Source organism: Canis lupus, chromosome 9 (assembly GCF_048164855.1).
Source record: "Canis lupus baileyi chromosome 9, mCanLup2.hap1, whole genome shotgun sequence".
Classification (NCBI taxonomy): domain Eukaryota; kingdom Metazoa; phylum Chordata; class Mammalia; order Carnivora; family Canidae; genus Canis; species Canis lupus.
The window spans coordinates 37,035,094-37,158,948 of NC_132846.1; the positions used below are offsets into that span (position 1 = coordinate 37,035,094).

The following is a 123,855-nucleotide window of genomic DNA, read 5'->3' on the forward strand; positions in this document are numbered from 1 at the left end:
AGTAATGTATAGGACTATTGAATCACTATATTATATACCTGAAAATAATATAGCTGTTTGTTACCAACATTGGAATTTATTTTAAAAGATTGCAGGGGTTCAGGGAAAAAGAGGAAAGGAGAGGAAAAGATGTGGTGTGAAGGAAGCAAAGATTAGAGAAATGTGGCTACAAACTGAGAAATGCCAGCAAGCCATCAGAAGCTCGAAGAGGCAAGAAACTCATTCTTCCCTAGAGCCTCTGAAGGGAGCACTGCATGTTGATTCAGAATTATGGCCTCCAGAGCCGTGAGAGAATACATTTCTGTTGTTTAAAGCTACCCAGTTTGTGATAATTTGTTACAGCAGCTATTAGAAACTAATATAGTGAGCATTTGGGAAATTTCATGTAACTATCAACTGACTTCTTTAGACTAACCTATTGCAAAAATAGTGGGCCACAGAACAGCGAAGTCTACTTTAAAATAATTTATTCCTTGGAAAGTTTCAAAAGAACTTAGCAGAACACCAAAGGATTATGAGACGGAGGACAAGATGCAAAGTGAGCCATCACTAAACATAGAGGGTCAAACTAACAGATTAACTGGATGGTTTTCCACAAGAAGGGAACTAATACTTGTTGTAAATTTACTATAAGCCAGGCACTATGCAAGGAATAGTCATGCAGAATCCAATAAAGAAACTGCAGCTTAATATCATGTGGTTAGTGTAATGATATAAAGTTAAATTATTTAGAGTCCTTGCTATTCCTACTATTTTATCTACTTACACAAAGTTTAGCTTGAGAAGCATCACTTCCCTTAAATATCACTATAGTGACACTATACCCCTCTTCTCTGAGAACCACTCCCATTCCCTATCTACAAGAGTAAGCACTTTGTCTATCTCACAATTTTAACAAGGCTTAGTTTAGTGAGGAGGTATTTGGCAATGGAGAATGGGAAGCAGAAGGAAGGGGTCATGGAATGGGAACAAACAGAAAAGAGAGAAAATAAATACAAATCATTACACTACAGAGAACTACAATCATTGGGAAATATGAACTTTCAGAGTCCACAAAAAGGATAGGTAAGGATAAAAAGGTAGGTAAGCATAAAAGAGATGAGAGGAATAGGAAGAAAATTTAATTAAATGAAGGGTAAAAATTAAATACTAAAATTCCAAAAAGTCATTTCAGCCTCAAATTTTAATAGCTGTAATGTCAAATTTTCTTACACAAATTTCACCAAAACCCCAGAATAATAAAGTAATAACAGACAGAATACAAAACAGAAAAAGCAGAGAATTAAAATTCCATAGTTTGAAGGATCTGAAAAAAAAAAAAAAAAGTGCTGTTAAAGGAAACACACACACATTTCTCTGTCCCTTAATTTTTTTTCTAAATCTATTCCCACTGTCTGCCTGTATAATTCCCTACCAGAGCTTTGCAGCTGGTCCCCACTGGGGCTTAAGCAGACTCCTCTCTGTGTTTCCATTTAAAAATCTTTATTTCAATAGGTGGGCCTAGAGCATCTGCACTTCCAAAATTACCACACAACTGATCCAAAATGATTGAAACAAAATTGGTTTCAAAAATTGCCCTCAGGCTGAAAAGAAGATGAAGGCTAACATTTCAAACCTAAAGAAACATTTATCACAATTCTGTGGTCTGTAATAGACTTCTGTGGTTGTAATAGAAATGTTGACAGCTTGTTAATTATAGAAATGCTAGTGAGCATCACTGTTATTCTTTTGAAAAACCTGACAAAAGAGTTCAGATTTTTTTTTTTACTTAAACCAAGCCTTCCAGCACCTCAACTCCAATCTCTCCTCCCCAAGAGGCTGGATTCAGTCCCATTTTCCCATAGTATACAGCATGATGACTCAGAGAAAGGTCTTCAATTAAACCCAGACTCCAATATTCCCACCCCCTCAGAGAAGTCCCAAAGTCACATATGAAATTCTAGGCCTTTTAATGGCTTGCAAGGGTACAAAACTTGACAAGACCCAGAATGGTTTAAATATCTCTGAGAACCACGAACTAGAGTGCACCCACCTCTGAAAGTCACAGCAACAGGAAACAGTCTAAGACCTCACACATGGCAGCCACCAATAAATATTCATGTGTGATTCAGAGCCTCTGGGCTCAAACTCAACTGCATTTATACCATCTTCCTTGGGTAGGGAAAGTAAGGTATATAATGGATAGAGGTTTGAATCTGTGTTTTAAATCTATCTCTGCCACTAATCATTGTGCAACATAAGTAATCACTAGCCTCCTTTGTTTTCATATTTTATTCATTTGTAAAATAGAGAAGGGCTGAAGAATAACTTTCAACCATTGTTGCATATCCCACCAATTACTCAAACAATATAAATTCCAACATGATAGAAACAAAACTCCACCTTTTCCAGAGATACTTCTAAATGTATAAGTATTCAGGGATCCCTGGGTGGTGCAGCGGTTTAGCGCCTGCCTTTGGCCCGGGGCGCAATCCTGGAGACCCGGGATCAAATCCCACATCGGGCTCCCGGAGCATGGAGCCTGCTTCTCCCTCTGCCTATGTCTCTGCCTCTCTCTCTCTCTCTCTCTGTGTGACTATCATAAGTAAATAAAAAATTTAAAAAAAAAAAAAGAATTTTAGCATGTTTTGTATGTCTATGCCTTGATGATTATTTTGAGATTCTTTGAAGCAGTTTCTCAACAGTGGTGCTATTGACGTTCTGTTTTGGGGGACTGTTCTGTCCATTGTAAGAGTTTAGCAGCATCTCTGGCATCGACCCATTAGAGACTAGTTGTGACAACCAAAAGTATCTTCAGTCATTGCTAAATGTCCCCTGAAAGGGGGAGTAAAATTGCTCTCTGTTGAGATTTGCTGCTTTGAAAGATAAGAGGTCATGTAAATGTATTTTTTTGTAATGCAGTACTTATTTATTTTTATAACACAATATTTTAAAACTATTTTATGCTAACCAACTGGATTACCAGGAAATTTTAGGTTTTTATTAGAAGCTAATACCTCTATTTGATTTTACAGTATTGGAAGGAAATTATTATTTACACATAAAATACATGTAATTAATACATATACGTGACACACACATAATTTAACATGAATACTGTTTGGCTCATCCTAAAGGGCATAAAAGAACTTACACTCTTTCACTCCATTAAATTTTAAGATTTCTATGTATATTTTAGAAAGATACTTTGATCTTGGATTTGAAAATGGCCAAAAATAATCTGCTGGTGGAAAAAAATAAAGTTCCAGTAGAGAACTACGAATTAATTCTTCTTCCAGTCATTCAACTAATGTTTAATTACTGATAATAAAATGTTTATAAGTGACATGCTGGTTACATTTTTAAGCATTAATCCTTCATACAAGAACCCACAGTGGTATAGCCCTAAGCAAGTTATGCTGTGGTATAATTAGCCCTGTGCAGATTTAGAATCATGCCACAGAAGCAGAAAAAAGAGAAAAGTGAATTTAAGACTGTAGTTTAAACAAAGAGTATGACTTATAATATACTCTTTGGTTTAAATACAAATTCTCATTCAAATGCCTAGGATTAACCACGAGCTAGAGGTCAAAACAGAGTTGTATAGTTAGCCTAACATTAAAAAAAAAATTACTGCTAATTAATCATTACTTTCAAATGGTACATTTTCCCACATTTAAGCTTTACACAAATTTTCTCCACTTAACAACATAAACAATTTTGAATCATTTAAAAAATAACTGAATAATTTTGCAAATAACAACAAAAATATTCTAATCTCTTAAAATTAGAACATTTGAATTATAATATTTTTTGCCAGTTAATTTCACAGTGCCAGGAAATCTATAAAATATGTGTAGATTGACAAATGGTGTTTGTTCTCAGGAATACACAATAAAGAGGCATCTCTGTTCTTTGTTACAAGGTACATACTGGGGAAAAATGCATGAAATAGAATAATCTACCTTGGGAGCTTATTAGGACAGTCAGCATCTTAAAACTAGGATATTGAATTAATTCCATAATCTAAAAATTTAGACCACCAAATACATAAACATATATCTATATTTATGCATATGGTATCACCTGAAAGAATACTAAACTTATGAATAAATGTTTGAGACTGTAAAATTGTAATACTGTAAATTCAAAGACAGTAAAACGTTTGTTTTTTTTTAATTTCTAGATCTTTTTTTATGTTATTCTCATCCACTAGCAACACACAACTTTGAGGCCCAGGAAAGGGAAACCAAGATCTCTCCCCCAAATGTCAAAATGGATTTACACAAAAGACTAGGACCTCATTGTCTTCCAGTCTATGACTCTCACATGCAGCAGATACGTCTTTATCAGGGAATTCAGATGCACTCAATAACTACGTTCTTAAAATCCCTGACTGTGAAATTATGTAGGAAAGAAAACAAAAATATATCATTTATTTTACAGGTGTTTGATTTAGGAAAAGTCAAAGACAGGACAAGACAAAACAAAACAAGAGACTGGAGTCTTGAGGTAAGACTGTATTGACCTCTAAGCAGTGCAATCCACTGGCAAATCATTCAGCAAAGTGTAACTGGGGCTCCAGTTACTCTACTCTAAAGGCAAATCAGAAAGGACAAAATGAGGGGTGACATCGACAAGCACAAGAAACCCCACTCTGAAGATTTCTGGTATGAACCTCACAACTTCCAGGAGGGGTGGAGGGGCACTTTGCTCTGCTGCTCCCTCACTGAATAATTAAACCCAGAATTTCCCCGGGGCATTTCCTTCTACGAATTTTTCTCCATATTTTTTCCCTGGTAAAGTAAAACTGAGTCTGCAGAGAGCAGAATAGACCTCCTTGGATTCCCAGTGAGTATCAAGCATTTGCCTGCCCAAGGCCTCCCCAATCTACTAGCTGCAGACCAACCATAGAAAGCTGCAAACCAGGCCAAGGACTGAGCCACTGAACTTTCTAGGTTTCCTGGTCAAACACAAAAGAAAAATAAAGTGGGGGTGGCAAGAAGATGGTTGCCCGCACGGGTGGTGCAAAGTTTCAAAACTAGTAAAAATCTATCCTTCTGTAAAATTAAGAAAAGTCAACCCGAAGGTCCAGCTTTCACCTTGCACTTTAAGGGTGGGATGGGGATCACCGCCTTGTCCACAATGGGGATATTTCTAAGGAACCCAGGGGAGCTTCTCTCCTTCCCAGGGATGGGTGAGGGGCAGGGGCAGGCATGCATTTCTTCTGTTTGTGAAGGTGATGAATGAAAATGTGATCCTAAGTTTCTCAGGGGTGGTTTATTTCCTTCGAGTTAATAAAATTAAACCAAGTCCCCTGTGAGAACAAAGATAGGATTTTCTGATAGTAGACCCGGTGCTCTAGACACTTCTCAGACCTCTGCACACCTGGGGTCCAAATATAGCGTCTGGCAGAACTAAGACTCTGCTGCCCCTAACCAGAGCCCTTTAGCCTCCCTTCCAAGGTGCAGTCAAGCCAGGATTTGGGCCCCAGTTGCCTGAGAGCCCCAAACACGCAGAAGCCAACGTGCTCTCTTCTCTAATATTTGCAGAACTATTATCGAAAAAATGGGATATTCTCATTTCCTGGATAAGGAAGGTAGACTTGGAAAATTAACTCGACTTTGCTCACAAAAACTAAGGGTAAAAACCCAGTCTTCCCTGAATTCACAGTTTTCAAACTGTTTAGCAAAAGGGCGGAGAGACACAGTCCCGTGAGGTACGGGCAACTTCTCACCTCCAGCGGCTAGATGCAGGTGTTGGGGTCCTCTCTGGGCTCTGGGGTTGTGGGGTCTCCCAGACTTGCGACTTCTTCCGGACAGAAGGAGAGCTTGAGGCCATTCTGCTAAGGGGATGGGGGGAACATCCCCAGCAAGGGGATACTTTCCTTCCCTGACCAAAGGTGCGGGGACGGGGAACACAGCCTTCCTGCTTCCGCTTCACCCCTGCCCGATCCCCATAGCCAGGTTTTCTACACTGCGTATTTGGGGCACTTTGTGTGCGATGTTTCTCACTAAAAGTTGTTCGTCAAGCGGATTCGTAAATCACCCCAAGCTAGAGAGATTTGTGCTTTGACATTATCCTCACCGCCCTCTTTATTTTGCCCCTGCCTTGTCGCATTTCAAAAAAAAAAAAAAAAAAAATGAACTCTTAGTAAAGAAAGCCTCTCCGTGGAGGCAGCTGGCAGTCTCACAGAAATGATGTAAATGGTTGCAGATCCCACCCCCCACCTCAGCTATTTTTTTCCGAGTGAACTGCGAAGATCTGTGAAAATAATATCAGGGTTTTCCGTCAGAACGAGCTTTGCCCTGCACTCAGGCGTAGCATAATCTGACCCGACACCTCCAACCATCTGTGCTATCTATCCGCCTTCTGATTTACCAGAGCTGTAGAAGCCGCATACAAATTGTACTTGATACTAAAGAAAAGACGCCGGGCCCAGTCCAGATCTGTGGCGAACATTCCTATCTGATTCCTTTAGGGATGGATCTACAAAGATGCTTTTTCAGCCATTTTCTTTGGAATCCGCTCTCCCAATTATTTTCTTCCAACTAAACAAGCAAGTCCCTATCAAAGGGTCAGGTGAGATCGTAGTTTCTTTTGACAGAGACCTCAGAAAATGGTATGATGTGGATGTCAATTGGTAATCAATAAAAGTTGCCAATTCAATCTGTTGGCCCTAAAGGCAGAGCTGCCAAGAAAGCCCTTCCTCTCTGCAGGGGAGGTCAATGCTCAGCAGCTTAGAAAGTGCTTTCTGCCCCCATTCCCATTGCTGAGGTTCCCCCTTCTCTATTTTACTTGCACTGAGTTTCTTTGGTGCAAAAAGGCCAAGGTTAGAGTTTCTATCCCCAGCTCAAGAATTAAATGTTCCAACACAGGGTAGGGCAAAATCAGCCTGCAAGGAGAGCAAATCAATATTTTTAAAAAGATGTTTGAAATAAGCTTTTAAGTTGCTGTCCTGACCTACCAGTGACTTCTCACTCTAGATGTGGCTATGCTGCACATTTGTTCAAGTCCATTAAACTGGGGAGAGAGGAATGAAAAGTATAAACTTTGGGAGGGGGTGCAATGCCCCTTTTCCTGAGTGTCTAACTTCATGGTCAACACCTGTGTTATCAGGTATGGGATTTGTTCTAGTTGGTATTTAAAATGATTTCAGAAGGCTTTTGAAGGTGTTGGGAATAGCTCGAACTGACCTCTTAACAGATCCCTGGTGCTGTTCCTTCTGCTTCAGACTCACTTCCCACTCGGCTGCTTTGGCAGCTGGAAAAGGGGGAAAGGCATGCGGGATAGGTGCTGGGGGAAAAAAATGAAGTAATCTACTTTCCTCCCTCCCCATCCATGCGCTACCCCCAAAGTTTTGTTTCATTACAATTACACTTGGCGAATTCTCGGAGGATTTCAATTTGGCCCAGTCCTCATTGTCCTCTGGAGACCTCTTGACCCAGGCAGCGCATCACTCCAAAGTGGATTCCTGTAGCACTACTGCCTCTTTTGGCAAGTGGGTTGGGGATGGAAGAAAAAGGCTGGAGGAAGGAGTTGAAACGCTGCTGTTCTTGCCTCTCTTTTTCTCCTAGCCATTCTCCAGTCTTTTCCTCCTCCAGATTCTGTAAAATACCGAGGAAATGTCCACGGGTGAACGGCGGGCGCTGTCGAGAGCGGGGAGGTGCTGAAATGACCCGGGCGCGCTGGTCGCAGTCTTGATTGGCAGAGAGGGCCGGTGACTGACAGGGGGTCTCCATGGCGCCCGCGCCGCCAATCCGCCCATTCTAGTAGCGGCGCCAGTTCGCCGGCCTGCGTGCCCTAACCGAGCCGAGCCGAACCTAGGCTGCGGGGCCGGCACCTCCTCCAATCCCTCCCGCTCGCTCACTCCCAGCCGTTGAGCCGCCGCAGCTGGCGGGGCAGTGCGTCCCCGCTGCCCTAAGCCGCTTCACGGAGGAGAGCCTGGCGCACCCGGCCAGGCCCGCGGGCATCTGCTGCGCGTCCCGCTCCGCGCTCAGCGTCCCCATTGCAGTCGGCACTGCCTCGATGTTCCAGCTGCCCATCTTGAATTTCAGTCCCCAGCAAGTGGCCGGGGTATGCGAGACTCTGGAGGAGAGCGGTGACGTTGAGCGCCTGGGTCGCTTCCTCTGGTCGCTGCCCGTGGCCCCTGCGGCCTGCGAGGCCCTCAACAAGAATGAATCGGTGCTGCGCGCGCGAGCCATCGTGGCCTTTCATGGTGGCAACTACCGCGAGCTCTACCATATTCTGGAAAACCACAAGTTCACCAAGGAGTCGCATGCCAAGCTGCAGGCGCTGTGGCTCGAAGCGCATTACCAGGAGGCCGAGAAGCTGCGTGGACGGCCCCTGGGGCCGGTGGACAAGTACCGTGTGAGAAAGAAGTTCCCGCTGCCGCGCACAATTTGGGACGGCGAACAGAAGACACACTGTTTCAAGGAGCGCACGCGGCATCTGCTAAGAGAATGGTACCTGCAGGACCCATACCCCAACCCCAGCAAAAAGCGTGAGCTCGCCCAGGCAACCGGACTGACCCCTACACAGGTGGGCAACTGGTTCAAAAACCGCCGACAAAGGGACCGGGCGGCTGCGGCCAAGAACAGGTTGGTACCTAGAGGCCTACACGCCTTGCGCTGCTCAGCCGGGTGGGGCGGGCGAAGGCACCCTGGGCGCCCTTACCCCGGGGGCCGGGCGACTTGGATCCCCAGGAGTTGAGAATTCAGTCTGTCTTCAGTTACAAGCCCACTGCGTTCTGGGATCCTGGGTGGGGAGGAGGGGGAAGGTTTCCTTCAGGGCTATTGGTTCTCCATACTCTTTCTCTCGTTCTCGGTGCCTGGAGGTTGCTTCACCTGCTAGTTCCAGTCACCAAACCAAGGCTGCATTGGGAAGGAGAAAGAAATAAAAATTAAAATCCCAGCAATAATTAGGGACCCCGAGGCTAATTCTTGTCAACCTGGGCCCAGGCTCCTAATAAGTAAAGCCTGGCTTATTAGCGATGTGGCAGGTTACTGTGGTCATTTTAAAAGCCCAGATGAATTCTCCTCTAACGGTTTGAAAACAGTTTTCGATGGACTTCTGGATGGAAGTGAGTTGTTTTTTTCCACGCGTGGATAACCCTGCCTCAAAACAGCAAACTAGTCAGCTGAGGCTTTCCCTTCCGCAGAGTGGGGATCTAAATTAGCTAAACATTGCGGCAAGGAACCCAGCCTCATCCCCCCAGGCCCAAACGTTCCGTGCAGTCCTCAGGCAGCCCTTTTTGCTTTTAGCTTTGGTCTGATCCGGCCTCGAGGGCACTGACACGAGCGAGCGCCGGGAGCAGGCGCCCGCTGGGAACGGGGTCCCAATCCAGGAGCCCGATACGTCCTTGTCACCCACAGCTCATTTATCTTGACAGTACTGTAAATCTCCCAAAGGTGGCAAACAACCACGAATGATCCTGTGAGCCCAGCATCTCAGATGGGGAGCCAAGAAAGGATTCGGAAGAAGGATGAGAAAACCGCAGGGCTCTTGGGGAGGCGGCCGCAGACTCCGGCCTGTCCTGTTGCCTCACTTTTCCCACTTAAACTGCCCGGGTCTGTGGGAGATCCGTGGCCGCTGGGCTTAAGGGATGCAGACCCGGGGGGAGGGGGGGCAATGGGCGGCTGTGTTACGCGCTGTGACTGGTATCCCTTTCCTTTCCGTAGACTCCAGCAGCAGGTCCTGTCGCAGGGGTCCGGGCGGGCTCTAAGGGCTGAGGAAGAGGGCACGCCCGAGGTGCTGGGCGCCGCCGCCAGCCCGGCCGCCAGCCTATCCAGCAAGGCAGCCACTTCGGCCATCTCCATTACGTCTAGCGACAGCGAGTGCGACATCTGAACTGCCCACCCAGCACGCTCAGAAACAGAATTCAGTGTAAAAACAAGACAAAATGAAATAGGGAGGGAAGTTGAGAAACCAAGCAAACCCAGCGCTTGTGAAACCAGGTGGCCAGGGACCCGTGGGCTCGGGTTGCCCATTTCCGCCCCCCGCGCCGGCCTGGCTCCACTGGCGCCCTCCGGCCGCTATCACAGGGGTCCGCGGTGAGGCCCAACCCAACGCTACCTTCTCCTTGCTTTGCTTTTTCCCAAGAATTTTGCTGCAAAGATGCCTCCGGAATCCGAACTGCACGCTGAGCGCCTGCCCTAAATCTCCCGTGGGTATTTCACGTCGAAAGGACGCTGTTATATATGTATAACTTTTGCTTTAAAGGTTTTTTTAAAAAACAAAACAAAACAAAACATATATATGCTGTTTATTTACTTATTTAAGAGACTGCCCTGATAGGTTTCTCTGTATCTTGGGAACTTGCTGTTTCTAAAGGGGCAGGGTGGAGCAGATGTGGGTTCCGTGTGAAGAAGCCAAACAATAAAAACCTGGTGAGCAACCTTTCTTAATTAAGTGAGATGCTCTCAGATTCCTTAAAAAAAAAAAAAAAAAAAACTCTTCACCAGGTAAGCAGGAGCCCTTGTGCAAACAGTCTCAGGAGAGTCTTCTTTTCTCTTTTGTGTTCTCTGATGTCTCCTGGTTTATATTTTTTAATGGCCCATGGTAGATCCATAACCACCTGCTCAAAAATTGTCTGTATGTATATACGTGTGTATGACATAATTAAACCTAGAAAATGGCAACATGAGCATCCCGTATAAGGCAACTCCACACATCCTCAAGCACAGGTTACTATTGCTTATCTACCTGACACTCACTTTTATGAAGTGTCAATGGCTTTCAGGAACAATTTAACAAGCCAAACTCTGGCACTCAGTCCTGAGTCCTATTTTATAAAAATGCCAGAGTATTCTGATTTAGGCTCAGCAATTAGGAAGGTTTTTGGTCTCCTTTCAGGACCCCTCCTATACAAAAGCAACAGGCACCCATGACCATGCTAGAGTGAGTATGTACTACATCTAGGATTGAACTCCTATTAAAATAAGACAAAAGATAGGAGAGGTTTTAATAACTAAACTAACATCTTCTTGATGAAGAAGCAGATTTTAATCAAACATACTTTCCACAAAGGGATACTTAGATGAAGGAAAGGATGTAATCAGACATATTGAGGTGAAATAGAAGGTTGCAGAGAAATGACTGGCATTTTAGAAGTCTGATATCTGTATTAAACATGAAATGAGTCATCTAGAGCCAAATTGTCCTGTAACTGCCTCAATTGAAACTATCAAATATTTTTAGGATTTAATTTGTCCTCCCAAAGTGTGTAGGTACATGCAGGCACACACATACCAAAAAACAAAACAAACCCACTGTTCTTGCACTAAAAAAGTATATGGAGAGTCTCTAAAGTTTTTTTTTTTTCCTGGTGAAATGGGTTGTATATTATAAAATTTGACACTGATCTTTAAATCACTTAAGCTGAACTTCCCTCCTTGAGCTCCTCCTGCCACACACACACACACACTCACACACACATACACACACACACTGCACTTTCAATTCACCTCTCTGTCCTTAGCAGATGTCCTTTGGTTCAGAAGCCTACTAACTTATTTGGGTAGAAGTGCCAATGTGCAAACCAAAAAAAAAAAAAAAAAAAAAAAAGTGAAGTCATGGAAGACAAAAAGCAGTCAAATGGCAAGATACATGAGAGAAGCCCAAGACATGAATAAGGTTGGTTTTTGGTTTTTAAATCACTTAAACAGATTTGGCCTCATTTGGGCTTTATAAATTGTTTTAATTGTATAGAGAGGGGCCCTTATCGAGAGAACTGTTAACAATCAAAACTCTCTTGCACAAGAGCTCTAGATAGGAGTGGGGATGTCTTTTTGATGGAGCTGGTGTTCCTCAGGAAAGCAAGCAAATGCCTTTCTGTGGATCCAGAAAAGCTAGGGTGGTAGAGCTTCCGAAGACTCTTATTTTGTTTCCTAGAACCCACCCCCACCCCCACTTCCTTGAATGCCAAGGAGCTTGGCCAGGATTCCTAAGAGGCAAGGGAGGTACCTAGAGTACAAAATTTAAGGAGGCATTCATTCATTCACTCTCAAGGTCAAGCAAGTACAAAGCATCTGGGAATGAGTGCCTCCTTAAATTTTGCACTGTAAGTACTTCCCTTGCCTCACCCTCATCTTGAATCTGCCGAGGAGTATTGCACTTCAAGGAAAAATCAAGAGATTTCCAGTCTTGTTCACCAGACCTTCTAGGTACTAAGCAAGGAGCTATCCAGATCAGCATTTGGAGAAGATCCTTAGCAAATTTTCTCTCTTAAGCTGTTTTCTGGTCTATGAAGGAAGGGAAAGGACTAATTAGCAGAATGATGTAAAGGCAGTTAAGATTCTAAAAATCCCATCCCACTCACCAGTTCAATTGATGCCTAAAGGGAGAAGAAAATGTCCAAAAAGATTTTTTTTTCTCAAGAACAAAGGGCTGTACTGCTAAGAACTAAGCTATCTCTTTACAAATAATTTTTAAATAACCCTTATGGCTTGGTAAAAAAAGAGAAGACCAAACAGTTATGGAGGACTTTTCTTCCAGCTTTAGTGAAAGCCTTTAAAGTACATTTTCCTTTCAATACATTTAATTTGCTTAAAGTAACATGTTGTCTAAGGATTACATTATAAAGCAGGTATTCTGTTTCACCAATCTGTAGGTTTATTTATCTAATTTCACTTTAGAATCTTAATGGGTGACATATTATTTTAAAGAATTTTTAAAATGTTTATCTGAAACCTGGTGGCACCTAATTGCTCTTGTGAGTAATCAATTCCTTGATGATTGGTCCAAATCTTCACACAGATATTTATGATAATTGGTCCAAATCTTCCCTTGGGCAGGTATTGTAAAAGTTTTCGTTTTCTTTCCAAGATTTTTTTTTTCTGTATCAGTTTTATCCCGGTCTAGAAAGGTTTTTGTTTTGTTTGTTTTTAATTCCAGGTAGTGGCAAGGCTGAAGGTTTCCGACTTTGGAGAAATCTCCATATGGTGGGTTTCCTTTCCGTCTTCTGAAATTTATTTCCTGTAACAATTTCCCAAAAAGCAGTTACTCCAGCAGAGTGAAAAGAAGCTGCATTTTTAAAAAAACTGACCAATGTGTGCATTTAACCACCAGCCCCAGCTCAGGCTTTTTTATCGGTTATAAATATTTCAACCACTCGCCAGTTCTACCAAAGGAGCGATGGCTCCCGCTCCCCAAATGCCGCAGTTGCTCGCTTCCTCCACTTTAACGACCCACTTCGCTTCCACCCGCCGAGCACCCCCCCCCCCTCCGCCCCCTTTCCCTTCTCCAGTTTGTTTATAAAAATCTGGGAGGGAGTGAGGGAGGGAGGAGGGAGGAGGGGGGGGATGAGAGGTCGGGGTGTGGGGGGAGGACTTGCTCTTTGTTTACATTAAACAAATGACAGGCAAAGAGCTCAATCAAAATCTTCCTTGACCTCGTTCTCTCTCCCTAATTTTAACAAAAAGGAAAAAAAAATATTGTATCCAAAGAGAACGTGAATGGGGCGGGGGGGAGGAGGGGAGAAGCAGCTTTTCGCTCTATTCAGCCGGGACGCGGGAGCGCGGACGATTTCCGCTCCCATTGTGAGGCGGGGCCCGGGGGCGGCGGTGAATGGGGGGTCTGCGGAGCGGCCCGCGGGGCTGTCAGGCGGCTCAGCGTAATCAGGGCTAATGACGGTGGCCGGGCGCTCCGCGGGACAATGCGCGGGGCCGCGGGGTTTTGTCGGCCTGAATGGCTAATAGGTTCGCCTGGGGGTGCGAGGGGGGCGGTGTCGGGGAAGAGGCGGCGGCGAGGGGAAAAGGGGTCATTGTTCGCGCACCGGCCCGGGCGCCGAGGCGCGTCCCTCTCCCCGCGCGGCGGCCCCCGGGCCGGGAGCGGCCGACTGGAAGGCCGCGGCCGGGAGGCCCCCCGGAGGCCTGCGGCGACAGGGCGGCGGGAACGGCGGGTGCGTGGGTTCCCCGTACGGGAGGCAGCCCCGACACAGCTCTGTTCCCGCGGAGAAGCCCAGAGGCGGGCCCAGAGTCCCCGGGAAGGGGTGTCCCTCCTCCGGGGTTCGGATCGCGACTCCGGGAGGTGACGACTGCACCACACACCCACCTTTTCCGTGCAAGCGCCCTGGAACCTCTCAGACGTGTAGGCCGCGAGCCACTCCTATTGTCAGAGCCCCTGACCCAAATAGCTCGAGGAGAGGGAACCTCTCAGAACCCAGGGGGACGCGGCGTTAAAACCCGAGGCGCGGGGACAAACAAAGGCGCGCGCTCGCCCACAGCCTCGGACGGCGCGGCGGCTCGTGCGCCTCGTGCAAGACGGTGCGCCGCGCGCCGCGAGGCCGCAGCGCGGGTCTGGGCCTGCGCGGGCTGCTGCCGCGCGCGTCCGGCTTGCGTGTGAGGAGGCTGCGCGCCGACGGCCGCTCGCCACCCGCCGCGGTAAGCGCCTCGGGGCGCCGGGGCCCGACCGCCGCGGCTGTCCCGGCGGGCTCTGGGCGGCGGCCGCCACGCGAGCTGCCCGAGCGGGGGCGGGCGGCGGGCGGCGTGCGGCAGAGAGCCTCCCGACTCGGGCAGCCGCGGCCGGGGGCGGAGCGCTCGGCGCGCCCTGCAGATCCCCGCCAGCCGTCGGGGCGCCGACCGAAAGCGGAGCGCTGGAAACCACGAGCGAGCGGCGGCGCGGCTGCACTCGGGCGGGCCCCCGCCGCCACCCTCGCCGGGTCTCTCGGAAGCTTGGCGGCTCCCGTTCCGGCTCTTCTAAATCTCCTCAGGTTGGATCGCGCCTTGCAGCGCTATTTGCTAGGATTCGTATTCCCACACTGCTTCAGACTTGCCGCACCGCAGGGGACTGGTGGCTGGCGGTGTCGCGTTGTGTGGAGACGGAGGGGTGCGAGGGCGATCCCAGGGCAGAACACGCAGTGTGACGCCTGTGCCTCTGCTCGCTGAGGTGGCGGTGGCCGCGGCCGCCGCCTCTGCGCCCGCTCGGCCGCCTGCCTCCGCGGCTCGCCAGTGCAAGGGGAAGCCTGCGCCACCTCCAAGGAGGCTTTCGTGATTCAGGGCGCTCCCCTTGGAGACCTTTCCGCTTCCTTTTTAGTGCGCTCCCTGGACCTTATACGATGTGTGTTTTAGGCATTGTAATATAGGTCTGCGTTTGTCAATATGTTGGACACCCCCACCCCTCGCCCAGAGTGTAAGCTCCTTAAGGGCAGGGATTGAATTTTATCCATCTTTATATTTCCAGGGCCTGGCCTAGTAGCAGGTACTCAATAAATATTTTTAAACTGAAAGAATGAATGGGTCTTTCTTGAAACCCGTCTCGAATTAGTGGAGGCTTACTGCTAGTTCTGAGTTCATTTGAAGAGCAAACGTGACGAATATAGGCTGGACCCCAACATTCACTTAAATACTTCAGGTTAGCAGCTCTGACCGACTTGTCAGGTTCTCTGGGATTGATACTCCCTCTTAAGCATACGGTTTTTCAGAATCCTGTGGCTTTGGGTTCCTAACATGAAAATTACCTTATCACATGCACATTTTCCCAAACAGGTCAGAGTCATCCCTTTAGGTTTCAAAAATTCTAGCTATTACACTCTCTGGACCCTGTATAATAAAATTCATAATGCTTTTGTCTGTTATAGAATGATAGAAGTTTCCCCTTCCAAAATAACTTTCCCTTCTTTCTCTCTCTCCCTCCCTCCTTTACTCCCCCATTTTAGTCTAGACCTACAAATTAAAAGATAAACACACACACAAAAAAATCACAAACTCCAAGTGTCAAATTTTAAGATCTTTGATTGGCACCCCACCCCCATGCTTAGGCTAAGTAAGGGTGAAAACAAGAATTTTCAATAAAATCTTAATCACAAAAGCCCTGTGAAGATCTACTGCTATTAAATTCATCTCGATTTTAAATTTTAATGGACAGAAGCAAGTGAACTGTGTGTAATTTTGAGTTCTGTTAAAATATATATAAAGCTGCCTCGTGGAAAGTCATTTTAGCCTGGCACTGTCAATCTGCAACCTGAGAATGTTGACTTACTATTTGTTTTCAGACTGAGGAGATTAGCCTTGAATTTTTTAGCATGAAATCAAATATCTTAGTTTAGACTGTGCATATTAATTTGATATGCACAGTCTGGTTGGTAGTCAACTAGTTTATTATGCATTACAAACATTTTCAGACATTTAAAATTCCTATTAAAGATTTGTCCATTCAAATTCAGTACGATTTAAAGGCATATTTTATTGCATTGGATATACACCCGACTTTCCATAAATTCATGATGAAGTATGCATTTGAACTAAAGACCTATCCATATATACTAGACATCTGATCTACAAAATTATTTTTGCAGACAAGTGTTACTGTCTGAACCAGATTCAATAGGAATAGAAAAGACAAGCAAATAGGAAAAGAAAAACTATACTAGAAACAGCATGTAGCAATAAACTGATACTTGAAAGGGTGGGATCAAACATACCTTGCTTAAGATACCTTAATCGCGATAGATTTGGGCAAGTCACTCAACTCTTTGAGCCACAGGTTTTACTTCTACAAAATGAGGTTGGTAATATCCAGGGATATTGTGAGTGCTTGGGATAATGTACATAAAACATGAGGACCAGATGCTCACATATATTAGGTGTTCAGTGAATAGAACTTCCCATTTTTCCTTATTAAATGATAGGCCAAGGAAATAAGCTGTACATATTAAAATTATGTTTTAATAGATGTCATCTACATATTTGAAATATTACTGAATTTGAATGCTAAATGCGGTTTTTATTTTTATTTTTTTTTTTTTTTAGAATTTTATTTTTTTTTTAATTTATTTATGATAGTCACAGAGAGAGAGAGAGAGAGGCAGAGACACAGGCAGAGGGAGAAGCAGGCTCCATGCACCGGGAGCCTGATGTGGGATTCGATCCCGGGCCTCCAGGATTGCGCCCTGGGCCAAAGGCAGGCGCCAAACCGCTGCGCCACCCAGGGATCCCCTAAATGCGGTTTTTAGAAGCAGGTCTGCTCACCACCTCTACCAGGGAGGGCCCGTTATGTTGGTTTCCCAGCCATGGTAACGGATGGACTTGTGCTAATGCAACATCCTTCTTTCTTAGGCTTTTAACTCTGCCTGGGGCTGCTTGTCATCTATATGAAGCTCTCCAAAGGGACCTTAGTCCATTCTGCAATTCCGGATAACCCGAAATGTAAGTATGATCAGTGAAGAAAAGATAACCTCTTAGAGAAAATGCAAGGTCTATTTTTTGGAAGAAGCAGTGATCCCAGTTTACTTACATTTGTATTGCTCTTCATAGCTAGTAATGAGATCCTTTCAGCTGCACCATCTCACTTCCTCACAAGAATGCTGTGAGGTGAGTCAGCAGATATGGATGGTTCTTACCTTCCAGATAAAACTGGAGGCTCACGTTGCTTGTGCAGCCACAGGACCAGGGAAGAATCAAGATTTTACAGGGCTTAAAGTTTAGATAACTTGAAGGGGAGAATACTCTTTAAGATAAAGGATACAAATTTATGAGTACAAAATTGGGTATTAGAAATTACAACAATTACAAAATTTTAAAACCTAGCAAATACAACAAACATCACAAAATCCAAATGATAACAAAATAAGTTTATTAATTTTCATATATATCTCTAGAATAGTTTTTTTCCCTACTTTTTTTCCCCCTGTGTGTCCTTTTATTGCTTCTATATATGACAACAATTTTACACTACAGACTTGAATAGATAATTCAGTCTTTCCTCTATTATGGGTTGTTTTTAACATTTTATTCATGATTTAGAAAAGCTTCTTTCAGTTTCATAATTCGTTAATAATGCCATATGTAATTTTTTGGATTGGTATCAAATTGGGAAAGCCTCTGTGAAGTTTCTTTCATATATGAACAGATTTCAAGACATAGACATTTCAATTTTCCTTGACACTGACAACACTCATTAGCTAGTTTGTAATCAAGGGCCTTACATATTCATGTTGTGACATATAAATTAGCTCAACAGGCAGTAGGAATATTCCTTATAAGACATGCCTGCACCAAAAGAGCTAACAATAACCTAACAATACACAGAAATAACAACAAACCATAAAAATATATGCCAGTAAACCCAAACTATATCCCCAATTCAAGTTCCCTGTATAGCAAAAATGACTGGTTACTTCAGTGCCACCCAGCACTAAGGGAAATGTGACAAAGGGAAAATAGGAGTGGATAGAGACAGTGGTCTATTGTAATTAAATTATCTTGTTTTGCAAATTTTCCAAAAATGCATGATCATGTGAACACAGTGCTAGGATCCCTCCCAGAGCCTTTGAAGGGATCTGTGTAAATAAGGTATTTTACAACCTATGTGTCACTTGCAACCTATGTGACTGCTTCTTCACAGGCAAAGTAAGTCTTTGATGAGAACAGGTTTTCCTTTTCTTTTTTCTTTTGAGAACAGGTTTTCAGAATCCATGTCCAGGCCTGCTTTCTATCATCCAGGACATAATGTATTTCCCCAGAAAATTTTGACAAGATTCTACTCAAAAGCTGTTTTAAAGGATCCCTGGGTGGCGCAGCGGTTTGGCACCTGCCTTTGGCCCAGGGCGTGATCCTGGAGACCCAGGTTCGAATCCCACGTCAGGCTCCCGGTGTATGGAGCCTGCTTCTCCCTCTGCCTATGTCTCTGCCTCTGTGTGTGTGTATGTGTGTGACTATCATAAAAAAAAAAAATACTGTTTTAAAAAAATGGTTCATTGATAGAAGAAAAGAGTTTCAGATTGTAGCTGGCCTTTGGTAGGACTGTGAGATAGACAAGTTACCCCTGAGAACCTCACCTTCCCTTTTGGGAGTTCTTTACCTTGTCTCCTTATGGGTGCTACATCCCAAACTGTAAAAAACCCTTCAGTGCTCTTCACCACCACCCTCTCCCCCCTTTTATCAAAATATATTCTTGGTTGTTACCAAAAAATCAGATAAGCCAATTCACATTGACATACAAATAGCTGCTAAAAGCTTAATAAATTACCTACAGATGGGGGCCTAAGAGGGTACTTACTAACTGCTAGGAGATAATCCTTTAATTCAATAACCCCAAATCACTAATGGTAGCAATTTGGACATCACTAGTAGGCTAGTACAAAATTATTTTTTGGTTGGAAGGGAGCCAGGAGTCCTTCAAGTCATCCCATGGAAGTAGATGACTGCTTCCTGGGTCAAATAGCACCAATATTAAAAATAAAATGAAGTAAAATAAACTTGTTGGGCCCCAACTTTCCGTTTAAATTTCAATTCCTTCTCTGTCATTCCTTTTACTACCATGCTTTGTGGGAAACAATACAGTAGTCTACATTCTTTGCCACAATTTCTTCATAGATAGTTACTCCTTAACCTCTTGCAATCTGGCTTTAACTTGCATCATTCCATCAAAATTCTCCCCTCAAAGGTCACTCTACTCAGTCCTCAACTATTCAACCTGTTGATCTTTAACACTGTTAAACATCCCCTCCTTCTAAACAGGACCAAGATAAGTTTGGGACAAGCAAGGTACCTAAGGTACAAAATTTAAGGAGGTTTGTGTCTCTCTCTCTCTCTCTCTCTCTCTCTCTCTCTCCCTCTCCCTCTCCCTTTCCTCACCCCTTTAGAGTTCTACAGGTTCAGGGCTGGCATCTGAGAATACCTCTGAAATTTTGCACCACAAATGCCTCAGCTCCCTTACACTAGTCCCAAGCCCTGCTTCTGAAACAAACAAACTTCTCATTACATTCACAGCATGGCCGGCAATTTCCTGCCTTCTTGCCTTTGCTCATGATGTAGGTGAAAGTGGACCTCCCTGCTTTGTGCCTCCCCTGCACTCTTTCCTACCTTCTTCTGATAGCAGCACTCTTAGAGAACTGCTCCTCCTAATTCAATTATGTTTCTGGTGAGGCTGGCAAACACAGTATCTCCCTTCCCAACTCACAACAGAGTACAACCACCAAGCTGGGCCAGTCCTTTCCAAAATTTCTGAATTGGAAGCAAAGGGGTAACTCTCTTTTTGCTCTTGGATTGAGAGCAATAAGAATATGATGCCACTTGTATCACCTGTTACCGGAAGCAGCCTGTTAGGAAAAGGAGGCAGGATGGAGGAAGGAGATACAGAGAAGGATAATGCTATAAAGTCTTTGTATGCTATTGACACTAATGGTAGCTCCAGTCTTGTCTATTCTGGTTTTGGTTACAGAAATATAGTATGAAATCTCTTACTTTTTCTTTATTTTTTAAGCTATTTTGAGTTTCTGTCACTTGGAAACAAGAGTACTGAGATATAACATAGAATGTTCTTCCTTTTTCATTATCCCATCTCTGTAAATACATGGACTCAACTTTCATGGCTCAACTCAAAGGTCACTTTTCTCCCAAAGCCTTCCTTGATCCTTAGGATTGAATTAATCTCTCCCTTCTTTGAACTGTAGTGGCATTTTATACATCTCTCATAATTATTTAGCTTCATGTCTTATATCTCTTACTATACTACATATTATTCCAGGGCAAGATCCATAATCTCTGTAATCTAAGAACTGAATACAGGATCTTTGATACAGCAAGCAAATCAATAGATTTTTGCTGAATGAATGAATGAATCAAATGGATGAATGAAAATAACTAAAGGATACCTGGGATCTTGCTTAATTTCAGGAAACTTGAATCTGAATAATCTGAAATTCTTTATTTTTTTAAAGATTTCTTTATTTGAGAGAGAGAATGAGCCTGAGTGGGGAGAGGGGCAGAGTTAAAGAATCTCAAGCAGACTCAGCACTGAGCACAGAGCTGATGTGGGGCTCGATTCCATGACCCTGAGATCATGACCCTAGCAGAAGTCTAGAGTCAGACACCTAACCGATTGGCCACTCAGGCAACCCTAAAGTTCTTTGAAAAGGAAAAGGGGCCTTTTTTTCTAAAAGAAAAATAAAAAAAGGAATGGCCCACTGATTGCTAGAGAAAATGATGAATGTTAAAGGATGCCAGAGTTCTTTCAAACATGGGAAATGAGACCTATGTTTATGTATACTCATATATGAATAAACAAATTCTAGAAGAATATACAAGAAGCTATAAACAGTAGTTTCAAGTCTGGAGGAGCAACTGAGCAGATGGTGGACAGAAGTGGAAGAGAGATTTTTCACTGTATACTTTGTATATTTTAATTTGTTTAATCATGTACATCATTACCTATTCAAAAGTTAAATTAAAACTAAATGAATAAAAGAATATCTAAATAAAGTAGTTTATTATAGAAATTATCCACCTACAAGATGAAAGGAAAAGTCTTTCTTAATGTAATGTGGTGATAGCACCATGCTCTGGTTTAAAAAGTGAAATAGCTCAAATAATTTATATAGAAAAAAAGATGTTGCAGTCTGGAAAATTCTACTGGAGATCTCAACAGGTGGAACAAATAGCCTTGGTAATGATAATGACACTGATGTTGAAGCTAAATGCAAAGGGTTCAAATAAAATTGTTCCACATTATTAAAAAAGGATAACAGAGAACAGAATTCTCCATCTACTAATTAGTGTTTTTCTTTCCAGGAATCATCCATCCATTCATTCAATATATATTGGGCTCATAGTACATGCAAGGCATTTTCTGCTCTCCAGCCACACTAAAAATCTCTTCATCTCTTAACCATTTAAGTAATTATTAGTAAATGACTGTCCAATAGTTAAAGATTAGAAGATAGAACTATGAGAGGAGTAGAGGGAGAGGGATAAGTGGACTCCATGCTGAGCACAGAGCCCCACACAGGGCTCAATTCCATGACCCCAAGATCATAACCTGAGTGGAAATCAGGAGTCAGGTTCAACTGACTGAGCCACCCAGGTGCCCCATTACATTCTTTAAAAAAAAAAGATTTTACTTTTTTTAAAGATTTATTTATTTTAAAGAAAGAGAGTGCTCACATGTGCTCACATGTGCATGAGTGGAGAGGGCCAGAAAGAGAGAAAGTCTCAAGCAGACTCACCACTGAACACAGAGTCTGAGGCAGCGCTTGATCTCAAGACCCTGAGCTGTTGACCTGAGCCGAAATCAAGAGTCCTACATTTAACCAACTGAGCTACCCAGGCGCCCCAAAAAAGATTTTATTTTCAAGTAATCTCTATACCCAACATGAGGCTCAGACTTAAAACCCAGAGACCAGGAGTTGCATGCTGTAGTGACTAAGCCAGTCAGGTGCCCCAGTGAATTACATTCTTGGACCTTGAAGGAAGGGACTGAGGTGGTATCTGCATCCAGAAATCTTAGAGAATAAATGGATAATGGGAGAGGTACCAGAATCCTGGAATGGGAAAATAATCTCCTTTGCTCAGAAAGAGAAAAAAGAGTAGATTTTAGAAACCATAGATTGAACCATTAGTTGTCTAACTGCAGGGAAGACCACAGTTTCCATCCTAAGTCAACATTTTTAGTCTGGACTTAAATGAAGGTTAAAAAAAAAGTCAAGTATTTTCAATGAAGAGCATTATAACCAAAAAATAATCAACACGATGGATGATAGAAACAAAATTCAAGACGATCCTACTTGACTGGAATGGTGAGCTAAAACTAGCAAGATAAACTTTAATAAGTCTCTCCCAAATATCTAGGCTTTAGCAACCTATAACTACAAAATTAGGTCATAGGATCACAGGTCACACTTCCGCTAAATAGGAAAATTACAGTGGACCCTGTTGGCTTGGTTGAAGGAAACTACCTTGGTTGGAGAAATTTCCCCATATCATGTTACAAGTGTCTTTTTTTTTCTGCTATAACCACCTTATCTTGATCCCACACTCTTGATACTACATGAGATTACCAAAATGCTGGGCATAGTTGTTTGTGCTCTATACCTATGATTCCCTTATTGTAACTTCTCTGGCCTCAAGGAAGAAGATTCTGTTCTCCCCTTTTCACCTCTATCCATGTAGGACAGACTCCGCACTAAAATCCCTGAAGTACAGCTAATGTGTAGCCAGAACCTGTGAATAAAATTTTGCTTAAGGGTTAGAGGGTAACAGAAAGGAAGTATAAAGCAAGAAATTCAAGCGCTGCTTGAAGTGACTGTTATTAGGACCCGAAGACTGAGTTCTTGCCAGATCCTGGCCTGCCTCTTCTTCCTTGGACCATCCATTCACTGAGAGTGCTTTGACATCTCTACCCCTACAAGTTCAAACTATACCCCCCTCCCCAAGGCCCAGAGAGAAAAAGAGAGAAGTTTACCCTAACCCATCTCTCAGTCTAAGCAGCACAGTTAAAGATAGCTGAAAAGTGTAGGCCTCCATAGCATTCAACTATATGGCATCTAGAAATGTGGGCAGAAACTGAGCCCATCAGGGCATAGAGCAGTGTTGGACCACAGGGCAAAGCCAAATAAAAGGAATCCGCTAATTAGAGAAATGGTTGATTCCAGGGCTGGGGCAGGATGAGCCTGGATAATCTTGTGGTACCAGAAAACAAGGAAATTCTCAAAAAAGCATAGAATAAGTCAAAAGCCAAACTGAAGGAACCCCACAATGGTCAAATTTGGAACAATTTGACCTAACAAACTGACATCATCAATGATGATAGTATTAGATTTTAATTTATAAAATAAATATCCATGAGTCACATAATTGAATAAATAAATGAGGAAAAATGGCAGCTCTTCCTTATAGAATTCCAATTAATAAATGTAGAGAGAGGGACACCTGGGTGGCTCAGTGGTTAGGTGCCTGCCTTCAGCTCAGGGTGTGATCCTGGAGTCCTGGGATCAAGTCCCACATCAGGCTCCCTGCATGGAGCCTGCTTCTCCCTCTGCCTATGTCTCTGCCTCTCTTTCTCTTTCTGTCTCTCATGAGTAAATATATAAAATCTTAAAAAATAAATAAATAAATGTAGAGAGAGTTTAAGAAGTACAAAGTCACCACTGGGCATACTTGCAATAGTATTTGTTATAGACAAGATCTACCTATGGATGCAAAAATTAAGGGGCAAAAGTTTGAGAAGAAACAGGATATTAGCCAAACTCTCGAAATATCCCAAGATAATTATCAATTGCAAAGGGAAAATAGTGATTTTACAGTAAAGAAACCTGACATTACTAACTTAACCAAGCAATCAAGATTAGCATCACCAGTAATAAAACATATAAATATCATGTACCTCTGTTATATCCTAAGAAGGACATAAAATGACTTGTATGATATTCTTGCCAAAAATGCATAACCTTGTCATGAGAAAACATTAAACCCAAATTGGAGAGACATTCTACAAACTAACCAGTATTCCTCAAAAGTGTCAAGGTTGCAAAAGATAAGAAAAAAACTAAAGATTGACAGAGACTGAAGAGAGATACAACTAAATGCAATGTGGAATCCAAGATGAGATCCTAAATGGAAAAAAAAAAAAAAAAAAAGACACCGGAGAAAACTGGTGAACTTTCAATAAGGTTCATAATTTAGTTAATAACAATGTGCCACTATTAATCCTGTTCTTCCATTGTACAATGGTTAAATAATTAGTTAACATTAGGAGAAGCTGGGTGAAGTATATATATGGAATCTTTGCACTATTTTTGCATATTTTCTATTATAAAAATTTTAAAGTATCAGCTTTCTGGAATAAATTAATTAATCAGTTATTCATTTGTTAAATCAAACTGCAAAAACCAAGAAAAATAATTTTGCATAATTTTAATTCACCCAATGAAAAACATTAAATTGATTTCCTCTCTCATCCCCTCAGACACACACACACACACACACACAAACCAACTGAGGAGGCCTTCAAAAAACATCTGTGTTAAGATTACCATATTACCTTAGCTGAGTCACCATGAATCACCAGAGGACATACTGTTATTTAATTTGTATCTGCTTGTTAATATGGCATTCCCTAATCAATTTTTTAGAATCCTTTAAAATGTACTGTTCCTTAATCTTGAATTCTGCCTCAAAACACACATGTTGTCTCTGAATTATTTCTTAAATTTGCATGACTACTATTGCCTTTAGCATAGACTCTTTTGTTCTTCCCCTTCTACAAAAGAGGTTTAGCAGTTATCCAAGGAAGTCAAAGATGCATGTCTATTGTATATCTTTTTTTGTGTGTGTGTATTGTATATCTTAAGTAATATATGGGAATAAAGACTATTCCTGATTCCTTTTTCCCCTTGTTATGTCAAGTTAGACTTTGAGAGAAGTCCTGGGGACCCTCCCCATCTCAAAGAAAGTTCCAAAGGCTTCCAAAGAGAGCTCACTGCTACAGACTAATAGGAGAGAAAGAGTGAACAGGTGCAGAGTGAAAGCAATGGTAGTATTTTGAAGGTGGAATTGGAAAAAAAAAAAAACAAAACCAAGTATCCCTTTAAAGTTTGAAGTCTTCACACTTTCCTATATACTCTTAAATAATTTCTTTGCTCTATCAATTTTTGGTATAAAAATTTCTGAATTTTGAAGACAAATATAATTTCTGGTTATTTGCATTATACTCTAGGTAGATAACCAATCAGATTTCTCCTTTTGCTCTAAAAACCTTATTCTTCTAAGAAATAAATCCAAAGAAGTTAAAAACTAGTCAGGCTTTCAATTTGTATCTTAGGCAAGTTCCTTTGCAGCTAACCAATGAGCTAAGAGGAAATACTACAGTTTAAAGTAAGTATCTTAGATTTAGTAGAGCGTCTGATTAAACTGACTCCTGTGGATGAGCACTGGGTATTATACTATATGGTGACAAATTGAATTTAAAATAAAATAAAATAAACTGACTCCTGTTTGCAGGACCTCTGGGCAATAATACAGACTTAGGTTACAAAAACCTAGTATCACTACTATTCTAATGGAGAGAACACATTTCTTTCTCAATTGACGCATTAACCAATAATGACTAGACTCAGTAATTATAAAATCACAATAAGGGGCTACACATAAAAGCCACGGAACTTCCTCCAAGTTATTACAATAATAACTTGTCTGATTTCTTGTTAATACATTCGTCCTGGGGCACCTGGGTGGCTCAGTCAGTTAAGCATCTGGCTTTGCCTCAGGTCATGATCCCAGGGTCCTGGGATTGAGCCCTGAGTCTCCTTCCCTGCTCAATAGGAGTCTGCTTCTCCCTCTCCCTCTGCTTCTCCCCACCCCACTCACTCATTCTCTCTCTCGCTCGCTCGCTCTTTCAAATAAATAAATAAAATATTTTTAAAAATACATTTGTCCTTTATACCTAGGCCCTTTTAATTGGGATTTGTGGCTTTACTCCTTCCACTCTCTCAAGCCCCATGACTTCTGCTCCCTCTGGCAGAGCCCTCTTCTTATGCATTAAGGGAACAGACATAAAGCTAGCCTGTTTTTCATCCTATACCTCAGATGTGGTACCTCAAGTTCAACTGTGCTTCTAAAACTAAGCCTTTGCCTTCTCCCTTGTTCCAGTGCCTTATATACTTATCTTGATAATCTGCCCTCTCCCAGTCTCTGTACTTTACCTTGGTCTTTACCTCACTTGTCCAATCTCTATATTCATCCCCCATCCTATTCACATCACTTGAATACTATCCCTAAGCCGCAGTCCTGGAGATGGAGCCCTGTTACTAGCCACCAATTCTCTCTAATTCTGAGGATCAAGAAGTCACACTCTGCCCACCTTGGCTTCTTCCACTGCCCATAGAAAGATGTTCTATTCAGTTTCAGCCTTGCTGCATGACTAGGTCACCCCACCACAGACCAGAGACCTAGCCCTACCCCCATACCCTTCTATTTCTCACATTATATCATGTTTTAAGGAGAATAGTATATTCCAGATGTATCTTACTTTAGTATTTCTTGAAACTATGTTCAAAGTAAGTGTGCTAATCATTGTTCTTCTAGTTGAGAGCACTTAACAAGTCATAAACTGTACATAGTCCAAAAGAATATCGAAATTTATATGGTAGTACTCCTGATAAAGAAAAATTCAAATAATTAAATCTAAAACCTTCACAACTCAGCCTCACACAGGTAATCTCCTTCAGTTTTCTGCTGACCAGATGCTATAAAATTATACCCAATTCGCAAATGTATTCTAGAGTACTGCTACTCAAGGATGGTCCTTGAAGCTTGCTTAGAAATAAGAATCTTGGGGCAGGGGGCAGCCCGGTGGCTCAGCAGTTTAGCACCACCTTCAGCCTAGGGCGTGATCCTGGAGACCTGGGATCGAGTCCCACATCGGGCTCCCTGCATGGAGGCTGCTTCTCCCTCTGCCTGTGTCTCTTCCTCTCTCTCTCTCTCTCTCTCTCTCTCTCTCTCTCTGTCTCTCATGAATAAAATAAAATCTCTAAAAAAGAAATAAAGAATCTCAGATCCCCCCACCCCAAAACTACTAAATTAGAAACAACTTTAACAAAATCCCCAAATTTGAAAAGCACTTTTCCACAGTTATTAGAACCTTAACTATATTTTCTTCAGTAACTTTAGAAAACATATAACTATTTTCATCTTTGCACTATTCCAGTTTGAGACACCACCTCTCCCCCATTCTGTGTGGATCTGGTGGAGCTACTAATCAGTATCATACTTCCATTCCCCATCACCTCCACCAAGGGGCAGAACTGCAAGCCATGCCAAGCTGACCACAGGACTGTAGTCCTCTGAAGATAGTGACTGGCCTAAGTGGCCAGTTTGACAAGTAATCCAACACAGAGAGATCAATATTCATGAAATTTTCCAAATTGAAAGCCAATAGTTTTCTCTCTCCTGTTGGAGCTGAACATATAGAACAACGACACCAGTAATGACATCTGCATTGCCAGAGGCCATATTTCCGTCATAAGGAGAAATGCCCTATAAAATAGAAAAGAACAAAACTAAGCTGAAAGGAGAGACCAATAAAAAAGGAGAATCCTAAAACTATCATTTGAGACCCTGGATCCAGGTATGCCCAAAGTCAGATAGATGTTCTTCAGATGTTCCCCACTTATGTGAACAAGTTGTTTTTTTGTTTTGTTTTTCACTTAAACTGGTTTGCATTGAGCTTCCTTCATTTGGACCCATGCTTCTTGACTAACACACAATTTATTGCTATAATATTTATTCTTTTTTATTAGTCTAATCAGCTTATTTTTCTTAATCTTTTTTTCCCATAGATTTTTTTTTAAACTGACACCATTTGTGGGTTTTGGAGGACTGCTATTTGAACACCAAACTCCTAGCTGTTTTTCCTGATAGTCTGTTTATTCTACCGTCCCTTGGGAACCCCCCTGAAACTCCTAAGAACCCTCTAAAGAGCACTTCTTTCTTATCAAAGCTGACGTGTGTGGGTTTTTTCCCCTTTCTGATTGGCAATGTTTCTGAATATTTTTCAAATCTTATATATGAATACTTAGTTGAGAGGACAATAGATTGGCCTATTGCTAAGTGGATTCAGAGAACACTTAATGGAAGCTCCATGCATTAATTCTACAAGAAGAGCCACTGGACACATTGTAATAATGATGAAAGATCTAAATGGTTACAATGCCTGCTTTCGAAAACACTGAGTGCATCATAGCCATTTTAAAAGATTGCTTCAGCTCAGATCATTTGGTAAAGCTAAAGCAAAGGAATAGAAACATTTCCCTTAGAAAACCAATTCTAACTAGTTATAGGGCAAATGTGAACCATCACATTTATCCACTTATCCTTGGAAATCTAGAGACAATAAATGTGTATATAGTAAAACAGAAGGAGATCATCTGAAATCATTTTTTTTTTTTGTCTTGAAGTGATGTAGCCATGATAACATGATAAAGCTCTTTTTTACTTGGTTCAAAAATAACCACTTCTCTGTAACACTGGAGTGAGGCTAATGTGAGAAGAAAGAAAAAAATAATACCCCAGTAACACTTCCAAACCACACTCATACAGTAAGGTCATGAGGGTTAGCAGTTCTACATTCAACATAATGGATTTATGCAAACTGGTCAGCATCACTCTGCTTCATGGTCACAAAAGCTCCCTTAACTATGTTTTACAATTGTATCTTACTTGTTATAAATAAAAACAACAACCGGTACATAGTGTTAGTCTAGGTCAGACTAATGATTCATCTACTCCTGTGGTTTTCTTTTTCTTTATTTCTAACTATATAACTTATTTAGGTGGAGAAAAGGTCAGGAAGTCCTCTTACTCTACATGTTCTCACTTTCTAGGGAAAAAAGAACTTGATAATAACAAAATGGCAGCCACACATTCATTACCTTACAAGAAAAGAATAGTAGCAATTCTGTAAATATTTTCATTTACATACCAATAAGAGCACTTTAGAACGATAAGAACTCGAGACATCACTAGTAAATAATAAAATATCCTTCTGAAAAACTGGAATACCAACTATGTATGTATATAAAAAGTAAGAGCTTTGCAATATCTTGTTCAGGCTTATTACTAAGCTATAGTGACTTAAATACATGCCATGCTGCCTTATATACCTTGTGCTATCCAATAGCCACTAGCCACATGCAGCTATTGAGTACTTGAAATACAATACAAATTTTGCTTGGGATGTGCTGTAAATTTAAAACACACATTGGGTTTTAGGGGCATCTGGGTGGCTCAGTCAGTTAAGCATCTGCCTTCTGCCCAGGTCATGATTCCAGGCCCCTGGAATGGAACCCCTTGTCAGAGTTTCTGCTCAGTGAGGTGTCTTTCTCCCTCTCCCTCTGCCTCCTGCTGCCCCCTGCTTGTACACACACTCTCTCTCTGTCAAATAAATAAATAAAATCTTTAAAATAAATAAATAAAAAAGATACACATTGGATCTCAAAAACAGTACTAAAGAAATTAAATATTAATACACGTTTATATTAAATACACATTGAAATGATATTTTGGATATATTGTGTTAAATGAAAGATGTGAAAATTAATTTTACCTGTTTCTTATTACTTTTTAAAAACCACTTTGGGGGATCCCTGGGTGGCTCAGCGGTTTAGCGCCTGCCTTTGGCCCAGGACATGATCCTGGAGTCACGGGATCGAGTCCTGCGTCAGGCTCCGGGCATGGGGCCTACTTCTCCCTTCTCCTGTGTCTCTGCCTCTCTCTCTCTCTCTGTGTCTATCATGAATTAAAAAAAAAAAAAAAAACTTTAAAAACCACTTTGTATTCTTTCTTTTAAAGATTTTATTTATTTGAGAGAGACCATGAGTGAGGAGGAGGGGCAGAGGGAGAGAGAGAAGCAGATTCCTCGCTGACCAGGAGACACAGGGCTTGATCCCAGGACCCTAAGATTATATATATATATATAATTTATATATATATATATATAATCTATATATATATATATTCCTGGTAATACACTATTTTTTGTTTATGGACTCCAAATTTTATTATTTCATTTCATATTAGTGATTCATTAGTGAGTGTATTAGTCTGCTTAGACTGGTGTAACAAAATACCACAGACTAGGTGGCTCAAAAACCAGAAAATTATTTTCTCAGCTCTGGAGACTAAAAGTCCAAGAGCAAGCTGCCAACAGGGTTGGTTTCTGGTTAGGTCTCTCTCCTCAGCTTGCAGACAGTGCCTTCTTCATGTGTCCACACATGATAAGCTTGTAACGCTTTGTCTTCTTATAAGGACATCAGTCCTATTGGATTAGGGTCCTATTCTTCTGACCTCGTTTAACCTTAATTAAATGGTTTTTAATGGTTCCCTAACAGCCCTATCTCCAAAGTCACAGCGGGGGGTTAGGTTTAACAAATGAATTTGAAGGTGGGGACACAATTCAGTCCAGAGCAGTAGTTTACATTAAATAGTTCCTTAAACACATATAAAACTGAAAGCCAAAGGACTCAGTTTAGTATCCATTCACAGTCCACCAAGAGGAGCATGTAGCTGCCCATCACTGAAAAATACTCATCTTAATCAATAGGGCCGTTCGTGGCATAAAAGGTATTTGGCTGAGGGGCATGATGGTTACCCCTAACATCAACATCAAAGGACTTCTCTGTATTGCTAAACCAGCCCAAATTTTAAAGTTGGTAATGAATAGAATAGCCCTGAATTTAATAGAACTCTTACTTATTCCATATCGTCTCTTGGAGTATTGAGTTTAATAACTGCCTAGTGGGTAAAGTTGTTTCTTCTTAACTTTTTTATTAAAGGATTTTATTTATTTATTTTAGAGAGAGCTAGAAAGACAGCATGAACAGGGGGATGGGCAGAGGGAGAGGGAGAGATAATCCTAAGCAGACTCTTAGGATTTAAATTTTTTAGTTTGATAGAAATTCTTCATTTTCACCTTAAAAGTTATTTCTCTCAGATTATATTTTTACACTCAAGATCTTTATTGTCAGCCTGTCTTCACTTAACAATTCTTTTATACTCTTAATTGTTTTATCGCCTTTACAATCTTTTCTACTTTATTTGAGATTCACCATTCTAGATTCAAACAGACAGGAGTTTATACACAGGTAGAACATTTTCTGTTTCATTTCTAATTTTGATTATGAGGATATATTACTATTTTTCTCCTCTGTATTTATGATTTAATTTTTTAAAAATATTATATTTATTTATTTGAGATTGAGTGGGGTGAGGGGCAGAGGAAGAAGCAGACTCCTCACTGAGCAGGGAGCCCCATGTGGGCATGGGGCTCAATCCCAGGACTCCAAGATCATGACCTGAGCTGAAGGCAGGCACTTAACCAAATAAGCCACCCAGGCATCCCTATGATTTCATTTCTTTCTTTCTTTTTTTTTTTAAGATTTTATTTATTTATTCATAGAGACACAGAAAGAGAGAGAGAGAGAGTGAGAGGCAGAGGCAGAAGTAGGCTCCATGCAGGGAGCCTGACATGGGACTCCATCCAGGGTCCCCAGGATCAAACCCCGGGCTGCAGGTGGCGCTAAACCACTGCGCCACTGGGGCTGCCCTATGATTTCATTTCTTTTTATTTTCCTTAGTTTGGTTTTTTGCTGAGGCAACATATTTGGTCAAAATCTTCAGGAAGCAATCCTGATGAACTCCTAAATCCTGTCCCTATGTTTGAAACTGTAGCTTGGAACTCATTAGCTATATCATCATTCCCAAATTTATTAGCTATATACATCATCATTCCCACATTTCAAGTCTTTTTTTAAAGACTGTATTTATTTATTCATGAGAGACAGAGAGAGAGGCAGAGACATAGGCAGAGGGAGAAGCAGGCTCCTCACAGGGGAGCCCAATTGCAGGACTAGATCCCCAGACCCTGGCATCATGCCCTGAGCCCAAGGCTCAGCCACTCAGCTCAACTGCTGAGCCACCCAGGGAGCCCCCACATTTCAAGTTTTATACTTAACCCATCTAACTACATCCTCATTATATCTTCCTCAAGTTTATCAACAGGTGTAGTGTTGTACTATCTAATGAAACTAAGTGCCATGTACGAACCTCAAATTTTTTCTAAATTACTTTGAAATATTAAATAAATTTAAGCACAGATTACTATCTTCTCTATGTAAAGAAATGGCAGTAAATTTAATTGAATAAATTCTCTCTACCAATTATATGCAAAGCATTAATAGGGATAAAAGTTAATATAATATGGGCTTTACTTTCCCTTCTGGTCTAGAGAAGCAGCTATGTAAACAGCCTTGACAAGCAGAATAAAACAGTGTCAAATAGATTGAAGTGTTAGACTGTTTCTTTCCCCCCAAATTCATATGTTGAGTCTCATTCCCCAATGTGATGATATTTGGAGGTGTGATGATATTTGGACCCTTTGGGAGGTAATTAAATCACCAGAGCAGAGCCGTCATGAATGGGATTGACTCCATTATATAAAGACACAAGAGAGAGTCAATGAGTGAAAAATAAATGTTTATTGTTTAAACCACCCAGCCTATAGTATTTTTGTTATAGCAACTTGAACTAAAATGTCCAAGTTTGAAAGAAGGGAAATGGCTTCTAACTTGGTTGAGTGAGTAAACCTCCATAGAGAATGAGATATTTGAGCTAAGGCTGGAAAAAGAGCACATTTTTTATTGCTACAACCACCTGAGGGCACAATCTACACACACTTGGGAAGAACCAAAAGAGTTCTTGGAGAAATGAAGCCAGAGCCCCGACCACAGCATGCCCAGAAACCACCGTACGATGGACTTGCCTTATCATTTAAGCCAACTTGGGCTAGTTTTTCTATTACTTGCATTCTAATTATTATAACCTTTCTAAATCTCTCTATCTATATTTGTATCTGTCAGCGAAGTGTCTCCAAGTGGATGTCCCAATAATACTTCATGTTAGTACAGGTTGTCTGAGAAGCAGACACCAAAACAGGATTAGAGGAGCAAGAGATGAATTGGGGAAAATATTAATGAGGGAAAATAGAAAAAAAGCATTAAAAATGGTTCATTTGGGACACCTGGGTGGCTCAGTGGTTGAGCGCCTGCCTGCCCAGGGCGTGATCCTGGAGACTTGGGATCAAGTCCCATGTCGGGCTCCCTGCATGGAGCCCGCTTCTCCCTCTGCCTGTGTCTCTGCCTCTCTCTGTGTCTCTCATGAATAAATAAATAAATAAAATCTTCAAAACAAAAACTTCATTTTTTTCTAGGTGCTGCATGAGGGATAATACATATGTGGAAATTTACAAAATCAATTATTAAAGCCAAATGTATTTAAAAAGTATTTCTGAATGAGAAAAAATACTAAGAGTGGATTTTGTTGCCTCAGACCCTTGCAGGATCCTCTGGCTCTAAAGATAAATATCAATCACTGGAAAGTGGCAGAATGGCCTTTAGGGATTTGACAATCTCTTCTCATCTCATCATCTCCTTATCACAGACTACAGCTAAGATCTTAGGGACTGTCTCCTTTATCATTTTATCTTCATCTACTTCAGTGGATGCAGGTTCAAGCCCACATATTTAATTCTGAACCACCTGACTTCTGCAACCTACTTGGCCTTCCCCTCTAAATGAGTGCCCCAGACACTGGCAGATTTTGGTTTGAAATACTTCTCCCTAAATTTTTGGATACAAGTTGTTTCCTATCTTCACAGAGTGGGTGAGGGTACAGAGATATCTGTATCTTCCAGGTCATCACCATCAACCTCAGGACCTTAAAGTCAAAAGAGTTTAAAATAAAAGCTCCCAAGTATATTAGCTTCTCTATTTTCCTGTGCTAGATCTGCATGTACTTTTTTGGTAGGTTTTGTTTTGTTTTGTTTTGTTTAGCTATTTAAAAAAATTAACAGGGGCACCTGGGTGGCACAATCGGTTAAGCGTCAGCTCAGGTCATAATCTCAGGGTCTTGAGATAAAGCCCAGGGTGGGGCTCCACGCTGAGCACACAGTCTGCTTAAGACTGTCTCTCCCTCTCCCTCTGCCTCTCCCTCTCTCCAGGGCACATGCGCTCTCCCTCTCTCTCCCTCTCAAATAAATAATCTTTTATATTTATTTCTTAAAGAGAGAGAGAGAGAGCAAGAGTGAGGGAGGGACAGAAGGAGAAGGAGAAGCAGACTCAGCAGAAAGCCCTCTTCAGGGCTCAATCCCAGGACCCTGGGGTCATGACCTAAGCCAGAGGCAGATGCTTAACCCTGACTGAGCCAACCAGGTGCCCCTCAAATAAATAATCTTTTTAAAAAGAAAATAGATTTTATTATTTAAAGCCATTTTAAGTTTACAGAAAAATTGAACCGAAGGTACAAGTGCCCCCATATATATCTCTCCCTGCCCTCGCTGCCACCCCACTTTCAGTTTCCTCTGTCATTAACATCTTGCATCAGTATGGCATGTTTGTTACAATTACGAACCTAAATTGATACATTATTATTAACTAAAGTTCATGTTTTATATCATGTCATAGTTTATGAGTTTTGACAAATGGATTATGACATACATCCACCATTACAAAATGATTCAGAATAGTTTTACTGCCCTAAAAATTCTCTGCAATCTGAAGGAAAAATAGACTTAACCCAGTTAAAAAATGGGGACAGCAGTGCTCCATTTGCAAAGACAAAGAGATTAGAGATTATTTATATCAAATTTGAATAAATGGAGGAACATAAGCATCCCTAGAATACAAAGTCCAGGAGTAAGAGGAATGAGAGACAAATCCAGAGGGAAGAAAGGCAGTGGAGGGATAATGAAGATAGTGGAATCTAGTGTAACTCACTGTCAGCTAGACAAAGATCTAGATAAGCTAGATCTAAAACCCCATTCCACAGGAGTTTAGAATATCTAAAGTCAGGAACCCCGGGTGGCTCAGCGGTTTAGCGCTGCCTTCAATCCAGGTCCTGATCCTGGAGACCCCAGGATTGAGTCCCACGTCGGGCTCCCTGCCTGTGTCTCTGCCTCTCTCTTTCTCTCTCTCTCTCTCTCTCTCTCTCTCTATATATATATATATATATATATATATATATATATATATATACACACACACACACATATATACATATATATAAATAAATAAATCTAAAAAAAATCTAAAGCCTTCTTAAGGATTTCATCAAATTTCTAGTAGATTTATATGAATTTCTGCCTACTTCAGTTAAAGGATTATCACTGCTATGAGTGAGTACTGGTCCTATTTCCTATACAGTGTTGACCAAGACAGGGGACCAACCCTTTCCTTTCCTTTACACACACACACACACACTTACATATGCATACACACAATCACTGACACACTCAGGTAATTTGTATAAGCAGATTTACAGAGAGTATGAGAAGGTTATAACATTGCACTGTAAAAATTAAATACTGGAATTCTGATTCCCCAAAGTCCTCAGCCACTTCACTGTCAGAACTTTCACCAACTTTATATTTCTATTTATTCTGACTGACAATTAACTTTGTTACCTTAACTTCTGGCATGTCATATCATTCATTAGATCTTCTCTCAGCGCATCCCCATTAGCCTGTTGAAGTATTTTTTCTTAACAAAGACCATTTTCTCCCTACTAAGAAAAATTCTGATTCCAGTTATTAGGATAATAAACGTTCCACCCTGCTACACAGGTTTAGAGATTTACATTTTGTCTAACGGCAACTGGAAGCCATTGGAGGGTTTTAAATAGAGATGTTCCCCTAAGATGTGTTTAAATGATAGATACCTTTGAATGATCAGTCTGAGTGGAGTATGAGAATGGATTGGAGGGGAGTGCTATCTGAAGCAGGAAGATCATTTGGGAGACAGTAATAGTTGTCTAAGTAAGAAACGATGAGAATCTAAATACAGATAGTGGCAATAAAGTGGTGGTAGGGATAGAGATGTAGATGGATACCAAATATAGTCAGGGGGGTGGGGTAAAAGCAACAGGACTTGAAAATTTGTTGGACGGTAAAGATCTATCAGTTTCTGCCTTGGAAAACATGATTACAAATACCAGAGAAGGAGCAGGCATGGGGGAAGATCCTCAGCTCAGTTTTGGTCTTGTGAAATTTAAAGTGCCTATGGGATCCCTGGAGGAATATCAAGCAGGCAAATGAGTGTATTGGTTTGGAGCTCAGAAGAAATTTCAGGGCAGAAGACACATATTTAGGGCTCACCAGCCTATAGATGGAGATGGATGAGCTTGCTCAAGAAAAGAGTATAAAGTAATAAGAGAAGAGGGCCTAAGGTAGAGTTCCAAGGATTCTAGTATTTAAGAGATAAGCAGAGATAGAGGAACTATGAAAGGAAACAATGACTAACCAGGAAAAAGAAAAAAAATTAAAAATATGGTATCACACAAGTGAAGAGAATATTTCAGAACAAAGGGAGTGTCTGAGCTCATCTTTACAGATAAATAAATTGAAATTTAAAAAGCCTAAGTAAGTTACCCAAAGATATGCGTTAACATATAGGGATTCAAACCCAGATCTCTGTGTTCATAACAACTCCATTTTTGAAGGCCTCAGTTTCTCATCTATCATACACTGAGGAAGTGGAATTGAGAAAGGGAGAGATTGGACTGGATAAATTCTATGATCCTCTTCCAGCTCTATAGTTGTATAAATGGGGAAGAAAGTCTGAGATGGAGTATATGGCTAATCATTGGTGTGCCCTTTAGTTCTTTGTTCCTCTACTCCTAATAGTGGGACAGAGCAGACATGCAATGAGTATTTGCTGAATTGAATATGGGCACACAATGATTATTGCCAAAGCAAATTCATAGGATGTCATTAATATCCATTAATACAGAAGGCATTAGAGGCACAATGAAATCTATTGTTAGGTAATCCTTAGTTGACCAATATCCACCCTGGCAAATGCTGTTTCTATTTTTTTTCCCCAGTGCTTTTTACTTGGTTCTTACCCCACAAGTAAAGAAGCCTAGCATCAGCTGCATCTTTTAGCGTTATTATGATATGAAAACATGACAACAGGTTCATAAATGGGATTATTCAATATCTGCAGTTGCAAGGTGGCTCTATGTGTCTGTCATTTGAATAATAAAATGATCAGAGATTAGGCCTTGCTCCATTCAGAGTCCAGAAAGAGATGTTTGGGTTTAATTTTACTAAGAAAGACAACCCTCCCCTACAACCACATACTTTCAAAAGAATTTCCTTTTAGCTGGAATACCCAGGGCAAAAGCCAGACAGATATGGATGGCCACTTGTTGGTAAGGGCCCACAGTGAAGCAAGGACAATCTCTTCCTTGTCAAATGACTCCAGCTCCCTTAACTGTGTGCCTGAATCAGAGCCCACAAATCAAGGAAATACATCTGGTCCTATTTGTTCAGTCAGTAGTTGAGTTTCACCTCAGCATTGCATATAGAGGATCTTTCTTTAAGATTATTTATTTTTTGTTTGTTTATTCATGAGAGACACAGAGAGAGAGGCAGAGACATAAGCAGAGGGAGAAGCAGGCTCCCTGAGGGGAGCCCGATGCAGGACTAGATCCCAAAACCCTGGGATCATGCCCTGAGTGGGAGGCAGATGCTCAACCACTGAGCCACTCAGGCGTCTTTAAAATCAAATATCCTAATGTAAAATTCTAAGTCTTCAAGACAATATGGTGGTTCTTAACAAAAATGAAGCATAGAATTACCATACGATCCAGAAATTCCACTTCTAGGTATATGCCCAAAAGAATTGAAAGCAGGATCTCAAATAGATATTTGAACACCAATGTTCTTAGCACCATTATTCACAATAGCCAAAAGGTGGAAACAATCCAAATATCCGTTGATGGATGAACAGATAAACAATGAAATTGATAAAGCATGGTATACTTATTTTTTTAATATTTTATGTATTTATTCATGAGAGACACAGAGAGAGGCAGAGACACAGGCAAAAGGAGAAGGGTCTCCCTCCCCTGCAGGGAGACCGATGTGGGACTCAATCCCAGGACCCTGGGATCACACCCTGAGCCAAAGACAGACACTCAACCACTGAGCCACCCAGGCATCCCATCATGGTATATACTTATAATGGAATACTAAGAAAGGGATAAAATTCTGACACATGCTATAATATGGATGAATCTTGAAAACATGCTATGTGAAATAAGCCAGACACAAAAGTATAAATATTGTATGATTTCATTTATATGAAACATACAAGAGTAGTCAAGCTTGTAGAGACAAAAAGTATAATATAGATTACCAGGGGCTGAGGGGAGTAAGAAATAGGGACTTACTGTTTAAAGGGTATAGAATTTCAGTTTGAGATAAAGAAAAACTTTTTTTAAAAGATTTATTTATTTATTTTAGAGTGAGAGCATGAGCAGGAGGAGCAGGAGAGAGATAGAATCTAAAGCAGACTCCATGCTGAGCACAGAGCCAACAATCTCATGACCCTGAGATAACAATCTGAGCCAAAACCAAGAGTCAGGTGCTTAACCAAATGCTTCACCCAGGCTCCCTGAAAAGCTTTTTTTTAAAGAAAAAATTCTCGAGATGGAGGTAGTGATGATTGCACAGCAATATGAATGTACTTAATGCCACTGAACTGTATACATAAGGTGGTTTATTTTTTTTTAAGATCTTATTTATTTATTCATGAGACAGAGAGAGAGAGAGAGAGAGGCAGAGTCACAGGCAGAGGGAGAAGCAGGCTCCATGCAGTCACTGCTTACCCCACTCCATGCAGGGAGCCCAATGTGGGACTCGATCCCAAGTCTCCAGGATCAGGCCCTGGGCTGAAGGCGGTGCTAAACCGCTGAGCCACCCGGGCTGCCCACATAAAGTGGTTTAAATGGCAAATTTTATGTTAAGTATATTTTACCACGATTTTTAAAATTCTATGCCTACAACTTCTAGGGATTATGTGGTATAGTAGAAAGAGGTACTTGAGAGTTCTAGTTCTGATATTTATAGGCTGTATGACCTAGGGAAAGTCATTTAGCCTCTCCAAGGCCAGTTTCCTCATCTGAAAAATGGGATGATAATCCCTACCCTGCATGGTTGTTCTGAGATTTAGAGATAATATATGTAAGGCATCTGGCATCATATCTGATATTCAGGGGTACTCATTAAGTCATTTTTATGAACCTAAAAAAGTGTACACTTCAATTCAGAGGAATATATGTGTTTTTTTTTTTAAGATTTTATTTATTTATTTATTCATGAGAGACACAGAGAGAGAGAGAGGCAGAGACACAGGCAGAGGGAGAAGCAGGCTCCATGGAGGGAGCCCGACGTGGTACTCGATTCCGGGTCTCCAGGATCAGGCCCTGGGCTGAAGGCGGCGCCGAACCGCTGAGCCACCTGGGCTGCCCCAGGAATATATGTTTAATAAAATAAATTCACTTTTCAAAATTTGAGGTTATATGCATAAATTATTTATATTACTCCTGCTAATGACCATTTGCTAAAGAGAGACTGCTTAATATCAAAATACCTTATTCCAAACTCTAGCCTCACCATCATTTCTTATGTCTAATTTGGCCATAAATCATAGCGGTAAAATGCTGCCTCCCTGTGGGTCTGAATCTCTGAACCCTGACAGCCAAGGATTATTCTGTTTTTCTCCCCTTGGGCTTCAGCTTACTAATATTTTCATTAAACATTTAAATATTTTGCCATTGACTCTTTATTCAATGCTCTATTCAAAGCTAAACAAGTGGAAAGATTTAATAAAACTCTTAATAGTAAAATATCTAGGGTTGGAATTAATCCTTAAATTACCCGTATGCAGGCATAGACATAACTTTAGGAAGACACGCTAAGGAGAAAAACAATTCCCTGTGTGCTGTTTTGTAAGGGAACAAGAAGGTTAAAGGCAGCAAAACAGCTCTGTTCAGAGAAGGCCCCCAGTGAATTAAGGTTAAAAGGATTTGCCCTTGCAGGACCCCGGGTCTCTAATTGGGACCTTCAATTCCTGTAATCCAGAAGGATTGAGACCAGACGCTTCTAGATTATTGCAAAAGCCCACAGGTGACTCATAATGAAAAAAACAATTAGTGTCCCAAAAAACCCTTCAGATAGAAAAGAGGCATTTAATGAAACCTGATGCGGGCCAAGCCAGGGCAAGGCGCTTAGTGAATATGCAGCCATTAGCAAAGGAGAGGAAAGTATGTATTTCCCTCTTCAGTTTTAATCTCACTAAATACCTGAGGTTTTTCTTAACAGAGTACATTAATTTGCTACTTTAAAGGGAATACAAAGTTGATTAGACCTGTGTTTAAGAAAGATGGTTTTCTTTATAACTCCACAATCTTTAAATAAGAGTAATAAAAATGAAGCACATCACATAAAGGACTCTAATTTTAGACACATTTGTTCTTCTTCTTCTTCTTCTTCTTTTTTTTTTTTTTTAATTTATTCATGAGAGACACAGAGAGAGAGGCAGAGACACAGGCAGAGGGAGAAGCAGGCTCCATGCAGGGAGCCGGACGACGCGGGGCTCCATCCCGGGTCTCCAGGATCGAGCCCTGGGCCGAAGGCAGCGCTAAACCGCTGAGCCACCCCGGCTGCCCCACATTTGTTCTTCTAACCCATAAAGTGTATGTGAAGAATATAAACTCTTGCAAGCCCATGAAACCACAAAGAGCAATCTAAGCAGGGAAGATTGGTATGAAAGGAGGGTTCTGAAAGTTAGGCTTCAAATTTACAGTGGTTCACAACCTGGGCTGCACATTGGAATCACCTGAGGAATTTTTTTTACTTTTTAAATTCTAGTTAGCTAACCTACAGTGTTATATTAGTTTCAAGTATACAATGTAGTGATTCAACAGTTCCATACATCACTTGCTGCTCACCACAAGTACACGCCTATGTAACCCATCCCCCATCCACTCCCCTCTGGTAATCATCAGTTTCTTCTCTATAATTGAGTCTGTTTCTTGATTTGTCTCTTTTTTCCTTTTTGGTTATTGTTTTGTTTCTTAAATTCCATATACCAGTGAAATCATATGGTATTTGTTTTTCTCTGACTTACTTGGCTTAGCATAATACTCTCTAGCTCCATCCATGTCATTTCAAATGGCAAGATTTCATTCCTTGTATGGCTGAATAAATTCCAGTGTGTGTGTGTGTGTGTGTGTGTGTGTGTGTGTATTACATCTTCTTTATCCATTCATCTATCAGTGACACTTGGGCTACTTCCATAGCTTGGCTACAGTAGATAATGCTGCAATAAACATAAGGGTGCACATATCCCTTTGAATTGGTGTTTTTGTATTCTTTGGGTAAATATCCAGTAGTGCAATTGTTGGCTCATAGGGTAGTTCTATTTTTTACTTTTTGAGGAACCTCCAAACTGTTTTCCAGAGTGACTGCATCAGTTTGCATTCCCCCCCAAAAGTGCAAGAGGGTTCTCCTTTTTCCACATCCTCACCAACATCTGTTGTGTCTTATGTTATTGATTTCAGCCATTCTATCAGGTATGAGGTGATATAGTTTTGATTTGCATTTCCCTGATAGCAAGTGATGATGAACATCTTTTCATGTGTCTGTTGACTATCTACATGTCTTCTTTGGAAAAACGTCCTTTCACGTCTTCTGCTCATTTTTAATTGGAATATTTTTGGGGGTGCTGAATTTTATAAGGTCTTTATATATTTTTTGATACTAACTATCAGATAACTTCTCCGATTCTGTAGATTGCCTTATTGTTTGTTGATTGTTTCTTTTAGTGTGCAGAATCTTTTTATTTTGATGTAGTCCCAGTAGCATATTTTTGCTTTTGTTTTCCTTGCCTCAAAAGACATATTTAAAAAGAAGTTGCTATGGCTAATGTCAAAGAGGTTACTGCCGGTGTTCTCTTCTAGGATTTTGATGGTTTCAGGTCTCACATTTAATCTACTTTGAATATATTTTTGTGTACGGCATAAAAAAGTGGTCCAGTTTCTTTTGCATTTTACTGTCCAGTTTTCCCAACACCATTTGCTGAAGAGACTGAGGAATGTTTTTAAACACCAAAACCTGAAACCCTTCCATGAAGTTTGTGATGTAACCAATCTGGGGATAGCCGGTTGGGATGTTCAAAAACTTTCTAGGTAATTCTAAAGTGCAACCAAGGACAAGAACTACTTTCCTTAAAAAAAAAAAAAAAAGAAAAGAAAGAAAGAAAGAAAAAGAAAAACCACACACACACACACACAACAAACAACAACAACAAAAAACAATAATAAGAGAAGACAATCATCTATTCGATTCAGGACCAGCTACATAATTTTCAGGGTCCAGTGCAAAATGAAAATACTGGCTCTTTGTTAAAAAATTATTAAGGCTTCAAGATCACAACAGAAGAGCATTAAACCAAGCATGAGATCCATCTAAGCACAGGGCTCTGTGTCACTGCACAGGTCACACACACATGAAACCAGCCTAGATTTCATTCTTTACTAAATCAAATTACTGTGTTTTATTTCGTTGTTTTTTTTTTTAGGATCAGGAAATATGTAATCTTTTCTCAGTGCAGTGTTCACTGTGTCACTATGATCCCACAAATAATTAATCTCCAAACAATATCACTGTCTATTTAAACAACTTGAAACAATTTGATTTGTCTTGAAAGTTCCCTCACTTTGTCAAGACTAACATAAGGCTAAGTTATAGAACCCATGTGTAGAGATATATGCAACTTACACTTCATATCCCCATCCATAATAGAAAAAACATTTTACCTATGAAATATTAATTCTTAATACAGGCTTCTCGATCCAGAAAGCAAAGCAAAACAAAACAAATTTCTGAGTCTAGAATAGTTTATCTCTTTAAAAAAAACTCACTCATTCTCACACCCTACACATCTGGCAATTATACTACAAATTTTAGTAACCAAATCCATAATAAAGACTCAAAACTATCAAACCTCCATTTACTTATTGTTCTTATATTATTGTTCTTTCCTATGTAAAAATTAGTGATTCTTTAAATCTTATTATAATTTCAGGGAAAACCTAATAATCAAAATATTGCAGAAATTCCCTAATTGCAAATTCTGTCAAAATTTCCAATCTTTTCAGGTTTACAGATTGCTTCCGTTTCTTCTGCTAGGGCAGTATCCATTTATACAATGTTAGGAGAGCCCTCTGGTGGCCAAAGTAAAATTCTAATGTTGGCAAATGTAAATAAATAGAGCTCAGTAGATTTCAGGAAATGCACAATTCCAGAAGAGCCTTAGCTTCCATGTCCTGTCTCTCCCCACCCAGCTTATGCTCTTACAGTCACTGCTATTGGAACTACTAAGGGGTAGATCTAGAATTATATTAGAAAGAAGCTGTAAAAATCAAGGTCTGATTTAGGGGAAAAAATCCAGTCAGATTCTTAGATCTCAGGATGCTCACTCATCTCACCCAGAAGTTCTAACCCTCTGCATTTTTCTCATTTTCACTTTGCAATGCTCCACCATCTAAGATCCAATTGGGTTAGTTAGCAGCCTCTTTATTTTTTCAAAATCTATTTTCTTGAAACTATTGATCACAACTTTTTTTTTTAGTATAGCTGACATATGTTATGTTTCAGGAGTACAACATAGTGATTCAACTTCTTTATGCATTATACTATGTTCACCACAACTGTCCCCATGTAATACTATTACAATATTATTGACTGTATTCCCTATACTGTGCCTTTTATTCTCATGACATATTCATCTCATAACTAGAACCCTGTATCTACCCATCCCCTTCACTTATTTTACCCTTCCCCTCCCTCCTCCCATCTAGCAATCATCCCTTTGTTCTCTGTATTTATAGGTCTGGTTTGTAAGCAGCCTGTTTTTAAAATGCAAATATCTCTAGATTCCATAGAGTCTATATAATAAATCAATAGTTTTCAAAGTGTGTCTCTCAAACCAGCAGTATGAAGGTCACCTAGGGATTTAATAGAAATGAAAATTCTGGGGTCTATCCCGGACCTACTGAATCAGAAACTTTGGGGGTAAGGGCTCCGTGATTTCTGTTTTAATAAGCACATCAGGTGATTCTGATGCATGCCAAAGTTTGAGATTTATACTACTTTATACTATTTATCAGATTTATACTGATTTATACTATTGGTGATTCTTATTATTTTTTATTTTTAATAAAAATTGTGTATATTTAAGCTATATAACATGATGTTTTGGTATATATATAAAATGATAACTACAATCAAGCTAATTAATATATCCATCCCCCGTGGTGCCTAAGTGGCTCAGTGGGCTAAACCACCAACTCTTTTTTAAGATTTTATTTATTTAGGGCAGCCAGGGTGGCTCAGCGATTTAGCGCCGCCTTTGGCCCAGGGTGTGATCCTGGAGACCCCGGATTGAGTCCCACGTCGGGCTCCCTGCATGGAGCCTGCTTTTCCCTCTGCCTGTGTCTCTGCCTCTCTCTCTCTCTCCATCTCTAATAAATAAATAAAATTTTTAAAAATGTATTTTATTTATTTCAGATACAGAGCGTGAGCAAGAAAGCTAGGCAGGGGGGAGGGGCAGAGAGAGAGGGAGAAGCAGACTCTTTGCTGAGCAGAGAGCCCAATGCAGGTCTTAATCCCAGGATCCCAAGATCATGACCTCAGCTGAAGGCAGGCATTTAACTGACTGAGCTACCCAGGTGCCCCAGCAACCAACTCTTGATTTCAGCTCATGCCATGATCTCAGGGTTGTGAGATTGAGCCTTGTGTCTGTCAGGCTCCACGCTGGGTGTAGAGCCTGCTTAAAATTCTCTCTCAGTCTCCCTTTGCCCCTCCCTCCTTTAAACAAAATCCATCTCCCTGTATAATTATCATTTGTGTGTGTGTGTGGTAAGAACCATTGAAATATACTCTTAGCAAATTTCCAATTACAATACAATATTATTAACTATAGTCATCATACTGTACATTATATCTCTAGACTTATTCAGCCTACATAGCTGTAACTTTTTACTCTCTGACCAACATCTCCTCATTTCCCCCATATCCCTGTCCCAGGTTCATCCACATGGTTACAAACAGTGGAATCTCCTACTTTTTAAAGACTGAATAGTTTACATTATTGGCTTTTCTGATGAAATAGGAGATTTCATTTCAGAGGTGCCCAATCTAAATGTGATTCAAAGATTTATTGTAAATCCAGATAGATTCCCAGTCCACATCATTGGATATTCTGATTCACAGTAGGTCTACAAGTAGGGTTCAGAAATCTGTTTTAATAAGTATTCCAAGTGATTCTGATACAGGTGGCACAAAGACCATATTTTCCAAATCACTGATATAGTATGTTAGATTTCAGTAGGGAGCCACAAGGTAGAAACATTTAAGATAACATGAGTGCCCTGGATCCTGGGAGAAGGGTACAGAAAGAGAAGTAGGCACTGGCCAAATATAAATTTTTCTTGTTTTAAAATGGTTTGCCTAGGGTTGGCTCTGCCTCATAAAAACAGAGAAATTCTATTTTCTTCTCATCTCTACTTGTTTCTCATCTCATCTCATGGCCCCTTCCCTCCAACCCCAGAAATCAGATTGGAGTTATTATAAAGGTCATCATAGTTTAACTGAGCTTTTGTTGGGTACCCAAAAAAACTAGCCATCTTATATGATCTTTTTAACAGGAATGTGTTCGATTTACAAATACTTAAACTTTTAGTACACAATCCATTTATAAGTTGGGTATTGGCTGATTCATTTGATTTTTCATAATTTTCTCCTGGACTTATGGATATCTCAAATAGTGACTAGAAAATTTTTACATATGGGACTCCTGGGTGGCTCAGTGGTTGAGTATCTATCTGCCTTTGGCTCAGGGCGTGACCCTGGAGTTCTGGGATCAAGTCCCACATCAGCTTTCTGCGAGGAGTCTGCTTCTCCCTCTGCCTATGTCTCTGCCTTCCTTCTGTGTCTCTCATGAATAAATAAAATTTAAAAAAAAAGAAAAATTTTTTACATAGAGTTCCAAATTAACATTTAATTTGATTTGAACTTTAGAACACATAATTACTGATTTATATAGCCCTAAGTCTTTACCAAGCAGTAGTCTTTTTATTGCTTGCTGCCTCCCACAATATACCATAAAAAGCAGCCATACATTAATGTATAATTAAAGTATGTATTACTTATGTTAATGTTGATGCATCACACCAGCACAGTGTATTATATAATTGTCCCATATAATATGCATTTATTGTTACAGGTACTTTATATAACACAGTGTAATGCATATATATATATATATGTATATATATATATATATATTAAATCAATTTAGGAACAAACAGTGTAATGAGATGTTATGTGGCAGGACACTTTTTTTTAAAGATTTACTTATTTATTTGAGAGACACAGCATGGGTGAGCACAGGGGAGAGGGGCAGAAGAAGAGAGAGAGAGAACCTTAAGCTGACTCCAGGCTGAGCACAGAGCCCCACAAGGGGTTCAAACTCATTATGCTGGGATCAAGACCTGAGCTGAAGTCAAGAGTCGGGTGCCTAACAAGCTTAGCCACCCAGGTGCTCCAGGACACTGTATTTTTATCACCTTCACACCAAAGAGATTAGAAGGATGTGAACATCGGGTCCCATTATTCATACCACTTATTCAAAACAATGTCTTGAAAAAACTATCTGGCATAATTTTCATAGCATTTTAAAGCATATCTTATAGATTTTCTTCCCAGAATATTCCAAAACTTGAATGTGAAAGGAACCAATGGCCAAATGCTAGATTCTGAATGGTAAATGTGTCTTGTGGATTCCAAAGTGCATCAGACTGGACCAGGTTAAAGCCACTCCCTCACCTGCTCTGCAAAAACCAATTCAAAGCAACTTCGTGTCCAATGAGGAGGAAAATCATTTTAATCATTTTAATCTATAACAGTAACCCAAAATTACTAGCCAAAAATACTTCCTCTTTATGCCTCTTATGGAACTCTGAGTTTTTACCTCTTCCCATACATTTGCTTCCCTCCACACCTCCTAGAGGAGGCAGACAAGGAAAAAACTCTTCATTAACTGAGCTGGGTTTTCCTTGTTTAAGAAGTTGGGTGTGACTCAGTAGGAGGAAAACCTGTATTCCTGATCCACCTGGCCAAGCCAGCCTATCCTCCCCAGGGAATGCTCTGGCAAACCCTTTCCTCTTGGACTGCATCCAGCTAACACCCCCATGTTAGAAACAACTGCTGGTTTACGCTGATCACACCCCTTGGCATTCCCAGCCTAGGTTCTGTTCTGAGTGTTAAGGGTCCCCAAGTGGATATTTCAACATGGAATCTGCTTTTTTTTTCCCTTGGTCTTTTGAAACATCCATAAACACCTAATAACTTTTCTTACCAGAAATACTGCAGCAATTGTAAAAAAAAAAAAACTCTAATGCAATTCAGTACTTTGGGGCCTCCATCTCCTGCCTTCATTCCACCCTTTCTAAAAAGTCCTTCCACAGCCAAAGCCATTCCAAAAGTTTGTCAGGCCAACCAAAAATCACAAAACAAAACAAAAATCCCAGAGTATATAGGTAGTAAATACCATATTTCTCAAGAACACTCCCAGGAAAGCCTGTTAACTTTTAGTTAAAGCAAAAGCATTTCCTTTTAAGATGAGAGGGGAATAGCTCTTCAAAAATGAAGCAGATATTTTCATTCAGAAAGTAAACGTACCTAGGAATTAAAAGCTTTAGAAGGCTGAAGACGGTAAAGTCTAAAAACCTAGCTTTTCAGCACAAGCCAAAATATAATAAGAATCTCTTACCTTCCTCTTAGTGATGCCCTGTTCTTGCTACAGAGCAGCAGCACCACCTCGTGTGCAAAAGCTTCTTGTTTTCATTTGTTTCCTCAAGAACCAGCCAACTGGAAACCGACACCCCTTCTGTGCTCTGAATCATGGAGTCTTCCCTAGTTTTCAGGAGAGGCTGAAGATGGAGAAAGACCATCCCTGCCTTCGTCTGGCAAGGAGGAAATAGTGGAAATTTGCTTTAGGCATTATCTCCAGCACAGCCCTAAGCACATTGTATTGGATTGTTTTTCTCACCTGCCACCCTCTTGACTGTGAGCTCCTGAGAGAAGAGACTGGTGTCCACCTCTGCATTCCCATGGTATCCCAACCTTTAGCCCAGGGGTTAGCAGATGGCAGAGACTTAACAAATGTCTGACAAATTAAAGGATTCACTGGAATTTTTATTTTTATTTATTTATTTTTTTAAATTTATTTATGATAGTCACAGAGAGAGAGAGAGAGAGTGAGGCAGAGACATAGGCAGAGGGAGAAGCAGGCTCCATGCACCGGGAGCCCGACGTGGGATTCGCTCCCGGGTCTCCAGGATAGCGCCCTGGGCCAAAGGCAGGCGCTAAACCGCTGCGCCACCCAGGGTTCCCTCACTGGAATTTTTAGATGGGAAAACAAATCAGCTGTAACATCATTACTAAATGTTTTCCATCAACTGGCTCTGCAGGTTGAATTGCAAAACTTACCATTAGAATTTGATCAAATACAAGAAATGAAACCAACTTTGAAATACAAAGACACACTGATACCTAAGAGCACTCCTACCTACATACTTCTTTCTAGGAGCACTGAATGTCCCAACATTCAGAAAGTAAATAAAACTGGTTTATTAAAAGTCACCCAGTGCAGAGTTTGGCCTGACACAACAAAGAAATCATAGCCAATTCACACACACCCTTCATCTGTCGAGAACCACAGCAGTGAATTCAGCAAGCCAAAAAACTAACAAAATTACACAGGCCTTAGCTTCCAAGAACAATCTCTCCATCCAAAACTCTTACAAATTCCAAGGCCAGAAAACAGTGTGACTAATTCTAACTAAAATAAAAACCAGCTGCCTAAAGCACTATAATAACTATATATAAAAATCTAAGAACAATGCTCTGTGATTTAAGTAAGGATAGAGAAAGGTACAAAGTGTAATGGTAGTGAAGAGAAGTGAGCTTGAAAGTATCCTCAGCTCAGTTCTGATTCTCAAAGTTCTGTTTTAATATTAGTTGAAAGGGAATACCCTCCGATATACCGATTTCTGACCAAAAACATTTCTAATCATTTGTAATGGGATTCAATGATGTAATGACATCATTACAAAGCCCTGATTACTGAAACACCACCACCAATGTCCTACAAACTAAATTTAGGTATTTTATCATGAATGTAATAATTTTCATTTGTTTAACATACTCTTAGTCCATAAAGTATATGAGATTTATGTAGCGAAACTTTATGCTTCTAGAATTAATTATTATTTGTCTTTTGAAAGTGCCAGTTAAATCTTAGAAAGTAGATAAAATTTCAGGAGGAGAAAATAAAAAGGAAAGGCAGGCTTAAAAAGCAGTGTTTTCTGAAAGCTTAATTATTTTTGTAAGTGAGCATTTATACAATTCATATTAAAATCATTCACAATGAGATATCATAGTGAAGGGAGGCTGTACTAAGATACCTGGAGATACCAGTGACCTCCAAAAAATACTTGGAGCTCAAACACGGCTGTGGGGGAAACTTGTGCCTGTTTTCTTTGAATATTTGAAAATTGAAGGCACCCTAGAAATTCTGAGATGCTATATAGACACTTTTTCATAGCAGCCCTGGGAAGTAAATTGAAATAACTAACTTTCTCCCTTTCCCAGATGAGGAAATCAAGGAATTCAGGAAACTCAATCAGGATCACACTAGGCAGGACTGAGATTGACATGTGTGAAGCTTATGTTTTAATCAAGTTGAAGTTCTCCTGTCTAGCTAACACTCAGGCACTGTGACATGAAAACCAAATATAAGATTCAGTCCCTGCCCAGGAGAATTGGAATCTAATTAGGAAGAAGAGATACATCTATGAAACACTCTGAACAAGAGATTGTGATAGATACTTTTAAAGTACTTTAAACATTGTGTGTCTCTGCAGGTAAACCTATACTTTGTCCCCACCATCAAGGCTGTTTAGGACTGATTATCTGGATGAAATAGCATGCCAGAAAGTTGAGGGATTTACAAGGTACCTGATCAAACCATCCAAATAATTCCACCAGCACTCAATCAGTTTCAGGGCCTAAGGATATCCTCTGGCTCCTTGGTTCCTAAATGTTGGTGTGCATAAAGAACTATAAGACTTATATTCATTTAAAAAAACATAATTAACATCTATTAAAAGCTTGCTGTGGGCCAGACCCTATGGTAAGCACTCTACACATATTACCTCATTTAATCCTCATAACAGATAAGAAAGTGGAACAGAATTAACTTACCCAAGTCACACACTAGCACTAGAAGGTGAGTCCATGCTCTACCCTGACTATACATTTTCATCACCTGGGAAGTTTTGAAAAAAAAAAAAACTTGTGCTAGATCTTCCCCCAAATCCAAAGAATCAGAATCTCTAGGAACAAAGTCAGAATACTGGGTTTTGTTTTTTTTTTAAGTCTTGCCCAGTTACTTCTAATATGCAGCCAGTGTTGAAACTACAGCTGTTTCATGCACCCAGAGACTCTGGAATGGGGTCTGCCATCTTTAGCTTGAATGGTCAGCCTAAATGATTCCAAAATGTGGGGTCCACAGTCATAGTTTGAGAAATACTAGCCTAGGATGGTGGTTCTCACACATTAGCATACATCCAAAATACCTTAAGGGCTTACTGAAACAGTTTACTGGGCCCCACCTCCAAAATTTCTGATTTAGGAAGTATGGGATGAAGCATCTGCCTTTCTAACAAATTTCCAGGTGATGCTGATGCAAGGATACCACACTTTAAGAATCACTTTGACCAAGGCACCAGGGTGGCTCAGCCCATTAAGCATCTGATTTCACTAGGGTCATGATCTGAGTCCTGGGATGTGGCCTTGTGTTAGGCCTCAAGTTGGCCTACATCAGGCTCTGACGTCAGAGGGGAGTCTGCTTGTTCCTCCCTCTCTTCCTCTGCCCCTCCCTCTATTGGTGCATGTGCAAGTGCTCTCTCTCTCTTTCTCTCTCCCTCTCAAGTGAATAAATACAATCTTTTTTTTTTTTTTTTTTTTTAAAGAATAACTTTGATCTTCTGAAAAACCACAGAAGGAAAAGACAGATTGATAAGTGGTCATTTGGGTAATTACATATGTGTAAATTTTTTTGTAGGGCTTTGTTGATTCTTTCTTTTGATAATGTTTGTAAGGCTCCACAGTGTGTGAACTGTACTAGCTTCTGGAACTTGAATACGTATCTTTTTATCTAGGAGTTTGTAACCTAGAATCACAATTCCATACTGTGACTGAAAAACATAAACCTCCATGGGAACTCAAAAAAGGGAGTGCTCAATGCTACGCAAGAATAGGGAGAGGTTAGGGTGCCTAGGTGGTTGAGTAGGTTAAGCCTCTGACTCTTCATTTTGATTTCATGGGTCATGAGGGCTCCACGCTCAGTGGGGAGTCTGTTTGAAGATTCTCTCCCCTACTTTCTTTCTCTCTCTAAAATAAATAAATAAATAAATCTTATTTTAAAAAAAGAATTGGGAGAAGTTAGAACTAAAGAAAACTTACTTCATAATGGCAGTGATGGCTGGGTTGAATATTGAAAGTGAAGAAGAAGCTGCCTGGAATGACAGGATGGAGAAGGGCATTCTGGGTGGTCTTGAAAATTTCAAGCCATAATAAGGCTGGTGCATGATGTCCAAGGTAGGTAGACATGATGAAAATTAAGGCTGAGCAAAAAACTAACCATGAAGGATGAGAAAGGAGCTTAGGTTTTATCACTGGGGAGTCCTTGCATAGCTTTAAGATGGAGAGTAATACAAGAAGATTTTCATTTTAAAATATTCACTCATAGTATAGAAAACAAAAAAATTGGAACATGATCTGAGTCAAGGAGACAAGTTAAGGACAATCCAGGCAAGAGAAGATTAGAGTGTGAACAAAGCCTTAACAGTAGCTGTGAAGAAAAAATGTGGGGCTAATGTTTTATTGTAGATGATTCTAAGCAAATGTAAGATGACAAAGGGAGAAAACAGGTATCGTTTACTTTTTGAGAAAGTTGGCAGTAAATGAAAGAAATCAATAAGGAGATAATTAAAGAGACAATTAGCTATCTGGGTCCCAGAAAAGAGCATCCTGAAGGCAGCTCCTTCCTGTCCATTCCCACAAGGTAACTATCTCTCTTGAGTCACAATGTACTGGGACCTTCAGGCAACTAACTGGGCAGAGGTGAGGCTGTAGCCATTCAGACTCCCAGTGGAGTGACCTGAGGTGAGGCTTCTCTCCCTGTGACCAGACTCAGGAGTGAGGAACAGAGGCAGTGGTTACTGGAAAGATCTTGTCATTTAGCAAACTATGACTCCTGAGATTACCTACCTTAACCCCACATGTAAGTATGCTGGTCTTCCTGACTCCCAAGATCCAAGAGAGAGCCAATGGTAAGACTAATCTTCCCTGAGCTCCAAGATAAGAAGGCAGAGAGCAGACAGCCTTCTCGAGGTGCCTTAGGAGGGACAGGGTTCTGGGCCAAAGATCCATTTACCTTGTACTTCCTGCATTTAAGAATGGCAACCAGGTATATGAGGCCAAGAGATAAATAATGTCTTACCTAAGGCAATCCAGCAGCCATAAAGAGGTGAAACAAATAGGATGGTTAGAATGTAAGCCCAATGGTATAGACCTGCTCCTGGAGGAAGCAGGTAAACTCTTGAATAATTAACACGAGCATTTCATAAAGCAGCAAGCACCTCCTTGTATGACCAGATGAAAGGAAGTGATAGAGAATGCAGATCTTGATAAGGTTATAAACATGAGGTGAGAAGATGAAGGAGCATGTCCCTAAATGACCTTAGTGATGTGTGCATGTTGTCTGCATTGTGTACATTTACAGAGAGGGGATAAGACACACAAAGCTGCTCTACAAAATCACACAATTATAGTGATCAGAGTTATACAAATGTACTGTCTCTAACCTCCAGAAAGTCTTCATAACTATATGATTTTTCATCATCAGTACTTAACAACAAGGGTATAGATACAGAGAAGGTGAATGTATGGAATTGGAGTTTCAGTGAGAAAAAAACTGGGATTAGCAGTGAGAAAGGGTTAAGGCTGCTGGGCCTGTGGCTTCTAGACAAGTACTTTTCAAATCCTGGGTCACACTTCATCAGTGGATCATCAAACCGATTTAGTGGGTGATGTCCATTTTTAAAAATAAAGTTAAATGAAATGGAACAAAAAATAACTGAGTAAATTACTTTTTAGTAATCTTTGTATCAGTTAAGTACATGCATATGTGTAATTATATATTCAGTTGTGATGTAAAAGGTTTTCATAATGGGATATAGTCAAAAAGCTTGAAAACCACTGGTATAGTCTATACAGAAAAGAATGTTGTATTAGTCCTGAGAGTTTCTGGCAAATATTCTGATTTCATTTCTGACAGGTATATGATATAATTGTACTTCTCTGCATTCCTTAAAGTTAGGTATGGCCATTTAGCTTGTTTTGACCATGAAAAGTGAGAAAATACACAAGTCTGAATTTAAGAGCTAGTGCATTATTAGCCACGTCTTTTTGCCCTGTCACTGCATTAGGCAATGTTCCAGATTTTGCTTCTTAACCTGCCTGTCCTTGAATAAGGCAGCAGGGAGCAGAGCCTCCAATCAACTCAAAAAAGATGCATATTATAGGTAACAAATAAGCCTTTATTGTTAGAAACCATTAAGATCTGATACTTCACTACTGCAGGATAACTTAGCCTATCCACTGGCTAATATAGAAGTCAGGTCTAGAAGGAGATGATGATCCAAGAGAAAATGGAGAGATCAAGGAACATCTTACACATTGGTACTCAATATGTCCTGATAGTCTACCAGAAAATAGATTGGCAAGTAATTGAATAATTATATAACTCAAAAACAGTGAATAGTACATAGAAGGTACATATAATTGTTGATAGAAGCACTGAAGTGAAAGATTAATTGAATGGGCAAAGGAAGTAGGCCCATTCAGTGAGGGGGAAACAATGAGCCAAGGATATTGGGAGTGGCATTTGGGGCGAGGATGGGGGTGGATACAGAAATGAGACATAGTCCCATCAGAGCAGAGTTTATGTTAAAACAGAGAAAATGCAATTGGAAAAGGCAGGTAAAATCCAATTTTGGAAGGGTGCTTAAACTATACAGAAATATTTGGAATGAAGTAAAAATAAGGTATGGAAAGCCCTTAGCACAATGTCTAACCATAACTAAGGACTCAGCTTATATTTATTGCTGTTTTTGTTGATGTTGTTGTGCAAGGAAGAACCATGGGAGATTTCTAAGAAGAGATGTACCATGAAAGCAGTGCTTAAAACTAATCTGGCAGTTGTGCACAGAACAGCCTGAAGAAGAAATAAGTAAATATGACAAAAAAGTAAGGAGGCAGTGGTCCAGAGGTGTGACAATGAGAGAAGAAGGAAAAAATAAATTCCACTGTAACTACTATTTTTTTAGTCTACCAGCCATTTCTCCACATGGCCACCAAGTGAATACTCATAAGAACAAAATCATGTTAAGAACCTGTAAAAATAGGGTTCTCTAATCCTATAAGGCACTCAGGGACTATTCTAGTGGTCTCTGGAGTGATTCAGAATTTTTGTGCTTTTATGAAAAGTGAGAGACCATTTATCCAACCCTTAGCCTGCTTTGCTTAGACCCCGAACTCCCCAGTAGTACCCAGAGTAATACCTTGCCAGAGTATCCCCATTCCTCAAAAATCCTGCTTTTACAAACCTCACCTAATAGTATAGAATAGTATAGAACTTATCTAGCATACCAGGTGGAAATGAAGCCTGCAACTTCTGAAGAGAAGACAGAACCAAAGAACCTTGGTAACTTTCCCTCCCTCACTTAGTGTTGCCTCCATTTCTGCATAGAAGACAAACATTCTAATGTCTCTAAGAACTTTAGTCAGTGGCACCAAGACCAACTAGCCTTCTTTCAAAAGTTTCTTAATTACTTAACCTCTACCAAGTAGCTATATAGTGTTGTAGATTAGACCAAGTAATTTATAGTAGTTCCTCTGGTTCTTGATGCTACTGTTCATCTGCATAATCTTGGGCAGCCTCTCAAGTGTTCTATGTCTTAGTCTGCTGTTCTGTGTACCAGGAAAACAATCACATTCACTTCACAGGGAAGATCCAAATCTTAATTAACATTTGCAAAACATTGAAATCATCTAATGAAAAGTGCCATACCTAAGCATCATGTAATTATAGGCAGGTTTGTCCCTATGATCCTTCATGAGAAGGAGGCCACATAGAAGCAATAATTTGCATGTCTATTGTTGTTCATTCATTGATCCAATTTCTGACAAATACATATCACCATCCTTTCTGGTTAAGAAAGCAAGTCTTAAATAACTAAAAATAAAACACATAAAATTACCACATCACCTCCTACTTGTCCAGCCAAGGACACATATTCCTCTCCTATCAGACGAGCAAATCTGGGATCCAGTCCAGTTTACTTAAATGCAGCAGGGGGTAGAAAACACTAGACCCAAAGTGGTAAATGACTTGCCCAAGGTCAGTCTGAATTTGGTCCCAGAAATTTTTATTCCGATTCTATAGCTCTAATTCTTCTTTCTCAAAGTAGTCTGAAGTGATGAGCCAAGTCAGAAAGAATTAAAAGGCAGAAGGGATATCTTTTTTTTTTTTCTAGTTAGAATATCAGACTTTCTAGAATAGAGTAATTCTCTATGCCAACTGGGGTAAGGACTCCTGGAATGTCCGAATTAAGTAGATGTAGGCCAATGACTTCTCTTCTAAAATATTTTAAGTTTGCAATAATGTCCCTTCCATATCTGGGAAAGAGCATTTCTAAATACATAGCAGATTCCTCATATTTTCTCTGGAAGCCTTCCTCAAGCTGTTTCATAATAAGTGGCTTGCTGCTAAAGCCCATTCCATTCTCTCAAAGCAAAACTCTCCCAGTGAGTTCAGCTCCTTGGCCCCAAAGACCACAGTGTATGGGCAGGTCTGGTACAAAGGAATCCTCTTGAAAAATTCTACATTCTTACATTGAAATGCCTAATTTGTGTGCATTTTCTTCTATCAAAAAGAACTTTGCAAGATATAAAGTAATTTTTTTACTCTCATTCGTTTATCAAAAAATTGTGAAAGAATTGCAATTTTGCTCTGAAAACACCATGATTTATAGAGTAGCTCCTTAGATGCTAAGGATTCATTTTCTCCAAGGTAAATTTTGTCCCTACAATAGTACGTCTTGCAAGATTCCTGCAAGAAAATTCTTGAGAAGGTAATTATATGAATATTTACTTCATTTCAGTATCTTTTCTTAGATTGCAATATATGAAACTTAAAGATACTACGTTTGCTTATATATTAACAAATGTGGAATGTATCTTATTTTTTAGTTAATTTTTAGTTTCTACTATAAAAATATATTAGAACTGACCAGTCCCACTTTTTCAATAGGAAGTCATAATAGGGCAGCCCCGGTGGCGCAGCGGTTTAGCGCCGCCTGCAGCCCAGGGCGTGATCCTGGAGACCCGGGATCAAGTCCCACGTTGGGCTCTCTGCATGGAGCCTGCTTCTCCCTCTGCCTGTGTCTCTGCCTCTCTCTCTCTGCATCTCTATGAATAAATAAATTAAAAATCTTTAAAAAAAAAAAAAGGAAAAAAAATAAATAAAATTAAAAATTAAAAAAAAAAGGAAGTCATAATAATTTTTTAAGAATTGAGAAGGGGCGCCTAGGCAGCTCAATTGGTTAAGCAGCTGCCATCCGCTCAGGCCCTGATCTGCTCCTTGCAGGAGGCTGCTTCTCTCTCTCCCTCTGCCTGCAGCTTCCCCTGCTTGTGCTTTCTCTCTGTGTCAAATAAATGAATAAAATCTACAAAATAAACAAATAAATAAATATCACAGGAAGTTGCTTTTAAAGGGGAGGGGGGATTGAGGAGGGAGACTCTAGATGCAAAATTGCTCATTTCTAGAAAAGAAAATTAGGATATTCCTCACTTGATAATCTACATAATGTGTTTTTACCTTGGTGAAATGAAAACAGCATTAATTATAAATACATTTATAGATTCCATTACTCTATATAGTTTTTTAAAATCCTGATTAAATGGTATAATAGCCCTGAAATATACAATTGGCTCTTTATTATTTAATCCAGAGGTTGGCAGCATCAACCACAAAGCAGAGCCAACTACATCATGTCACAAGAAGGGCACCATAACTTCACGCTCATGGTGAGAATCATATGTTGAAAGCAAATCTGGTAACAAAAACCAGGCTTGGAATGCATGTGGTGCTTGGTGTTGCTTTTCCAGAAAGGTTTTCATTATAATAGTTAATAGCATTTTTAAGGAGGGAAAACAGGAGAAAAGGAGCAAAAAAATATTGTTGGTGGTGGGCAAGAGTACAAGGAATGTTGTCGGGGGGCCAAGGGGAGAACCAGGAATGCACGTGATGGATTACATAGGTGTGCAGCTTTCCTCCTGGGAACTTCACACACCTCTGCCTTTGCCGATATTATATATTTATACTTGGGTTCTAACTCCGGCTCCACAGCAACTAGCTTTGTGACCTTGCCAAGTTACTTTACCCCTCTCTGTCTCAGTTTCCTCATTTGAAAAATGAGGGTTATTAGGATTTGCTTCATAGTGTTGATCTGATGATTCAATAAGATGATATATGTAAAGCACTTAATGCACTACCCAGAACATAATAGGGCTTTTATTTATTTTTTTTTAAAGATTTTATTTATTTATTCATGAGAGACAGAGAGAGAGGCAGAGACACAGGCAGAGAGAGAAGCAGGCTCCACACAGGGAGCTCCATGTGGGACTCAATCCCAGGACTCCAGGACCATGCCCTAGGCCAAAGGCAGGCACTAAACCGCTGAGCCACCCAGGGATCCCCTAATAGGGCTTTTATGATTAGCTTCTTGGCTACCTGTAGTATTATCATCCACATTTCCATTTTATTTTTTTTTAAGATTTTATTTATTTATTCATGAGAGAGAGAGAGAGAGGCAGAGATATAGACAGAGAGAGAAGCAGGCTCCTCTCAGGGAGCCTGATGCGGGACTCGATCCCTAGACCCAGGATCAATCTGAGCTGAAGCAGATGCTCAACTGCTGAGCCACCCAGGCGTCCCCACATTTCCATTTCAAAACTTACTCTCAAAGCGTCCTTATTAGAATGAAACCAGTTACTCACATACCAAATTCTAATTATTGCTATCATTTCTATGCAAATATGACATCACTAATCCTTCCCTGCCACTTCAATCACACCCTCAACTCTTTGGAGAGCACTTACAGGATATAGACCTGTCAGACACAAACATGAATAGAACACAAGTCATCTGTGATAAACACATGGTTGAGAGTCACACAAAATACTGGGCACAGAGAAAAAAGCACTTATGCTGAATTGGGGGAATCAAGGAATACTTTACAAAGGAAATGACATGTGAGCTAACTCTTAAATGATAAACAGAGGTTTAGAGTACCTGGGTGGCACAGTTGGTTGAGTGTCTCACTCTTGATTTCAGCTCAGGTCATGATCTCAGGTTTCTGGGATCGAGCGCTGCATCAGGCTCCACACTCAGCACAGAGTCTGCTTAAGATTTAAGACTCTCTCTTTGGGGCACCTGGGTGGCTCAGTGGTTGAGTGTCTGCCTTTGGCTCAGGTCATGATCCCTGGAGTCCTGGGATAAAGTCCCTCGTGGGGCTCCCCACAGGGAGCCTGCTTCTCCCTCTGCCTATGTCTTTGTCTCTCTCTCTCTATCTTATGAATAAATAAATAAAATCTTAAAAAAAAAAAAGACTCTCTCTTCTCTCTGCCCCCGCCCCTACCCTCTCTCTAAAATAAATAAATAGATCTTTAAAAAAAAAAAATAGAAGAAGAAGTTTGAAGGGGAGGAAGGTGGAGATGCATGAGTCTACTCTGGGATGTAGAACTAATATCCTGGTGTGAAAAGAGGAAGGGAAGAGGGAAGGGAAGTGAGAAGAGATGAGCCTAGAGAGTTGACCCATATAATGGAAAGTATGTGAGAGATACAAGTGTGTGGGGTGCGATGGTTAATTTTATGTGTCAACTTGACTGGGCCTCGGAGTACCAGGCATTATTCTGGAAATGTCTGTGAGGGTGTTTCTGTGTGACAATAGTATTTGAATTAGTAAAGTGGGCAAAGCAGGTTGCTCTTCCTAATATGGATGAGTATCACCCAATCAGCTGAAGGAGTGAATAGAACAAAAAGGCTGGCACTCCCTAAAGTAAAGAGGAATTCCTGCTGACTGCCTGGGAGCTAGAACACTGTTGTTTTTCTTTTTTTTTTTTTTTTCTCCCTTTGGACTCAAACTGAAACATTGGATTTTCTTGGGTCTTGAGCCACCAGCTTTCAGACTAAAACCACACCATTGGCAATTCTGACTCCAAAGTGCCAAATGTAAATCTTGGGACTCAAAAGCCTCCATAATCACCTGAGCCAATCCCTCAAAACCAATTGCCAACCAACCAACCAACCAACCCATCAATCCTTTTGGTTCCATTTTTCTAGAGAACCTTGGCTAACACATGGAGGCAGGGTAGTGGGGGAGGGAATATTCAAGTGTCCCTATTCATAGCTCTCTCCCTCAGTTGCCTTCTGAAAACAAGTCTATAACTGCACATGAATTCTTTTTTTTTTTAATTCTTTTTTTTAAATGTTTTATTTATTGATTTGAGAGGGAGAGAGAGAGCACGAGCAGGTGGAGGGGAGGAGGGACAAGCAACTCCCTGCTGATCAGGGAGCCTGATGTGAGGCTCCATCCCAGCACCCTGAGATCAGAACCTGATCCGGAAGTCAGATGCTTAACTAACCAAGCCACCCAGGCACCCCTACACATGGATTATTTGATGTGCTGCCAGGGCTAATAGGTAAAGCTGCAAAATAAAGGAATCAATCTGACAGAGACAGATTGATTTGCAAGTGCTGACATGAAGCTTCTTGAAAAGTTTCAACTCAAAGCCTGAAAACAGAGTATGAAAGAGTGGTGGGCAGAGTTTTGAGAAGATTAGCAAAGAGAGATGGAAAGAAGTATAGTTCAGTGCGTGACTTCAGAGAGAAAGCTGTGCAAAAAAGGGTTCAGGAAAGTTTTGCTGTGAGCTATATGTGGCAATTGTCCCTGTATTCAAGAGATTCCAATGGGCAGCCCCAGTGGCCCAGCGATTTGGTGCCGCCTTCGGCCTGGGGTGTGATTCTGGAGACCCGGGATCAAGTCCCACGTCAGGCTCCCTGAGTGGAGCCTGCTTCTCTCCCTCTCCCTCTGCCTGTGTCTCTGCCTCTCTCTCTCTCTGTCTGTCATGAATAAATAAATAAAATCTTAAAAAAAAAAAAAGAGGCTCCAATGAATACCATATTGCTTTTTGCAGGCAGATTCCTGTTACTTTTAGATAAGTCACCATGCTGAGGAAGGCATTAAGTAGGGAATAAAAAGGCCCAGTTTTATTTGAGTTGTTCAAAATAAGCCCTTCAGAAAAGATAAAAATAGAAAAGGAAATAAACTACCTCACCAGAATGCCTTTTGGGAAGAGCACTATATTAGCCAGGAGGGTATAATAGATACCCAATAAGCAGAGACTTAATTAAACATGAGCTTTCGTTCTATTCTACGACAGTAGGTCCAAAGATTGATAACCTGAGCAAATAAAGCAGCTCAACAAAGTCTCAAGGTAGTTCTGCTATTTTCCTGCTCTGGTATCTACCTCCCAAGTTTATCAGATGGCTGCAGCCCTATGAATCACGGTGCCTGTTTATCCAGAAAGAAGGGGAAAGGACAGAAAGTTACTACTGCCAGCTGAATCTGGCCTTTTATATCAGGAAATCATAGTTTTTCCCATATAGCCCACATACATCTTATTGGCTCTAAGAAAAGCTTGGGGAAATTAATTCTTTATTTGGGTTCTGTTAGTAAGAAAAGAAGTAAATAAATTTTGAATAGGGAAGGGGCAGGATCTGCCTTATACAAAATATTTAATTGGAAGAAATCTCCTGAATAGTCAATTTAGAGGTTTGAATGGACCTGAAGAAGGAAAGAATTTCCCTGCTTGAGAAGAGGAGAGGAAATAATTGCTCCCAAAGCAGACAAGGAGAGACAAAGAAGAGAAGGAAGGAAGGAGCCAGCAAGATGATTTTAGAGCATTGCACACCACGACTCCCCACTTGAGATCTCTCCGAACCTCAGTAAAAGGGTACTACCCCCCTCTCACTCCTCCAAAGAAATCATAAAATACTTGGTGTCAGTGGCTTTCTTGTGGAAATCATAAAGGTCTGGAACTCTACATCTAATATGTCATGGGCTAGAATGTTAAAATCCTTCTTGATTTTGGGAGCATAGAGACAGGGAAAATCAGAAAGAACAAAAAAGCCATATTTCACATGGGGATTGGAATCCTAGAGAAAGGCCATGAAAATAGCTTTCTTAAGGCTTGCACTTGGAAATCCCAGAAAGTCACTTCTGCGACATTCTACCAGTCGTTTTTTCTTTTTTTCTACCAGTCTTTATGCCTCCATTGACTGTTCCTTATCTTATTACACTGGCTTAGACCCCTCCCCCAATGCAATATTGAATACAAGTGTTAGTGAAGTACATATTTCTCTGGTTTCTGATTTTAAAGGAACTATTTTTAATGTCCCACTATTTGGGATGATGTTTGTGCTATGCATTTGGTAAATATTTATCAGAATAAAGAGCTCCCATTTCTGTTTACTAAATGTGTATGTATGTATGTATGAATTTTTTGAGAGAGAGGGAGCACACATGCTCAAGTGCCAGCAAGGGAGGTACAGGCAGAGGGGGAGGGAGGGAGAGAGAATCTAATGAAGGCTCCAGGCCTACCAAAGAGGCTAGCAAGGGACTTGATCTCACAACCCTGAGATCATGACCTGAACCAAAATCCAGGTTCAACCAACTAAGCCATCCAGGCGCCTCTAAATGTTTATTTTTTATGATGAATGCTTTCTTTGCAACTTTCGAAACGAAATGCGTACATTTCCCACATTTACTAAACCATCCTTGCAAATCTGGGATGATCCAACTTGATTATAGTGTATTATCTTTTTTTACATAGTTGTTTCAATTTGCAAATGTTTTGTTTAGAATTATTGTATTGATATTCATTAGTGAAATAGGCCTGTAATTTTTCTTTCTCATAATGTGTTTCCTGGTTTTATTTTGTATGTTATACTGGCCTTGAAGAACAAACTGGGTAGTATTTCCTCTTTTTATGTTGTCCTAAATGATTTTTGTATTTTATCTGTTCTTTAAAAATTTAATAAAAATTTCCCAAAAAAATATCAATGCTTTCTCTGTGGGAAGACTTTATTGTTTCAATTATTTCAATTACTATAATACTGTAAGATTATTCAAGCCTTTTATTTCTTTTGGTAAATTTTTTTTTTCATATGGTCTTTTCCTCATTTATATTTGCAAAATTGTTGGCAGAAGGTTGTTGGTAGTGTTTTCTTACTTATTAATCTTTACTTTATCTGAGTTATGTTCCCCTTTTCACTCATAAAATTGTATCTTCTCCCTTTGGCTCTTGATAAATCTTGTCAATAATTTGTTTTTACTGTTAGTTGTTTTGAAAAATCATCTTTAGCTTTGTTGGCCTATACTGAATCTTTGTTTTCTATTTCATTTCTATTGTATTATCATATATATATGATATACATATATTATTTAACCAATATCTTAAAATAGACATTTATCTCATTAATTCTCAGGCTTTGCTGAGAAATTATGGGTTTTCTATGTAGTAATTATTATTTGCTTGTAAGTATTTTTAAAATCTCTACTTTAAAAAAACCCATAATTCATTTACTAAAATATTTCATAGATTTTAAAATATGCACAGGACTTAAAATTTTTATGTTTTTGTAATTAATTTCTAGATTACTTACCTTGTGTTGAAAGATTATGGTATAATGATAATTAGTCTATCCATGTCTTCTGCCCATTTTTAACTGGATTTTTTCTTTGTGGTGCTGAGTTTTATAAGTCCTTTAAATATGGTGAATATTAACCCTTTATCAGGCATGTCATTAGCAAATATCTTCTCCCATTCTGTAGGTTGTCTTTTAGTTTGTTGATTGTTTCCTTTTGTGTGCAAAAGCTTTTTATTTTGATGTAGTCCCAATAGTTTATTATCACTTTTGTTTTTCTTGAAAATGGGCAAACAACCTAGACAGACATTTTTCTGAAAAAGATATATGAGAAAGGGAGACAGAACATGAAAGACTCTTAACTCTGGGAAACGAACTAGGGGTGGTGGAAGGGGAAGTGGATGGGGGTGGGGATGACTGGGTGACAGGCACTGAGGTGGGCACTTGACGGGATGAGCACTGGGTATTATTCTATATGTTGGTAAATAGAACACCAATAAAAAATAAATTTAAAAAAAGAAAAAGATATATGAATGGCCAACAGGCATATGAAAAATCGCTCAACATCATTATCATCAGGGAAATGCAAATTAAACCACAAAGAGATATACTTCATGCCTATTAGAATGGCTATTATCAGAAAGATAAAAGATAAATGCTGGCATGGATGTGTAGAAAAGGGGACCCTTGTGCACTGTTGATGGGATTATAAACAGGTACAGCCATTATGGAAAACAGTATGGACTATCCACAAAAAATTAAAAATAGAACTGCCAAATGACCCAGCAATGCCACTTTTGGAACTATATCCAAAGGGAATAAAAACATTAACTTGAAAAAATATATGCACCCCCATGTTCATAGCAGCATTATTTACAATAGCCAAGACAATGAAACAGCCTAAGTATCGTCTATCAGTGGTTGAATAAAGAAGTTGAGCCGGGGTGGCTCAGCGGTTTAGCGCCACCTTCAGCCCAAGGCCTGATCCTGGAGACCCAGGATCGAGTCCCACGTCGGGCTCCCTGCACGGAGCCTGCTTCTCCCCCCTGCCTGTGTCTCTGCCTCTCTCTCTCTCTCTCTCTCTCTCACTCTCTCTCTCTCTCTGTCTGTCATGAATAAATAAATAAAATCTTTAAAAAAGAAGTTGTTATATCTATATTTATCTGTACATGCACACACATACACAGTGGAGTATTATTCAGCCATGAAAAATGAGGACATCCTACAACTTGTGACAATATTGAAAGCATAATGCTAAGTGAAATAAGTCAAAGAAAAACAAATTGCTGTATGATCTCATTTATGTGTAGAATCTAAAAACAAAACAAATCCCCCAAAACCTCAGCAAACTCCTAGAAAAAGAGATCAGATTTGTGGTTACCAAAGATGGGGGATGGTAGAGGGAGAGTTGAAAGGAGGTGGTCAAAATGTACAAACTTCCAGTTATAAAATAAATAAGTACTAGAGATGTACAACATGATGACTATATAATACTACTGTATAACATATAGGAAAGTTGTATCCTAGAAATTCTCATCACAAGGAGAAATTTTTTCATTTGTTTTATTGTGTCTATATGAGATGATGGATGTTAACTAAATCTAGGGTGGTAATCATTTCACAATATATATAAATCCAACCATCATGCTGTCTACCCAAAACTTACACAGTGATTTATGTCAATTATTTTTCAATAAAATGAAAACTATTTAACATAGCTATCACTTCCCATATCTTTTGGTGTGTTTGTGAGAGAGCTTAACTTCTACTCTCTTAGCAAATCCAATTATTGGCTTAAAGACATTCATAGCATTCTTTTATCATCTTTTTAATTTCTGCAGAATGTGCACCAGGTATCTGTTTCATTATTAATACTGTTTATTTATTCATCTTCTCTTTTTCCTCATCATCAGTCCTGCCAAAGTTTTGTCTACTTTATTAGTCTTTCCAAAGAACCAACTCCTGGTCTTGTTGCTCCTTTCTGTTTTTTATCTTTACTTTTTCTATGTCATTAATGTCTGCTCTTATTTTTCTTCCCTCCTGTTTTCCTTGGTTTGTTCTGCTGATCTTTTGCTCTCTAAATTTAGATGCTTACTCCATTAATTTTTCAGACTTCCCTGTTTTATAATGTAAACATTCAAAGATCAGACATTTCCCTCTGCTTTTTTTTTTTTAAGATTTTATTTATTTATTTATTCATGAGAGACACAGAGCGAGCGAGAGACACACACAGAGAGAGGCAGAGACACAGGCAGAGGGAGAAGCAGGCTCCATGCAGGGAGCCCGACGCAGGACTCGATCCCAGGTCTCCAGGATCACAACCTGGGTGGAAGGCAGCACTAACCCGCCGAACCACCCGAGCTGCCCCATTTCCCTCTGCTTTGGCTATATTTCATTCATTTTGATTTAGTATTTTCATTATGGTAGTTCTAGGCATTTACAAATTTCCATTTTGACTATACTCTTATTTATAAGTTACTTAGTAAATGCTTTTAAATTTCCAAATATAAGAAAGTCATATGGGTTTAATTTTAACTCTTCATTGAAGAATAATATGCATACACAAAGTACATATTATAATTATAAATGCATAGCTCAGTGAATTTTTACAAACTAACTACAACCATGTCACCAACACAAAAATCAAGAAACAGAACGTTGCCAGTACCCTAGAATCCACCCTTATGCTCCCTTCCCATATCTACCCCTTCCTCAAGAATAAACACTATCCTGACTTCTAACAGTATAGACCTGCCTGCTTTTGTATTTAATGTAAATGAAATAATACAATATGTACAGTTTATTTCATTCAGCCTTATGTTTGTGAGATCATCCATATTGTTGCATGTAACTATAGTTTGTTAATAGTCTTTGCTGTAGAATACTTCATTGTATGAATGTACCATAATTTCTTTGTCCATTCTACAGTTGATGGACATTTGAGTAGTTTCTAGCTTAAGGCTGTTGTGAATACTGCTGCTATGAAAATTCTAGTGCATATTTTTTGTTGAACGAACGTATGTATTTCTGTTAGAGGCAAATAATTGCTGGCCCAGAGCTTATGTGTATATTCATGTTTAATTGACATGGCCAAACAGTTTTCCAAAGCGGTTGGACCAATTTATACCCTTACCAACAGGGTTGGGTTTTTTAAATATATTTTATTTGTTTATTCATGAGAGACAGAGAGAGAGATGGAGGCAGAAGGAGAGGGAGAAGCAGACTCCCTGAGGAGTAGGGTGCCCGATGTGAGACTCCATCCCAAGACCCTGGGATCATGACCTGAGCCGAAGGCAGACGTTTGACTGACAGAGACACTCAGATGCCCCATGGTAGGCTATTTTTTGTACTTGACTTCTAACTTAAGTGTGCTATGGACACAGAATATGGTTGGTATACTACTGATTCTTTGAACTTCATTAAGATTCCTTGATGTTTGGACACCTGAGTGGCGCAGTGGTTGAGTGTCTGCCTTTGGCTCAGGTCATGATCCCAGGGTCCTGGGATCAAGTCCTGCATCAGGGTCCCCATAGGGAGCTGCTTCTCCCTCTGCCTCTGTCTCTGCCTCTCTGTGTCTCTCATAAATAAATAAATAAATAAATAAATAAATAAATAAATAAATAAAATCTTTAAAAAAGAGAGATTCCTTGATGTTTGATTTTTCAGAGCTTTCTATGTGTGCTTGAGAAAAATGTGCATTCTATATTATGAAAAATTATATGTCAACATATTGGACAACCTAAAAGAAATGGATAAATTCCTGGAAACATATAAATTACCCAAACTGAACAGACCAACAACCAACAAAGTAATTGAATCAGTAATCAACAAACTCCCAACAAACAAAAGTCCAGTACAAAATGGCTTCACAGGCAAATTCTACCAAACATTTTTTTTTCTACCAAACATTTAAAGAAGAGTTAAGGGATCCCTGGGTGGCGCAGAGGTTTGGCGCCTGCCTTTGGCCCAGGGCGCGATCCTGGAGACCCGGGATCGAATCCCACGTCAGGCTCCCGGTGCATGGAGCCTGCTTCTCCCTCTGCCTGTGTCTCTGCCTCTCTCTCTCTCTCTCTCTCTCTCTGTGACTATCATAAATAAATAAAAATTTAAAAAATAAAAAAATAAAAGATTTAAAAAAAAAAAAAAAAAAAAAAAAAAAAAAAAAAAAAATAAAGAAGAGTTAATATCTATTCTTCTCAAACTATTACAAAAAAAAAAAAAGAAAGAAAGAAAAGGAGGAAAATTTCTAAATTCATTCTATGAGGACAGCATTACCCTAATACCAAAACCAGATAAAGACACCACTAAAAAGAGAACAAGAAAACAGGCCAATATCCCTGATGAACTGTACCACCCAAAGCAATCTACACATTTAATGCAATCCTTATCAAAATACCAACAGCATTTTTTCACAGAGCTAGAACAAACAATCCTAAAATTTTAATGGAACTACAAAAAAACCAAATAGCCAAAGCAACCTTGAAAAAGAAAAGCAAAACTGGAGACATCACAATTCAGGACTTCTAGTTATATTGCAAACCTATAGTAATCAAAACAGTATGACTGACACAAAAATAGACACATGGATCAATAGGACAGAATAGAAAGCCCAGAAATGAACCCACAGTTATATGGCCAATTAATCTTTGACAATGCAGGAAAGGATATCCAGTGGGAAAAAGACAATCTGTTCAACAAATGGTGTGGGGAAAGCTGGACAGCCACATGCAAAAGAGTGAAACTGGACCACTTTCTCACACCATACACAAAATAAATACAAAATGAATTAAAGACCTACATGTGAGACCTGAAACTATAGAAATCCAGAATAGAACACAGTAACTTCTTTGACAGCAGCAGTAGCAAAATCTTTCTAGATATGTCTCCTGAGTCTAGGGAAAATAAAAGCAAAAATAAACTATTAGGACTTCATCAAAATAAAAAGCTCTGCACACTGGAGGAAATAATCAACAAAACAAAAAGACAATCTACAGAATGGGAGAAGATATTTGCTAATGACATAGCTGATAAAGGGTTACTATCCAAAATATATAAAAAACTTATAAAACTCAACACCCCAAAAACAATCCAATTTAAATAGGCAGAAGATATGAATAGACATTTTTCCAAAGAAGACATACAGATGGCCAACAGACACATGAAAAGTTGCTCAATATCACTGATTGTTAGGGAAATGCAATTTAAAACTACAATGAGGGCAGCCTGGGTAGCTCAGCGGTTTGGTACCGCCTTTGGCCCAAGGTGTAATCTTGGAGCCCCAGGATCGAGTCCCACGTTGGGCTCCCTGCATGGAGCCTGCTCCTCCCTCTGCCTGTGTCTCTGCCTCTCCCTCTCTCTGTGTCTCTCATGAATAAATAAATAAATATAAATAAATACATACATACATACATACATACTACAATGAGATATTACTTCACACCTATCAGAATGACTAAAGTAAAAAACACAAGAAACATGGGCAGCCCCAGTGGCCCAGCGGTTTGGCGCCGCCTTCAGCCCAGGGCTTGATCCTGGAGACCCGGAATCAAATCCCACGTCGGGCTCCCTGCATGGAGCCTGCTTCTCCCTCTGCTTGTGTCTCTGCCTCTCTCTGTGTGTCTCTCATGAATAAATAAATAAAATCTTAAATTAAAAAAAAAAGCACACACAAGAAACAAGAAATGTTGGCAAAGATGTGGAGAAAGGGAAATTCTCTTGTACTGTTGATGGGAAGGCAAACTGGTGCAGTCATTCTGATAAACAGTAGGGAGTTTCTTCAAAAAGTTAAAAATAGAACTACTCTATGGTCCGGCAATTGTACTACTAGGTATTTAACCAAAGAATACAAAAACTAATCCAAAGAGACACATGCACCCAATATTTACAGCAGCATTATCTACAATAGCCAAATTGTGGAAAGAGTCTAAGTGTCCATTGACTGATGAAAATGGATAAGGAGGTGATATAGATATACAATGGAATATTACTCAGCCGTAAAAGGAATGAAATATTGCCACTTGTAGCAATATGGATGGAGGTAGAGAGTACAATGCTAAGGGAAATAAGTCATGGAAAGAAAAATACAGTATGGTTTCCCTCACATGTAGAATTGAAGGAACAAAACGAACAAGCAAGGGAAAAAAAGAGAGGGGTGCCTGGGTGGCTCAGTCAGTTAAGCGTCTGCCTTCAGCTCAGGTCATGATCCCAGGGTCCTGAGATGGAGCTCCACAATGGGTTCCCTGCTCAACCGGAGGCCTGCTTCTCCCTCTCCCTCTGCTATTCCCCCTGCTTGTGCTCTTTGGCTCTCTGGCTCTCTCGCTCTCTCTCTGCCAAATAAATAAATAAAATGTTTTTAAAGTGAAATTTATTTCAGAGATTTTTTTTTTCAAATAACCAACCAATTGCCTTAAAGCAATTCATTCATCAAATAAGCCATCCTTCTACTTATTTGGATTGATTTCTGGGTTCTTGCTTTTGCTCCACTGATCAATCCCTTCAGAAGTACTAACAGAGTTAATAAATGTCGTTTTATAATATGTTTTAAGCATATATTGGGGCTAGTTTCCCCCTACTATTACCCATTACTCTCATTTTCTCATACTTTAACTAGACTTACATTTTAACTAGTAACTTTAGAATTAGCTTATCTAGTTAAAAAAAATCATAGGAATTAACTACTGTATTGCAATTAATTGTTTAAATCTTTCTTTTTTAAAAAAAGATTTTATTTATTTATTCATGAGAGGCACAGAGAGAGGGGCAGAGACATAGGCAGAGGGAGAAGCAGGTTCCATGCAGGGAGCCCGATGTGGAACTCGATCCCAGGACTCCAGGATCACGTGCTGAGCCGAAGGCAGAGGCTTAACTGCTGAGTCACCCAGGCATCCCTAAATCTCTTTCTCCCATTATGAGATTATAAACTCATCATGTCAGGGACCAAGTCAATCTTGTTCACCATTGCCAGAATCTAATATAAAGTGCATTGCAAGTACTCAATAAATATTTGTTGAATAAACTATTGAATGAGTGGGACCAAAATCACACTCTCCTATTCTGCAATTCTGTTAATCTCATTAATGCAGGAAGAAGAAATTGACTCACAGCTAAGCTTCTCTTCTTATTCCTGTTTCCTACTCCCTCCTCATGTTGATCCTGGGAATATTCTTCAGTAAATGTCCTGCACACAAATTTCCATCTGAGCCTGTTTCCCAGGCAGCTTGACCTAAGACATAGAGGAATGGATGGCTTGAATACTCTCCAGGAAATACCCTATAAACATTATTTTATAAGATATTTGATAAGTTAGGCAGCAGAGTTTCAGGTTATATTCCTTGACAAGTACTTGAAGTTCTCTTTTGCTATAAAAGATTTGTCTATGCACTTAAGAAAACTGACGACCCAAAAGAATCATCAATCCTAGATAAAATGCATCCCAATTATCACTTTTGCACATATTCTGAATATCTCTTCTATAAATTGCATCTTGCTAGATACCACTGACATATATTACCTCATTTAATAACAGTGAGAAATAGGTATTATTTCCATGTTATAGATAAGAAGTTAAAGGTTCTGAGATCTCACTGATTATTACATGGCCAGTCAGTAATCAACTCTGGGCTTCAAATTCAGATATATGTGATTCTAAAAATTATGCTTTCCTAAAATCATTATGCCTCATTTAAAAAATCAAGCATTTAATATAGTTCTTAAATGTTTACATGGTTTCTAATTCTAACTTTCTCAAATCTGTCACTTCAATTAATGAATAAATAATCATTTCTTGCCACTTTACTACAGTGGGGCAAAGGATGATCTTTTTGATTGAAATGCTGGATCATTTGGAAGTTGTAGAGAGATGGCTACTTCAGGGTGCCCTGGTAACCTTTATGTGTCTAAATGGGCCATGCAGGAAAATGCTTGAACCACATCTAATTTGAGTGTTGGCAGGATAACTTGTGATCCAGGGCCTGGGAGCATAAAGGCCTGTGAGGAGCCACTCCAAAGCCACATCCTATTTGCCTCCCTATATCCCCTGAAAGCTGTTGTGAAACAGTTTCTCACTGCCTCCTGAGTTCTGATGACATTCAAGGCTTTCTGCTCCATCCTCCTAAGAACAATGCCACAGAATATAAAACCACTTGGCTTCAGTTTAGAATTGGCTCCTCCATAACAGGGTATCCCACAAACTTCAATGCAGTCATCTAGCCTCTGTTTTAGTGTTGTCCTTGGTGTGTGGGACAAGATGCGTCCTCGGTATGTGGGAAGCTTTTATTCTTTCACTGTCTGTACAGTAAAAACTACTTGAATCTAGAAGTGGCTTGTTGTATCTTTATGACTAAGTCAACCAGGTCTTAGTCTTACCTTGCCTTGTGTGTGCTTGACAGATACTCATATGAAAAAGAGCAGAACTTGATCCCTGCCTCACATCACACATAAAGTTGATTTGAGATGGATTGCAAACCTAAATGTGAAAGACAAAACAATAAAGCTTTTACTTTCTTAAGACTTCTTTGACACATGGATTATTTAGTAGTGTGTTGCTTATTCTCCACATATTTTGGAATTTTCTAGCTTTCTGTTTTTTATTTCTCGTTTAATTCTGTTGTGGTGTGAGGAACACACTAATATACTTTTATGTTTCCTATTCCTCTAAGTTTGCTCAGGTGTGTTTTCTGGTAGAGAATATGGTCTATTTTGATGGATGTTCTGTGTAAACTTGAAAAGAATGTGTATTCTGCTATTGTTGAATGCAGTACTTTGTGTCAGTATTGGATCAAGATGATTGGTGGTGCTATTCAGTTCAGCTATATCCTTACTGATTTTCTGCCTGCTTGATCTACCAATTACTGAAAGAAGGATGTTCAAGTCTCCAAATATAAAGTAAGGGATGTTTGTCTCAGTCTTCTGGTGGCCCTGGATTTCTGGGCTATGATCTTATTTTTCCTCATAGGTGAGATAGGCTAGAAGAGGCTGGAATTGGGTAATTTTCCTTCTCACACTTCAGATAAAGCTCCAGTAATCTTTTCTGTTGCTAAGTATGCCTTTGTTAAGGGGAATACACTAGATGTATTTCAAAATGATTGCTTTCTCCTCCCCCTAGCAGAAACATGAAGGTTTTTCTTGGCTCTTCACTAAAAAACTGGTAGGGATCCCTGGGTGGCGCAGCGGTTTGGCGCCTGCCTTTGGCCCAGGGCGCGATCCTGGAGACCCCGGATCGAATCCCACGTCAGGCTCCCGGTGCATGGAGCCTGCTTCTCCCTCTGCCTATGTCTCTGCCTCTCTCTCTCTCTCTATGTGACTATCATAAATAAATAAAATTAAAAAAAAAATTTAAAAAAAAACAAAACAAAAAACAAAAAAAAAAAAAAACAAAAAAAAACTAAAAAACTGGTAGAGTTCCTGGAGGTGAAACTTATAAAAAGTATGAGAGCTTCCTAGGACGACATAAAAAGTTTCTTCCAGCTTTTAAAAATCAAAATATGAAAAGGCAACCTGTTGAATAGAAAAAAATTAAATTAAATAGAAAAAAACAATTGTAAAATTTGTATGGAACCACAAAAGACCCCAAGTAGCCCATGCAACCTTGAGAAAGAACCAAGCTGGAAACATCACACTTCCTGATTTCAAACTGTACACCAAGATGTAGTAATCAAAACAGTATGGGACTAGCATACCATAGTGCAGACACATCGACCAAGGGAACAGAATCAAGAGCCCAAAAATAAACCCAGACATATACAGTCAACTGATACTTTGACAAAGGAACCAAGAATACTCAATGGGGAAAGTATAGTCTCTTCAATAAATGGTGCTAGAAAAACTAGATAATCCACCAGCAAAAGAGTGAAATTGGACTATGTTAGGCAATCATGAAAAAAAGTCACTATAAACATCCATGTGCAGATTCATTTGGTGCATGTAAGTTTTCATTTCCTTTGGGGAAATACCCAAGTTCAATTGCTGGATCATATAGTAAGAATCCGCTTAGTTTTGTAAGAAAGTGCCAATTGTATTCCAAAGTAGCTGTAGCACTTTGGAGTCCCACCAGTAAAATATGAAAGTTCCTATTGCTCCTGATCCTCACTAGCATTTAGTGTTGTCAGGTATTAGATTTGAGCCATGTTAATAGGTATGCAGTTGTACCTCATTGCTGTTTTATTTACAATTCTCTAGTGACATAAGATATTGAACATTTTTTCATATGTTTATTTGCCATCTGTATCTATTCTTTTGTAAGATGTTTAGATCTTTGGCCCATTTTTTTTTTTTTTTTTTTTAGATTTTACTTATTTATTTGAGAGAGAGAGAGAGAAAAAAAAAGCACAAGCAGTGGGAGGAGCAGAGAGAGATACGGGGCTCCATCCCTGGAACCTGGGATCATGACCTGAACTGAAGTCAGACACTTAACCAACTGAGCCACCCAGGTGCCCCTAGTCCATTTTTAATCAAGTGGGATTTTTTTCTTATTGTTGAGTTTCAAGAGCTCTTCATATATTTTGGATAACCGTTCTTTATTACATGTGTCTCTTGCAAATATTTTCTTCTGGTCTATGGCTTTTCTTCTCATTCTCTTGACTGTGTCTTTTGCAGGACAGGTATATTGATGGTAAGCCATACTGATAACATAAACGCTCAATTAACACATATTTTGTATGTTATACATATTTTATACTGTTTTCTCACAATAAAGTAAACTAAAGAAAATGTTATGAAGAAAACCATAGGGAAGAGAAGACACATTTACAGCACTGTACAGTAAAAAAAAAGTATATATCTGTGTAAGTGAAACAGCACAGTTCAAATCCCTGTTCAATGGTCAACAGTACACAGAGTTTATTGACTCTTTTCCTATTGTTGAATATGTCTGTTGTGGTTCTAATACTTTGCTTTAGATTAGTATATTTATGCACTATATGTTTTATGTAATATTATGCCCTTAGAATAGATTCCTAGAGGTATATATTCACTGAAAATGAAGTGTGAGTACTTTTAAGAAGCCTCGTGCCGTTTTCCAACTTACTTTGCAAAACAGTCTTATTAATTTGTGCATCCAGAAATTATGTGAGACTGTACCTATCTCACCATACTCTTAGCAGTATTATAATCTTCCCAGTACTAATTTGGCCAGGCAAAATAAAAGCATCTGTTAATTGTATACCTATGACACTAGTGAGACTGACCAATTTTCCCTGTTAATTGAACTCTCTCTTTTGTAGAATGTTTGTTTATATCCTTTCTTCATTCACTTAACCTATTCTTAACAATTTTCTTTTTTTTTAAGATTTTATTTATTTTTTCATGAGAGACACAGAGAGACAGACAGACAGACACAGACAGAGGGAGAAGCAGGCTCCATGCAGGGACCCCGATGCAGGACTTGATCCCGGATTATGAGATCACGCCCTGAGCCAAAAGGCAGACGCTCAACCACTGAGCCACCCAGGCGTCCCACAATTTTCTTATAAATTTATATAACATAAGTGGCAATTATTTGTCTATCCTATGTTCTGTGAGTACTTTCTCAGCATATTTGCTTTTAAATTCTTATTTCTTTTTAAACATAGAGTGCTTTTGAGGAATTAAAAAAAAATAGGATACAGTCAGGAGAAGGAAGAACGGTCATGATCAACTTTAGAATTCTCTTTCACGCATGTGACTTCACAGGACATTAATTATTCATCCCTAAGAGAGTCAAATTCTCCAAGACTAAGTTTTCTACAACTGAGCCAAAGCTTTTGCATAATACTTAAAAGCAAATTGGCAATTAACCTTGGACAATAAAGCAATGATGTAAGATGACCTTTCAATAAACACTGTTTAAGAGTCAGGTGGCTCCAGTCAGCACCAGCTGGAACTACTCTGTAGAATAAAATGTGTATTACTCTGCTGTTTTCAATGCAAAATACTACAAAGGTCATCATTAATTTGTACCGAAGTTTTCAGAGCAACTGACAGACCATAACCAAGATTCACAATTCTTATCTTGTGAATCAAGGCCAAACCATTTAAGTGATCACTGATTTCACTATGCGGAGCCTAATTTTTCTTTATCCAGAATAAGCATCTTTCCTTGGTAGGCCAGATAACAGAATTTAGGGATAAAGACCAGAAAAGACCTCAAACATAGAAAATGTAGAAATTATCACAACTTTGAACCAGCCACAGATAGTCCAAGAACATTTGTTTATGCACCTGGGCATTTATGAAAACGAGAGGAAAAGAGAAGGTGCGCTTGTTGTGACAGAGCACTCCACTTGGCTTTGCAAGAGGAGGCAGTTCCACCATAATTTCTCTGCCCACACCTGCCATGTGAGGACATTTTGCAAAAGAAATTAGTGAGGATGAAAATTTAAGTCACTTGAGGTCTACATGACTCAAAAAGCAAAACTAGTCACAGCTTCCTCTTCTACCAAACTGGAGTGAAGAGTATAACTCGGGGGGCTCACAGAGGACAAGGTGAATGGTAGAGGAGTAGCTTGTTTCTTGATGATTCTCATATACACATACAAACACAAAGTAGCATGATGCTTTAAGATAGAAAGGGTTGATTACATTTTATTAAATGAGTCACATCAGTTACCATAACTTTCCTGCACTTAAGCCAAACAATTCTACTTTTTTCCAATTTTATTGAGAAATAATCAATGTATAATACTGTATAAGTCTAAGGAATACAAGAAGATAGTATGATTTATAGACCATGAAATGATTAAAATAGGTTTAGCTAACATGTATCTTCTCATATAGATAAAAAGACAATAAAGGATAAAAGAAAAATAGTTTTCTCCTTCTGATGAGAACTATTAGGATTTACTCTCTTAACAACTCTCCCGTATATCATACAGCAATAGTCATCATGTTGTGTATTACATCCTTAGAGCTTATTTATCTCATAACTGAACATTTGTACCTTTGACAATCTTCCTCCAGTTTTCCCTCCCAGGACCCTGCCTGGTTACTACTTTTTAATGCTGTAACAAGATATTCTGAAATAATATTTTTTGAAAACTACATAAGCATAGGGTATAGCATCTAGTCTATTAGTTATCCCGGATTGAGCGGGTTGTAATGGGGAAAATGGACAGTGTCTGGAAGTCCAGGAAGATGACATGATGTTCCATCAAGGTTTGCCAACGTGATACAAGGAGAGCTCAGAAAGTAGGATTCGAAAATTTCCTGCAGTCCTCCCCTGCTCCAAACTGGTAATTCTGGGGCATAAGATTGAAAATAGGAGTTTACAACGACTTTAGTGGGCAAAATGTGGCTCAGAAAGGATACACATTTAAAAAAATCAAGAAATCTTATGTCAAAATGTGGGCAAAATAGTGAGAAGGCAAAAAGTGTATGAATGAAAAATAATATCATATAATACATGACAAACAAATCCACTTCAAGACAAATGAGAAGGTATATTTAGATTAAGAAGTTGAGACCAGGGGGATCCCTGGGTGGTGCAGCGGTTTGGCGCCTGTCTTTGGCCCAGGACGCGATCCTGGAGACCCAGGATCGAGTCCCGCGTCGGGCTCCCGGCATGGAGGCTGCTTCTCCCTCTGCCTGTGTCTCTGCCTCTCTCTTTCTCTCTCTCTATCATGAATAAATAAATCTTTAAAAAAAAAAAAAAAAAGAAGTTGAGACCATTTCCAAAAATTACTTTGTGTTATAATTTATTTTATGCGATACATCTTCCATGGCCCTTCTTTACTTCTTCCCCTGTACTGTAATATTTATGAGTCTATCTGCACCCTTGAGTTTTAGCTCCTGTCATGTAACCATGCATCATACTTCATTGTATTCTCAGGAATGGGGATGCTGAGGAGTTAAAAAAAAAAAAAAAAAAAAAAAAAAAGCTCTTTTTTCTCCAGATTTTTCTCCATACCATTTTATAAAAGGATGTTTAGTTCAAAATAAACTATCAAAATAAGCCAACAAGCCCTGGGTTTTATTTATTTATTTTTTTTAATTTTTATTTATTTATGATAGTCACAGAGAGAGAGAGAGAGAGGCAGAGACATAGGCAGAGGGAGAAGCAGGCTCCATGCACCGGGAGCCTGATGTGGGATTCGATCCGGGGTCTCCAGGATCGCGCCCTGGGCCAAAGGCAGGCGCCAAACCGCTGCGCCACCCAGGGATCCCTAAGCCCTGGGTTTTAATCCCAATTAATTCTCTGTGAGATTTTGGGAAAATTACTTAACAGCATTTTTGAACCTTGGATTTCCACTCTCACATAATGATGACAATGACGATGGTGATGGCTATTAACTACTTAGTTGCTGGGGCTCCTGGGTGCTTCAGTCGGTTTAGCATCAGACTCTTGGTTTCGGCTCAGGTCATGATCTCATGGGTTATGGAATCAAGCCCCACATTCAGCCCTGAGTGGGGCTCCGTGCTCAGCAGAGGGTCTGCTAGAGATTCTCCCTCTGCCCTTCTCTCTCAAATAAATAAATAAATCTTTTTAAAAAATTAGTTGCTGCTATATACCATGTGGTGTAACAATTTTATGACTGATCTTTGTAGTAACCATTCCAAGTATGTATTATTATCTGTATTTTATAGAAGAGGACTCAAGGTCTCAGATAAGAAGTTGGGAAATATATATAGTTAATAATTAAGAGCTAGCAATTGGACCAGCAGTTCTGGCTACAACACCCATGATGTACCTCAGATTTTGCACCCTATACCATTTGTAATATTCCTATAGGGTGCACTGTAGGTCTTCATTACTTCTCTCCTTTATGCTTTTCTAATGTGGAAGACCTTATTTCTTCTTTTTTCCTTTTAATGCTTCTATATATGTTTATTTTTTTCTTTCCTTCTCCAAATTTTTATTTAAATTACAGTTAGTTAACATAGAATGTAATATTAGTTTCTGGTATAGCATTTAGTGACTCATCACTTACATACAATACCCAGTGCTCATCACAAGTGCCCTCCTTAATACTCATGACATTTAACCCATTCCTCCACTCACCTCCCCTCCAGGAACCCTCAGTTTGTTCTCTATAATTAAGAGTCTGTTTCCTGGTTTGCTTCTCTTTTTTTTCCCCCTATGTTCCTCTATTTTGTTTCTTAAATTCCACATATGAGTAAAATCATACAGTATTTGCCTTTCTCTGATGGACTTATTTCACTTGACATAATACTCTCTCACTCCAACCACATTGTTGCAAATGGCAAGATTTCATTCTTTTGATGGCTGAGTAATATTCCATTCTATATACATATAACATCTTTAACCATTCATCAGTTGGTAGACATTTGGGTTTTTTCCATATGCAAAAAAAACTTTTCTTAAAGGAATAAATAAATTCATTTTCCTTTTTATGTCCTGCCTTTTCTCCTACCTCCTCCTTTTATCCTTCGTCTTCCTTTTTTTTTTTTTTTTTTTTCTTTTTCTCTTGTTAAAATAGAAATCAAAACACTTGTGTTCCAGCCCTGGTTCTGACATTAACTCTGTGAGTTGGTGTTTTTCAAAAAAATGGGAATAATAGCACCTATCCTTCTCTAACTCCCTGACAGAAATATTGTATAAATTCTAGTGAAATCACACATGGGACATCAATCAAGAGTAAGGAATTTGATAAATCAAAGATATTATTTGGAATATTTTTATCTACTTACCAAACCATAGACTGGTCTATAAAACTAGAAGACAATTAGGAAAACCTAGAAGTAAATAAATAGGTGTAGCAAGGGAAAGGGGCTAAACTCTCCAAGTGGTATCCAAGGACCCACTAGCACACCATCAACTTGTCTTCCTTTTCTAGTTAAAAATATAGCATTATGAGAGGCTCATGGATGGCTCAGTCGGTTAAGCATCCAACTCTTTTTTTTTTTAAGATTTTATTTATTTATGAGAGACACAGAGAGAGAGAGAGAGAGAGAGAGGCAGAGACACAGGCAGAGGGAGAAGCAGGCTCCACGCAGGGAGCCCAACATGGGACTCAATCCTGGGTCTCCAGGATCAGGCCCTGGGTTGAAGGCAGCGCTAAACCGCTGAGCCACCCGGGCTGCCCAGCATCCAACTCTTGATTTCAGCTCTGGTCATAATCTCAGGGTTGTGAGATTAAGTCCTGAGTCAGGCTCTGCACTGGGTATGGGGTCTCCTTAAGACTCTCTCTCTCCTTCTCTTTCTGTACCCCCTCTCAAAAAAAAAAAAATATATATATATAGCATTAATCAAAACATTCTCTGGGAGGTTAAGCAAAACTATCCCCAAATTGGACAACTGACTTCAGAGTATGTCTGAGTTTACCAAAAGCTCTGAAGGAGTTTAGCTTAAAATAAGATTAGAAATAGCATCCCCTCCACTACAACCATTCCCTCCCCACCAGCTTGCCTCATTCTGTTCTACACCTAACATATACTTGAGATCTGACTCTTCAGATAATGTTAACAGTTCTCTAGTGGTTTTTTCTAAAGGGGTGGAGAGGTGTGTATAGAAATTGCTATATTCTAATTGCTTAGAAATTGCTATATTCTAATTCCAGATCAGTCCCATTCAATGGAAAGTTGATCTAACTAGTAACTGGCAAAGATGCATCGTGTAAAAGAGAAAACCATAATTATAGGAGAAAATTAAGGCGTACTTGGCTCAAAAAAAAATCTCAGCTACTGCCAGAATCCCTCAGTATTTGCAATAAAAAATAAAAAGCCAGGGAAAGTTAACTGCTTTCCCATAAAAATGAACCTGCTCATTTGTGAAGCAAATAAAACAAAACTTTGGTTTATATGAGTCTTTGCTCCTCACAGGTATTACAGCTGTGAAATGTTTGCATTTGCTGCACCAGTAACACAATTATATAGAAAAATCCAAAGGTGAACTACCTTTTTGTATCAAACTAATAAATGTACACTCATGCCTCATGGAGCTCCAGACTTTAATACAAACTGCACTCTTAACATCACTACTTAAATGTTTCAAAGTTACCCTAAACTCAAACTCAATGTGCCCCAAACCAAAATCATTATTTCTTTCACTCCTCAAAACTTGGTCCTCTTCCAGGGATTCCCAAATGAATTAATCCACCATCCGTCTAGTTCTACCACTCAGAAACGTATTATGTTTGACATCATCTTCTTACTCTCCCATATTCAATATGTCACCAAGTCCTGTCCATTTTACCTCCCCAGTGTCTCTCAAAATATCTACTCTCTTCTGTCTCCACCACCACTACCACCGCAACCCACTACCTCCCAAATGGACAACAGCATTGGCCTCCGAACATTCACTTTTTTTGTACATCCACTCTGGCCCCTTCCAATCTGTTCTTCACACTTTAGCCAGAGTTATCATTTCAGAATACAAAACCAATCTTGTCACAGTCATATCCTGTTTAAAAATCCTCAGATTTCTCCCTGTTGCTCTTGGGATCAGGACGAAACTCCTTAGGACAGTCTACAATGCCCTGCATGATCTGATTTCTACCTACCTCACCAACTTCAATTCACACCACACTCCCTCTCACTAGAGAGAGAGAAAGGGTAGTAGACTTGCTTCCAGGACATAATCTCCAGAAATGACAACTTTCCAACAATTTTTTGAGATAATTTGTTGACAAGACAGTCATTATGACTGATGGCATAATTTTAGCCAAAAACAAGACAAAAAGGCAGAGAAAGTATATGCTTGTTCTAAACTTGACACAGTCAGCCTCAAGCACACCAACACCATCCCCACCCCCAAACATGCACACAAAGATGTTTTAAAGCAGCCATAACTCTACTCTTGCCATCCTTGCCCTCGCCATGTTTCTCCCTTCTCAGGACTTTGGAGTGCAGGTGAGATTCAAACCACCTTTGTCTGACTTTTAAGACAGTGCACTTTCCACCATTTTTTCTTGTCCCAAAAGAAGTATTTCTCCACATAAATTTAGATATTCTAATGACAAAACTTAAACATACCTATGACCCAGTATTTTTTAAAAAGCTGAAAATATGCTCTATTCTCTATTTCCTTTCTAATGTAAAATTTCAAACGCATAAGAACAGAATAGACAATAACCCTCCATATGCATATCACCCACACTCAAGAATGGCAAACATTTGCCATTATGTCATCTATTCCTTTTTGTTTCTGTTTTTATTTGTTGAACCACTTTAAATAAATCTAAGAGGATATATCGTTTTCCCCTCACGTTTCAATATGCATCTCTAAAAAATATGAACACTTTCTTACATAACCATAAGGCCATTTTTATATTCAACAAAATTAACAATAATTCTTTGGTATCATCTAACATCCAGTCTGTGATCAAATTTCCACAATTGTCTCAAAAATCTTTTTATCATTGGTGTGTTTGAATCATGTTCTAAACAAGGTCTGCACATTCATTTAGTTATTATGTCTCAAATCTCTCATTTCCCCCCATGTCATTGACTTACTGCAGAAACCAGGTCAATTGTCCTGTATAATGGCTCATATTCTGGATATATCTGATTCCTTGACGTATGATTTAACCTGTTCCTTTCTCCCTCTGCTCCCTATAGACTGCAAGTTAATTCTAAAACCTTGATTAGACTCAGTTTCAAGTTTTTGGCAAGAATATTTTATCAGGAGAGCTGTGTACTTCAAAGTGCATCTTATCAAGAAATTCACAAGGCTCATTGTTCCATTTTAAATGATACTTAGTGTCATTTTATTTTTATCATTATTTATGAATTTTCATAAATTCAACAACTTTTGAATCAGATATGAGGTATATTTCCAGGTTTCTGCAAAAAGAAGTAAACATGATAGCAAGGTTCCTGCCTTCATGAAGATTTCACATATTATTATTTCAATGTTTGATCTACAGATTCTTTTTTATGTTAGTGTTCACTAATACTAGTGTTGGTGTTATTAACACTAGCTAGTGTTAATATGAAATTCACATTTAAATACATACACATAAGTATATGTATTTGTACGTTTGCATGTACATGTGTAAATACACATACACACACATCCTTCATCCATTTCTCATACTTATTAGACACTAACTTTCGGGATATCTTCCCACATGCAACTGAAGTCCTCTTCAGTGAGAACTGCCCCTCCCCCTACATTTGTAGTAAATGGCCTGTCCTCTCCACCAGGCCTGATTGAATGAGGAATGGACACCTGACCCGAGATAGCCAATCACAATCTCTCTCTTAAGAATGTAAACAGAAGGCCACCTGGGTGGGTTAATGCGTTAAGACGCTGCCTTCATGGGCAGCCCGGATGACTCAGCGGTTTAGCACCACCTTCAGCCCAGGGAGTGATCCTGGAGTCCTGGGATCAAATCCCACATCAGGCTCCCTGCGTGGAGCCTGCTTCTCCCTCTGCCTATGTCTCTGCCTCATTCTTTCTCTCATGAATAAATAAAATCTTTAAGAAAAATAAAAAAGAGGCTGCCTTTGGCTCAGGTGGTGATCCCAGGGTCCTGGGATTGAGCCCCTGGGGGTGGGGATGGGGATGCCTCCCTGCTCAGTGGGAAGTCTGCTCCTCCCCTCTATCCCTCACTCATGCTTTTGCTTTCTCCCTCTCTCAAATAAATACATAAAATCTTTATTTAAAAAAAAAAAAAGGATGTAAACAGAGAGACACAGCAAGTGGGAATAGTGGCCTGGGTCTGACAGCCTTCTAACTTCCGGTCATTTCCTTTCCTGAAACCTTATTTAATGATCAACTTCTTGAATTTCATAATCTGTTTGTTTGAGGGGTTTTTGTATGTGCGTGTGTGGTTTTTTGTTTTGTTTTGTTTTGTTTTTTGTTTGCTTTCCTCTTTGGCTAAGCTATTCCAAGTTATTTTCTGTTACTGGCAATCAAAAGAACTTTACAACATTGACTGTAACACAGTGTGTGAGAGAGATCAGATGTCATTGTCAAATAATGTCTTTCTTTTCAGGTGAACACTTCCTCAATGCCTTTGAACATGAGCCTTTCAACCAGATCAGTGTGTAAATGAAGTAAGCTGCAGTCCACTGAGTTGCTTGATAGTTACTGCACTAAAGGCCATGCCTACCAAAAAGCTGTCACCCTAGCCTGCCAAGGTGTTTCCCTTCCTTCCTATGAAATTCCATCCCTACAATCATCCTTTTTATGGAATAATAAAGATGGAAGCATTATCTTCAGATCTTCAGATGCCATCTATGCATTACCATGCAGGAGATGAGGGATTTAGAAGGAAGACCCTAGATCTTCCTCTTTCCTTTCATTTAACATACCTGAATAATTTATCAAGTTAGCAAACTGACATCAAGTTTCAGTAAAAGGTACATGAGATTAGTGCTCAGCATCACTAATCATCAGGAAAATACAAATCAAAACCACTATGAGATATTACCTCATGCCTCATGCTTCTTAGGATGGCTCTTATCAAAGGATAACAAGTATTGGTGAGGATGTAGAGAAAAGGGAGCCTTTGTGCACTGTTCATGAATGTAAATTGCTGCAGCCACTGTGGAAAACAGTTTGGAGGTTCCTCAAAAATTAAAAATGTCCATATGATCCTATAATTCTACTTTTAGGTATATACCCAAAGGAAATGAAATCAATATCTCGAACAGATATCTGCACTCCCGTGTTTATCATAGTAATATTCACAATAGCCAAGACATAGGAAAAGACCTAAAGGTCTATCAACTGATGAATGGATAATGAAGATGTTATACACACATACACACACACACACACACACACACACAAGACTATTATTCAGCCACAAAAATGAAAGCAATCCTGCCATTTGCATCAATATGGATGAATGTGTAGCACAATTTTCAAAGTAAAATAAGCCAAACACAAAAAGACAAATACTGTATATTCTTGCTTATATTTCAGAATCCAAAAAAAGTCAATCTCATGGAGCCAGAGAGTAGAAAGGTGGTTGCCAGGGTTTGAGGTGGAGGAAATGGGGAAATGTTGGTCAAAGGGTACAAAGTTTGGATTATAAAATGAATAAGTTCTGGAAATCTATTGTACAGAATGGTGACTATAGTTAATAATATTGTATTGCATACTTGAAATTTGCTAAGAGAGTAAATCTTAAGTGTTCTCACCACCCACAAAAAATAATAACTATGTGAAATGATAGATGTGTGAATTAACTTGATTGTCATAATCGTTTCACAATGTATATATATTAAATCATCACACTGTACACCTTAAATATAAACAATTTAATTTGTTAATTGTAACTCAAAAAAGGTGGAAAAAATAAAAAAGAGAAAGAAAGTGTGACAACATCAAGTGCTGGCAAAAATTTGGAAAAATCAGATCACTCATGCATTGTTGGTGGGAATGTAAAATGATATAGCCACTCTGGAAAACAGTTTGGCAGTTTATTTTAAAAGGTAATCATATAACTACTATACTACCCAGAAATTGTACTCCTGAGCATTATTACAGAGATATAAAAACTTACACTTACAGAAAACCTGTGCATAAAAGCTTATAGCAGCTTTATTTCTAATAGCCAAAACCCAGAAATAATGTAGACATCCTTCAGGGGGTGAACAGTTTTAAATCCATGGCATGAAATATTATTCAGCAATTTTTAAAAAAAGAACAAACTATTTACCAAAAAAGCAAAACTATTGATAGAACAACTTGGATAACTCTTCAGAGAATTATACTGAGTAAAAAAAAAGTAATCCCATAAGTTTACATACTGTATGGTTCCATTTATATAACATTCTCAAAATGAAAAAATTTAGAGATGAAGAACAGATTAGTCGTTGCCAGGGAGGGGAGCACTGAAAGGAAGAGAGCATGATTTTTAAAGGGAAGCATGATAAATCTTTTTGGTGATGGAAATGTTCTGTACCTTGACTATATCCTGGTACTATAGTTTTGCAGGATGTTACCATTGAAAGAAACTGGGTAAAAGGTATATGAGACCTCTCAGATTTATATCTTACAATTGTGTGTAAAAATAAATTATCTCAAAATAAAAAGCTTACTAAAAGAAAAAAGTTTGTTTCAATAAAAGAGAGAGTGAGGCCATGCCAATGATTATGCCTTGAGAAGTTAGAGAGTAAGAAGGAGAAAGGGTGTTTACGATTAAAGAGTATGAAACTCTTTTTTTAAGATTTTATTTATTTATGAGAGACAGAGAGAGGCAGAGATATAGGCAGAGGGAGAAGCATGCTCTCTGTGGGGAGCCTGATGTGGGACTCGATCCCAGGACCCCAGGATCATGACCTGAGCCGAAGGCAGATGCTCAACTACTGAGCCACCAGATGCCCCAAGAGTAAGAAATTCTTGTTTAAAAATTGCAACTCTAGGGCAGCCCGGGTGGCTCAGCGGTTTAGCACTGCCTTCGGCCCAGGGTGTGATCCTGGGGATCCGGGATGGAGTCCCACGTCGGGCTCCCTGCATGGAGCCTGCTTCTCCCTCTGCCTGTGTCTCTGCCTCTCTCTCTCTCTTTGTGTGTGTCTCCCATGAGTAAATAAATAAATCTTTTAAAAATAAATAAAAATAAAAATAAATAAAAATTGCAACTCTAGGGACGCTTGGGTAGCTCAGTAGATTGAGCATCTGATTCTTGGTTTCGGCTTAGGTCATGTTCTCCAGGTCAGGAGAGATAGAGCCCTGTCTGGCTCCACACTCAGTGGGGAATTTGCTTGAGATTCTCTGCCTCTGCTCCTCCCCCGACTCGTGTGTGTCTCTCTCTCTCTAAAATAAATAAGTAAACCTCTACAAAAAAATTAAATAAAAATTGAACTTGCAACTCTACACCATATGAATGTTATCAGTATTTATCTACCACCAGTAATGGTGTTCACGTTGCCAGCTAAAAGGCAGATGATCCAGCTCTGAAATCCCATTTTATATTTTCCTTGCTCAGAGTGCTCCTAGTATCAACTGTAGGTCAGGGTTCCTAAGAAATAGACTCTGATGTGGTGATTTGTGCCAGGCGTTTTACTGGAGAGCAGCCACAGAAACATACCTGAAAGGAGTGAGGGGAACAAGTTTGGGCAAAGGAAGAAATTGAGCTGTGATGTAATCACAACTGATGTCTTAGTCCTATAGGAAGTTCTAGAGTTGAGATCGTCCTTCAGAGTTGTCCTAAATTGAAGCCAGAAAGCCAAGCCTTTTTAGTCTCTAAACAATCAGTCATTAGATGCATGCTGTGGGTCTGGCAGCTACTGGAATGAGTACTTTGGTCATGAAGAAGAGAGCTGGGCAGCACACCACAGCAGCCACTACATCAAAGTTCTACAAACAGCGACAGTGGGGGAGGGGAGGGTTTGGTGGGGGTCGATGACAGAATAAGAGATTTAAAAAGCAGAATGACCAAAAGTAATGTGTGGACTTTGCTTTGATCTTCATTTACACAAACCAACTGAAAAAAAAAAAAAACACCTTTGAGATAACTGGGGGAAAATTTGCATGTGGAAGGAATGTTAAAGGATAGTATGTGATTATTATTGATTCTGTCACATGTGATAATGGCATGATGGTTATGTAAAAAAAAAAGTCTTTGCCTGCTTGAGATGCAGGCTGAAATAAAGGTGAAAGGATAGGATGTCTGGAATTGGCATGAGAATATTTCAGGAAAACAGTGGAGGAGGGAGGAGATATAACAAGACCAATAAAATGATGATAACTATTAAAGCTGAGTGATGGGGACGCCTGGGTGGCTCAGGGGTTGAGCATCTGTCTTTGGCTCAGGTCGTGATCCTGGGATTCCGGGATCGAGTCCTGCGTCGGGCTCCCTGTGAGGAGCCTGCTTCTCCCTCTGCCTATGTCTCTACCTGTCTCTCATGAATAAATAAATAAAATCCTTATAAAGCTGAATGATGGGTCATGAACATTCATTATGCTCTTCTCTCTACATTTGCTTAAAATTTCCACAATAAAAATATTTAAGGACACGTAATGGGTAGTCAGTGGTGTGCCACCAACCATTGTCCACAAACACAGCAAGACCTACTGTTGCGTCTCAAGCCACAGGCTCCCTTCCATGGTGGTTCTCGATAGAAAACTAGATCCAAATTTAAAATACTAGATATGAGCTGCAGGGAGAGTCTAACTCTTTAGAACACAACTGGAACTATCAAAGGCTGCTAAAGACAAAACTGTTGGTCATCAAATGATACCCAAAGTCTAGCACACTGGTTGGCCCCAGCATAGGTGATGAATAAATGTTTGTGGGAATTAAGATGCAAGAAATATCCCCTGGCTTCTCCCTTCTGTCACCACCCACCACTCCCTTAGCTTGTTTCTGTCCTCTGGACTCTGGATTCTATTAAGAATCTGAGCCCAGTGGAATAGGGTCATGAGTTCCTGCTGTCTTGTTTTTGGCCTTATGGGAGCCTTGGGTGCTTCCTATTATTGCTATTATCCATAATGACCTTCCCCTCTTCAAAAACAACTCCTCTTCCAAGTGGGTGTTCCATATAAGTGAAACGCTGGAGAGGAGCCGTAATAGGTAAAATATGTTTCAGAGAAAGCAAAGCAGCAGGAAGTTGGGGAGGGAGAAGCAGAGCTCTACTGAAACCAGATAGAGAGAAAGGGAGGGAAGAGGGAGCATAAAGTCAGGGCAGATTCAAAAATTCTGAGGACCTGCGGGGGTGGAAAAAGCGACAGACTTCTGGCCAGGAACTGAAGTGTATATCTGCAAAATATGGATAGCCAAGCCAGGGACTGTTTCAACCTCCCAATAGCCTTTCTCTGGGGCCTGTAAGAGCGGTGTTCCCACACCTTCCACCCTCCTTTCCTCGGCAAAGTCCAAAATCAGCAGTCGGTGTTGACATCAGTGTGCAAAGGGCTAGAGCCCCAGGTAAAACAAAAGACGCCTGCAAAAAGGCAAATGAGAAAGGAACTCAAGGAAAGTTCACGATGGAAAAATAAACACAGGCAAAACAAACATCCACAGAGAGGAGAGAGAGGAAAACCAAAGAGACAAGATCAGCCAGAAAAAATAAGAACAAAAACAATGAGAAAAGCCAAGAACAGGAAGAGAGAGAGAGAGAGAGAGAGAGAGAGAGAGAGAGAAAGGATGGACTGGAATAAAATACAGACATAATCCTCCAAAGAGAAGTAGAGGAAAAGACACGGACAAAATTAGCAAGGGGGGTGGCGGGAGACACAGAGCTAAAAGCTTTTACACACAATTTCTCACTTAATCTTCACACCACTTTGAAAAGTGAATGTTGATAATATCCATTTTGTAGAGGGAAAAATAGAGGCTTAGAAGCTGAACACATTGTCTAAAGCTTTAACAGGAAATGGAGCAGAATTTGTTTTTGTTTTTTAAGATTTTATTTTATTTATTTATTCATGAGAGACAACAGAGAGAGAGGCAGAGACATAGGCAGAAGGAGAAGCAGGCTCCATGCAGGAAGTCTGACGTGGGACTCAATCCTGGGTCCCCAGGATCACGCCCTGGGCCAAAGGTGGCGCTAAACCACTGAGCCACCCGAGCTGCCCGGTGGAAGAGTTTGAACACAATATAGGAATCTACAGATAGACCATCAAACTACATCCAAACAGCTATAAGGTAAAAGGAGACAACACTACCCACACCTGTTCAGGTCACTGTAAAGCTGTTTTTTAAAAATTCCTTTAGGGACATCTGGGTGGCTCAGTGGTTAAGCATCTGCCTTCGGCTCAGGGCATGATCCTGGGTCTGGGGATCGAGCTCTGCACCGGGTTTCCTGCAAGGAAGGAGCCTGCGTCTCCCTCTGTCTACATCTCTGCCTCTCTGTGTGTGTCTCTCATGAATAAATATATAAAATCTTTAATTAAATAAATAAAAAAATTTAAATTCCTCTAAGTCCACTCTGAAGGCTTGAAAGAGTCGGGGTAACAGGTATTGACACTGTCTCCCATAGGAAAACATCCCAGAAGCTGATGATGAAAGAGTAGGAGCCATGGATATATGGATTTGGCGCAGGTGTTAGGGGAGCCGAATGTGATATATCTTGTATCCCCATTCGATCATAAGTGTCTAAAGGGCAAGGTCCCAAACTGCACCTTTATTTTGTCCTTTAAATTCACAGATATTCAGAGATTCATCAAATTACTAAATAAATATTGGGTGTTACAGCCTTGTGCATCTGGGGGGTATCAAGACACACTTTACCTTTTGAAACATAAAGTTACTCTTCAATTTCATGTTTAATTCTAGGAAGAAGGAAGTCAGGACAATGCCATTACTAAGTTTTGGGACTAAACTAGCTCCTTTTTTAGCAAAAAGGAAAGTAGTGAAGGTCTGGGACATTAGGAGGTATCAGGAAGAAGTGCTAACCTGTCAGCAGTCACAGGATATTGACTTCCCTTTATCCCTTGGATTTCTTCCCTACCAGTTTTTCTGTGTGCCCACCACCCCCCCTCCCACCCCTCCTTCGGAGTTCTTATAGTTTGCATTTAGTAGCATAGAACACATAAGTAGGATACAGAGTCGGTGCAGACAAATACCAGCTGGAGATTTGTGAGCCCGTGGAAGTTTGGATCCTTCCACAAAGAACCTTCTCCAACATGACTTTACAGGCCCCTCAGATTTACTGGCTGAGCTCTGAATACAGTGTTGATTTTCCTGGTTCATAAAGCCAGGCAGAGTTCCTGTTGCCAGACAGGTGTATTTGTTTTTGAATGATAAGGACACTTACTTGCTCTCAGTTTAGGCTAATAATAAACACTTTAGACATCCTTCCAAGTCTGAAAGAGGAAAGAATAAAAAACCCTCAGGCGACAAAGTCTGTTAATGGACTCCTATTCCTTAGAGAACATATGGCCTTGTACAAAAGGTGGTTGCTTGCTGGCAAGAATACCCTCTGAATATTGCATTTGAAAGCTCTCTCCCATCAGCAGAGGCCTGAGGTTAGTTTTACCTGATTAAAAAGAAAGAAGATTTTGAGAGTCAAGAGAAATAGAATAATTAAAACAAGAGTATATTGGCCCTAAAGAGAAACCAAAGAAAGTGAGTGCTAGCAAGGAAACCTTTTCACCTCTTTTAGCCTAGCAGCCTATAAACATGCTGCCTGTGAGAGTGGGGGTTTGATAAGACCAGCAGCAGCAAAAGCAGACACAAGTGGGTAACCAGGGAAAAATAAGTATGACAAAGGAAAATTGAAGAAGAAAGGAAATAACTCTGCTTGTCCTTCAGGCCACTTAACAACCTAATCTTTCAAATAAGGTGTTTTAGAAAGAGATGTATGTCCATATTCACAGTTATAGTTCTCTCTGCCTTAGCTACCAAGCTAATTTCTGGGATCAAGTGAGTGGTCCAGCAACGTAAAGAAGGATAGAAAAAAGCCATTGGCATCTTGGGCACTGATGCCGTAATCCATCCCTACCCCAGGTTGACTGAGTTTAAATCACTAGTTTCACTTTTCACCCTTGATTCTCGCAATCTACCCCATTGTGGGTTTTTTTTCCTTTAACCCCCACCAATCACCTGAGAGGAGCTCTCTGCTTTGGCTAGAATCTGATGGGCCTGGGCACCACGGGCCATGGATTGGTTCCCTCACAGCTCTTGATGGGCTCATGGTTAGTTCTGTGAAGGAGGAAGAAACAGCCCTGCCCCTGGAAGAGGTGATAGAGGTACAGCGCATCAATCATCTCCTACTCCGTCTGCAACTGACCGTCAGCACTGGCCACCAGTGAGATTTGGGCTTTTCTGCTGAGCAATACTTCAGGAACTCTGACACCAATGGTAGAAAGAAATGGCAGCTCTTCTCATAAGGTAGGCATGAAAGAGTGCCTGGGACCAATTTATCTTCTTTTGTTTCACCCTTTTCATTTGTGGATATTTTAGTCTCCACAAATCAAACTAACCCTTCTCTTTCTCCATTGTTCTATCTTGTTTTAATTCACAAAACAACCCTTCTCTGGAATATTTTACTTACACCTTCATTTCTTTCCCTCCAATACATTTGCACTTGAAGATTAAGATTTGTTGTTCTCTTTTCTAAAAGCAAAGTTGTCCCTAAATTTCCATTTTTAATTCTAGGTGGCACAGAAATGAATATTTATTTGAACAACTTTTCTCTAACTTTAATTTTTTCATAATTTAAGAGGAAAGCAAAGGGTAGTAAAAGAACTTGAAAATGTTTCACATTCTGACTTTTTTCTCTTCCTTAAAGTTAGGATACAGTTGGAAAAATTACTACTTAGAAAATTAAGTGTATGTTTCTGGGCCATGACTCTCTCTGATGTGAGCTTTGTGTACAGGGAACACCATGTGTTTGTCAGGTATTAGTAAGGTAGCATCATCCTTAAGGATGAAGCTGTATGGGCACTCCTCATTCCGTGCATACTTGCTTCATGGATTCCCCTTGCTTCTCTTTCTTTATAAATTGTATTTCTTTTTTCAGTCTTTTTGCCACAGCTCTGTGCTGCAATTACACATCCATGTAGAAGTATCTCCTTAAGAGATATATGCTCATGTTATTTAAGGGTGAAGAATCTACAATCTACTTAAATAGCTCAGAGGTAGATAGATAGGTAGATATGTGTATGTGTATATGTATATATGTAGATGCAGACATGTATACACATATACATATGTGTATATCTCATAAACGTGTGTTTAATGATTTTGCATGCAGAATGAAAGGTAAGGTAAAACATGTAAATAATTTATTGAAACTTAATGGGAGTTATGTGGGTATTAGTTCTTTTTCTGTATGCTGAGGTTTTTCATGACTAAAAACTTATATTAAGTCAATCGGAGGACAAACATTATATGGTCTCATTCATTTGGGGAATATGAAAAATAGTGAAAGGGAATAAAGGGGAAAGGAGAGAAAATGAGTGAAAATATCAGTGAGGATGACAGAACATGGGAGACTCATAACTCTGGGAAACGAACAAGGGGTAGTGGAAAGGGAGGTGGGCGGGGGGTTGGGGTGACTGGGTGATGGGCACTGAGGGGGGCACTTGACGGGATGAGCACTGGGTGATATGCTATATGTTGGCAAATTGAACGCCAATAAAAAATAAAAATATATTAATAGAAGGAAAGAGGAAAAATGGAAAGAAAGAGAAGCAGAATGGGAGAAGGAGGGAAGGATGGAAGAAAAAAAAGAAGGAAGGAAGGAAGTCTTCCTTAAGAGCCTGAAAGATGTGAGTTTAGCTGGTTTGCTCCTTCTGAAAATTTTAATGGTCAACAAATGACTTGTAACATCACATTTTAACCATTCCCATGCCCAATTATTGTTTACACAATTACCTTGTGATCACCTGATACTGCCTCCCCTGGACTTCTCCATCAGAGAACCTTCTCTTTGAGAGTCCTCTCAAGTTCAGCTGTAAGGCTCTCTACTGGCCATTATTCCATTGGTCTGATCTGTAGGTGAGATCTCTCTCAGCATGAACACTTCCCAAGTGCTCTATTGTGCAGTTACAGGGTATCTTTTTATCATTGACCAACTATCTTGAGCTAGTTAAGGTGGATATTATTGAGTGGATGACCCAGTCAACACATGTTGAAATCTGCTGGGGTAGTCCTCTGGATAAGCTCTTGTTTTCTACATGAAATGAGCCTTTTCATCATTTTGCCCTTAAGCCTTTCCCTTCTACCCTTCAGCTCCTTTTTTCCTTCTTCCTGTATGGAATACAAACATGAAGTCTGGAACCACAGCAGCCATCTTAAGATCCTAAGGTGACCACGATAAGAATGTGGAATGGAAAGAAGTCTGGACTCCTGATGGCATCAGTGAACCTCTGTGCCAGTCTCAAAATTGCTATTGAGAAAAACAAATAACACCCTATAAGATTGAAACCTTATGGAAAGGTTTTCCATAATTTGCTGAAAATATATCCAACTGACTTGATGGATTTGCCACCTTCTAGCATATTTGGTAGCATAATTGGAGTCACTCCCAGCTTTATATTATTCACTGATAATGCTCTAATTAGAACTTGGGCTCCCCACAAGTTGCCAAAGGAGTGTCTTTCATGTGTCACATTTCACACACTTCACTGGCAGACAGGTCTTAGGCTCTGAACTTGACTATTTCTTTTGTTTTCTTCAAATTCTTATTCTGAAAGTACAACATGATTTTTTCAAATTATTGCATTGGGCCCAATTCTTTCAGAGTAGGTGACCTTGCTGCTTTTACTCCTAGAGAATTACTCAAATATTGAGCTGATGAAATTGAATACAGTCTATGAGTCCTGGTAAGTACAGGCATGAAATTTTTCAGGAAATAAATCTTCCTGTGGTCTGTAGAAACATCTGGAGATTCTGGGAGAAGAATCCTGGTCTTCTTTTTAGGCAGGAAGACAAGAAGAAAAGACATACTTTGGTTTTGTAAACTTCCAAAGAACAGTTTGAGTAAATAAGGCTCAGCTAGTAACTGGAGATAAAATCCCTCACCTTGGCATTGCTAAAGTGCAAACCAAGACAGAACAACTTTCCCTTACCCTTAGTCCCTAGGCCTCAGCTTTGGACTGGGCTCCAAAATGCTTTCTGTTTTGGAAACCCCAAATCATACAAAATTCAGTAGGTCTGGAGTTTGAACATATGAATAAAACAAGCCAAGTTTCCGCCTGACCTTAGCTAACCTTGAAATCGATCATTCTTCCAGTGCTGGTCTGGCTAACAGTGAAACTTGTGGTTTCATCTTGGTTTTACCACAAAACTTTGTGATGAAACACTAAGACCCACTGAGATTTTCACTTCCATTCCTGTCTTGTTTCAAACTCTTTTTGCAAAATCTGATGACTTCTATAGTATATGACTGTGTAAATCTGCAATTTCTCTTCTGTTCCAAAGAAGCTCAGAACCAAATTTCTGCCCAGCAACATTTTTGGAAAACCCAATGATGAAAAAACAGAGAATACTAAAATCCATTTAGTGTAAAATCAAGAAGATTCTAAGTTATGCTGCAAATCTACATGATAGCACTGTTAGACCAACTGCAATAAAAACTCCATTTGAAAGTCACATTTGAAAAAACTTCCAGGAGTTGCACATTATGGCGTAGAATTGCTAGAGGACAGAAACCCAAGCACTGATAAATGTTGTCCCAGACTGGGAGTGCAAGAAACGTAGAACTGTTATGGCATCCTGAAAGATCCTGAGAAGCCAAAAATCTGAACATGCAATCATTAGCAAGGACAAAATACCTCAATCTCATGAGCTGATTGTACCATTGTAGGTATAAGAAGTCGCATCTCCATTCTGTGTTCTGGCTTGGCATTGATATACGTACAGACAAGAGTGCTAAATGTCATGTAATGTCATATATAGATTCTTTTTTATTGAAGTATATTTGACATATAACACATTATATCAGTTTCAGGTGTTCAACATAATGATTCTGTAATTGTATATATCGCAAAAATAACTCTAGCTAACATCTACAACATAGATTCTTGTCAAGAACCCATCATTTTTCCATAAAATACTGAATTCCAACACCATTGTTATCATGGTCCTAAGCTGCACATAACGAAAAATAAAAACAGAAAGCTCTATCTGCCTTAATCCCCTTCCAAATCTGAATCCTATTTTGTAGTTTTAGAAATTTTAGCCACAAAAATCCATTAACCAACTTTGGAACAAAGAAAGAGAATTTTTGCTTTACCCCAGAAGACTCCTTTGTGAATTATGCATGATGTTTTTCAGTACTAGGAAAAGGGAACTGGGGCAGGAGAAATATATGCCACCAGCTTTTTGTAAAATCCTGAAAGCAGGAAACTGGTCCTCTCATGCCAATAATATACTAAAGAAAATATTTGGGTCAGTGACAACCTACAGACCAACTTTTTTTTTTTTTTTTTAAGAGTTCAACTTTTTCTTTTTTTTTTAAGATTTTATTTATTTATTCATAGATACAGAGAGAGAGGCAGAGACACAGGCAGAGGGAGGAGCAGGCTCCATGCAGGGAGCCCGACGTGGGACTCGATCCCGGGTCTCCAGGATCACACCCCAGGCTGCAGGCAGCGCCAAACCGCTGCACCACCAGGGCTGCCCTCAACTTTTTATTGAATAGGTTACAGAAGAGGTGTGGTCAAAAAGACCAAAGCCCATGTCATCATCAGACTCCTCTGATTCTTCTTTGCTTCAACTTTCTTCACCTCAGCTGGCACAGCACTGGTGAAAGAAGCAGGACCTTCTACTGGTGCAGTACCCAGCAGCTGGGCAGGTCCACCACCCCCTACACTGCAGATGAAGCTCACGATGTTGACAGTGGCCAGGGCCTTTACAAGCAAGCCTGGCAAGAAAGGGTCAACATTTACACCGGCTGCTTTAACGAGGGCATTGGTCTTATCCCCTGTGGCTGTTACCTCATCATCATGCAGGCGAGCTCCTAGAGGCCATGGGCTGAGGAGTGCTGAGCAGGTGCTGTGAGGCACAGTGCTAGCCCCTGGAACAAGTCAGGGCCTCGCCCCCAATGTAGCCTTAGCTTTCTCAGAAGCACAGAGCCCCTTAGAAGCAGCGGAGGAGGGCAGCCCCGTGGCGCAGTGGTTTAGCGCCACCTGCAGCCTAGGGTGTGACCCTGGAGACCTGGGATCGAGTCCCACATCAGGCTCTCTGTATGATGCCTGCTTCTCCCTCTGCCTGTGTCTCTCTCTGTCTCTATGAATAAATGCAAAGTTTAAAAAAAAAAAAAAAGGCCCACATATAAAACTTATGGCAAAAGCAATCAAAATTTTTAAATTTCTGCAAAAGTGGTCAAAAATGATCCAAGGAGAAGAAAGTTAGACAATTGTCCCTTTCCCCCTACCACTCCTAGGTAGCTACCACACAAACAATGCTTTGCAATTTTCATGTCCTTCCCAAGGATCAATCTGGCAGAAATTTCATGAAGCTCTTGATAGGCCAAGACATGTATTTACTTCCCTTAAAGATCCATTTCTACCTTCTTGCCCTCAATGGAAATCACAAGTTGTTCCAATGCTACTATGAGCCCCCATAAAGTCCATAATTCACAGATGAAGTTATCTTCACAGAGCTCATTAACGCGAAACAAAGAGGGGCACCGGGGTGGCTCAGTCAGTTAAGCAACTGCCTTCTGCTCAGGCCCTGACCCCCCCCCCCCAGCCCCACAATGCACTCCACAATCAGCAGGGAGTCTGCTTCTCCCTCAGCCCTTACCTGCCTCCCTCCTCTTTTTCTCTCTCTCAATAAATAAAATCTTGGCTGGAAAAGTGAAACAAGAAACAATTTTCCCCAAAGTCCCAAACAGGGAATATAGCACCAAAACTAAAATTGATGAGATTACATATTTAGTATTGAAGCCAACACGTGATCATAGCCAAGGGGTCCCTAATTTCCTACCCTTCTGCAAGATATAGGTACAGGCTCCTTAAGGTAAAAAGCCACCCACCAACTGCCTATGTCACCAATGTGTAAAACTCAGTGAGCTCATAATATAAACAGAGAACTATTTACTATATTCTTGGCACTCGCAAGCTTATAAACAATAGCTCAGTGGAATATTTTGCATTGGATTTGTTTCCAGTGTTTTTCTTATAAAATCTGCACATTTGCCCAAAGATTACATTACTCATTAGGTATTACAGCTGGCCATGTGACCTAAAATCAAAAGGGGTGTTACCTGGGCATTTTCCCATTAAGAACTGAAATGGGTGTTGCTGCCCAAGAACCAGAGATGGTCCTGCTGCGGCCATAGTTCTTTCAGCAGCCCAACAGTGTCGTCTCATTTAGAGCAGCCGCCACATCGCCCCCCAACAACAACAACAACAACAACAACAACTGAGAGGAAGGTGAACAGCCTTTGCCCCTGCCAGCCAGGCTCAACAGTTCCTGGGTGAAGTTACCCATGAACAGCAGCAATGGCAATGATAATGGCAATGGGAAAAATGGGGGGCTAGAACATGTACCTTCTTCATCCTCTATCCACAATGGAGACATGGAGAAAATTCTTTTGGATGCACAGCATGAATCAGGACAGAGTAGTTCAAGAGCCAGTTCTCACTGCGGCAGCCCTTCCCCACAAGAGGATGGGCAGACTATGTCTGATGTGGAGATGCACACCAGCAGGGACCATAGCTCTCAGTCAGAAGAAGAAGCTGCAGAAAGAGAGAAAGAAGTCGATGCTTTGAAGAAAAGTATAGACTGGGTGTCCGACTGGTCCAGTAGACCTGAAAACATTCCACCTAAGGAGTTCCACTTCAGACACTCCAAATGCTCCGTCTCTTTAAGCAGAGGAAAAGTGGGGCCATGAAGAAAGGGGATATTTTCTCCGCAGGATTCCTTAAGGTGTTCATTCCGTCTCTCTTCCTCTCTCATGTTTTGGCTTTGGGGCTAGGCATCTATATTGGAAAGCGACTGAGCACACTTTCTGCCAGCACCTACTGAAGGAAAGGAAAGAACAGCCCAGGAAAAGCGTGTGGCCATGAAGTGGTATATTGTCACAGTAGTTTCTTTGAACTTGAGACCACTGTAAGCATGACCCAACCTACCACCCTAATTTTACATATCCAAGTTCCAGCAACTCTCAAATCCAGTATTTTATTCATCTCTGTTGAGGCATTTTACTAACCTCATTCCCTTTTTGGCCTGTAAGACACTAGAATTTCCTAACAGAGTTTACTGTTATTTGCAAGAGCTTCTTTTCCTCAAATGCCACCAGCACATTATAATTTTGTCAACAATGCTATTGTCTCCTTTTAGTGCCACCAGGCTTAGACCTGCATCGTTCATGGTATAAATTTTACTCTTGCAAGATGACTACCATCTCTGTTTTAAGATGAGATCAGGTTAGCAAATGATAGAACAGCTTTCTTGTTACTGTTTTTTTTCCCAAGACAAAGCAAGCTTCCCTAAGCTTGAATTTATAGTTGTTAAAAAAGAAAACAAACAAACAAAATAAGACACAAGAAAAAATTTTCTGGGCAATAAAAAACTATTTTAAACAAAACAAAACAATTGAAATGATTCGCCGTTCTTGGGTTGAGGTACAGAAAAGGCTTTGTGCACAGCATGCAGCAGGTGGCGCTCACATCCAAGGCTACAGGGAGCTTTTCCACCCGCAAGGGAAATCTTTGTTCACAAAAGATGGGTTCAATTGCTACTCAGTAAATAGTAGACAGATGGCTTAAAAAAAGACCATGAATTTCACTCCTACTCTCTTCTTAAATGAAGTTTTGACGTTGGATATAGCAGCCAGTCAGTTTATGTGGGATTTTTTTGTGTAAGTAACCCAAGACTAGAGAAATTTCATACTGAAAATTTAGCTTTGTAGACCATGTTTATGCCCCCCACCCCCTGCCAAAATTCATATGTTGAGCTCTAATGCCCCAATACGATGACATTTAGTGGTGGGGGCTTTGGATATAATTAGGTTACAAGAATAGAGCTCTTGGGGGTGCCTGGATGGTCAGTGAATGGAGTTTGCAATTCTTGATCTCGAGGTTGTGAGTTGGAGCCTCACATTGGGTGTAGAGATTACTTAAAAATAAAATCTTAAGGGGAAGCCCAAGTGGCCCAGCGGTTTAAGGCTGCCTTCAGCTCAGGGTGTGGTCCTGGAGACCAGGGATCTAGTCCCACGTCGGGCTCCCTGCATGGAGCCTGCTTCTCTCTCTGCCTGTGTCTCTGCCTCTCTCTCTCTCTCTCTCTCTCTCTGTGTGTGTGTGTGTGTGTGTGTGTGTCTCATGAATAAATAAAATCTTTAAAAAAAAAAAGATTGGGTAAACTAATACTACCTAACAATGTCACTTGTTGAGCACTTATTATATATATAAAGAAAACCTGAAACATAGTGCAATTTAATCTCTATAGCAACTCTATGAGGTAAGTAGCACAATTATCTCCACTTTGTAGGAAAGAAAAATAAAGTTTATAAGCAAATTAAATAACCCATTTTGCCTCATATCTTTATCTGTAAAGTGAGAAAGTATAAGCTATTTCTTACAGTTGTGAGAATTAAATAAAAGAATCCATACAAAGCACTTAGCCTCATAAGAGTGAATCATAACTGTTATTACTAACACTACTGCTGCTCCTGCTGCTGCAATTACTACTACTGCTACTACTACTACATTATAATATGATATGATGTTTTATTATTTTGTTGTATATTGTATAATTATATAGTATTAATCACATTAATAGTCTGTATTATATTATTTTATTACTAATATGGAAGCTAAGTTATTTGTTCAGAGTCACACAGTATGTGGCAGGGTCAGAATTTGAACTCAGGTCTTTTTTTACCCCAACCTTAGGAGCTTAGTATGTAGAAGACAATGCTTTTGAATGACTAAATCAGGGTAATTCTGAGAATAAAATAACACTTCTGGACATACGGAAAATACTCCCTTTTATAGAGAGAATATATAAGAACCATCAATAGAAAACAGCCATCTCTTCAAGTTTCTCCTGTCAGACCCAAATACACACTTGAGCAAGCAAATGCCTTGCCTCCCCTAGCTCATCCTGTAGGTCAAGATGACCTTTTATCTTTCTGACCAAAATACAATATCCTAATGGTCATAAAATTACCTCCTTCTCAAGAGAGGAGAGCAAGGAACTAAAATTTAAGGAAGATGCATGGCTGGTGTAAGCAAGAACTACCCAGCATTGAGCCAAGGTGACCACACCATGTGATGCAGTGCCAAGTCTTGGTCCTGGTTTATCCAGTATCAGCAACGTGGCACAGTGAGCTATGATCCAGGCATATCAGTCACAGCGGATGGTGGTGCCAAATCATGGCATCAAAGGACAAGTTTAACTTTAATAAGCTTGGTGTGGGGGCACGTGGGTGGCTCAGTCAGATAAGCCTCCTGTTCTTGATTTCAGCTCAGGTCATGATTTCAGGGTCCTGAGGTCAAGCCACAAGTCAAGCTCTTTGCTCAGAAAGGAGTCTGCTTGAGATTCTCTCCCTCCTTCTCCCTTTGCCCTTCCCCCACCCATTCTCTCTCTCTTTCTCTCTAAAATAAATAAATAAATAAATAAATAAATAAATAAATAAATAAATAAATCATTTTAAAAATATAAGCTTGGTGTGACTTTGAATATTTCTTGATAGGGTTCTAATCCATCCACCAAGTTAGTTTCATTTGCCAATCTTCTAACTGCCTTCAATGTATATGTGAAATTGACTTGGAGTAGTATATTTTAATATACTGGATTGAAATCCCATCCCTAGTTTATGAGGATAAAGTGAATTGATTTAAATTACATTATTTTTTGTTTTGTATTCCCAAGATTCCTGTGGATCTTTGTGTTTTAAGCTATCATTTATTCAACATCTATCATGTACTAGGCATTATGCTTAGCACTTCAAATACATCACTATATAATTTAATATACATAATACTATATATGTAATTACTGCATATAATATAATAAAATAAATTGCTATTAATTTAATTCAAGTCATTAGTGTTGGCCAGGAGTTCTCACCATCTGCCCCTCCCCCCACTCATCAGCTCTTACAGATATCTCAAAATAAATAAATTTAAAAAAAAATAAATCACCAACATCTCAAAATATCACTTTATACTATACACTTCTTAAAAATTACATTATTAGGGGCGCCTGGGTGGCTCAGTCAGTTGAGAGTCTGCCTTTGGCTCGGGTAGTGATCCCAGGGTCCTGGGATCAAGCCCCACGTCGTCGGGCTCCCTGCTCAATGGGGAGTCTGATTCTCCCTCTGCCCCTGTCCCCACTTGTGCTCTCTCACTCTCTCAATCACTCTCTCTCTCTCTCAAATAAATAAATAAAATCTTTTTAAAAATGACATTATTATTAGACCAATTATTGTTAATTTCTATTAGGGTCTAATGATAACAAAAGATAATATATGTTAGTAGATCACAAATTTAGTAATTTTGTGAAGTATAGTTCTTTATAGCTGATCTTAATAGTATGCATTTAAAAACATTATTCTAGTGACACCTGTATGGCTCAGCAGTTGATCATCTGCCTTTAGCTCAGGGCGTGACTCCGGAGTCCCAGGATGGAGACCCACATCGGGCTCCCTGCATGGAGCCTGCTTCTCCCCCTGCCTATGTCTCTGCCTATCTCTGTGTGTGTGTGTCTCTCATGAATAAATAAATAAAATATTTAAAATAAATAAACAAACATTATTCTTAAAAGGTGTCTGTGGATGTCACAAAACTACCCCAGGTGTGCTTGGTACAGAATGGAATAAAAACCTCCAATCAAAGCTAATCACAATAACTCCACTTCCCCCCACCAGAGATTGATTTATCAGTTATCATATGACCCAATTCTGGCCAATGAAATAAAAATCTATTGGGCTGGGCTTCCTCCTTCCTTTGAGCTCCAAGAAGAGATAGTTGCTCTGGCCCCTCTGCTTGCAGCTGTGCCTCAGTGAGATGGCTAGAACTGCTGCCACCATTTTGCAACCAATCTAGGGATGGATGACATTGCCACACAGAAGGTGGTCTGCCCTGGAGGACTGCTGTGAGGAGGTTGCCTGGAGGGTCAGGCCTGGAGCTTGCACTACTGTTTTAGCCAGTTTAGGTTGTGGTTTTCTGACATTTGCAGCCATAAGCACCTTAATTCTGCAACTATACTTAGAGAAAAGACTTCTCAGAGAAGGTGACACTCAAGTGGCAGCAAGGATTAGGCAGATGAGTGGCGATTCTAAGGGTTTGAGGAAACAGTGTCTGCAAAGTCTTGGAAGAGTGAGTGAGTTCGGCTTGTTTGAGACACGAGAAGCTCATAGGACTGGATAATGGTGACTGAAGGGGAGAGTGAAATAGATAAGATTACCAAAAAAGGGACGCCTGGGTGGCTCAGCAGTTGAGCATCTGCCTTCAGCTCAGGGCATGGTCCTGGGGTCCTGGGATCAAGTCCCGCATCAGGCTCCTGCAGGGAGCCTGCTTCTCCCTCTGCCTATGTCTCTGCCTCTGTGTGTGTGTGTGTGTGTGTGTGTGTCTCATGAATAAATAAATAAAATCTTAAAAAAAAAAAAGATGAGCAAAAAAGATCACGCAGGGCCTTCTAGACCACAGTGAGAAGTTTAGACTTAATTTTAAGTGTAATAGAAAGTCATTGAAGGACTTAGAGCAGAGAAGTGACATGAAGCGAGCTCATTCTGGCTGCTGCTGTTTGAAGAATATACTGGAGGGAGAATATAGCTATGGGGAGATGTGAGGCTATGGTAGGAATCCAGGTAGGAGATGATGATGGCCTGGGCTCTATAATGGAAATATTTATTGGAATTGTTAATCTCAAATTTTAGTTTGTGAAACAATCACTCATTGCATTTGTTTAAAATGCAAGTAAGCTCACCACTAGATTTTGTTGTAAATGGTCTACAGACCACATCCATGAAACACCAATGTAGAAACATTGGTTAGGACCTTTGACTCTCTGGATAAGACTGCTTTCCAAAAATAACCATGTCCCATTCTTTAAATGATCCCAATATAGGGGTTTACAGCTTTCCCAAATAAAAGGTCCTTAAGTCCCAAACTTCTTGGAGTCACATGTTTTTTCCTATAGTCTCACTCAATCTGGCCCAGCAGAGGCTTTCTGTTCCCTCTTATGCTGTAGATAGACGTGTTCCTATTATTTACTATCCCTTACATTCATTTTTTTTAAGATTTTACTTATTTATTCATGAGAAACACAGAGAGAGAGAGAGGCAGAGACACAGGCAGAGGGAGAAGCAGGTCCCATGCAGGAAGTCCGATATGGGACTCGATCCCAGGACTCCAGGATCACACCCTGAGCCAAAGGCAGATGCTCAACCACTGAGCCACCCAGGCGTCCCTATCCCTTACATTTCTGAGCATTATTCTTTTATGCACTCAAAAAGCATCTATTAAGTTTTATCTAGGTGCTTGGTGCTGATCTGGACACTGGTCATACCAAAATAAATAAAACACACCCTGTCACATGAGAAATGTTCATTATTTTCCTTATCTTCCCTTGGATGCCATTCGTGCTATAAAACTTAGTATTATGAAGGAGAAAAGAAAGAACACAAAGGGAAATTAGATTCAGTAGAAAATAGGAGCAGGGGAATAGTCAAGAACAAGACTTTGGAAAAATACAGACTGATGAGACTGTTCCTAGATCCTGCATGCACATCGGGTCTTCTTATGAATATCTTACCTGAACCTTAGACAAAGAACAGCCAGCCTCTAATATCAGGACAGCATCTGACAACCTGAGAGCACTCCAGAGACATGGATTGAATACCCAGAAGAGAAAGTGATGTGTGTAGATTGTTTTATAAATCACTAGGGTCAAGATTTTCTTGTCATGGGGAGGAAGAAACAAAAAGGAGCTCTCGTGCCATCTTCTGAAGTTGTCCAAGACAAAGTCCCCAAATCACTTCATGCTGATCCCATCAGAAAGGTGGACAATTTGAGAATTCATGAGATATATTGGGATTTTAGCCCCGTCCTAGCCCCTTTGATATTAATACACTCGGCTCTCTAACCCTCTCCTGAATAAGACTAGAAGGGGTTTATTGAGAGCATAATTACTGCTTCTAGAAATACCAGAAATTCTTCTCTAAAGGATAAATATTGAGTTATTTGGAGTAGGCATCAAAGGTGACATTAAAGCTTTAAACACCAAAAGCCTTAAAAGCAACAATCATTCAGTAAGTAACAGTCTGTTCTCATGAGTTATCTAGAACCTAATATTTTTTTCCTAGCCCCGCTGAACTCTTCACAATGTGACAAACAATAGGTTAGACAGGAAACAAGTTGACAAACAATAGGTTGCAATAAAGGAATTACGTATTATATACAAGTTACATTATCAATAAATTGACTTTGCCAACATGCTGGCACAGCACATCTTTCAAGTTGCTGGCATATCTCTGATTTAAAATACAAAGAAATAAATAAATAAATAAATAAATAAAATAAAATAAAATAAAATACAAAGAAATTTGGGATGCTCAGTTGGTTAAGTGTCTGCCTTCAGCTTGGATCATGATCCTCGGAATCCTGGGATCAAACCCTGTGACTCCTTGCTCAACGAGGAGTCTGGTTCTCCCTTCCCTCTGCCCCTCACCTTGTGCATGCTCTCTCTAGTGCTCTCTCGCTCTCTCAAATAAATTAATTAAATAAATATAGAAAGAAATTTAAAAGTATAAAAATACGGGAGCACCTGGCTGGCTCAGTCCAGAGAGGATGCAACTCTTGATCTTGAGGTCATGAGTTTGAGCTGCACTTGGGGATAGAGTTTACTTTAAAAAAAATTTTTTAAGATAAAAATAAAAGTATAAAAATAGAGAAATGGAACCCTGGGTTTTATTGTACATTAACAGACCTATGGCTTACTGAAGGGTGGGGGAAAGAGGATGAGGAAACTACCAGGGTTTAACCTAATTTAAATTTACAAACTATTTATAAAATTGGAGCATTCAGTTTAATAAGTATTTTTGCTTTCTGGGATTCCAAATAGCCAGTTTCACAGGGTTTGGGGTAGTCGTTTTGTTTTGTTTTTTCCTGAATTGTGATGCCAGCTTCTGAGACACAATCTCAGGCACTTGGAAAAGTCTAGTTTTAAAAGTGTAACTGTAGCTCGTACACATGCTTATACTTGTCAACCCATACAACTACAATTGTTCCCAAAAGGTACTCTGTTTATATTAGGTTTATTTTCCTGGTTTGGTACACAGTTAAACACCAATAAATTCACTAAATCTAGTCAGATAAAAATCTTTCTTTCATTGCCTTATGAATATTTACTATGGTTAACACCTTCCTAGGGTGTCCTGGCAGCATTTTTGTTTGGCGCTTTTTTAAATGAAAACCATTCCTAGAAAAAGTCTAAAGTCACCTCTTAACACAAAGATCCTCTTGTAAAAATTTTTGGAATAAAAGTATTTATCCTCCAAACATGAGTGCTAATGTAGGTTATATGCAACTGAGTGAAACCAGTCTATACTTTTGTTATAAAATATGTGAAAGCACCATGATGCTTTTCTATATGATTATGCTTCCTACTTCTCAGGGACAATCTGTCTCAAAGGCAGTCATTCAGCTACCTGAGCAGTTTTCAATTTCCAACAGCACAATCTCATCAGGAGAGATTGGACAGAGAGATAAGACTATCCTATATACAGTTGCATCTAGAGTCCAAGGCCAAATCCCACTGTTAATGCTACATTTCACTCAAGAGCCATTTTGTGGACTGCTCATGAGTAACATTTTTAACCGTAATTCTGTATTCGTTGTTAGAAGGAAAAGCTTTTTTTGTATTTAACTGGTCAATTCTTTTAAGTAAATATGACCTCAGTTCTATGAATTAGCTAGTGACCATGAGCAGATTCTTTCTGAGACAGCCACTTTAAATTATACTACTAGCAGGAGAAAGAACTTTCTCAATGGTGGTTTTCTAACTACTGCCAAATTTTCAAGGTAGAAAATCGTCCTTAAATGAGTTAAAGGTAGGTCCCTCCACCCCTTTCCTTACACCCCTTTCCTTACATCCTAAACAAAGACAGTACTGAGTTTGAAATCTCATGAGGGGTTTATTATTTTAAACCTTACTTTTATTATCATTTCTTGTATGTACATGGCTACAAATTTCACTTTTTCTAAGATTTCATTCTAGGCAAATTTTCTAATTAAATTGTAACACTGAGAGCATATCTAAATATTTGAATTCATTTCTGATGAAAGCAGAGGGGCCAGACGTTTAGCAGAGATCACTGTGCTGACATGTCTGCTTTCTATATGTGAAGCTATTGGCTCAACCAAGCAGCACAAGCCCAGAAAAGTTCACTCAATCATCTAATCCCTTCTAGCATTACCTTTTTCCGTTTTTAAATCTTTAGCTAATTAGAGGCACAACCTTATCATGAAAGAAGAGAAAATATTTCCTCTTAGCCCTTTTAATCCACCTTCGTTACCAACTGCACTGTCTCCTCCCACCAGCCTTAATTGACTACCCACTGTTGATGAACAAATCGATCATTCAATAAAGATAGTGCTCATTTCCATTTGAAAAGACAAGTGCATCATATCTACCTGGAATGTTTATGAAGATATGTGCAAAAGGAAGAGATAATGAAAAGGATACAGGAGGATACAGGATTTAAGAGATGACTACATAAGTCAAATTGCTGAGAAATAAGTTACAGTGATCTCTCACTTCCTATATGTTACCATTAGAAATTCACTGCTGGTCTTGTTTACTTTCTCCAAATAGCTGATCCAACATAAGACCTCTTTTGACACTGAGTTGAGACATGGATAATGTACTTTACCTGAGATGGTACTTCATTCATTCTAATAATCCATTGATTTTTTGTAAAATCCAATAACTGATTTTTTTCTTACCAAAAAATTATCAATCAGGTAGCCCATATAGATATATACATTTGCACATGTAGCCATTAATATCACAGCCTCAATAATTTGCCAAAAACATGAAGGTTTTATATTTTTCTCCCATCAAAAGAAGTTGTAGATATTATGATTATTTGTTCAGTTGTAAAAGGTTGAATCAATTAAAATATGTCTAAAAAGAAAGTCTTCAAATGTTCCTCAGCCTCAGTTTAACAGCCATCCGCAAAAAAAAAAAAAAGTAAAAGAAATAAAAATAAAAATACCACACCAAAGTCTAGAACAGGAAGTAAAGAATAAATACCACTTTCAGTTATGGCTGGGACATAAATGAGCACAAGGAGGTCTTAAACTTGAATTTCAGCCAGGACACCAAGATTGTTGATACCATTTCCAAGAGAACTAAAGAATATTAAGGCGAATTATGTGGTCAGGACTTGAGGTTTTCTTTCTCAGCTAAGAAATATGGCATGTTAGAACTTTCTTCTCTTAATGGATGAAAGATATAATTTCAACTCTTAACCAGTTGATATGTTTAGTCAAAGAAGGCCAATGCTGGAATGACAAATAATAATCTGCATCAAATTAGTCTTCACAATATAGACTGCCCTGTGAACCAACAAGGAACTATAGATTAGGCTCTGGACCTTCTACCTCCGTAGAAGGGGATACAATCACCAAAAGAATTTCCCACAGGAAACCGCAAACCCCAAAACCACCTGTCCTTTGCACAAAGGTTGGCCCACCCCAACTTTGTTTAATTCTTGAGAGCCAGTCGGTATACAACCGACCAAAAACCACTGAATTTCACAACGCACCTTGAGACAAACTGAATTTGAGAGGCTATTTTATGGGTATTTTGCCTCCACTCCTACAGGTAATATAATCCACAGTACCCCCACTGGTTAGCAGTATTTGACTCTCCTAATCCTCATTACCATACTTCCGTTGGAATACTTCTCAAGGGAAGTATGGGTGAGGGCACCAGCAAAGAAAATAAGTCTTTCTTAATAATTTGTGTTGTTCATAAAAAGTGTAATGGAAGATGAGAAACAACCTTGAGTCTTGTTTGTGAATTTTGTTCATATCGTCACAAAAATTTGGTACCTTTGTTTTCCTATACTTTATCCACCTATTTTAGGTGGATTCAATTCAAGTCTTTATAAATCCAAAGTTATGCATAGTTTGGCTTTTAAAAAGGGAAGGTGAGGGCAGCCTAGGCTGCTCAGTGGTTTAGCACTGCCCTCAGCCCAAGGCCTGATCCTGGAGACCCGGGATCGAGTCCCATTTCTGGCTCCCTGCATGGAGCCTGTTTCTCCCTCTGCTTGTCTCTCTCTCCCTCTCTCTCTCTCTCTCTCTCTCATAAAAAAATAAAATCTTAAAAAAAAAAAGGGAAGGTGATCACAAATTATAACATTTGTCATATGCATACTTTTACAGTAAATTTACTACCATGTGATGCTAAAAACTTGAACTTGGAAAAATACAGCATTTGTATTTCATTTCATTCCTTGTTTAGCTCAACTGACTAATGCCAAAATCTTCAAATTTTATAAGACATTTTACTTATTTTCCCCTTGTCTTTAGACTTAACAGAAGGAAAAATGCTTTCAACAGTTAAAGAACCAGTTAGGTATTTGAAATCGACCTATAATTAAAATCATAACATGTCATGCATCATGAAATATAGTGAGAATATCCAGCATGTTATCTTCTGAGTACTCCATGCGGGCTAATTCATTTTAGCTATAACTAATTTCCACTGGAAAGAAAGTTACTATACTTTTGAGCATATTGACAAATAAGTCTTTCAGCTTCGTGGAGGTTAAGTGGTTGAGCAGGAAGTACTGCCTCAGCACATATATATCAATCCTTTAGAGAAATTCTAAAATCCAGGGGCCTGGATTTCCACACTTATTTTATTCCACTATGATACATCTGTAAAGCAGAAATAAGACTCCCCTCTTTATCCAGCCTTCAAGTTCAGTCATATATTTTTTTATTTGAAATGAACTAAAGCTGATTTAGAGCGGACATGCCTTTTGGAATGCCCCGAGGCCTTTCATTTCTTGAATGATATGCTAAAGCTTGGAATCCACCCAAACCTCCTTGAAGCACCCTCTGCAAAGTTTAATCTAATTTAAATTAACTTATCCCTCAGCATAAAATGCTCTTACTTATTTCTCTTTATTTTTCAAGTGAGCACATGGACTTATTTTTGTTTCTAAATGTGTAGATGCTGAAACAACTTAGAAAGAAAAAAACCTACATATTTCTTTATTTCAGTCATGTTAAAAGCAATGACAGAAAGCGTAATTATGAGAACTCCTGGCCTGGCACCATGCAAATCATTTCATAATATGCAAATGATAGAGCTGCAACATAGTCATAGTGCCTACTAAACGTTTCTCTGATTATGAGACATATTCTTAAAAGTAATGGACCTGGACTCTCATTTTTTCTATTCATTTCTGTGTACTGTTTACATACAAATCTTTACTTTGCAAATAGAAGTAATGTTAGAAGATGTACTTGCCAAAAATAAGCATTTTGTGGACAAGTTCAATTCTGCAGGCATAAGGTAGAGTACATGTATATAACAGACCTTTTTGGTAAATTTCTAAACACTCCTCCACTCCCTCTACCTCTACCTAAAGGGCAATGTGAGTGTAATATAGGGTTTGCTAAACAAACAAACAAAAAAGTGTTGAACTCTTCCTGAGTGTGTATAGTAATTGACCACAAATTGATCTACTTCTCTAAACTAAAAACTTAAATATGGACAGTTTTTAGTTGGCTAGGATACTTGAAAATATGAAAATGCTGGAGAAAAAGGCAATGTTAAAGAATTGAATACAAAATGCTTCCTCCAATAATGACAATGAAATAATTGTGAAGGGATTGAGGTATGTTAAGGATCCATCCTTAAAGACATCTACCACATGTATGCTTCACCTACTCTCTGGGATTGATTTTTATTTTTGCTGGGGTTGTTCCTCCTATGGGTAAAAGTAAATCCCAACATAATCCCAGAAGAAAGTTTCTCTCTCTCTCTCTCACTCTCTCTCTCTCTCCCCCCCCCATTTACCCATGCAAATTTCAGCTATGCATTTTGCTTTCACTAATACCTGAATGAGAAAGTCCTTGAAATGAGAGAAGGATGTGCAATATGTCAAAATGAGCTATTTATCCCTGGTGATTATTAGAGAGTGTCACAAGAGAAGAAATGCACCCAAGAGGGTCCTGCACAATTCCAACTCTGGGAATTGTGTTCTATCTAAAGACTCTGTCATTTCAGCAGCCCATTCATTTACTCAAAAAAATATTTATCAGGTGCTATTATATCCAGCACTGTGTTAACATCAGCAAAGCATTAAATCTTCAAAGTAGTTTCTTACTCTACACTTATGTTGACACATTTAGGTGGGGCCTTAAATTCTCTACTCAGCTGAATGCTTTAGTTCCCTTCTAAGTAATTTGTCATTTTCAGGCACATTTAAGTGGGTTTTATTTTTCATCAATGGAATTCTACCAAATAGGATGGCATCCACAGAAGTGTTCAAATCATGAAGAAGAGATAGGACAAAATCCAAGCATTGTAGATATAAACGCCATTCCAGAATTAAATTACTGGAGTTAAAATGGAAGATTCTAGACTTAGAGCTTCAAGAAATATGTTTTGACCATCCCCGAAGGCTAATCAGACCTAATGTCTCTATTACAGACTTGTGCTTCTTTCAGTGTTTCAGACAAAAGGAGGCCGTGACCAAAACCGGCCCTCACTGGAAACACCAGCATCATGGGAATCTTCCCAGGCGGCTTTGTGCAAATATAAGGAGGCTTCAAGCATGTTATAATTATAGCTATTATTCATTAAATGTCTATTGTGCCAAGCACTCCACATTTAATACTTCCGCTCATTTAAGCTTCACGGTACCCCTGCAGGGTGAGTATCATAGTTCTATTTTCCCTGGAGAGGATCAGAGAAGTTAGGTAACTGGTGCAAAGTCACACAGTTTGCAAGTGTGTCTCAGTGATGGACCGGTGAGGACGCATCATTCTGATTCCCACTTCAGTTTCTCTGTAATGTCTTTCTACTTAAAACCAAACAAAGCCATCTGCCTAGATTCCATGATGGTTGAGGAGAGAGAGATGGGAACCGATAATGCTGTCTGAACTCACAGAGAAAAGGAGATTCTGTAAGAGGACAAGCAGCCGCAGCTGTCTAGATTAAGGAGAAAAGGGCGTCTTTAGGGGCCTTGGGTTTCCTACCTTCTACCAACCCGAGGTTGCGCGGTGACTGGCAGGAGAGTACGACCCAAGGACGGCTGGCCTCGAGGGGGTCTGAGTCAACTTCTCAGCTCCCTTTTCTCTCCTCCCCCCCCCCAACACACACACACACACACACACACCATCTCCCAACCACCCGCGCAGAGCTTCCACTGCCGGGCCTGGTGAGGCGAGGCGAGGCGAGGGGACAGATGGATGCTGCTGACGGATGGGGGCGGCCGAGCGCGAGGGCGCTGAGTGAGGCCCAGCGGCGACGAGGTGCAGGCAGCTCCCCCGCGGGCCCCGGCTGGGGTCGCAGCGGAGCCCTCTGCCCAAGAGCTGGCGCAGCCCGGCACGGGGGGGCCCGGGGGGGCCGAGGCCGCGGGTGTCCCATCTCGCTCAGAGGTGACCCGAAGGCGGATGTGGCGGCTGCGGCCCACGCGGCCTGCAGGTCGGGCCTGGAGGCGCCCAGCGCCCTCCCCGCTCCCCTCCCCGTCGCGGGCGCGGAAGGCCGGGCCGCCGCGGCCCCACGCCTCTCCCTCCCCCGGCCCCGCGCCGGGCTCCGCTTTCCCTCCACCAGCTCTAGGCCGAATTCAATCCGAGAAGGCTCCTTTGAGCTTTTGTGTTTGCTGGGGGAGATGTGGGCGCAGGAGGGATCGCGTTACAACTTTCATTTCCTGAAATGTTTGAGGGAACATCCAGGGTTTTTATCCCCCCATCAGGCCGGGCGATGGGCTCAGGTTTCAGGCCTTGTCACTCAGCTGTCACCAAACAAACGAAGCTCTCAGAGCTCCGGAGAGGGAGTGCTACCTGCTATTCGTGACCCCTGGAGCAGGTGATCGCTCATGGGAAAAACAGGTAGAATTAATCATAGGGCTGTTCTCTGTTTCCTCTCCTTTTTGGCAGACCTGCCCACAGTGTGAAACCTGTCAGAAAACAAATTAACTCTTTCTTGTCCCCCAGGGGAACCAAAAATAAATTTTCGGAAAACCCAACACACATTCACATCAAATGACCCCCGAATGAGAGCTGGAGAGAACAGCTTTACAGCTGACTCCACTTGGCAACGTCTTAGTTTGTGGGGTTCCTATCTTTGTGGGACTTGAAACCCGAAGGAACCAGGAGAGAATGGTGCATATTCCTGCCTCCTGGCTCTGCCTACTGAAAGGAGGCCCAGGAGTGGTCTCTGAACTTAGGAGGATTCATCTCCTTTCTTCCTGGGTGTCAGTGCTGTTGGGCTTGACCCTGGTTAAAAGAAAACCTTTACCCTACCACAAGTTCCTAAGAAATGTCTGCAAATGTGTGTTTTCCCTCTGCCAGATGCTTGCCTAAGTCAACCTTGTTGAGCATCCATGCTGGGCTCTGCATTAGAAAATCCAAATTATTTCAGAATCCCCCACCCCCACCGCCCGCCATTTATTTCTAACTTAATTTGGAAGTAATCGTTTAACAATTATTTCTTGCCTTAGTTGCTCAAAAACAGAAACTTAGCACACTAGTGTTCTTTGTTGTGTGGATACTGTGTAACTGCTACATATTATATAGTATAATACAAATTTTAAATTATACCTTTATTTTCCATTTTGTTCTACCTTTATTTGTCCTATATCTCTTTCCCTCCCTGGGGGAAAAAAAAATTTTTTTTTAATTAGAAGGAAAGAGGAAATCCATACAGATTTGCCTCTGAGATACATTAATGTTGGAAAAGTTAACAAGGACAGCTTTAGAGCTTTAAAACAGACTGATTTTTTTTTTTAAACAGAAGTATGATAACGGGATTGCATTGTCATTCAGCCTTTTAGTTTTTCCATAAAAGATTTTTTTGTGTGAGAAATCAGGAGATATATTGTATGTAAAAATAATCCTTCTGGCTTTCTTTATGAAGATTTTGTATGTTTATTTTGAAAACAGCCATTGGTTCCAGATTCCCAGAACTGATTTTCTTAGATTAGCTATTTGTACTCAGAGGTAGAGCCCTGAGCAATATTATTCTTCAATTAAAATCAAGAACTTGACTTTAGGAGGAAGCATGTTATGTTTATATAGCATCAGCAACGCATAGAAAATATTCACCACACATATCTGCAGACAGACAAGGCTTCAATTGTTTAAATGTTCTTTTCACTTCGTAGATTACTAAGGCACATTGACTTTCTATCTGGCTTAATTTTTTTAAGCTTGTTTGTTACCTACTTTCACATTCACGGCATTCTAAATAAATACAGAGCGAATGCTTCTTCCATATAACTATCTCCTTGACTTAGAGGTAAAGCTGCCTTCTGCAAGGTATTGCAGACTATGCCACCTCTCTCCCCCTCAAAATGGAAATTTTCTGTACAAGCACTGTAAGCTTTTGCTCCCTTCCATCCACCAACCACACCAGTCCCTACCACTATCACCCCCACCCTTGCAACACACACAAGCTGCAGAGGTTAAGGGAGTGTTACTACATACTGAGGCTTCCAGTTTAAATATAATATCTGTGTGAGGGCCAACTAAAGATGTCACAGCTATGTGGGTTTGGTTTGGTTTGTTGTTGTTTTTGTTGTTTCACAGTCCCAAAGCCTTTTCCTGGTATTTTGATTATTTGGATAAGTGGCAACTCAAATTAGAATTGAAGTGCTGCAAAGCAGCTAAAGCCAGGCCTGGGGTAGGGGAGCAAAAAAGAGAGTAGTTGAGTTTATAAAAGAAAATATATATATATATATAAAGAAACCTAGAAAGTTGGTTTTACAGGCTTGCTGACAAGAACCTTCAGATTTTGTATCCAGGATGCTGACTAACCAGCTCTATGAAGTGTTAAGGAAGGTTTCAATGTTCTTTAAGAGTCCCAAAACAGTTTAACACCCTATGTTTAGTAAAAATATGTAGTCTAGGGCTGTTTTTTCCTCTAAGATCCCGCATCCATATCAGCTCAGGTCCTGAGGCACTACTCCCAAAAAAACCATGTATCTATTATAAATAAGCCATGATGTTTAAAAAGCCATAATCAATTTTTAAATCCTGAGTTAAATTATCTAGCAAATTAAAATAAATTTGACTTGTGTTAATGCATGAGTGCTTCTATTTGGGTGTGCCTATGTCAGTCCTATAAAAGATTTATCTCTAAGTTAGAGTAGGAAGAACAGGGGACCAGATGGAGGGAGCTAGTATGTATTTCCATGTCTCCCTACTATAGTAAGGGCCAGAATCTATCGACTTACCTGTCCTTTTAACGAAACCACTAATGGCAGCGAAGAAAGGAGCGCAACCAATATCACCCAATAGAATTTTAATTACAGTTGGGTGGCCGCTGCAGGTAAGCTTAATAAGTATGTGTTAAATCCGAAGTTAACCTTTTTTTCCTCTCAAGGCTAAGATTGTTTGGGCTTTGGTTTTCAGGTGTTGAGCTTTGTTCTTCTTTCTACATTTTCCTGTCTGATCCAGAAAAAAAGCAAATGTGACTTTTAAGAATATTTTAACATTATGGCAAAGGAAAACAACGAGCACTTTCCCAAAAGGAGAGAGAGAAAAAAGAGACCCCCCCCTGTAGCAAAGAAAAAGAGACAAGCTACTTCTGGTCGTTGGTGCTCTACCTGCTGAGAACGGGGTCTCAGCCGTCCATTAACAAGTTAAACGGAGAGAAGCTGAAACTCAAACTGGAAGAGCCAGCGTCCACGCGCCTCAAGCAGTCTCTTTCTCTTTGTTTTTCAATGCTACTGTAGTGTTGTTTTTCGCTGTCTGAAAGGACCACAGCGTCTAAAACACTGATTGTCATCCTCAGTGGGAGAACAGGTTTCCAATTTCATCAGCTGGAACGAAATTCTGTGTGTATACTCGGCTTAAAACACTAGAGAAAACGCGGCCTTCCCAGGTCTGGGCTTTTTCTGGGTGGACAGTAAGCCACCCATGTGCCCGCCCGGGGTTTTGACTCTTTTTGCTCCTGGCGGGCTCATCCATCTCTTTAGAGAACCTTCCAGGTGGAGCTACTGGAGTCAATCAGGCTGGGGGAGGGGTCACTATGTTGTTGAGGGGCTCAGGAGTTTCCACCTGAGGTCGCAGAGCATACCTGCTGGGGAAGGGACTGAGCCCGCGGGTAGCCTCAGTGCGCTTTGCCCTTTGCGGGCGAAATGGGCGCAGGCCCTGGTTCCGCTGGCCTCCGGCCGCTGTTAGGAGGGAGTTTGGGAGTCTTTAGGGTTCCTCCCTGGGCAAAGCTCAGAAAAAGGAGAACCAGCTCCGAGAGAGCACGTGGGCCCCCAGAGACTCTCCTCACCTTATCCCTGACCCCCCTGCCCCTGCCCCTGTCCCTGTCCCCGTCACTAGCCCACCAGAGAAGGCAGATTTGCGCGGCCACAGCCCGGCCCGAAGCGCACTGCAGGCCTCAGCGGGTGCCTTTCCCACCGGGCGGGTGGTGCGCAGGGAAGAGGCGGCGGCAGGCCCAGGGCCACCGGCCAAGGGCAGAGCGTCCGCCCAGGCCCCGCCGCCGAAGTGAGCTGCCGGCCGAGACCAGGGCCGCTCTCCCCGCCATGGACGTTCCAGCACAAGCCCGGGAAGGGACGCCCTCTCCGGCGGGCACTCCTTCGCCAAGGGCGCGAGGGGAAGAGCCCACATCCGAACGCAGAGGCCGAGGCCTCAGGAAGCAGAGGAGACGGGATGCGTCCGAAGCAGGAAGGGCAAGTAGGGAACCGGCGGCGGGGCCTAGGCCGCCCCCCGACGGGGCTCGGAGGCCGGAGGCAGCTGTCCTGGAACCGAAGCGCGGCGTCGGAGAACCGGGGAGCGTCCACACCTGCGGCGGGGCCGGGACCAGCAAGGGGCCGGCTCCAACCCCGCAGTCGTGCGTCCGGGGCCACCTACGTGCCTCGCCCGGAATCTGGCTCCACGACTCCAAGAGGGACACCCGGACCTGGCCCGGGGAGGTGGCTCCGGGGTGCACAAGACGATGGCCGCTTATTGCTGGGCGCAGCTTGGGCTGCAGCCTCCTGGTCTGGCCCTTCGAGGAGAGCCTCGCAGCCTCTGTTCCCCAAGGTCTCCGCGGGCCGGGCCACGAGGCCCCGCGCGGGAGCGGAGCTGGGAGGCGGGACCCGCGCACGACTCTGCGACCTGGTGGAGACGCAGCCACGGCTGGAGGGGGAGGGCAGCGGCGCCCGGACCCCGCGCTCGGGGGCGCACAGTGGCCAGCGCTGCCTCGGAGTCTGCGGGGGCAGGAGGCGCTCCGCCGGCGTTCTGCAGCAGGAGTCGCGCGGCGTGGAAGCCCTGGATTCCCGGGACCGGGAGGTCCGCCTGCAGCCCTCACCGCAGACCTCCAGGCGGCGGGGGCCGGAGGACCGGAGTCCGGGCGGCTCTGCGTGGTTCAGTGCCAGGTGCCCTGACTGGCCTCAGGGTGCGGGGGAGAGAGGCGTTAACGAGGGTCACCGCTCAGCAAATAGACTTCGCCCATAAACGCCAATGCCAATGCCTCTTCCTGGAAGTTTCCACTTCGGCTCGGGGTCAAGACCGAGCCGTCCTAGCCTGGAGAGTTGGTTTGGGACCCGCAGCGCCCCGCCCCAGTGGCGCCAGGCTCCTTGCCTACAGCTCCTGGGGCTTTGAGGGCTCCCGAGCCCCTACTTTCTAAGCCAAAGTCTCAGAACCGCCGGCCAAGTCCCTTTACCTCCGAATATTTAGGAAGCTTCGTTCTCAGCCAAGAGGTCAAGGCCAGCAGGCATCTGGGACCCGAACAATTGTGTGTTCAGATTTAAAACGTCCAAAAAAAAAAAAAAATCGCCCTATTTTTTTTTTCATTTTACTTGGCAAAAGGCTGTAAGGTTTCGTCCTAAAAACACTATTTATAAGCCGTTGTTCACGGCTTTTGGCTATCCTTATGAAACTTGCAGAGGAGAAAGGAAAAGTGGCTTTTGATTCCGTTAAACTGCGCCGCCGAGAAGAAAAATTGGAGGTCCCTTAACAGCTGGTCCTCGAAGATTTCCTCAAGGAAAAAAAAATGTGGTTAGTTCCCCCAAAGATCGCTCTAAAATGATTGCCAAGAAAACTCGCAGCTATATCCAGCTTTCTCGCCTCCTCCTGCTTGTCCCTGTTTTAGCCAGACTGAGCAGGGGATGGCGGAGGAAGGCATATTGTGCAATTTCTTATTAAACACATCTGGAATATGCACACTCTGAGTCGAGTGCCAGGGATTTTACAAAGAGTTTATGACTCTGACAGAAAATTGTCCTTTTAACGAGTTTACAAGCAGTAATCACAGGGGTTTTTACAGGACTGGCCGGCTCTGCTCCTCGCCCGATCTGCGGACATTTCATTCCAAGATTCACCAACGGAGGGAGCAGGAAGTGGGCCTGGGCGCCCAGGGAGACAGATCTTCCACGAGTCTAAAATTATACCAAGCAGAGCTGGGAGAGTGGGGGGTAGTCATCAGAGGAGGAAGAGAGGGCATGTAAGAAATTAACGTAATTGGCCCTTCCTTATTTTCCAGGGAGATTTCCGCGGTGTCCTTTGAAGCCTGTCAGGGTCATTGAAAGCTATCTTTGTGCAGGGTGTTTGTTTTGGGGAGTGAATGTGAAGAATGTGCAGAGATCCCCTGTGAGAGCCCCTCCTGCAGAGGGTGGCATTTCTCCGTGGCCCAAGACGTGGAGAATAAACACCCTAGTGACTTAAATAAACACCAACTTAATGATCCAAAACACTAACAAGGGAGATTGGGACCCTGAGCTCCCAATCCAAATGATGGTCTCCCAGCGGCTGTGTGCACATCTGTCCATCACTGATGGGAAAAAAATGACTTTATAAGTAAAAGTGACTACAGTTAAGTACAGTGATTCTTTCTCCTTTGAACTCAATCAAAGCTATTTGACATATAAAAAAAACACCTCATAATAAGTCCTAAATTCTACTGCCCACTCCATACATACACCCTAGTCTCCTAGATCCAGGAAAGGTAGGAAAGAGTAAGAAAGAAATGAATATATTAATAGTGACACAGAGGGGGGAAAAATCAAAATTAGGAAACTGTCATGTCAGAAAATAGACTCTCTGGGGAGCAATATTTTTACAAAGCACAAGCAAGCCAATCCTGTTATCCTGAGTAGAATTTTAATAAATAATGCCATTTGTTTCACTAATTTTAAAAGCTAAATACAAAGATACATCACTTTTGCCCCAGGCAAAAATAATATGGAGCCTACATGATTCCTGGGAGTTTTCTGGACACTATCCGGCAGCAGTGCAAAGAGCTCCTGTCCTACTGGTCTGCTTTCTATTTATACAGATTCACAATGTTGTTTTCCTTGTTCTAGTGCCCCCCCTTTCTTTCCAAGCAGATAAATTATTATACTTTCACAGTCTTGTCATAAACTCCTTAATACAAAAGAGTTAACATATGAATGCTGTGGAGAAGAGCTAGTGGTAAACCAAACTGCATATCTAAATAATAAAAAAAATAAATAAATACCCCAAAGCTAACTTCACTCTTTTTCTGTCACATAATCAATTCAAGTCACCACTCTGGGTTCAGGTGGTGGCCTTCAAAGTACCCTGCAATTCACAACTACCATCAAGTAAGAAAGCAAGAAAACTTCAAAAAAAAAAAAAAAAGGGGGGGGCCCAATGACAGCAATACACAACTCACCTTTCAGAAACAGAATCGTACTCCTGGTGTTCTACTAAGTTTTAATTTAGACTGGTTTAGGTACAATAGAAAAGAAACCTGAAAACACATGCTGTTTTAGTAACAAATACCAGGTTGCCAGATTTGTCGTATATTTTTGCAGGCTAGAAACTAGGAACAAGAGAAACCCTTAACAGGAGTAGGCTACAGATATGAAAGGTTCAAGGGCATGAGAAGTAATGGCATTCAGGAAAGTGTTTTTTTCACATTGATACATTTTTTAAAGTTTGCCATTTAAAAAACCCAAGAAAACAAACAACCCAAAAACCCCACTAAATTTGACAAAAATAGTTGTATTACTAATGGTCACTGCTATTTCTAACTGCCTTACACATAGAGCATTAAGACATTTAGGCACTTGTTTTTTTCCCCCTAATACTGTTCTTTCATTTTAATCTAAATAAAAGTGTTTAACACTAAATAATGAAAAAAATGTAAACTTAATTTTTCCCCATCAAGAAGTTACAAGATCATATTTTTCCTATTCACCTTACGAATGCAACCAATTCCTCCTGGCTGGAGGATCTTATTTTCACTATTTTGACTTCTTTCTCTCTTTCTTCATTTCCTTTTCTCTTCCCAAAAGACATTTCCATAAATAAATTAAAAGGAAATATTTAAAATCCAGTTGATTTATAATACCCATTCACTGGGGAAAAAAAAAAAAGGCTACTGAAGTGGCACATGGATTGCCCAGAACCAAGACTGGGTGACTGGGTGCTTTTGTTTGTTTGGGTTTTTTTTTGTTTTGTTTTGGTTTGGTTTTTGGTTTGTTTTTTTTGTTTTGTTTTGTTTTTTGTTTTTTTTTTCCTGATCTCTGCACTGGGATAGGAAATGCAAGAGTCGGAGAAAAGAAGGCGACTAAGCTTGAAATTGCTGTTGGTTTTGAGTTTTAAAAAGATATTTGTGAAAGTCCACCATTCCTTTATGCGCAGAGAACCCCAGAAACAAGCTGCAAAAAATGTTCCTGATTTCTATTTACAAGTGTCCCTAGTCACTGCTTCCAGGCCCGGTCCCTCCCCACTTAAGACCCCAAGTCCACCAGACTGGAGGTGAGGGGGCCCAGCAGGGAGTCCTGGAGCTGATGCTGGTGGGCTTGCAGGCCGTGGCTGGGTTGTGAGGCCGTTAGGCCAGGGAGAGAATAGTTTGAGCTCCTGGCGTGGCCCATATTGCCCTGCAGCAGAAGTACCGAGTTCTGGTCTGGACTTTGGGGAGGTGAGAATTCTTCTTCTGAGCTGGACATGAGCGGCTTGCCCCCTTCCAGAGGAGAGAGTTGATTCTGCTTGTTGGAGGAGGAGTTATTGTTTTCGGTGTTCTCCCTAAGAAATAGAGGACAACACCATATGGTTAAAAAAAAAAAAAAAAAAAAGGTTAAAAAAAGTGTGAGTGGAGGGAGGGGAGCTGGAAGGAGGAAAGGGCCATTGTGCAATCAGTCATATACCCAAATGGAGGAGCTGTGCTCTCCCACCCATCCCCAAGGGTCCTGGGTGGGTGGGTGGGGGAGTAAGTAGGCAGACGAGTCTGGAGAAATGGGGAACTATGGACAGAGCTTGTGGGGAGCCAGGTCCTTTCCTCTTCCAGATTTTAGAGAGCCAGATCAGTAGGACTGATTTGAAACACAAAAATTATTTTCAAAAATGTGTTCAAGCGGCTGTTTTTAAATACTTCTCAACCGGCACCACATTTAGAAGTGATTGAGTTTGAAAATCTTCCAACAAATGGTTGTTGGTGATAAAGAAAAACGATCGGGGACAAACAGCCCCACGCGCAGATGTCTAGGGTGAATCAAGTCAATTGTCCTGCTCCCATCTGAGGAAACAATTAAACGTCGAGTTCCCCTGCCCCTGCCCGGAGGTTGCGGTTTCAGAGGCACAGGACAGGTCATGGGAAGTGGTGTCCAGAGCGGCCCAGTGACCTGAGTAAACACAGGGAGCGCAGCCAGTCTCTCGGATTTCATCAGGGAGTGGGCCCTCGGTCCTGGCTTATAGGACGGCCGTTTTGTAACAAAAGTCTAACTGGAACCGTGTCGTCCCCGTCCCCGTCCCCGTCCCCGGGAGGGTCGCTCAATCCTCAGCGCCTGACACCCCGCTCTCAACCCCCTGTCGGACACCCACAACCACAGCGCACCGGCTGCCGGCACAGGCAACTTGGAGAGCTCGCGCAGCCGGGAGCGGGCGCGGCGGGGGCGCGGTGCGGGTGCTCTGGGCGGGTGAACGTTCGCAAGCCCGGGCCGCTCGGGCCTTCGAGCGCCGGCCCAGCCTCCTGGGCCCCAGCGCCGGCCTGGCTCCCCCTGCCCCCCACCCCTTCCCTTACAGTCTCCACCGCGGCCGAGGGGATCCAGGCTCCGAGCCTCTCCACCCAGAGGGCAACGCAGAGGCGACCCCGGCGGCCCCCAGGCTCGGAAGCGAACAAAGGAAACCCAGCCCTCCCGGGCGCTCCGGTTCCCCCCAAACTCCGCGGGTTCCCGGAGCGCTCTCGCCGCCGCGGGCTCGCGCTCCTCGGCATCTGTCTCGGAGGCCCTACAGCAAACCGACGGAGCCGGGCCAGGCGGCCGGGGGTGCTCGCGCGGGCAGGGCGGAGGCACACAGGTTAAAACGGGGGCGCGTGCGGCTGGGGAGCCCTTCCTCCTCGGGGCGGCGGCGCGCGCGCGAGGGAGCCGGGACCCCGGCGGTGCTCTCTGGGCCCGCACGCAGCGCCAGCTCTGCCGAAGCCCCCTCTTCTGCGGATTTCTTTGGGAAGGCTCCTCCCTGCACACAGCTAGTGCGGAGGGAAGCGGCGACCTCTCGCCCGAAAGCCTAGCCCGGAGGGAGCGAGTCAGGGACGCGGCGGCAGTGGGCGCACGGCAGACGCGTCGGGCCGGCTCCACCCCTGCGGGCGCCCGCCGGGAGCGGGGAGCTACCCTCAGCCCCCGCCGCACCCCTTTCCTCGACACACTCATCAACACTTCCCCTGTAGTTGATCTCGAGACTCACTCCGCACCCCCACCCCCACTCGTCGCCCCAGCCAACCAGGGAGGCACGAAAAACAAACCTAGCGCCAGTATTTCCTGACACTCACACCCCGAGGAACCCACGCGCGGGCGCTCAAATCCAGTGACTCCCCATGCCTTGCAAGCGATCTCTGAGTTCATGAACTTTTGCAGCAGTGCCGCGGAGGCCCGGGCGCCGCCCCGCGGACGCGCTCCAGCCGGCCCGGGAGGACGCGGTGGCGGGTGCCAGCGGGGGCGAGAAGGGGCGGAGGGGACAGGAAGGCTTCCCGGGGTCGCCCGAGCAGCGAGAAGCACGCCGCGTACCTTTCCTTGGCCTCCGCGGCCCGGTCTCTTTGCCTCCGGTTCTTAAACCAGTTGCTGACCTGGGTGGTGGTGAGCCCAGTGGCCTCGGCCAGCTCCCGCTTCTCACGAGGCGAGGGGTACGGGTTGTGCGCGTACCACTCCCGCAGCACGCCCCGTGACTTCTCCTTGAAACAGTAGCTGGTCTCCTCGCCGTCCCAGATAGTGCGCGGCAGCGGGAATTTTCGGCGCACCCGGTATTTGCCCACTGCGCCCAGGGGCCGGCCGCGCAGCTTCTCGGCCTCCACGTAGTGCGCCTTCAGCCACAGTTGCTGCAGCTTGGGGTGGTTGTGAGGCGAGAACTGGTGGCTCTCCAGGATCTTGTAGAGCTCGCGGAAGTTCCCGCGGTGGAAGGCAACCACGGCCTTGGCCTTGAGCACGCTTTCGTTCTTGTGCAGGTGGTCGCAGGCGGGGAGCGACCACAGGAACCTGCCCAGACGCTCCAGGTTCCCGCCTTGCTGCAGAACTTCGCACACGCACGCCACTTGCTCCTGCGTGAAGCCGAACGACGGCAGCATCGACATGGCTGGGGCCTGCCGGGGTGCACCGCCCGGGCGCACGCGGCAGGGAGCAGCGCCGACAAGGCAGGGGGCGGCGGCCGCAGGGAGGGGGGCGCAGCTGCTCCTAACCCCCTCCCTAGGATTTCCGTAGGCGAAAGAGCCGGTCGAAATCTGGGGCTGGGCGGCCGAGGAAGGAGGAGGAGGGGGGCGCGCTGGGCACCGAGCGGCCGGCTCACTCCGCAGCCTTCTGGGCCTCTCTGGCTCCGGCCTCCCGCCGGGCTGATGCTGCTCGTTGCCGGGGAACTTGGTTTCTGTTCTCCCCGCAGCGGCCTTAAAGCGCGCAGCGTCCCCGGCGCGCTGATTGGCTGCGGGCGGCGCCTATCCGGGGCTGGCCAGCCCGCGCGCCGCCGGGCCAGGCTGCGAGGCCGCGCCGCCCCGCGCGGGGAGGGCGCGGCTGTGGAGCCGGGGGTAGGGAGCGGTGGGAGGAGAAGGACCCTGAGAGGTGGGAAGCGGGGAGGAGAGGAGAGGAGCGAGCCGCGCGGCCGGGGGCGGGGGGGGGGGGTGCTGTGTGAGTGGGTGAGCGCGTCAGGACCCTGCAACGTGAGCCCCCCTCCAGTGTCACGTAAGGCCAGCCGTGCACATCTCTGCACAAATCAATGACTCCAGACCTTGTAATTCCCCCCCTCTCCCTCCATACCCCTGTCCCTGTCCCTTGCAGACTTGCCCTTTCCCGGTGAGCTCATATTTAATTACCTTAATGTTGGAATGAATAAATAATGGATTGATGAATAGCTTAGGGAACGCGATAAATAATACAAGATCAGAGCTGGGCTCCGAGCTGCAGCCTCTGGAAGAGTAGCTGCTCCCTGGCTGACTTCAGTTCTAGGAGCCTCATTTCCTCCACTGTTCTTCCTTCACCCCACCGCCCTCCAAAGGGCACAAGTATTCTCAGCTGGTTAGCGCTTCCCTCATTTTCAAGAGGCCAAGACTATTTGGGACCATGAGAAGAGCTGTTTGGAGCAAATAAAGATTCTGAGGGTTCATTTGTGATTTGGTATCTTCGCGTTCGATGGTTTAAGCGAGCAGCCTTCTGGACTCAGTTTCCCCATGTGCGCGATTGCGTTTTCCAAGGCCATCTCTGCTACTGAGGAATGCCGAGAGGCTTTACTTGCTATTAGCAAAAATGCTTTGGGAACCTCGTACAAAAGGCGCTGGACGGGGTGTAAATTAAATAAAACTGTGTCCGGCTCCAATAGCCTTCTGATTGTAACCTAATCCTTGCCCTGCTCTGAGAGGGACACTGCCCTCAAAGCCAGGACGACAGCGGCTCCAGGAAGATTAAATAAAGAGGGGTGTGTGTGTGTGTGTGTGTGTGTGTGTGTGTGTGTGTGTGTAGATTGCAATGCTGGCCTATTTTACTGCCCGGGAATGAGAGATGTCCCGCAATTTCAATCCCATCATCTGTTACTTTGTGTATATGTGGAGAATGTTTAGTAAAACTGTACAAACAAATGAAGCTGTAATTATCTTAAGCCTCATTTGCACACCTTGTTCCAAAGCAATTATTAAAAAGATTTTGAAAACAATTAGCGTCTCTAAACAAAGATAATCTATTGTCAGTAGCTGAGACTGGCAGCAGATAAGAACAATGTGGGAAGATAAGGGGAGCAGAATGGTAGATGGAGAGTGACTTTATAACTATACTTATCTCTGATTAGATAAGTGCAAAACAGAATTTTAAGTACACTTCAAAAATGCTTTTGATTTAAATGCACCCTCTTAGTGAATGTGAAGAACAAACTCTAGGTTCTTTAAACTTGCTTGTCTTCTTCAAATATGTTTTGATTACATGAGCCAGAACCCAGCTCCACAGAACCATTTATA

The 123,855-nt window shown here is 41.0% G+C and overlaps 2 protein-coding genes, 2 long non-coding RNA genes and 1 pseudogene across 7 annotated transcripts; 3 read left to right on the top strand and 2 right to left on the bottom strand.

The window, feature by feature from the left end:
• Positions 1–7,582: 7,582 nt before the first annotated feature.
• Positions 7,583–10,385, top strand: SIX6 (SIX homeobox 6). Its single transcript, XM_072838822.1, has 2 exons — positions 7,583–8,579; positions 9,660–10,385. Exons 1-2 carry the CDS (start codon positions 8,008–8,010, stop codon positions 9,826–9,828), a joined length of 741 nt encoding a protein of 246 aa, XP_072694923.1. The 5' UTR covers positions 7,583–8,007; the 3' UTR covers positions 9,829–10,385.
• A 2,075-nt stretch (positions 10,386–12,460) lies between these two features.
• LOC140640052 (uncharacterized) lies at positions 12,461–14,342 on the bottom strand. The gene is made up of 2 exons (XR_012036718.1): positions 14,032–14,342; positions 12,461–12,954 (listed from the first exon to the last, which is right to left on the bottom strand). It is a non-coding gene; the product is annotated as an uncharacterized lncRNA (long non-coding RNA).
• LOC140640051 (uncharacterized) lies at positions 13,563–83,152 on the top strand. Of its 4 annotated transcripts, XR_012036716.1 has the most exons (4): positions 14,474–14,689; positions 17,034–17,123; positions 18,379–18,543; positions 82,927–83,152. It is a non-coding gene; the product is annotated as an uncharacterized lncRNA (long non-coding RNA). The 4 variants fall into 4 exon arrangements; XR_012036715.1 differs by lacking the exons at positions 14,474–14,689; positions 82,927–83,152 and adding an exon at positions 13,563–13,676 and having other exon boundaries at positions 18,379–19,213; XR_012036717.1 differs by lacking the exons at positions 14,474–14,689; positions 82,927–83,152 and adding an exon at positions 13,789–13,879 and having other exon boundaries at positions 18,379–19,213.
• Positions 83,153–96,691: 13,539 nt separating this feature from the next.
• On the top strand, positions 96,692–97,346 carry LOC140639415 (BCL2/adenovirus E1B 19 kDa protein-interacting protein 3-like pseudogene; annotated as a pseudogene).
• A 20,782-nt stretch (positions 97,347–118,128) lies between these two features.
• SIX1 (SIX homeobox 1) lies at positions 118,129–122,290 on the bottom strand. The gene is made up of 2 exons (XM_072838824.1): positions 121,436–122,290; positions 118,129–119,462 (listed from the first exon to the last, which is right to left on the bottom strand). Exons 1-2 carry the CDS (start codon positions 121,993–121,995, stop codon positions 119,168–119,170), a joined length of 855 nt encoding a protein of 284 aa, XP_072694925.1. The 5' UTR covers positions 121,996–122,290; the 3' UTR covers positions 118,129–119,167.
• Between the last annotated feature and the right edge of the window lie 1,565 nt (positions 122,291–123,855).

Bases quoted from the DNA above. Each gene is read 5' to 3' on its own strand.
- SIX6 (XM_072838822.1), top strand. From the start codon at position 8,008: ATGTTCCAGCTGCCCATCTTGAATTTCAGTCCCCAGCAAGTGGCCGGG. The intron at 8,580-9,659 runs GTTGGTACCTAG...TCCTTTCCGTAG, and splicing joins GCGGCTGCGGCCAAGAACAG to ACTCCAGCAGCAGGTCCTGT.
- SIX1 (XM_072838824.1), bottom strand. From the start codon at position 121,995: ATGTCGATGCTGCCGTCGTTCGGCTTCACGCAGGAGCAAGTGGCGTGC. The intron at 119,463-121,435 runs GTACGCGGCGTG...TCTATTTCTTAG, and splicing joins GCCGCGGAGGCCAAGGAAAG to GGAGAACACCGAAAACAATA.